Source organism: Cupressus sempervirens, chromosome 3 (genome assembly GCF_028749045.1).
Source record: "Cupressus sempervirens isolate cs-2001-9-10 chromosome 3, ASM2874904v1, whole genome shotgun sequence".
In the NCBI taxonomy this organism is placed as follows: Eukaryota; Viridiplantae; Streptophyta; class Pinopsida; order Cupressales; family Cupressaceae; genus Cupressus; species Cupressus sempervirens.
This window is the reverse complement of record NC_143120.1, coordinates 905210398-905354576: the sequence shown is the minus strand read 5'-3', so window position 1 is coordinate 905354576 and position 144179 is coordinate 905210398. Positions and strand designations below refer to the sequence as shown.

Below are 144179 nucleotides of genomic sequence, written 5' to 3'. Positions count from 1 at the left end.
GTCAGCCTAACATGTCCAGTTCATCTACATGAATAGGTTCTCTTAGGTGTCAACTGGAAATAAGTTACCATTCTTCACATATGTCTTCTTCTATGTTGTTTATCTCCATAAGTGGACTTTCTAGATCATCTTCTATAGATGTCGTTACATTTGTATAGTGGACATGCCATGGATTATACATGGTTTTGAATCTTTTCGAATTGTGTATTATTTCTTCATCTAACTTCCTCAAATCTTGTGCAATGTTTCTAAATAGATAGTATAAGATTAATTATGTCCAACAAAATGTAGAATATGATTTTTCATGCATTTCTAGGATAGTGTTGAATCTTGGAGACACTTGAACGATTACCTTTTTTGGATGTTCTTTCCACTTATTTTTTTTGCTTGATGATTTGTAAGACCATTTTTTAGTTGCTTCTAAAAGTGACATTGTTTCAAGATGTGTGTGTTGAGCAATGTATATGTCAATATGGTTTGGAGACATTTTTATGGTTGTAGGGGAGATGGAAATGCGATATGCAATTTTTTTATGTATTGAAAGAGAAATAAATGTCCTATTGCTGATGGAAAGGGTTAATTTAAGTAGGAGGTGGTAGGTCTCTTGTGCTCTAATGTCTCATTCAACAAGTGTGTCAGTTAACATTTTTCTAAAAGAATTCGTTGCTGGTGTATCAAATGGAAAATTGGTGAAAATATGAGATAACATTGAATTGTATGTTTCAAACTTTTGCTCTTCTTTTGCGGCATATTTTGCAATATAATTGAGCATTGGATTTAGTGATATAATAGGTTGGTAGTCTACATTGGCTCTCTAAATGGACAAAATTGATGGGTTGTGTAGGTTGATGCGTTCATTATTTCTAGCTTGGTTATGTTTGGGTTGGCCATTTTCTGCAAAATTGATGTTTGATTTTTCTTGTAAGGCCCAAGGTGCTTTATATTGACACACCATAGTTTTTTTCTTCCTTTCAAGACAAGTTTTTGGTGTCCATTTTGTATGGTGTTGGACATAATTGAGTAATTCAATGTAATCATTGAGAGAGTTATTTGTCAATATCTTATTTGTGTCCATTAAGCAAGGGTCCTCTATTGGTGATCGATGGAGTGTTTGATTCCTACTTTTTGTGCTCCTTGGGTTCCATGCAAAGACATATTTATCAATGTATTCAATTGCACTATTTACAAATTGTACATTCTACCAATCTAGTTTGTCAAAGTTTGGTGCACTAGCTAACCAAACAAAGCCATGGATGTGTGTAGAACCTATGTGTTTCCATTCATAGCTATAGAGATAAAAAAAAATTATTATGTAATTAAAGAAGGGCTTAATTTATATTTTAAGATGTGATTTAATCTTTACCTATACCTATAATCAGTTGCCCCTAGTAGTTTCTCGAGGAACTCTTCACGAAATGTAGTAAATCTATGATGCATGTAAAGTGCAGTAAGATGTTCATTCTCAATTATATTTTGTAACCTCCATTTAGTAGCTACAAGATGATTTGATGGTTTTTTTGAAGGCATTAAATGGTGTAGGTCTATCCATTTTGTATCTGCTACACTAAGAGAAAAGAATAGTGTTGGGCATCCTAATTGAATAACCATGTCAGATAGCTCCATTCTTCTTTCATTTCAAAAGGGTTGTGTTCCATGTATATTTGATGTGAATCACATCATTTGATCTGCTAGCTTGTCATCAAGAAAATCCTTTAGCTTGTCATCGAGAAAATCCTTTAGTCTTTTTCTAAGGGAACCAATAATTGGGGGTAATGAGTCATTTGTTTGATGTTGTACAAAACCTAAGGTTGTTGCTTGACTTTGGTGCCTCATAAGTAAGTTCAACAAGAAGTATTTGAAGCATGGGTGTTGACCAAATCTATAATCATGGTATCAAATGAGGTGGAGAAAATATTTGTGCATTTGTATTTCCTTCACTCATTGTTGCAAGTTTGCATTCCCCTTGGGAAAGAGAATCGAAAATGCCATTACAAATAGCCCTTTAGTGTTATACTCATTTACAAGGATTGGTGATATAGTTGACCATTGTATTTTTTGTGAAGGACATTCTCTTCCTAATTGGAGTAATGTTCACACCTCTAAAACCTCTATAGATGTGGGTGGAAGACTAGTCATAAAGGAGGATTGTGTTTCTACAATGTTTTGTAGAAGATCTTTTGTAGCTTGTGTTTCTAAGTATTTTGACTCTTGGGGATCATTTCTTGTTTTAGTTTGAAATAATAGGTTTGATATTTTAGTATGTATATTAGGTAAAGATGATAATGCATGTTCATCTACTTCCACATTTCTATAATATGGATCATTTTGTATCTTGTACTTCAAAGCTATGTTTACTCAATCCCTGCTAACATAGAAATTATATTGTTTTTGGCAATGCTTTCCCTATTGACCACTATTATATCTAAATCACTAATGCACCTTGGCAATTGAGATGAAATTGACATTATATCTTGAGGGAATGAAATAGTGTGGGCATTATATTTGAGTTTTCCACCTCATGCATAAGTGACTTGAAGTATAGGACTAACTCTTGCAATTAACATCTCTTTAATTTAAATAAGAATTTCCAAAAAAGGAAGTTGTTCTTCAGGGTCCATGTTGTTCCATTTTGAGAAGCAATGTCCATCCTTTTTAATTGCACATCTATAACATTTAGTTTTCCCATCATTTTCCTTAGTATTTATTTTTGGGTATCTTTCCATGCATATTAAACAAGTGGACATATTTGTTAGTGCATCTAACTTTGAACAAAAGTTTTTTCTAGCTCTGTAATATGCATCATTGAATAGTGGTGGCCTTTCATTGGATTGAACTAGGTTTCTATCTTGTATAGAATTTTAGTGTTGAGGTGGAAATGTTGGCATGAAGGTGGTATTTTCTAATGTTGAGATTGTGGTGTTAGTACTTACAAATTGCACAGTTTGTTTCTTTGTTCGTTATTTTTTATTGATAACTTTTGCTCTTGCATGGTACCTTTTTCATTGTATCTCATTGCATCGAGCCCTCTTTGTAGCATCTTTGTTAGTATAAACTTCCATTATATACTTGTCTTTCAAAATTTTATGTATCTATGAATAATGAGATTTACAATGTTTTGTTTGTTAATATTTTAAGAATGTTAAATGAACTAAGCTAAGTTATTGGAGCCTATCTCAAGTATGAAGAAAAACATATGAAATCATATTTTGAAAGATGAAAAAAAAACATGGTAGTAAACTTATGACTTCTAATTTGAGGTGTAATTAGATTTGCTTACATAGTATAATACCATAAATGAGTTATTCAATATGTCTTATATGCTGCAGTAGCAGAGCGGGAAATAAAATAAGAAATGTTTTATGTTTTCAATATTTAAATTTAATGTTTTCAATAAACGTCCTACATGTGGTGGCATACCTAGAGTAGTAGTTCGATGAGCTCTCCAGATAAAGCCACCTAGGACCAGGTATAGGTTTTTAAATTAGAATAGTTTTAATTTGTAGATAATGATTGTCAGATTCCAATAATAGGTAGTAGGAAGTTTCGGATTCTTATCCTTTTCTTGGATAGAAGACAAAAAAAAATGTGGATATTTAAAAATGTGGCCTACTGCATGATTGTCAGATTCCAATAATAGGTAGTAGGCAGTTTCGAATTCTTATCCTTTTCTTGGATAGAAGACGAAAAAATGTTTCTCATCCTTTTATTAGAAAAGAAGAGTCAGTTTTAAATAAGCCGGTTGGCTATGTAAGAGAGGCATTTGAATTTGGGTAATAGAGAAAGTTTCAGTCTTTGCCTTAGAAAGGATATAGATAATTGACTATGGAGTTTGGCAGCAATTCGATCTTGGTCTCTCTTGTCAAAGTGCAAATATATTTTCTTTGAGGACATTCCGGGTTAAAGATCTTGGTGTGCGGGTGAAGATAAACTATGGAGATTTATATATTCTGATTAATCCAATCTTGAGTTTGGTTTGAATTCAATCCTGGCTGATTGATTTCGTGCCCCTTGAAGCAACTCAGTTGAGTGTCTGATTCCTCCTGAGTTTTCCAAGGTGTGGCTCTACATCGTTTTTGGTATCAGAGCTCAACAAAAGGTTTGGGAAAAAAGTAGTTGTATATATGTTTGTGTGATTGTGAAAGATTGAGAGAAATAGTCTGAGAAGAAGTCCAGGAGACTAGATAAGAAGAAAATAACCTAGCTGAGGAATGATGGGACAAGAAGAAGTAGCTTTATTGTATCTTTTTAGAAGGTACCGACAGAGAAAGGATTCTAAACATGAGATAGAGGAAAAGAAGAAAAGAGAGAAAGAAGAAAGGAGAAAACAAAGAGAAGAGATAAGCAAGATAGAAGAGGAGATAAACAATTTGAGAAGGAGACTTGAGGAGAATGACGCTAAGTTGAAAGAGAATAAAGCTAAGTTGAAAGAAGTGCAGCAAGAACACAAAGTGCAACAACAAGAAGTGCAGCAAGTATCTCTTGATGAGAGCAGTAATAAGACAAGCCCTATTGGATTTGAATGCAAACAATCTGTGGTTGGAACAGTAACATGTCCTTTGAAAATAGAGAAGAACACAATGTTGGAAGGTACTCCTATGGAAAAGATTTTGGAGGCAACTGATGAAGCCTTAAATATGCATAATGAAGAAAAATGTCAAGAGGAATGGCATGAAGATGAAGCTAAGGAATGTGTAACAGCAAGTTCTAAAGAAGAATCTGATTTATGGGAAAAATTTGCAGCCATTGTGGGAGAATGGAAAAGGCATGGCGGTAGTACAGAAACTCAGCTTGAAGAAGAAAGGAAAGAGTGCAATACTATTATTGTTCTTGAGCAAAGTTGTAATAAGAAAGAGATATTTGAAAGTGAGATAGTCAAGAAGCAGATAAGTTTATGGTTACTATTGATGAAGATAGATATGATGCACATTACATGGTGTATAAGGAAGCTCATATTCAAAAAGAGAACTCAAATAATCTTAATGCTGATGATATGTTTTCTTCTAATAATGTTTATGCAGGGATGCAGATCTCATGTATAGTGAATCATGCTAGAGAATTTTCTGTGACATTTACAGCATTAAAGAATCAAAGCTACAAGGTGGAGAAGTTGGATATTATTTTTTTTTTCTTGTAGATATGCTCATCCTAGTTCAAAGAAATTGGAAAGTTCGAAAGAAGAATGAGATTCATTTCTACAACACATCATCTCAAGAGGACTTGAGATTCATTCTACAGGGGAGTATGCTGCAGTAGCAGAGCAAGAAATAAAATAAGAAATGTTTTATTTTTTCAATATTTAAATTTAATGTTTTCAATAAACGTCCTACATGTGGTGGCATACCTAGAGTAGCAGTTCGATGAGCTCTCCAGATATAGCCACCTAGGATCAGGTATAGGTTTTTAAATTAGAATAGTTTTAATTCGTAGATAATGATTGTCAGATTCCAATAATAAGTAGTAGGCAATTTCAGATTCTTATCCTTTTCTTGGATAGAAGACGAAAAAAATGTGGATATTTAAAATGTGGCCTACTGCATGATTGTCAGATTCTAATAATAGGTAGTAGGCAGTTTCGAATTCTTATCCTTTTCTTGGATAGAAGACGGAAAAATGTTTCTCATCCTTTTATTAGAAAAGGAGAGTCAGTTTTAAATAAGCCGGTTGGCTATGTAAGAGAGGCATTCGAATTTGGGTAATAGAGAAAGTTTCAGTTTTTGCCTTAGAAAGGATATAGATAATCGACTATGGAGTTTGGTAGCAATTTGATCTTGGTCTCTCTTGTCAAAGTGCAAATATATTTTCTTTGAGGACATTCCGGGTTAAAGATCTTGGTGTGCGAGTGAAGATAAACTATGGAGATTTATATATTCTGATTAATCCAATCTTGAGTTTGGTTCGAATTCGATCCTGGCTGATTTATGTCATGCCCCTTGAAGCAACTCAGTTGAGTGTCTGATTCCTCCTGAGTTTTCCAAGGTGTGGCTCTGCATCATTATAGGATTTCAAAAATTGATTTTATAATGGACATAGTAGGACGTAGAATATTTTGTCTCCAATATACACAAATATATAAACATTGTTATGAGGCAAATAAGATGTTATGTACATTGAATTTCACTTAACATTGTTGAAAAATTAGAGGTTATACATTACACTTGCTATTGAACTACTAAACAGGTGTCTTGTATCTTAGACCATTTTAAAGGTTGTCATAATGATGGTTTGAGTATTATTCCCATCAAATGTTGATGCCTTGATTATGAGATTAAATATATACTGACAATTTATGACTTTGTCAAAAAAAAAAATTGCCACAATCATGTTCTGCAAGTAGTAGCTAGAAATCCTTGACAGAGACCGCTAACAAGACATTTTCTAGTCCTTCAAATGTTGTGACTTTGTGTAGTTCACTTGTTTCATCTCACAAATCCATTTTTGTTAGGAACCTGTGTGTTCCTTCTGTTTATTTTGTTAGAGTAGTGTTGTTGGACGCATATGCTTTGTAAGTCGTCCCGTGAGTATATTTTATTATCCCACATGCATAGGTAGTATTACTTTTCTAGATCGTACTTAGTATATAAGAATAGGTTGAGGCCCTTGATGGACACGGACGAATTTATTGTATTGAGCTTGCTCAAAGGAGGTTACCCCCTCGAAGTGGCCTGCGATCAGTAGATTCATTCTGAGTTCTGCTATCACTTTGTATTCTGTTATTTCGAGCATTCTCACGATTTTGCTATAAGGAGGTTCATCACATCTGGTATCAGAGCACTCTCTTGGGCTCGCTGGGTGGAAATTACATCAAATTTTTTTTCTGTCGTGGCCTTCAGGTTCCTCTCACTTCTAATATCTCTTGTTATTGCAATAACTCTTTTTAGTTGTTCTGTCTGTGAGTGAATTTTTTCTAAGTCGACTGTTCCAAAAAAAAAAAAAAGAGTAAAAATTTTTCTGTTTTTTAGTCGTAGCTTCCTTGTTTGCTTTCTGTTTCTGCTCATACTTCCGCAGAACATCTGCAATATCATTTCGCATACTTCCTTCCTTGGCGACCCAACCCCAAATTTTACATATCAAAGCCCTAAATCCCTTATTTATCTAATTTTAGGGTTTGCCCTATCTACTTATGAAAAAGAAATGATGGCTATTTTGCATGCTGTACAGAAGTGGCGGCCATACCTCTTAGGGAGTCATTTTTGCATCAGAACCGATCACCAAAGTCTGAAATACTTCCTGGAACAACGGGTATCCTCTCCTACACAACAGAAATGGGTCAGCAAACTCATGGGGTATGATTATGAGATCACCTACAAGAAGGGTAAGGAGAATATTGTGGCAGATGCTCTTTCTCGCACATTTGATAATCAAGCTTCCCTTTCCGCTATTTCTATGCCCATTCCCAATTGGTTAGCGTCTGTTCAGCAGGGCTATGACAGTGACTCTTCTTTATCTCAAATCATTCACCAGCTAGCCAATAATCCTTCTGCTATACCACATTACTCTTGGGATGGTGCTTCTCTTCGATACAAGGGTCGGCTAGTGCTTCCTCAGAACCCAGCTCTACATCAGGCTATTTTTTATGAACTCCATGCTTCTCCTTCAGCAGGGCACTCAGGCTTCCTCAAAACTTATGAGCGAGCAAGGAGAAACTTCTTTTGGAAAGGGATGAAGCAGACGATTCAACAGATGGTGGCTGAATGTGATACTTGCCAACGCCACAAGGGTGAAACGACCCTCCTTCCTGGCTTGCTCGAACCATTGCCCATCCCTACACGGATTTGGACTGATATTTCTATGGATTTCATTGAAGGGCTTCCTAAATCCGGTGGCAAGACAGTGATCTTGGTTGTGGTTGATCGTCTCTCGAAATATAGTCATTTTTGTGCCCTCAGCCACCCCTATACTGCCTCCTCTGTTGCACAAATCTTCATGGACCAGATATTTCGTCTTCATGGACTCCCTTCTTCCATTGTCTCTGATCGTGATGCAACTTTTACCAGTCATTTTTGGACTGAACTGTTTCAGAAAACTGGCACCAAACTGAAGATGAGTTCGGGCTATCACCCACAAACTGATGGTCAAACTGAAATTGTCAATAAATGCTTGGAAACTTATCTTCGTTGCTTCACTTCCGAACAGCAACATCAGTGGGCCAAGTGGCTCCCTTTAGCTGAATGGTGGTACAATACCTCTTACCACACTGCCTCTAAAATGACTCCATATGAAGCAGTCTATGGTCAGGCACCTCCAGTGCTCCTTCCCTACACTCCCAACAGCTCACCAGTCCAGGCAGTTGACATAGTTCTCCGCAGCAGGGATCAGATTCTTCGTACCTTACAGGATAATCTTCACATGGCCCGTAATCGGATGAAACAGCAAGCAGATCAACACCGTTCTGAGCGCTCATTTCAAGTTGGGGATATGGTTTTTCTTCGTCTACAGCCATACAAACAATCCTCCCTAAAGCTGAAAGGGCGTCATAAGCTAGCCCCAAAATTTTATGGGCCTTATAAGGTTCTGCAAAAGATTGGTTCAGTTGCTTATAAACTGGCACTTCCTCCTTCTTCCCGCATTCATCCAGTCTTTCATGTTTCTTGTCTAAAGAAAGTTCTGGGTACCACTGTCAGAGCACAAACTACTCTCCCTGAAATGGATACGGAAGGATCCATTATCCTGGAGCCGGTGGCAATCATTGACCAGCGCACTCGCCAGCTTCGCTCTCGCTCCATCTCTGAGGTCTTGATTCAGTGGCATGGCATGCAACCAGAGGATGCTACCTGGGAACCCCTTCTTCAGATTCAACAACAATTTCCACACCTTAAGCTTTGAGGACAAAGCTTTTTTCTAAGGGAGAGGGGATGTTAGAAACCTGTGTGTTCCTTCTGTTTATTTTGTTAGAGTAGTGTTGTTGGACGCATATGCTTTGTAAGTCGTCCCGTGAGTATATTTTATTATCCCACATGCATAGGTAGTATTACTTTTCTAGATCGTACTTAGTATATAAGAATAGGTTGAGGCCCTTGATGGACACGGACGAATTTATTGTATTGAGCTTGCTCAAAGGAGGTTACCCCCTCGAAGTGGCCTGCGATCAGTAGATTCATTCTGAGTTCTGCTATCACTTTGTATTCTGTTATTTCGAGCATTCTCACGATTTTGCTATAAGGAGGTTCATCACAATTTTCAACATGTAGTTGAAATCATAGGTGGGTAGTTTGACTAAGCATCTTAGGAATTCAAATGTAGTAGGAGAGGTTTGAGTCACCTTTTTCTTACATTTTTTGTTCTCTGTAAGTTGAGGGCATAATAAGTAGTAAAAATTGTCTAGATGGAGTTTTGTAATTATGGCATTTACACAAGTTTCCTCCTCCTCAAAAATGGTTCTATTCATCAAAGATGAAACTGGTATTGGATTCTCAAAGGTTGGGATGAGGAAGGAATTTTTGGACAATGCTTTTGAAGGATTAGTAGTGGTTCTAGTGGCATACCATGCTTCAAGTGTTCTTGCTTCTAAAATTTTTGGATTTATTTTAATTGATGTTGAAGATATACTATCTAATGTCTTTCTGCCCCATGAAATAATGCAAGCATCTTGGATCAAAATAGTCAGTGGATCTGGTTCGAATGACATTGTTGAAAGTTTCCTCTCTCCATCTTGGACAAGGTCACCCTAAAGTGTGATATAAATAGTACAATTGGATATATCAATTATGGAAATTGTACATTTAACCCTCTCAGTACCATCTACTTTATGAATGGTTGATGTAGGGGTGATAGAGAGGAAAATCCCAATGACATCTACTACAAAATTAATAGGCAAACATTGCATTGAATCTATGCTCCTAATGTTAAAGCAATGCAAAGGTATGCTAGATTTGACAATTGTTGAAATAGTTATCGTGGATGAATTATGTAAAACTATTTTGAATGGGTTAGTAGAGTTGTATTTTGGGTTGGTAACTTTTACCTGAACATTGTTGATGACATAGAGATTGTCTGATTGGGGTACATTGTGAAATTCGTCTACAACATCATTGAAGCATGTGACAAGAATTGTAGTATTTTCTTTGTCAATAAAGTCAAAGCCAAATATTTTTCCGTCACTTTCAATATTTCTAAATTTTTGAATGGGACTTCTACTCAATACCCTTCCCTCAATTGACCATTTTTTATGATATGGGGTCAATTATTTTATGGGAGTAATAATAGAAGTTAGCAAACTTTGATTAGATGTACAACTTTCTTCTTTAATAACAAAAGATGGAAAACTTTGACTGCTCCTTGTCAAAGTTTTGTTGTTTCCTTTTTGTAATGAAATTGGTGTTCCAATTATTGTCTCAGTACTTTCTATGACTTCAAAACTTGTAACTAAAATTGCATTGCAATAGAAAAGTGTATACGATTTAGTTTGCAAATGTAATAAAGAAACAATTGAAGGTCATACAATTAAGTTCAAAATGTACATGAAATTTTAAAAAAAAATTGCATGTGTATTCTATAAGGCAGATGATAGAGCCTTCTTGTAAGGTGTTGTCCACAACAAGCTTGTTATGTTTTTGAGGAATAAGGCAAGGGTGCATGTGCATGCCATTAGAGAGATGTACTCAATAGGTGACACTATTGGATAGTTTTTGCTTTATTTTTTGTATACTTGAAACTTGTAGTAAAGGGTCTTTAAGTGCCACATTGGATAGAAGTGTGGCAATTGCACTCATTGTTAATGGTGCCTAATGGAGGTCAAAAATTTTAAAAAGTTGAGACAAACGAAAAACTAAAATCACACAAGTCATAATTATAATTTTACATATATATATATATGCACGTATATTGCATTTTATCTCAAATTTGTTATTGTATTATAAAAAAATAAATTTACAAATGAATGTTCTATTCATAGCTACAATGACTCAGAGATATGGGATCATCTTATTCCTATAACTATGATGGGGGTTACTTACAATGTGTATTGACTTATTTCTCCAATTTATGCTCTATTTAGAGCTACAATCACTTGTAGTTATGGGCTCTTCTTGACCCTCTAGGTCAAATGGTAGTAGCCTATAACCTGAGGTGGGTATGTGAAGTTCTATGTGCTTATTTATTACAATTGTTGGTGGTTTTTTGGGTGGATCACACTAAGGTTTGTTTGAATTACATGTATCAATTACTAGTGCCTCTATGGATAAAGTAGTCTTTGTGGGCTTTGGTAAAGGTGAGACAAAATAGATGTGGTGACTTTTTTCCTGTGTACTGGGGTCCATTTCTTCCTTTGCCTATTAATACACACCAATGCCTCTATCAAAGTTTCCCTATCAAAAGGAATATCACATTTCGATAAATCATACTTTTTGTGCCATTGCTTTTGCAACTTTTATGTAAATTGGATGGTGAAGCCTTTTCCTTTTTATTTTAATTAGTATCGCCATCTAAAAAATAATTAAAGTTATCAATAGCCTTCTACTACTAATAATGTTTACTTATTAGTGTCCATATAATTTTTCCTTTTGAAAGGTATATGTGCATAGGAAAAAATTGTTGGAATTGTGGTAGACAACTAATACTTTTAAAGTTGTTCTAAATTGCAATTCACTTAATTATTGATATACTTTAGTAATATAATGTTTCAAGTAGTTGTCATGTTTGTGTACCTTAAAGTGATTGAGATATTGACTTTGTAGAATCAATAACTTTGTAAGTAGGCAAGTTTGTAAAATGAAACAATTGCACAACATATCATATTGTACAACAGTGGATAAATTTTCATGAATCATAATGTCAAATGAAATTAACAACACATATTACAAATCATGACTCTTCCTATTGCTAAAGAGATTATTGTGGTTATTATGATATAAATTGAAAACAAAAATATTGTAAGTTCTTATTAGAATATAAAATTTCCAAGTCAAAAATAAACTTAGTTAATGTTTATTCCCTATGTCATTTATATTATTAAGTTGAAAAAAAAAAATACTGTAAGTTATTATTAAACTATAAAATTTCCAAGGAAAAAATAAACTTAGTTAATGTTTATTCCCTACGTCATTTATATTATTATTTTTTGATAGGTAATATTTGTTTTGTATTGATATTGATAAAGAGAGTACAATATGACAATATGGCTAAGAGCCTTACATCTTAAACTACCCTTACCCTGCCCTTATAGATACCATTAGATAAACAAAAAATAGAGTATAAACACTCTAGAAGTACAAACCACCACCCATACATTAGACCGATCTACCAAGACAAAAAGAGCCACCACCACCCCCATTGTCAACTACTTCTTGACCCAATTCACTGCTCCCTCATGAGTAAAGGTTGGGGATGAGCAGTCATCCATCACCAAGAAACCTTGACTCATCTTGTGGCACTTTCCATTACCATTGCCCTCATCAGTGAGCAAAGAGGCATCGATCCAAATTCCCACTGTTGTGGATGCGCCCTCATGCAAGTGAGATTTCTTCACAATCTGATGGCAAATTTGTTGTCTAGGGGCTAGCATGCTCTTCCTCAATGTGGCCTTCATGAAGCCTTGTTCATGCTCCTTTGTCACCCAAATGTGCTTAGTCAAGTATTCCATGATCATTTTCCAACCCTATTCTACTTTGGGGATGTGAGAACCTTGCAAATTTGAAGAAGGCCACACCACCAGTGGTTGAATGGAAGAGTCCTCTCTGCTAATCAGTCTCCAAGGTTCAATACCCATCTCAATTCCAACACCCAAAACATCTCTCTCAATAATTTCATCAAATCTTAGAAGCCATTCCCTATCCACACTTGCAACCACAACCCAATGGACCTCTTCTTTCGATCCCCCAACCATCAACATGAGCGCCACAAACAGTGATGCCACATCCAGATTCATCTCCTCTTCCAAAATGCCTCCAGATACTTTGGCCCTAAAATCTACTAAACATATTTCAAAAATCTTGGGTCATCAAAAACAAAGATATGTTTCAGGCAACGCATGGATATCTGACCTTCATAGGTATGTATCTAAGAATCTGAGCTACGAGAAAAATTTGCCTCCATTTCTGACTCAGAGAAAACAAATGAACTTTCCCTGCTTTTAGCCTGAATATAACTACCTTGAAACTCTCTGGAATGAAGTACTAAAGCAATCCAAATGCTCCTTTGACATGCACAAGGGATACATTAGGAATATGGAGATCTTTGCTTATCGCGGAATGATTAATGTCATCGTAAGTCAAACTCATAATGCCATTCCTTTCATACTCCAAATTGAAGTACCATGAGTGAATTATTAATTCTAATGGCCAGAAAAAATTGCTCTCTTTATTTAATCACCAAGGTGATGAAAGTCCTCAAAATTTTCATATTGAGGGCCCAATGCTAAATTGGCACCTAAATTGGCTAACCGATCTACCACTCTATTTGCTTCCTAGAAGTAATGTAAAACCTTAAAATCATCAAAGTCTAGTAGTAGCTCCTTGGTTTTTCATATACTTTGATCCAAATGCCATGCCTCCATCTATCCTCTCTTGATGCCATTTATAATGATTTCTGAGTCTCCTTCCAAATGTATATGTTAACATCCAATTTTTGCTACTAATCCCAAAGCTTCCCTAGCAAAAAAACATTATGCAGTGTTATTTGTACCATCTTGCAAGTGTTTAGTTGTAAATGCAAGTATGTTGCCCTTATGGTCGCTTGCCACACATCCACACCCTAATACACCTGGGTTTCCCCTTGTCGCCTTGTCAAAATTAATCTTTACCCATCCCTCCTCTGGAGTTATCCATAATGTTGTCTCCCTTTTCGAAGTTGGATTAGCCCCAATACGCCCATGAATGGGCCTATGTCATTTATATCATTTATATTATTAAACTAAACACTATACTCTTATTATAAATTAATACTTTGTAAAATAATTAAATTGAAAACAAATATTTAAATTGAAATACTTTTTACATTTATAATAAATATGTGCTTAACATAGAATCATGAATAATAAATAGTAGTAAAATAAGATCTAAATATTAAATAAAATTAAAATTAAATACATTTACCCACATTGCTTTGTTAATTCACTAGTACATTTGACCCCATTTTTAGACCAAATTTTTCAGCCATCTAATAAAATGGGGTCAAATTGGTCATTTTATGCAAGGCAACGTATATTTTTTTTTTTAACTATAAGCCCGTGTTGGTCAAAATTTCCACCAACACGAACTTACACTATGTCAAAATAAAAAAGAAGCTCTTTGTTGTGCCCTAATTTCAATCTTGCGCGACCGGAAGAAAGGTTGTGGCTGTGCGGTTAATGTTTATCATATATTGCATTTTGTGGTGCTAGGATTACGTGCAAAGGAAGGGTTTGAAGATTACGTGCCAACAGCATTTTACTGCTTCAGTGCCAACATCGTTTGATAGCTTCAATGCAACCTCCGTCGGAATAGTAAGGTTATATCTCCTTCTTTTCATTGTTCAACACATCATCTTCAATGTATTCAGCCTCATGCGTCGCCTTTGTCATAATATCTTAAATTTCTAAATTACTAACCTCATTGGCCATGAATTTGTCTTGATTGTGCTCTTTATCCTCAAGAGTAGTGTCAAGTGTGATTGGAATTCGTATCACAAAGAAATTTTATTTCCTAATAGTGTTATAGAACTAATTAACATCATTAGTTACATCTAGGGGTTTGATCCAGTTTTCGTTCATTCTTATTCCTTGCAATGATCTTTTTCAAATCCAATTTCCATTTCTTTTTTTTTTCTTCAATGTTAGTTTGTGTGAGTTTTGATGTTTTTTCTTCCTCTTCCTCGTTTTCATATTTTAACTTAAAAATTTCCTACCTTTATCTATCTTCTTATGTTCTATGACCTTAGCTTTCTTGGGTCTTGGGCCTTATGTGATGTAGAGAATCTACTCAATGATTAAATTTGCATGTTTCATTATTCTTCCTTGCAAAAATCAAGTAGAGATTCACAAGAACCTTTAATTTGCTGATGACAATAATGTCTCCAATACAATACAATAGCCTAATTGTCTCACTTCTTTTCCAAATGTTGAACTGAGACATAAAATATTTCAAACTTCGAGTAGTCAAATTTTAAATGGAATGAATGACAGTAAACAAATTGTAATGCAACTGATACTTAGAACATCTTTCTATAATTGTTTCCCATCAAACAATAAACTCTTTCAGCAAAGTCCATTTCAAATTCATTATGTCCTGTAATTCTATCAGTATAATATAACCATTAAGATTTTCAATGGCATGGCTTCTTTAATGACATACTCTACAAAACGGATTGCTCTCGGGTCCCTCTGAATGGCATCACTGTCATTACAAACACACATTCAATTTACGTATTGTGACCAATCTAAAAATCCCTTCAATACAGTCTAACATCCATATGAATTACAAATGATATTTGTTCCCTTTTTAATTGTGACTGTGGCAACAAGTCTCTCGGCAACATTCAACACAAACTATTTAACCATCTTCCATTATTTAGCTACACTCAATCCAATATGCATAGACTGGTTTGTCTAGAACTGTTTCAGGTTTTAATGCATAAGAATGTTTAAGACTTAATCATTGCTTAATCAATTTTAAAGAGAAATCCGATGTATCACACTAGACTACTGCTATTCCCAAATTGGGACTATTTAAATCTGATGTAGAACTAAAACCAAATATTGAAAAAGAAACTAATATCATAAAGCATACCCCAATTTCATATTCAAACATTTAACTTCTTGAAACCAATAACTGATACCAAGAATTGAATTGGAGCAAAACAAAATTGAGATCTTTGAAATTGTATTGTAATTGGTAATGACTTCAATCACAACTCTCTTTTAAACTATGGTTAAACCATTTCATACTTATCATGACTAGCCACCAAGGTAAGAACAAAGAAATTATAAATAGATTTAGTATATTCAAACTGAATAGCAATTAGCACAGGTTTTGAATACAATATAGTTCCATAACATTTGTTTACTCCATCTATGATGATTCAGAAATTCAAGAACATAGAAATGTGCATAAGAACAATGAAGAAACAAAAGATTTGAATAGAATTAAATTCTATCATTATTCCATTCTTGGTTACATTGTTTCTCCACTTTCCTTGATTCTCAAATCTTCTCATACTACTACTATTTAGAAAAATGATATATATTCCTCTCGGGTTTCTTTAATTACATATATCTAAAGATATTCAAAAGAAGGTAACCCAATAACTAATTCTTAAAACTGACTTTTAACTTCCCACATCCGACTCATTATAATTCTAAGTATATTAAAGATACTAGTAAAGTATCTTGGAGTTTATTCAAAACTCTTAATGTCTAACCCCCAATTACATCATTAAATTAACTATATAAAACTAAGACTCATCCCAAAATTATTAAAATAATCATTTAAAGTGCATTAGAATCCCAGATCTTGAAAATAATTGGAATCTCTGGATGCCCCTGCATCATTATGCCTTTGCCTTCTTCCTTGTAGCTCTTGTAGGTCCCTATTAAGCTAGTTTTTCTAACTTAGTAGTAGGAGGAGTCCTTGCAGATCTCCTTGTAACCTTGTGAGGTTGAGGAGTAACCTCAACTTTTATTGCCAAAATATCAGGTGTGTCTACCACCTCTACACTCTTTGTAATGTTGTCCTTGATTGGTTTTATGCTTGTGCTTCCCAATGGAACCTTTATTGAAACTTTGCTTCCCTTCTTCATCACTTCCCATTATTCTTTGATAATGCCCTCCTTTTTTCCAATATTTTCCAAAAATTTCTCTACCTTCATTTTTCTAGATCATTTGTATAATTATTCCCTTACTTGTCTAAATTTCTCATTATAAGTCCCCCATATTTATGCTTCCTTATCTCTAGGTGAGACCAACATAACCTCGGCATGTTTTTCAAGAAATTATTGGGTAACCTCATAACCAAGAAGGGTGAATAAATATCTCTCTAGGATCAATAACCTCCATGCATGCCAAATTAGTTTCAACCATAAAGCAATTTATATTTGTATACTTCTCCACAACTAACCTAGGTATTGTATGCATATATTTCATCTCTATTTGAAATCCCTGGAGCAAACCAAGTAGATCACAAATAATGTCACCTTTGTATTACATGTGGTAGTGCTCAGTTACCAAAGCATTTTTTGGTACATAATTAGTCCAAGCATGTGGGTGCATGTTTCTTTTCTTCATTGCAAACACAAACATTTTAGTTTAATCCAATGGCTTTGCTCAATCGTTTATTGCTTAATCATTTAATGTTTAATGTTGATCATATGAGCCCTGTAATATCTAACACCATAGAATTTTAGGGCCGCTAGCCGGCATCCCCACATTCCATATGAAATCATTTGAACATAGGGAGATCTCCAAAAAATAAATGATTTTAGAGATAACTAAAATAAATGTGAGTACTTCAAACTTATCATAAGAAGGAAATCACTTATTATTTTCTTTTTTACGTTATGGATGATTTCAACTTTCAACTTCACCAAAAGACCAAGGATGCGTTGAAACATTTCACTATTTTGAATGCAATTGTAGTCAGTATATTCTAGGTTTAAATGTGTCAGATTATAGCAATAAGATTTGTGTAGATACACTGCTGGATATTTTTTGTGTAGATATTTTCTATTCAACATTTTGATTTTTTTGATAAGTTATCCTTCTCTAATTTGTTTGGGTAGAATTATGTGTTTTTCATTCAATTTGCATTTGCATTGTAGGTATATTATAATTATAGAGCACATTCTAAATATCTAATCTACTATTCTGTCGACTTCAAACCCTATATTTTATAGTTGTACATCCCTAAACTTTGAAGCACATTGTATTCTATCTCAAAACTTCAATATTGCTACATCTTTAGGAAATAGTGAAGTCCAATCTTGAAAATAAAACTTCAATTGAAGTCCAAAATATAAAGGTAATGCTAAATTTGGCTATACAACTAGTTATCAGAATCGTCATTATTTAGCACAAATTTTAGATCTAGATATTTGGATTCTAGTGTGTCTTTGTGTATCAGGTAATATTAGTGGCAGAGGAATCGTATCAAATCAATTGCTTAGTAATTAACATACATCTTTACATGGAAGTCGAGAAGGATTTATGCTTAGGTCAAACAAATTTTAGTAAGCTGAATTTCATCCATTATATAGATTCCTTATCAAATATTTGGAAATCATAGAGCACATCTTCTTAAAATGGCATTTGATAAATCCAAACAAAAAATTCCCTTCAGAATCTACGCTCTCTATTTTATTTTGAGATTAGGAATGTTGATCATTGCCTTAACATAGGTTAATTGGGTATACCAATCTCTCCCATTCTTAGTTACAAATGTTTGCAATATTTTCTCAATGGTCTTGTGAGAGGCTTCTGCCTAACTATTGGATTGAAAATAATAAGGTATAGAGAAGTGATCTAGGACACAAAATATTTCTGTAACTATTTTACCTCATTTTAAAAATATGTCCCATTTTAAATCATATGTATAGCACTCTTTTCAATTGACCAAATTGTTAACATATTGTACTTGGTGATCCATATTAGAGGAGATGCTTATTGATCTTGATATACCACTTGAAGAGCCTACTTTAGACAATAGAAGGATTTCACAAGTCTACACACTTTTTCCTTGCTATCTTAGTGTCTAGATGTACCATACTCCTTGAATTGATTCTTGTCAATTTCTTGTTGATATCTCCATTGTGAAAGGCACTCAACACCTATGTAATGTATTGGTTAACCAAACTACACTACCATGGTCAAAACATTTTGGTAGTTCTGATCTTTGTAGCAAGGACAAAGGTTTTGATGCATTATTTCTTAGCATAGCCTATAGGGACAAGCAAGACTTTTTACTTGTCTCAGTTTTTGCCTTGTATTTGATCTTCAAGGCCCATCTACATCCAATAGCCTTATTCCTTGGTGGAATTTCAAGTTCATAACTATTTTTGATAAATAATGCAGCAAAGCAAGGGTGTTGATCCTATACAACTAGCTACTAGGGCTTGGAATCAGACAAACAGACTATCAGCAAAGTAACATTGTCAGCACAAAAAGACAACCTTGGCAGAATAATAAGACCAACATATAATCCATCCAGAGGTGATTATCTGTAAGCACCATAACATCACTCATAAAAAATGAGCAGAAATACCAAGCAACATAATTGAAACTAAAACTGGTGTAGTGCATATTAACCAGAGTAGTAGCAACCATAACAACATTGATCAAGAAATTAACATAGTCCATCATAGTGTCAAGCACATGATATAATAAAGTTTTTAACATAGACTTTGTTGGATCATAACCACCATTAAATAGGATTAGTCCAGCTAAAGAATAGTAGCTTGGCCAAGAAGGCTGAAATTAGCCAAAAACCAAAAAACAGAGGGACACAGCCCTACACTTCGTCTTCCTCCATTCACTGGTTAGAATCATGGAAACTCAATCTTTTGTAAGCAATTTGAAGTGGTCCTTCCTCTCTTTAGCATCTTTGAGGTCCTTGTCACTGTCAGCCTTCATCGTGTATAGCATAGTAGATGAGTTGTGCATGACCTTTATCACAAACCTGCAACATTATAAAGATTTTCATCCACCTCCCCCAGTCTCCCATCTAGTTGCTAGATTTTCTTTAGCACCTTTGCCAGTCTCTTCTTTAGCACCTCGGTCTCCTTGACATTGGCTTCGTCCTACTCCTCATTCACAGGGACTAGATGGGAGTCAATCTTAACTGTTATTCCTTAATGATGCTTGATATTTTGCAACCATGACGCCTTTCTAAGCTGGCGATTCAAGAACTTGCTCCATTGTTTCTACTTTGGAGTTTTGAATGATTGCGCATGTAAGAGCCAAATTTACTGCCTTACTAGACTTAATGCATGTCTTTGGTGCCAATGAGTTACACTTTTTTTTGTATTTGGATTTTGCTTCCTTCATTGTGGTAATAATACCACTTAGGGATTTTAATTTTTTTAATTTTATTTTAGTTTTAAGACTTCATTTTTGCTTATTGTATTTTGATGTGGGAGATGGTCTAATGACCCCAAGATGTCAGGATGATTAGGGTTTTGTACTCAATGATATAATTTGTCTAGTGGAATTTTAGGTAAAATGAACGAGAAATTAATTTTCCTTCAAGGGATATCAAAATCTCAAAATAACTGGAGCTTGCACCCCTTTGACACTTATATATGTCATGTACTTTCACCCCAAAGATATCACTATAATGATGGCATTATGGTAATTTTTGTCTTGCATTTTGGTGTCATATGTTTTAAACACTTGATGGAATTAATAAAGAAGCATTTGTGAGTTCTCTAACATTACTATCTATTACATTTCCTGTATATTCTCGTATACATTAAACTACACCCTACGGAGCCAACATGGGTTGTCCAAAAACCTAATTCCATCTTGGGATGGATTGAATTCAAGATTCATGATGTGCTTCATTCCTCAGTTTCTGGAATTTTCAAACATGTGAGGTCTCAATCCGAAACAAATTTGTAGAGAGGTCTTGGTAATATTTTGGCATTCTATGTGTAATATATTAATTGTTAAAACAACCCAATAAGGGTCAAAGGAGAAGCCAAAATTTGAAGGAAGATACATCTAAGCCTCTTAGATTAGTTAAAAACTAAAAGTATTACTAAAATCACATCAGTTTATTTTCAAAGCATCATGCTACATGGAAACTGGATAATTGAACCTTAATGAGTAAAATGTGTGACCTATGATCCTTTTCAGTGATGAAACTCAAGAAAAGAAATTTCTTTGCCATTTGGTTAAAAAAAAACAATTTTATTCATTAAACAATCATATGATTTTTCTATTAGATCATATTTTTGTTCTGGATTGGGCTATTCTCTCTATAAAAAGAATCTCAGACCTATTTGAAATTGACAAGCAATTTTTGCTACATTTTGAATGATCAAATATCAATAGTGTAAAACTTCTAAGATTTTTTTTTTAGTTCATCTACCACACACAAGAGACGGTTGATGTCAATCAATGGATAATGTTGAAGCAACTTTAGATTTGATGTAAAATCACCAGCGAACAAGTGGCTTCTTACGCACATTAGCATAGCACAGCATATGCGGAGTAATATGTCCTGCAGTGACAGAGTAGGCAATGCCTAGTCACCAGATAGCCTAAAATTTTATGCAAAAATGTGATACACCTCAGAAGCATCGACTCAAGCTCTCTAATATGCCATTATCTTTTATTTCATTATCAAGAAAATTAATAGAGTACATATTATATTTATTTAGTTTTTTTGGTAGTTGACAGCTTATAGCTTTTGTGAAACTCTGATTGAAACTTTGTGTAAATGATTAATAGAAGATTCTCTCTTTCAGATGGAAGATAGAAACATACCATAGGCCCATAAGGATTTCTTAGAAGTGACTCCCAAATCCTTAGAACATCAGGGAATCTAAACTCTTGTGTGAAAAGCAGAGTAATCCACCTGAATGCATAAAATTGAGGGTTAACCTACACAATACAAGCAAGAAGAAGCACTAATATGTTTCGATCTTTTAGTCATCTTTATTAGTTGATGCATTAATCACATTACTCATTTCTATCAGGATTAGTCAAGGCATGATGTTGTTAGCACCTAGGTAACTATCACCTTGTGACATCTCTTTGAGGCATTTTGCAAATAATTAACATACATTATCAATAAATCCACATTTTGCAAACATCTAGGCCTTTTAGAAATTATAGGATCATTTTAGTTACATTTGAAAACATTAATCAACAAAAACCATATGTGTAGATATAAACATTAATCACAACATGTCCAATTTATTTGCAGATATATTTTCCTATGAAGAAAGACCACGCCTGACAATATGAACGCTGAAAAAAATAATGAGAGAATGGCTACATTGTGGGCTTAGTTCTGAAGAAAATCTGATAAATGTTATTGTCCTTGCAAAAAGTGTAAAGGCTTAAAGACTCAAAGAATTCTAATTACAACAGCCCAGAGTCATTGTAGGCAACATGGTCATGTTGAAGGGGGCCATGATTTTCGTCCATTGTTGAATGTGGATTTCCTACTGGAGGAACATGGATGTGTGAATATCCAAACTAAGGATAACACTCCCATGGAGAAGATGATAATGTGCCAAAGGACATGATTAAAGAAGATGGTATTGGGGCAAGTGATGAAGAGGCTCACAATGATAGTACTAGTGAATCTAATAATGATGATGAAGATGGTCTTGATATACCTTTACTTGAGAAGGCACACGAGCCCTTATACAAAAGCTCCCAAACAACTCTACTCTCGGCTATAGTGTTGTTGGTGAACTTAAAGGTTATGAATGGTATATCCAATGTAGCAATGTCATGTATGCTAAGGTATGTCATTTTTGTCATCTTCAATGTTAGCATACAATTACTATTCATTATATTAACAATGCATATTTGTTGTTGTAGGTTGATTAGTGAGTTTTTGTTACCACTATCAAACATTTTTCCTCATTCATACCGAGAATTATCTAACATTATGGATCAGATTGGAATGAAGTATCAAACAATACATGCATGTCCTAATGATCATATTCTTTATCATAAACAACATGAATTTGCAACATAATGCCCTAATTTTCATAGTAGTAGATATTAGTCAGATCAAATAACAAAAAAAGTGCCTCACAAGGTTCTTTGATACATTCCCATTATTCCACATCTTCAATGGTTATTCAGGTGCGCTAGCTTGGCACAATTTATGGATTACCATGCATGCAATAGAAGTCAAGATGACATTATGCGAATGCCTGTCGATGGTTCTGCATTTAAAGAGATAGAAGAAACATGGTCACACTTTAAAGAAGAACCTCATAATCTGAGTCTTTCATTGGTAGCGGACGGTGTCAATCCATATGGAGATATGAGATCTGTTTACTCAGTGTAGCCTATTTTTGTTATTAACAATAACATTCCTCCTTGGATGTCCATAAAAAGGGAGCACATAATGTTGTCAATGATTGTGCCAGGTATTTTTTTCATTTTATAGTTATCTAAATTAATTTATAAATAGTGCATGAAAATGGTCATAATAATAATGTAATGTTTATGTTCATTCAATTGCTAGGTAAATACCAAGTTAAAGATATGAACGTGTATATTGAGCTCCTAATTGATGAGTTGTTGAAGTTATGGAATGGCATCACTATGTTTGACATCTCTAGACCGATAGGACATCGGCAATTTCAATTCCATGCAATGCTTGTATGGACAATACATGATGCCCCTAGGCTAACTCATTTTTGCGGTATGTTATATTGTTAATATCACATATTTTTGGTCTATTATAGTGCTTACACATTACTATCAAATGTTTTAGTTGTGCATGATAATTGTACATGATCCACTTCTACATGATCTTTTAGGTTTTTAGACAAAGGGAAAATTTTCATGTCCAATTTGTGGTCCGAAGATGAAATCTCATCATTCGAGAACTTTTAAAAAATAGGTGTTTTATGAGTTTAGACACTTTCTCCACAATAATCATAGGTATCGAATTATCAAAAAACATCTTTTCAATGGGAAAGGAGACATCATCAAGGCTACGAAGAATGACACCTCATTTATGGAAGTTGGAATATGATCGACTAAATCGTCGAGGTAATATCCAATTTGTCATCTGAAGTTTAAAATTTGTATGTTGATATTGTCTTATATTTACTAATGTTGTAATTGATGCTTGTGAAGGTCATCAAGGCATCAATGACCAACTTCCTAGAGGAATGAAAAGTTATCCTACTCGATTTAGTAGGTTACCGTACTACAAGGATCTCCCAATTATGCATTTGTTTGATGCTATGCATATTGGAAAGAATGTAATAGAGACACTATGAAAAATTTTGGATGGAAGGCGTGATAGAGAACAAATTGCCAAAATTTGTACTGACATTCATGAATCCAATCACGCACTAAAAGCTTCCATTAAATCAAATAGCAATGGAGACTACATAAATACAAGTGCCCTTCCTTGGTTATTAACGGAGCAACAAAGTGATGCATTAAAAGAAGTCATAAAAAAAACAAAATTTTCAACAGGATTTGCTACAAATATAAGCACTCTTCTATCAAAGAAAGGTGATTTTGGGCTAGGGTTGAAAACACATGATTGGCATACCTTCGTCAAAGTAAGTCATATTCTCTATTTACAGTATATTTGTAAGATTGAATGTACTACCTATTGCATTATTTAATAATATATTGAAATTATCATTTTTAATGATTACAGTTCGTCCTACCTCTATCCCTTCCACAACAGTTTGACAATAGTATTAAACAAGTTATATATGATCTTGGAAAATACACACGAGGTTAGAAGTGTTTTTTCTAAGAGTTGTAGCTTTTTATCTGAAATCTATTGTATAATTTTATTTGAAATCTCGTTTATGTGATTTTGCGTGTTGAATCTCTTTTAGGTGGTTATCATCTAAAAAAATTGACAAAAAATATAAAAAATATTGGAAGAGAAAAATTCCATAGCTTATGTGTGAAATGCAAAAGTGTTTACCTCCAACCTTTTTCAATGCTCAAGAACACTACCTCATACATCAAGTTGAGGAAATTGAATTGTGTGGACTTGTACAAGCTAGATCAATGTGGATGGTTGAGAGACCCTTGAAGTTTATGAAGGGCTTAGTTTGACAAAGAGCACGTCCTGAAGGTTCTATGATAGAGAGATATATGATATACTAGACCATGGTGTACATTACTAAATATCTTCCAAAGTTTGCAGCAGATATCCGTGTAGATCACATTTGGGACCCCGACTCTAATGACAAATTCGAAGGGGAGTACCTAATAGGGAAAGGTAGATTGAGGAGGGTGAGAGGTAATTATAATTTTTTTATTTTTTTTGTAGTTTAATAATTATTATCCATCATCAATATATATAAGTTGTTTCTAACTGGTGTAATTGTCTTCTTTATAGTTGGTCGTGAGTAGGATGCAGTACACTTGTATATTGCAAACAATCTTGATTGGATGATGGTATGGATTGAACAGTCTCAAGAAAATGGTCGCTCATTAACATGGGATGGTGTTGTATCATTGGTTAAAGAAGCTCATCGTAATGGAGATCCCAATGTTACACAAATGGTACTTGATCTAATATATGGCTTAAGAGATACAAAGGTACGCATAAGATTACTAATCATCACACATAAGTTTAATATCAACTCACAGATTGATGCAAATAATCTTGACATGTTTGAATAATTGAAGGTCAAACACCACAAAGCTATGTACTACCAAGGCTATAAATTCCGCACAAAAAGTTAGATGAAATGAAGAAAACATGTGATTTCAGGATAAGTGTTGTCTTCGTGGTCACCAATATTTCGTCTAGAACTGACATACATCCTCAATGATCTGAAAATCAATACTATGGCATTTTGAATGATATACTTGAGTGCAACTTTAATTCATTCAAAATAGTTCTATTTGTCGTCAAATGGTTTAGGTTATGACTAAATTGAAATGATCCTAATAGGACTATTATTGAACATGATAGTGGATTTACTATGATTAATACAAGGTCATTTGAGCCAGTCAAAGATGAGCCCAAGTGTTTTATTTTGGTGTTCCGCACAAACCAGGTTGGTCATTTGTTGTTAGACATGACCCAAGAGGAAGGCCGATAAAGTATAATGTGATTGAAGAAGAAGAAATTGAAGAAGCAGAAGAGGAAGTAAATGATTATCAGGAACAACAGTTACCCAGTGATGAAGATGAAGAAGATGGTGATGATTTTGGTCATGCTAATGATAATGGTGATAATGATGATGATGATGCTAATGATGATCATGATCATGGTGATGATCATGGCAATGATGGTCATGATGATGATGGTGATGAAGATGATGATGATGGCAATGAAGATGGTGGTGGTGACGACGACGATCAAAGTGAAAACTATGATGATGGTGATGATGATGATGATGATGGCATGGATGAAGATCATGATGATCAATGAAATGTCTAGGTAGGATCAATGTCAACTATGATGGGGTCTTGTACGACCAAACTTTTCTTTCTAAACCATATGTGCACATATAAACATTAAGTAGAACATGTCAAATATTTTTTTAAATATACACATTAGTTACACTAAATTTTTAACTTAAGACAAATGATTTACATATACAATCTACTTTATTATTAATATTTTTTTTTGGTAAGTCTATCACTTTAATTTCACTGTTGATTTCTAAGACTTGCTAATTTTTTTCATAGGGCGATATGGATGCACCATCTCAGACACCTTCAGTAGAGGTAAACATTAATTATTGTAAATTTTAATGTTAATATAGAAACAAATGTTGTATTATTATGTTCTTTTATTTATGGCTTTGGAGTTATTTTGATGAAATTTTACTGAGATTTGATGTCACAAATGATAGGAAAAAGCTATAATGATTGCTGATCAAATGCAATCTGAAATATGGGTGTCATATCTACATGACATGTACTGACCCTATATTCATCACCCAACAAATTACGTAAAGATACACTGATGAACTTTTTAACATTATCATCAAGGGTGACAAAAGTGAGGAGAAAGAGGCACTGAGAATAGAATTGGACCGTAGAATCCAATCTTTGAAGGTAAGCTGTAATTCAACTAAAGCAGTAATAGAAATTCAATAGATATTAATATTTTATAGTATCTTATTGATCATGATCTCTAATTTTATGTGTTCTTGTATAGACATATGTGCCAGTTGTGATATCACATGGCGAACATGGTCAGGGTTGTTGCGTAGTACCTTCGTGTAAGTAACACTTTGTTTGTTTTGATCAACATTATAAAACTTACCCTTTTTTTTGTGGACATTTCTTGCTAGTATCTCATTTGATCTTTATCCATTGCAAATGTCTTTGCTAACAATATTCTATTCTTCAGCTCATGATGAAGTGCGGACTCCTCCTTCAATTGGTGGTCCACTATGGTTTGCTGAATTGTCGGCAACAAGGACCATGCAAACATCATCGTCTATGCCCACTAGAACTGGTAAAACCTTGTTTTGCTATATTTTGTAATGTATTTGTACAAGTTAATGAACAACGAAGTAGCATATCAGTGCTTAAATGATGTCTACAAAAGCCTGTATACACACAAACACATGCATACACACACCACACATACATACATACATATATATACACCCACACATAGAGAGACATGGACATAGGCAGGGAGGTAGCCTTTCAGTTTTGTCATGTATACCTTTTCCTCATTACTTCCCATTTGCACTTCCGACATTTTTGGGCTCATGACCCTTGACTATTTCTCCCCGTAATATGTTGGTACCGTCTGTTCCTATCTCTAGCTATTAGTTTCACATGCAACATTTAATCTCTACATGACTTCTCATTTTATAATTTAGTTGCTAACTTTGTGTTGAAATTACCAGTAAGAATAAAGCCTTGTGGTGTGTCATCCACACCACATTTAGTGTAGTTATAGACATTTATGAAAATTTGTTTTTATCACCTTTTTCTAGCTGCTTGAAGAGTGTTGAATAAGTAAAATTAACAGCTTGAGGTCTATAAAAGTACCAAACTATTGGTTGCAAGTTGTGTTTGGTCTCCACTTATTTAAACTTGAAGTTGTTGCATCAACATTTGTTAACAATGGTAATGGCATATATAATTGATAAAATAATGATAGTTGTTGATGGAATTATGTATAAGTTAATGTAGGTCATATGCCTTGAATTCTTTGGCCTGTCAAATACTCTTGCTTCAAATATACTCCAAACTTATTGGTCATCTGGATGCTTTTGTGATACATTTACTTTTTAGAATTGCCTTGAACAGCACAATCACTCATCTGCATTTTATTGAAAGCAAGAATCTCAAGCACCTAAGGCGTTCTACTTCATACAGAATCCTTATGCATAGGAGCTTTAAGCTTCAAAGTATGTTTTCCATTGTGCTGTAGATGATTATGTGGTTAAAGGTTACAAGTAAAATACACTCTCAATTCTATAAGATTACAGTTGCCAATTTGAACTACTTTACTAATATTGTAGATTTTTTAGCCCATTGGTTATGCTTCTCTTTCATGCTAGGCTAGAAGTTATCTCCATTCATGATAACGAATATTCATCTTATATACTTTTAGTTCCTTTGTATTGTGAAGCTCTTAAAACTCTAGAGACATTTTTTCTCATTTTAGTTGTTATTATTGTGAATTCAATTTGAGTTATAATGAGGTTACTAAAGCTCTTGAACTTTGAATGCCATCAATGGCGAGTAAGCTTCCTCATTAATCTCTTTCTGTAGTTTCTACATGCTATACAATGTGGCAGTCTTGACATTGAGTTTTTTTCCAGCTATTGTATCTTTTAGCGATTCTGGTTTGGCATGTTTGTTTGTAAGTGTTGATCAAAGAGATGTCATTTGGATTATATAGATTCCTCTTGTTTTGTAGATGACATTTGCATTATATAGATGTCTAAATTTAGTTGATTTGTTTGAGTTGCAACTGAATTTGCCTATTTCTATTAAGGAAGTGTAGCGAAGGTTAAAATCTCTATTCTTTTCCATTCTTACTAATCAAGGTTTTGGGGGTGGCATTCTTCTTGTATAATTCAAGGGAGAAGATTTTTTATAGTTTACACCCTTTGTTGATCTATGTTTGTGTCATTCACAAAAATTATTTTACTACCTTTCTCTCTTCAATTCCTGCATGGAGTTCCCTCAAAGACACTGCCATCCCAACCTAGGATATGAAACAAGTATTGTTGAGAAACTTTATAATCATAGGTAACAAAGATAAGTGGTAGATGATGGTTAGACATAGAAACCTATTATGTAAATTCAAAATATAAGGTCTAGAAATATGGTTCAGGTGTTTCCTACATTCCCTTTCATCCAAACTACAAGTGCTTGGGGCTCCTATCCTAGCCTCGGTCTACGTTACCTTGGCTTTGATACCAGGGTAAAATTTTCTGTATACCAACCAAGAGTCAAACTGAGGACCACCACGTTGATGCTGGGATGATCTACCACTGAGCTACAAGCCCTTTTGGTGACCAGTCCATCTATGGTCACTAGAGACTAAAGCCTCTAAATCTTTCACATTTTATTCAGATTTCATTTTTAGGACATACGTGTGAATGTAATGATCTCAACTGATAGATCTAGAATCTAGTATTTAAAGAAGAGAATCCCTTAGGAATAAAAAATTACTGGGATTTTGATCGCTTCATTGCATTTCCATCCCAAGGGATTATACAAAACAATTGCCTGGATACATAACAATGAAGAAACTTACAATTTAGTTAGTCAATGTAATATGATTAGAATGAAAAGCCACTGCAGATGAATTAAAACTATGTTAAATTAAATCAAAATATAAATGAAAACTACACTAGACTCCTCTTCAGATTTGGGGCAGTAGCTGATATTCATAAGAGGGCACTGTGAAAGCAAGACATAAAAGTTATGGATTCCTAGTTTTAGAAGCATCATGTTACTACCAGAGAAGTAGAAAAACTATTCAAATAAGAATGTTATTTGTGTATGCTTATGATAATTAAAACTAAAAGTATGAACTTCTATGTTCACTTCTTACTTTGAAATAGCAACCTAATGCAGAGTCTGCAGCAACTACTTTCCACTAGACTTCTTATGGCTTTCACAATCCAACATAGGATACTAGGACTTAGCACAAGTCCCTTTACCCACACCGGGTATACACAACTACTAAGCCCAAATGGGCAATCCACTTCAAAAACTTCACCCACTGACACAAGAAATGGTGACAACAAACTAGACATGTAGTCCAACCAAAATCCATTGTTAGTTTGGAATCCACCAAATCCACAGCACACCTTTTCACTTCTAGGCCTAAAATCCTTGTAGCCTTTCCAATTTGATTTCTTGTATTTTCACCAACTATCCCTCAATGGCAGAGGGACTTCTCCACCACTCCAAGCACCTCTTTAGGCACTTACTAAGGATCCAAAAGTTTCTTAGGCAAATCTTGCTCCAACACCCCCAAACTGCTTCTTGGTACCTAGACCTAGTTGATCAAGTTAGGCTAGGGCTTCAAGGAAGAATGGACAAGGTGGGTTCCCAAGACCCCAATTACTTATGGCAATCCTTAACACATCAATTTGCAACTAGATTCAGCACTTGCATTGGTCAACAGTGCTTCCCAATATGACTATCACCATATTCTTAAGGAATCTATTAAATAGCAAGATTCCTAAATTTTTTGTACATCTGTTCATATCTAATCACTCTTTCACCAAACCCTCGTTTTAAGGGTTTCTAACCTAGGGCTCTTAAGAAAAGACCCTTCCTAGACTTTCAAAACCATTCAAATGGTTTAAACACCTTACAATATTCTCCCTCAAATGTTTCCAATCAGTATTTAGCCAATCCAACCCTCAATTCCTCTTATCCAACCTATGGTGCTCTCTAAGTGCACCTTCACTATTTTGTCCACCAGTCACAGTTTTGCTAGTCTACTCAAAGACCTGCACTCATTTCACAGTAAAATACATGGTAAAGACATTTTAATCCTCTCCCACAAGTTACATTGATAAACAGACAATGGGAGAGGTATTATTCCATTTGCTCACAAACTACTAAGTGATTCTCACTGGTTTGTGACAAACAGTGTATTATTCAGCACTGTTACAATAAAACTTTTACAATATATTTAAATCTAATGCTAAAGAGACTCTTAATAAATCATTGATAGCCTCTTATGAACCTTAAATCTTAAAAAACACCAAACTTTTCATACAAAGAAACTTGGAAATGTAACAACAATTATGGATAGCAATTAATAGTCACAATGTGACAGTAAAAATAGAGATTTCATTGACTTTTTTCTTTTCTAAACTTGCTTTCTCTTCGACCACCATTGTCTCATACATTTCAAAATACATTCTTTGAAAGACCCCTTGTCCTCTGACTGTCTTCCAAACCTCTTAGATTGAACCAACTCCCTTATAACTGTCATAGGACAGTCATCAAACAGTTTTTTATAACATTTTAATGATAGTCATTACTTTTTATTACCCTTTGTGATTTTTTATGACCAAGGACTTATGGAACCTTGTATTTTATCCCTAAGGACTTCTAAAAGACCTTTATACACTTATAACCTCAACTAACCCAATTCAAGCTTTATTTGGCTTATGTTGCCAACATTGGCAATTTACAAGATATTGCACTTTTAGTGCCTTTTACCCCTTTAGAGGCTTTGATAGCCTTATTACATTATGTTGGACATTAATATAAACTTTTTACACCTAAATGACCCTCTATATCTCTCACATTACATTGAATGACTCTTAACTCCTCACTTGTGCTATTTGGCCTAAATTTGCCCATTCTTGGCAATACATTACAATTTTGACAATTTCATGCTTCCCTTACATTTGATGGCTTCAATAGCCATAATTCATCATCAAATGACTTGACATGTCTTCATTAGGCATTGATTGCCCTTGGTACCTTCATTGTCTCCTTCATAGCTCCTGGTGCACCTTGTAGCTTCCTATGTCCACTGGGAGCCCCTGCACCAAAGTTCCTCTTGGATCTCTTCAAAAGATAATTTTTTAGAACAATTTTAATTTGATCATATAGTAATTTTGTTTTAAAAGATAACATTTTTTAAAACAGTTTTCACTCATTCTTGTTATTCTGCAGGATAAGGATTCCCTATCCATTCCAATGGGGAGCGCACATATTTGATGTAGGACAAGCATTTGCAATGATGGCTTCTTCTTTTGTCTCACTCATTGAGGTTATCTTGTCAAATTCTGAATTTTAGTCTTCATATTTGATTGTTTTTGTAGTTGCTGACTACTTTGTTAATCATCCATATGTCGCAAAGTGTATTGATTGTTGTGCTTTGAATTGGCTTTGTATTGATGTTGTGCTTTGAATTGTGCTTTGTATCCATATGCTGCAAAGCATAAATAATAAAGATTTTGTTGCATGTTGCAGTTGCCACTAGCCTGGTGGACTTCTATGCAAGTTGTGGAAGAATACACATGGCATTAATATGTGTGTGTATGTATGCATATTTTTTTACGTATGTACATATATAATATCTATATGTATGTATATAGCTGTGTGTGTGCATGGATGTATACCATTTTTAATGGAATACCTCAAAGAAATGTGATTTTATAGCATTCCATAATTGTAAAATATGCACAAATTGGGATATATATGTGGATACATGCATGCACTACAATTATTACATGTACGTATGTAGAAACCTGATTTTACATGCATGCACTACAATTGTTTGAAACCTAATTTTATTTGAAAATGAAATTTTCTTGAAACCATAAAATATCTATGCAAAAACACCATCAATTACACCCTAAGAACACTATAACCCTTGTCACATTTGAGCAGCACAATTTGTGGCACCTTGCACCTTGATGGCTCTCATGGGCCTCTCTAGCTTTGGAAAATCTACTCTCTTGGATGCCCTTGCAGGTAATATCAATTGGGTTTCCATTTCCCATGAAGTAGATGATGAATTTCATATTTGATTTGTGATTCATGAAGTTTTAGATGTTTGATTTGTGTTGTGGAAATCAGGTAGATTGGCAGCTAATGCATTTCAGTTTGGATCTATCAAGTTGAATGGCTGAAAGCAAAAGCTCTCCTTTGGAACTACTATATGATTTAATCAAAGAAGTATTTTTTGGGTGAATTGTTGATGTTTGATGTTATATTCTTACATGGGTGTTGTTTTGCTCTCCTCTTTTTTCTTGTAGGCATATGTAACTCAAGAGGATACTCTAATTGGGACCTTGACGGTGAGAGAAAGCATAGCATACTCTGGTCATGTAAGGCTCCTTGATAAAATGCCCTGGTCAAAGAAATCAGCATTAGTAGAGTCTACATTTGTGGAAATTGGTCTTTAGGAATGTGCCAACACTCCCATAGGAATCTAGCACCTAAGGGGAATCAACAATGGAGAAAAGAGAAGAGTGAGCATTGCCTTAGAAATTCTAATGAGGCCAAGGTTGTTGTTTCTGGATGAACAAACAAGTGGCTTAGACAGGTAAGAATCTTTCTAAATTGGTGGCAAATACTAAATCCATCATCAAGGTTTTTGTTTGTTAGAAGTTTTGTGGATGTTCCTCAGATGATACCATTGGTTCAAATTCATCCTTTCAACCCAACGACAGTTGGTTGAATTGGTTATATTGTGGAGTCTTATATATGTAAGAGGGAGCCGCTATTATAGATATAGAAGAGGGAGTCAGGTGTACTTGAAGAGAATGTTTCGAGACTTGTTCATGCAAGAAAGTAATAATAATTTATATTGTAGTCAGCTTCAGTTTTATCTTTCCATTGAAGCTTTTAGTCCAAGGCAAAACTAACAGCATATAACAACTAGATGCTTAATTGAGAGTATACCATTTAAGCAAAACATTTTCAGATTTTGTTCAATAGTTACACACTTTTTCTAGCTTGATAAACCTTAGATGTGAGGATGAAGATGGTCATGTATGGTCTTGCAAGCTGTAATGGACTTCAATAATGGCCCTTCCTATGAAATTGTTGTCTAAAACTTTTCTAATGAGATAATGTGTTATGAGCTCTTCATCAGTGGGATGGAACATGAATCTAGGAGGCAGTTGTGCATTACCCATATCATGACTATAACTAAAGTTAGGAGCCTGTATTATTGAATTCTCTTCCCTATCACCCATATTCATTTCCTTTGTTATTCATGCTTCACATGGGAGTCTTTTTATATGATGATTTATCGTCAATCATGTCCATTCGCTACCAAACAATTCTTATTCTACAAATTCAAGATGCTGGAACTTTTGTGGATGTTCAGGCCATCAGAACATACTGTAGGGAGGATGATGAACTTATTCTCAATTGTCAGACTTAGGAAAGTGATACAAATTGTAGAATCTTAACATATGGTTGTTCAAATTCTGTATCTCCTAAATGATTTCCTTTTAGCGTATAACTTGTTGTGCATAGTTGCCAAGTTTTCTTATTGTATCGAGCATATTAATGAAGAAGCATATTAGTTATTGTCGGTGTTTATGATAATTTTATTAGTTATTGTCAATATTTTTTAGGCATTCTGTAAAATAGTTCACATGCCTTGCATATGATATGACATTTTGCATGGATCCTGCACTCTCTCATCCGGCTGATGATGGATTACGAAGAGTGATCTGAAACGATGACGCTAAAAAACACAATCAAAGCCAAAATGAACTTGCATTACAAATGGATTGTGGAAATCTGATGTTGTTGATTTTGCATGCATGTCTACCAGGACAATCACAACTTAAACATGTTGTGATTGTCCTGGTAGACATGCATGCAAAATCAACAACATCAGATTTCCACAATCCATTTGTAATGCAAGTTCATTTTGGCTTTGATTGTGTTTTTTAGCGTCATCGTTTCAGATCACTCTTCGTAATCCATCATCAGCCAGATGAGAGAGTTCAGGATGCATGCAAAATGTCATATCATACGCAAGGCATGTGAACTATTTTATAGAATGCCTGAAAAAAATTTACACCTAGGCGTTGGTCAAAATTTCTACCTTTATTGGTCAAAATTTCCACCCTCATTGGTCCAAATTTTTGACCTTCATTGGTCAAAAATTCTACCTTTATTGGTCAACATTTTCGACCTTTATTGGTCAAAATTTCTACCTTTCTCGATCAAAATTTTTGACCTTCATTGGTCGAAATTTCTACCTTTCTTGGTCAATATTTTCGACCTTCAGTGGTCAAAATTTTTACCTTTATTGGTCAACATTTTCAACCTTCATTGGTCGAAATTTCTACCTTTTCAGTCAATATTTTCTACCTTCATTGGTTGAAATTTCGACCAATTCCTGGTAGAACTTGCACCATGGCTATGGAAGTTTTTCGACCAAAGTATTGGTCAAAATTTTGACCAACCAATAGGTTGGTCAAAATTTTGACTAGAAAATTTTTGACCAATGGGTTGTTCAAAATTGGTCGAACTTTGATCGAAAACTAAGTCAAAATTTTGACCAATAATGGTCGAAAAATGGTCTCAGATGTACTAGTGATTATTAAAATAAACATAGTAGTGTATAAGTGTTTACTTATAAGTTTGTTACATCACTTGAAATATATAAGTAATTCAATAGTAAGAAAATATACTTCGTAAACATGTACAGAAGAAAGTAAAACTTAATGAATTCTCCAAAATGTTGGAGATAAATGCATTCAATATATGGTAACTATCTAATTAGATAGATTTTCTAGAGCATTGATTTTGATAAAAATTATAAAATTAATTGGATAGTAATCATAAGTTAAGGTGTAGGAGTAACTGTGTTGGTGTTGAATAAACTAAATTAAAGATGATAGAACAAAACCTATTTTGAAAAAAATGTATAATAAAATTAATTATATACAAGACAAGTATAATTAAATTTACTAATTCACAAACCAAGATCAAATCTTACAATATTTTCATGCACACTTAGAATACCCTCAAATTCACTTCTAATCTTGTAAAAATAAATGTTTGTATAATCCTAAAATTTAATTGTGGAATTAATAAAAGCCCAAAAATGTGCACTATGCTATACAATTTAAGAACTTTATAGTGACCTATAACAAAATTAATCAAACCTAATTGCATTTATGCAAAGTGTATTTGTTTTTTTTCAATATATTTTGAAAGTGTAAAATCGCAAGTAACGTGGTTGAGTGAAAAGGAAATTAAAACAAAGCAAATGCATTGACAGTTGAAAAAACAAAATCAATAGTCCCCTCTGTTATCGACAATTTAAAGTTGCATTTATATAATTACTAAGCTCTTTACTAAGATTAAGATTAATAAAAGCTATGATCTCACAACATTGACTTAAGTCCAGAAGGAGTTTACCCAATAATATATTATGCTTAATGATTTGTAAAAGTAAAGAAGATACATCAACAAACTATGTATTGCAAAGATGATGAAAAGAAGCAGTTCAAACTAGGGGAAATGAAGGTGACTACTGTAAACTATGTGGAGGCTTTCTTGTCATTTCATAATGCAAAATGAAAAGCTTTGGTTTCTTGCTAAACTTACTACACAATACTAGTACATAGTTTCTTTTTTATTTTGTGACTGACCAAACTTTGGTCGCTCATCTATTATGTAAAAGTACAAAGTTGTGTCACCTTTCAGGCTAACTTATCAGAGTGATGGAATTTAAGTATTTATATCTAAAAAATAATTTTGTTCAAACATGTGATCTAGACAAATTCATTCTAGCTAAGCTATATATGGTATCACAATTTTTCAATTGGAAATGTCTATTAAATGCATGTTTTATACTAGTTTGTATCTAATTACTAAAAAAAAAATTAGTTTCAATAACTCTTACTATTTTTTAAGATTTTTTTTTAATAACATATAAACACCATTTTATAGAGCTTAGAGTCAAGAACATTTTCATATAGATTTTATAGTGTTTTAATTAGATATAGTATATTGTAATTAAAAAATTCTACAAGTGCATATTTTAACACTCAAAAAGATGTTGATTTTGACAAAGAAAAAAAAATAAATCATATGATTTTTAAAAAAAAATTATATGACGTTCTAGAGGAGAGAGTCCTCTTCTAGAATATATAATTTTTGTCCTGGTTAGAATAGATTTATTTTGAAAAATGTGGTGGGAGATGAAAACTATCAATTTCAGGTGAGTTGAAATTTGAATCATTATAAAAGAGAAAATATAGGTCTAAAGCTAATTTTTATTATTGAATGTTCTACCTATGTATGTTATCTATAACATAGTTTGAGATCAAAGTTAAATAATTTTATTTCCATATAATTTTATGGTGGGAACTAGACCCCTAATTTTCAACATTTTTCAGAAGCTAAAAACTCACATATAAAAATTAGGAAAATGTATCAATTCTTATTCCAAATAAATATTAAAAATTATAATCCTAAACTTCATCCATTTCTACACATTTCATTGGTTTACTTCATTTTCAAATTCAAAATAATAATACCAATTTTATGTCATTGACGATGAACAGTTATACTTTTGTTAGCCTTTTCCTTTACAAAAGGGTGACACAGGTTTGTGCTTTTACCTAGTAATAATATTGTATACTGTCTAACACAATATGTCTACCTAATAATCACCTAGTCATTCGTTATAAGATTTACTAAGGTATTGTTCATAGAGCTTGTTGTGTTTTTTCATCAAAAATGAAGAACTATAAATAAAACTTATAACATTGTATTTATTTAGGTGTCTTGTAGTCAAACAATTTGAAGACTCTAAGATATACAAAATAGTAAGTAAAAGTGGGAAAACAAATTAGAATTATCTGGTTGAAAGGAGATTTACAACCACTTCCCATTCTATATTCTTGTACATTTTTAAAAAAGAGAATGAAAGAGGAGAAATAAAGTAGAATACTCTACCTAAGAGGATCTTGAATATGAACTTAAATTTTTAGAATTTTAAGAAGTGTTTGTATGATAGAATTTTGAGAAGGAACCTATAATTAGGCTATCCAATGTGTTAAGAAAGCTGTGAAGAAGTTGCCCTTTTGATTCCTGGTCAACTATGCTTCAACAAATTTTTGGGATAGTGTATACATTAGCTTAAAAATACAAGATGCAGTGTGTAATGAGTACTAATAAAACCAGATCAAAATAAAATAATTTTTTCAAAAGCCCCTAAAACACAAACAAACAATTTCATCATGTTTTCCACAGAATTGAAATAGTGAATCTCATGAAAAACATAATGTGCATAAATCATTAGAAATGCATACACAAAGTAGCTAGAACATTGTTAAACAACTTTACATAATACCATATACAAAGAAACTATTCATCTTTCTTCAATCGAATACATAAAATGAAGAGGAAAACCAATCAAAAAAATAGAACCAATAAGAGAAGAAATAATTCATTCCATTCATAAACAAATATAAATCTACTCAATCAACCAAAAAATAGCAAATGAATGACCAAGGGAATAAGAAAAATTCAATAGTAAATGCAATTCTAGAACTTGCAAACGTAGGCTATAGAAATCAAAATTACCAATGTAAGGCTTTGAAGAGTGCAACCAACAATGTCCACGGACAAAATGCAACTTTGAAGAGTGTAACCAACAATGGCCATAGACAAAATGAGTTCAATCATCTTGGAACACTTGTGTTAGAATATATAGTCCACCAATATAACTGGGGGGGGTTGAATCAGTTATCCAACTATTATCACAATTATCAACCTTAAACAAACTCAACCATATGAGCAATATAATCAGAAACCACAAGATACTCATGGACAATAATATCAGATATGTTAACTAGGGAAACCCTTGATCAGAGGGAGAACCCCAGTGGGGATGGTACCCACAAGATGATGTACTAATATAAATATTCCTTGTTAGAGGATGGACCCTATTAGGAGTCTATAACAACATTCAATACATATTAGTCCCTTTTAGGAGATTCCAACCCTATTAGGAGTTGTGGAAGATAGCTACACCCACTGCCCAAACAACTTCAAGGTTAAGACCAATGAACCCACCATCCAAATGATCTTTGTATTATTATTTGTAGAATAATAGAAATGAAAAGTACTTCCTTCCTCTGTCCTATCAACTGGACCTCTGCTCCTTCTAATCTTGTAACCAGATCACAAAAATCACATCCAATAATCCCTTGGATCGCTTACACTCATTCCTCAAACACTATGCTCCTTTTCACACTTACTTGATCACATTTGCATGCTCCATTTGTATTCCCATATTACAAACAAGGAAAACATCTTTCCTTTATACCATATCTTCAAAATAATTCCTTGAGTCTGCCTTGAGGCTTTCCCAATTAATTATAATAAGATAATTAATTAATTACAATTACAATAGCACTGTTAGCTCACAGTCTATACAAAACTTCACACATATGACATTAGGGATTGCGCACTTGCTGACATCACCACTAGACTATCCTCTATCACTAGCTAACTACACATCTTATCATTGCATCTCAAATGTAAGATAGCAAACAAACATCAAGAATTGCTTTCCTAAAGCTCTATTTCTAAACTGCTCTTTGTAAATTGGGTACAACTTTCATACATCTTCAACTTACATGTTGCTCATTGAACCACATCATCAGGACACAGTGTTGAACATGTCCATGACCATGCATCACCAAATAATCAAAACATTGTCCATACAACTAATATCTCTATCTACTACTCTGACAATCTTCATAGACTTACTGCTATGTTGAAATCAATAAAAAACACAGTCATGAATGCAACATGTCAATACTTTCCAATATTTAGGATACTCCCTCAAAGTACTATCATCAGTATTCATGCTTACAATATCCCCCTTTGGCATTGATGGAAACATAGATGAAAAGCATCTAAGTTATGATCTTCTCAAATCCTCTTCGTCATTCAAATCTGAAATTCTCTGGAACACTTCTAGGATTAGCATCAATATTTCACATGCTAAACAACTCTCAGCTTCTCCCCCAAAGAGATATCTCCCCTATACATGTTTAGGAGATGTTTTTCATGCATATTCTCCCCCATTGACATCAATGTCAAAGGCCTCACTATGACAGTATACCAATTGTTAAACACCAATTGTTAGTAAACTACTCCAAGTTTTCAACCTACTCGAGTGTCTAAAGATACTATTTAGAACCAAGTACCAAGATTCCTCAATGACTTAGCTCATGTTAGATACTCCCCTATACAAAAAGCATCAACATTCAATCTAGCCTAACAATAGTGCTCTATACCACTAGACTGATGCACTTACTACATCAACTACTTAGAAGTAGGTAGGGGCATAACCCCAAGCATAACTCTCAACTACTCAAATGTATTTTTAGGTAAAGTCTTCATAAAGTTATCTACAATCTGATCTTTAGTACTTACATACTCTAATATGATTTCTTTTTCTGTTGCTTTCTCTCTCAACACATGATACTTAATAGATATATGCTTAGTCTTACAATGCAATACATGATTCTTAGACATACCCATTATACTTGTATTATCATAGTATATGATAACAGGTTGTTCAAACTCAATCCTAATATCCTTCAACATTTTCTTCATCCACATAACTTGATTACAGTTATTTGTTACTGCAACATACTTTGCTTTAGTTGTACTCTATGAAATACAATCTTGCTTCTTGCTTAGCCAAGACACCAATCTTCCTCCAAAAAAAATGCTCCACCACTGGTACTCTTTCTGTCATCCATATTGTCTTCCCAATCCACATCATTATATGCACATAGAGTGAAATCACTCGATCTATCATACCAAATTCCATAGTCAGATGTTCCATTCAAATATCTGAATATCCTCTTTACTGTTGCATAATTATATTCCTTAGGATCAGCTTGAAATCGAGCTACAATCCCAACTGCATTTTCTATATCTAGTTTGCTATGAGTCAAATATTGCAAACCTCCAATCATGGATATGTACTTCTTCTACTCTATTACAGGTGTCTCATCTTTATTGGATAACTTGTGACCAATTATCATAGTGTACCAACAGGTTTACAACTTTCTAATCCAAATCTCTTCAACAAGTCCTTTAGGTACTTAGCTTGTGAAATAAAAATTCCATCATTGTTCTACACAATCTAAAATCCTAAGAAAAACTTCATTTCTCCTATCATGCTCATTTCAAACTCATTCTTCATTTCTTCAGCAAACCCATTCTGCTAAAGTGTTCTAGGTGAGGATAGTTGTCTTTTGATTCCATTCTCTTCACAAAACATATTAAACTCTCTAGAGGTGAATTCTCCTCCTCTATATGATCTCAAACACTTTATCTTAACACCAGATTCATTCTTAACTCTATTCTTAAATATGTTGAACTTCTCAAAAGCTTCAGATTTCTCTTTAAGAAATGCTACCCACATCATTCTAGTGAAATCATCAACAAAAATCATAAAATGCCTTTCACCATAGAATCCTCTCGTTCTTGAAGGACCACTCATATCTATGTGAATGATCTCCAACTTCTCTATGTTAGTAAACTTCTTTCTAGGAAATGATAGTTTCTTCTGTTTAGCCAAAATAAATTCTTTGCAAACAACATTAGTAGGCTTTGTTATCTTAGGAAAGTCTCTGACTACAAATGTACTAATAACTTTCACAATATTATCAAAATTTATGTGATAGAATCTTCTATGCCACAACCAACTGTTATCTGCTTTAGCTACCAAACATGTCATTTCAATAGGAGTCAACAGAAATACATTACCTCTGGATTTTGTGCCTGTTCCAATCAACTTACCATTTTTGTCTTTGATAATGCAAGTCTTCTCAGTGAATTGCAATTGATAACCCTCGTCTACTAATTGTCCAACACAACAAATTATGCTTCAATCCATCAGCAAAATAAACATCATCAATGTTAGTTTTACCATCAAGAGTAATGGATCCAATTCTTGTTATATGACAGGCTGCATTGCTACCAACTCTAACAATACCTCCATCATGATTCCAAAACTTTAAAAACTTATTCATATCACTAGTCATGTGATGCAAACATCCACTGTCAATTATCCAATCAGATTTCTTTTCAACTTGGGAAACTAGACCTCTTTCTCCTTTAATTTCCCTATCAAGATCATTTTCCTTGATAGTCGCAAATCCTAGTTCATCATCACTTTCATTTTGACCTCTTTCATTAGATTCTTCATCTTCATTTGCGTACAAACAATTTTTGGGTTTCCTAGGTTTGAACTTTCCCTTGTACTTTTTCTCTCTTTAGGACAATTAGATGCATAATGACTGAATTCATCACAATTCCAACATTTCAATATTTTCTTACCATCTTTTTATCTTCTCACAAGAAGGGTTATGCCTTCCTCAATCTTCTTGTCTTCATCAAATCTGTTGCTACCAACAAAATCTCAATGTGTGCTTACACTCCTTGTCAGATTAGGTCGAATGTTGAGAGCACTACAAGTAATTTCCACTCTTGCTAGATCTTTAGATTGTCTCAAATCTACTTCTACAACTTCTACTCTTTCCAGTAATATTTTTCCTTGGGAAAAATCCTTAGTGTAGGGTATCAATAGTAAAATCGTCTAAGCTACTTGCTTGAATGGTGGCGTTAAACTTTTCAAGATCTTCCATACTACCTCATCTTCTTCCTTGGTTCCACTATGAGACCGAATTCCTACAACAATTTCTGATATTCTACCAATATAGTTTCTTACAGATTCATCCTCCATCATTTTAGCATCTTGAAATGCACATATCCAATTTTGTAATCTAATTCTCTTTGCATGTGTATCATCTTCAAAGTAGATTCTAATGCTTTCCAAATTTCATGAGATGTTTGAAGTGACTTTACCTGACTATACTTGTTCTTAGGAAGGGTTGATAGTAATGCTTCTCTTTCTCTAATATTACACATGATTAGATCTCTCTCTGCTTCACTGCAATTTTCAAGCTTTTCTTTTTTCACAATTGTCTTCTCACTCTTTGTCAAGATCCAATAACTTGGACCCATGCACAATAGATGAGTCTTCATCTTCTCCTTCCAACTATCATAGTTGACCCCATAAAATCTAAGACTATCCATTCTAAAAAGATTTTCCATGGATCTCCAAAGCTATTAAGCTTATCTTTCAAGGACCTGAGGCTCTGATACTAATTGCTAGAATATATAGTCCACCAATACAACCAAGACGTGAAGGTGGGGGGTTGAATAAGTTACCAAACTATTAGAACAATTATCAACCTTTAAAAAAATCAACCATATTAGCAATATAATCAAAAACCACAACAAGATTCTCATACACAATAACACTAGATATGTTAACTAGGGAAACCCTTGATCAGAGGGAAAACCCTGATGGGGATGGTACCCACAAGATGATGTACTAATATAGATATTCCTTATTAGAGGATGGACCCTGTTAGGAGTCTATAACAACATTTAGTACATATCAGTCCTTGTTAGGAGTTTCTAACCCTGTTAAGAGTTGTGTAAGACAATTAGACTCACTGTCCAAATAGCTTCAAGGTTAAGACCAATGAACCCATTGTCCAAATGATCTTTGTATTATTCCTTGCAGAATAATATAAATGAATAGTACTTCCTTCCTTTGTCTTTTCAATTGGACCTCTACTCCTTCTGATCTTGTAACTAGATCACAAAAATTGCATCCAATAATCCCTTGGATCGCTTATACTCATTCCTCAAACACTTTGCTCCTTTTCACACTTACTTGATCATATTCCCATGCTCCAATTGCATTCCCATATTAAAAACAAGGAAAACATCTTTCCTTTATGTTGGAATTCTTTAGAATAACTAAGAGGGCAGTGAATGAGTTATCCAAGGTCCAGATGTACAAATAAAACTTTTCAATGCTTAGTAAACCCAAAAACTTCAATATGCATGCATCCATTAGATCATACAATACTTAAACTTTGTAGGTTACTATCTTAGGTCAAAGCAACTTTGCAAAAATATAAACATGAAACACCATAAGAACATTCACACAAATTTGACACAAGGATTTTACGTGGAAACCCAATTTGGGAAAAACCACCAGTAACATACTACTAATTCTCACTCTTCTGAAGTGATGCCCTATGAAAGGCCAACCCTGTTAAAGGTTACAATACACATTGTTAAATGTGACCTAGTTAAAGGATTTCAATGACCTTGTTAGGAGTGAACCTTGTTAGAGGACTTTAGACCATTCCATTAGAATGTCACCCGGTTAAAGGATTTGCAAATGACTATTAGGTCAACCTTAATCCAAAAGATTTTATCTACACTGGTATAATTATTAGAAAGTAATAGTAGGACTTGATTTGATAAACGCATACAACTCAAGTACAGATTATAGATCTTTGTTTTAGTCCTCCATTCTGCTTGACATTCATACTCTTCACCCTTTAGTTCTGATAGCTTGTTCACCCTTGAAGCATTCATACTCTTAAACCTCTTTCTTTGCATGCCAAATGTAGTCACCTCTATTTGACCATTGAATGAAGCAATAACATGGACTCCTTGTCTTCCTTAGGTTCTCGCACATGACAACCTTTTCTTTTGACCAACAATCTCTATAAATATAGAATTTAGATATTTTGTCGCTTAATCACAATCATCATTTGAGGGTTAGGTAGTATTAGGTAGGATTTAATGAATCTTCCCACTTATCTATTTGGTTCCTCTAAAGACTTCCTCTACAATCTTCCTTGTATTTGCCTCAAAATGGTTTACCTTGAATTATGTGCCACCAACTCATCATAGTTATCTTCCACATGCTTCACATAATTCAAGAAAATAAAATAGTCAGCTTAGATTTGTCAAATCTTTGATTTAACACTATTTGTTGTCACTCGACATCTATAATGTTCTGTCACTCGACCAACATTGGTTCACTAAGAAAACGCTAAGGTTTACTAATGGTCGACACCAACTAAAATCTACTCAGCATATACTAACAATCACTCGGCTTGCACTATTTTCTTCTTTGCTTGGCACCTCTTGTTTTTCGTTAGGCTTCTAATAATTTCTACTCAGCTTGCACTGACTACTCGACAAGACTTGGTAAACACTTTTCTTACTTGATCTTCTTCCAGTCTTAACCTGAGTAATCATTCATTTTCAGAATTTAAGTAGATAAATAATACACTATAGTATTAATGTCTTACTTGGTCTTAATGCTTCTTTTACATACCAAATAACTCAACCTTTCTCTAGGTGCTATTGTTATCTCCTCTTTTCAAATCCTCTTCATCAATCAACTAAATGATAGCTTTCAGACTAGAAAACAATTGTCTCACTAGCAAGTAACAAGTTTGACATTATTGACAAAATAATGATTGTTCCATTACAGGTTCTTCACTATGATGAGCTAGTGGCACAGAATTCAAGGTAAACTATTTTGAGGTGAATACAAGGAAGATTGTAGAGGAAGTTTCTAGAAGAACCAAATGGAAAAGCGAGTAGATTCATTGAATCCTACCTAATCTTACCTAACCCTCAAATGGACAATTGTGGTTAAGCAACAAAAGATCTAAATTCTCTATTTATAGAGATAGTTGGTCAGAAGCAAAGGTTGTCATGTGCAAGAACCTAAGGAAGACAAGGATTCTAGGGTATTGTTTTATTCATTGGTCGAATAGAGGTGACTGCAGTTGGTATGCAAATCAAGAAGGCTTAAGAGTATGAATGCTCGAAGGCTGAACAAGCTATCAAAGCTTAAGAGTATCAATGCCAAGTAGGATGGACGACTAAAATAGAGATTAGTAACATACAACTGAGTTGTAAGTGTTTATCAGATCAAGTCCTACTGTTATTTTCTAATAATTGTACCAATGTGGACAAAATCCTTTGGATTACGAATGACCTAATAGCCATTTGTAAATCCTTTAACTGGGTGACATTCTAATGGAGTGGTCTAAAGTCCTCTAACAAGGCTCACTTCTAATAAGGTGATTGAAATCCTTTAACTGCCCAGTCACATTTAACAGTGTGTATTGTAACCTTTAACAATGTTGACCTTTCACAAGGCATCACTTCAGAAGAGTTATAATTAGTAGCATGTTACTAGTGGCTTTTCCCAAATTGGGTTTCCATGTAAAATCCTTGTGTCAAATTTGTGAGAATGTTCTTATGATGTTTCATGCTTACATATTTCCAAAGTTGTTTTGATCTAGGACAATAAACTACAAAGTTTAAGTATTGTATGATCTAATGGATGCATTCATGTTGAAATTTTATGGATATGGATCTGCTAAGCATTGAAAAGTTTTATTTATACATCTAGAGCTTGGATAACTAATTCCCCCCCCCCCACAGTTATTCTAAAAAATTCCAACAATTGGTATCAAAGTCATAGTGCTTGAGAGGATTAGTTTGAAAGTATTGAAAGAAAAAGATCAAAGATGTCTAAGAGAGAGGTACCCAAGATTAACAAAGAAAACTTTGATGAAGCTACACCTTGGAGGTCTTGGAAAACTAATTGGAAAAAGTGATCAAACTAGAGGTAATCTATTTTATCTTGACATGAATGATGCTACTTGTCTTGTTGTAGAATTTGATGATGTGTGGCTATGACACAAGAGGTTACGTAATGTTAACTTTGATAACTTAGTGAGTATCAATAATATGATAAGAGTCAGAGGTTTTCCTAAACTAAAGAAACCTAACAATATGATTTGCAAACAATGTCAGTTAGGAAAAATAAAAAAATCTAGTTTTAAAAGTAAGACTCACACCTTTAAAGAAATTCTGGAATTAGTTCATACTGATTTGTGTGGACCAATTGATGTGCAAAGCTACAAAGGTGACAAATACATTATCCTATTTGTTGATGATTATTCTAGGATGATGACAGTTATGTTTCTGAAATAGAAATCTAATGCTTTCCAAATGTTTAAGTGGTACTTAGCTAGAGTTGAAAAGGAAACAAGCAAAAACTTGAAATGTTTGATATCTGATAGAGGTGGAGAATTTACATCAAATGAGTTTGAGATGTTCTGTAATGATAGAGGAATCAAGAGATAGACATTTGCACCTAGAACCCCTCCATAAAATGAGATTGGTGAAAGGAGGAACAAATTTGTAATGGATTATGCTAGAACACTCATGATGGAGAAGAATGTTGCTTTGAAATACTGGAGAGAAGTTGTAAGTACAACTGTCTATACCTTGAACTGTGTACAAGTCAAGAAAGGTACCCATTCAACACCTTTTGAACTATGGTATGGATACTCACCCAATGTAAAATATTTTAAGGTATTTGGAAGCAAGTGCTACATTCTTAAGGATTTCAAGAATGGCAAATTAGATGCTGAAAGTGAAGAAGGTGTATTCCTTGGCTATTCCACAAGAAAGAAAGCTTATAAGTGTTTGAATACTAACACTAACAAAGTTGTGGAGAGTGAAAATGTGAAGTTTGATGAATATATAGAGGTACATGAAGCTGAACCTATGAAGGAACCTAAAGAGTACAAATCCTCTAAATATTTTTATGAAGGTATGCATGCTAATGAAGGCATTGTAAACCAAGTTGTAAATCAAATACAAGTTTCAGTGACTTCCAAGTCACATACAATAAATGTCAAGTTGCATTTACGAATTGAGTTGCCTTTAGGAGCCAAGTTGTAGATGGAATCTGAGGTACATTCTGATTCTGAAATAAGTTTACATGAAAGGAATTCCAATCTACCTGATAGAGAAGTACATAGTGATTCAAAATTTGACATAACCATTGAAGAAAGAAGAGCATAACCAAGATTGTCAAAGTATGTCAAAATACATCACCCTGCTAAAGAAATTAATGGAGATAAAGAAGCTAGACCAATGATAAGGAATAGGATGAGAAGTGATACATGTTTGTTGAGCATGCATGAACCTAAGATAGTGAAAGATGCCTTGGAGAATGAAGATTGGAGTAAAGCCATGAAAGAAGAGTTTGATTAGATTGAGAAGAACAAAACATGGACTCTAGTTCCCAGACTAGAGGACAAGAATGTGATTGGAACTAAGTGGGTGTATAGAAACAAGTTAGATGAGAATGGTGAAGTCACAAGAAATAAGGCAAGATTAGTTTGCAAAGGGTATGCACAAGAAGAAGGAATAAACTATGGAGAAACATTTTCCCCTATTGCAAGATTGGAAGGAGTAAGAACTCTTCTTGCTTACTCTGCATACAAAGGTTTCAAAGTTTATCAAATGGATGTGAAGTCAACATTTTTGTATAGTATATTAGAAGAAGATGTTTACATAGAACAACCTAATGATTTGTTGATCCTAACAACAAGAACATGGTATGTAGACTACACAAGGCTTTATATGGTTTAAAGCAAGCCCCAAGAGCATGGTATGAAAGGCTTCACATTTATCATGTAAAGATTGGTTTTGAGAAGATTGATGATAAAAAAAATCTTTACTTGAAGACAGAAGGAGGTAAAGGTATTTTACTAGCTGAAATTTGTGTTGATGATATCATATTTGGAGGTCAAGATGCATTATGTAAGGCATTTGCAAATGAAATGAAGAAAGAATTTGAGATGTCTATGTTTGGAGAGATCAAGTTCTTTGTTGGTTTGCAAGTATATTAGATGAAATATGGTATATACATCACTCAGTCTAAATATGTGAAGGAAATATTGAAAACTTTTGGATTGGAGGATTCAAAACCAATTACCACTCCTATGGTGACAAGAAACAAACTGTCAAAGAATGATGATTCTGCTGATGTGAATCAAACATTGTATAGGTCTATGATTGGGAAGTTACAATTTGTAGTACATAATAGACCTGACATTGCATTAGCTATTGGGATTGTTGCACGAGTTTCTGCAAATCCTAAGGAGAATCATTTGATGGTTGTTAAGAGAATTATGATATATCTGAAAGGAACAAAAGACTGTGCTCTATACTACAAGAAAATTGGAAAATTTGAGTTAAGAGCATATATAGATGTTGATTGGGTTGGAAACATTGATGACAAAAAGAGCAAAAGCAGTGGAGAATTTTTCTTAGGAAAGATATTGGTCACCTGGACCAACAAGAAACAAAATTGTATATCTCAATCTATTGTTGAAGCTAAATATGTGGCTTCTACAGTAAATTATACAAATGTGGTATGGATCAAACAACTACTCAAAGGTATGAAGGAGGAAATCATTGAACCTATGGTACTTTATTGTGATAATAAAAGTGTTATAAACATATCAAAGAACCTTGTGATGCATACAAATACTAAGTACATTGCAATCAAGTATCATTACTTGAGAGAGTTGGTTCAAGACAAAGAAGTGAGGATTGAATATGTGAATACAAAAGAATAGATAACTGATATATTCACAAAAGCTTTACCTAAGGATGCACATGAATATCTTAGAGGTAAACTAGGGTGATACCCCTATCCAAAGCTACTTAAGAAGCATGAGTAATGCCCTACATCAACTGAGCTCAATGTTGTATCTTACAACTTGATGCAATGGATATTACTTTAGGAGTTGCCTAAAGTAATGAAGGGGTTGAATCAGAAGACTTACAGTCATATGTAAGGTGATAGAGGGAGAACCTTAATTGATTATATTTGCATACAGAGATGACAAGTCTTTGGCATTATTGTCAAAGAGGGAGATATATACCTAGATATATAAGAAGGAGGAAGATAAGTACTTGAATATTAGAAAGAGGGAGAGATACTCTAAAGAGGGAGATAGAGAAAGATAAGAATAATCTAATAAGGGAGATATATTGAAGGAAATTGACAAAGCTCACATTACCCTATATAGAGGAAGGACATATATTGACAAAGGGATAAATTTCAAAGATATTATTTTCTTTTTGGAATTTTTGTTGGTATTGGTTTGCCATCAATGCCAAAGAGGGAGATTGTTGATATGAGATTGTAAAGAAGCGAAGAACCTAGAATGAAACAATCATTATTTTGTCAATGATGTCAATACTACTACCTGGTAGTGAGACAATTGCTTTTTGGTCTAAAAGCTATCATTTAATTGATTGATGGAGAGGATTTCAAAAGAGGAGATAACAATAGTACCTAGAGAAAGGTTGAGTTATTTGGTATGTAAAAGAAACACTAAGACCAAGCAAGACATTGATACTATAGTGTATTGTTTATCTACTTAAAGTCTAAAACGAAGGATTACTCAAGTTAAGAATGGAAGAAGATCAAGTAAGAAAAGTGTCTGCCAAGTCTTGCAGAGCAGTCAGTGCAAGGCGAGCAAAAATTAGTAGAAGCCAACTGAAAAACAAGAGGTGTCAAGCAAAGATGAAAAATAACGCAAGCCGAGTGATTGTTAGTATATGTTGAGTAAAGTTTAGTTGGTGTCAAGAATCAGTAAACTTTAGTGTTTGCTAAGTGAACCAGTGTCGGCCAAGTGACAGAACAATATAGATGCCGAGTGACATCAAATAGTGTTAAATCAAAGATTTGAAAAATCTAAGCTGACTATTTTGTTTTCTTGAATTATGTGAAGCATGTGAAAGATAACTATGACGATTTGTGGCATAGAATTCAAGGTAAACCGTTTTGAGGTGAATACAAGGAAGACTGTAGAGAAAGTTTCTAGACGAACCAAATGGAAAAGTGGGCAGATTCATTGAATCCTACCTAATCCTCCCTAACACTAAAATGGATGATTGTGGTTGAGCGACAAAAGATCTAAATTCTCTATTTATAAAGATAGATGGTCAAAAACAAAGGTTGTCATGTGTGAGAACCTAAGGAAGAAAAGGAGTCTATGGTATTGCTTTATTTAGTGGTTGAACAAAGGTGAATGTAGTTGGCATGCAAAGCAAGAAAGCTTAAGAGTATGAATGCTTGGAGAGTGAATAAGCTATCAAAGCTTAAGAGTATGAATGCTAAGCAAAATGAAGGACTAAAACAAAGATCTATAATCTACAATTGAGTTGTAAGTGTTTATCAGATCAAGTCATACTATTACTTTCTACTGATTGTACTAGTGTGGATAAAATCCTTTGGATTAAGGTTGACCTAATAGTCATTTGTAAATCCTTTAACCGAGTGACATTCTAATGGTCAAAAGTCCTCTAACAAGGCTCACTCCTAACAGGGTGATTGAAATCCTTTAATCGGGTCACATTTAATAATGCGTATTGTAACCTTTAACATGGTTGGCCTTTCACAGGGCATCACTTCAGAAGAGTGAGAATTAGTAGCATGTTACTAGTGGGTTTTCCCAAATTAGGTTTCCACATAAAATTCTTGTGTCAAATTGTGTGAATGTTCTTATGGTGTTTCATGTTCGCACTTTTGCAAAGTTGTTTTGACCTAGGATAGTAACCTACAAAGTTTAAGTATTGTATGATCTAATAGATGCATGCATGTTGAAGTTTTATGGATATGGGTCTACTAAGCATTGAAAAGTTTTATTTGTACATCTGGAACTTGGATAATTGATTCACCCACCTCCCAGTTATTTTAAAGAATTCCAACAAATTAATTAATTATAATTACAATAGCAATGTTGGCTCACCGTCTATACAAAACTTCACACGTGCGACACTAGGGCTTGCACACTTGCTGACGTCACCACCAGACTATCCTTTGTCACTGGCTGACTGCGCATCTTGTCATTACATCTCAGATGTAAGATAGCAAACAAACATTAGGAATTTCTTTCGTAATGCTTTGTTTCTTTACTGCTCTCTGTAAATTAGGTACAACTTTCATACATCTTTGACTTATATGCTACACATTGAACCACATCATCTGGACACAATGATGAACATGTCCATGATCGCGCATCACTAGACAATCAAAAGATTGTCCTTACAACTAATATCTCTATTTGATTCTCTCACAATATTCACAGACTCACTGCTATGTTGACTTCAATGAAAAACATAGTCATGAATACAACATATCAATACTTTTCAATGCTTAGGATACTCCCCCAAAGTAGTATCATCAACAGTCATGCTAACAACTTGAACAATAGTTTGCAAACTGAATTTCCTTTCACATAATTGTAAATGTCATTATCATGGACATAATTTCCTGAAGATGGAAGGAAGACGTTTATAGACTGCAATTGAAGAGCGTGTGAAATTAGGAAACCATTATAGATTGCAAGGAAAATGAAGAATTTTGCACACACATCAATTATAGTTGGAGAAGAGGGAGGGAAGCGTGACTGACATACCCAAGCAATTAAAAAGTTTGATTACAACACCAACATAATGTTTTGAGACCCTTGAATTCCATGTTGGATGTAAGGTCATTTGAACTCACCACCTACGCAAGTAGTCATTTCTTTAACGTTTCAAGACTTGTGAGATTTGAACATGGGGCCTACCATAGATACACATAGTTTGTCGTCAATAGCTATGTCGAGCTCAAAATTTTCTCCTCATCCAAACAAATAGTTGTGGTCGCTTGTAGTTTAGGCTTTGTGCAACTAAAGTGGAAGTGAGCTAGTCAATGACCATAATGATTGCAAATGTCTTGCAAGAAGTTGAATGGCCTATCGACCATTTATCAAAAATGATATGTTGGTTTCCTCAATATAGTACGCCTTCAGTGCAATGCTTTTTTTAATAAATAATATTTAAATATTGAATTGAAACATTATATTATACTATATACTCATAATCACAAACTCTTCTATCTCAAAAATTTCATGAGGGTAAATTTGTTTCAAAAGACCTATTTCCATCTTCCACACTTAGCTAGTTACATTGTAGGCATTTTCTATATGAAAAAGGGCAAGCTAAATATTTCCATCGATGGATTAGTTTTTAATGCAGGAGCATCTTGGGTTGTCTTGTAATCCTACACTTTTGTTCATTCTAGTAGTTTAACCAAGTTATGGTTCTGTTGACTGAGTTCATATGTGCTTGCCAAGTTGCAATTCTAACCGAGTTCTTTAAGAGCTTACCAAGTTGTAGTCTTTGTCGAGAGTAGTATTGACCGAGTGGTTCAGTGCTAACCAAGTTTATCATTGTTGATCGAGTTCCTTCAGTGTTAACCATGTTGTTCAGAGTTGACCTAGTGTTCCTTCATGCGCCAAGTGAACCTATTCTTTGCTAATGCTTGAGTCCTTCTTTGACATAGTTGTTTGTGTTTTGGTTCTTAGTTTGAGACGACTCTTGTATTTAATTTAGATTATGAGTTTAGTGATAGTATCTTGTCTAGGGATGAGTGTTGATCATTTTGAGATCGACCTTTCTTTTATGTAATGTTCTAGAATCTTCTATAAGTCATTTTGGCAAGTATAAGTAGAGGTATTTGGTTTAGTCTAGGGAAGAACTTAGGAGGCAGAGGGGATTAGAGAGTTTAGAGTAGATGTTACAAATTTGAAGTTGTATTGTAGATCTTGAAGTTGTATTTTTCTATATGGCCGTAATCCAAAAGGCCTTACAGCTGGGCATGTATGCTGAAAACTTGATGAATCAATAAAAAGTGCTTGTTCTCTCCCTCCTTGGTGGTGTTCTTTGTGTGTTTGCCCTGTTGTGTTTACTTTGCAAGGTGTTTGGACAGTTACCTAGGTGTGCCCTTGGCCCTACCTGTTCATTCCTCCTCCTTGCACCAATTTTTAGAAGAGCCCTTGGTCAACCATCAACTTGATTGTGGTCATTCTTTATTTCCCATTTGACATTGAAAGCAAGAGACCATCACATTTAATCCCTCATTTAGAAGTAAGAGGTAGGTGAAAATAAAACATAAGCTACTTGGTCTAAAGTAACTTTAGAAATCACGTATTCATAATTTGTCATTGTAGGGAAATGATGGTGGGGTCGTGTGATGAGTGTATGCATAATAAAGCTCAACATACATTTCTAGTTACACATTTGTTTACTTTGTAATCTTTGCAATGGCTCTCATCCTCAAATCATCTCTAACAATGTGTGAATTAGTACTAGTGTCCATGGGCACCATCATCAACAATGTTTTGGGCACTTCCATTGTCCTTTTTTTTCTTACCCTGGAAATGCAACTGATATCTTCTCCCTTGCTTCTTTCCAATTTCATAGAATGATGACTTGTCTACAGAAACTTATGAGTTTCCACTTGGCTAAATCACCCTCAATCATACTAAATAGCTCTCAGAGAAACTCTCCCTCTCTGTCATAACTCAAAGATTTCCTTTTTTCTTTAACCTTCAACATAATGGTTATATCTTTCGGCATACATGGATTATAGTGGGATAAAAAGAATGATAGCTGAATGAGAGCGAATAGAAAGGTCTAACTATTAGATACCCAGAAGCTAGGTACGTCTAGAAGATCATCTCAAATCCATTCACCAGGGATCTTAGTCTTTAGATAATAAATTTCATGAGGGGTTTGAAGAGATGCAAACATGGGGTTCAGGGAATAGAGAGAAATGAGAAATCATTTACTTCCTTTGACCAAAGAATATAAAATACACATCTTATCAACTTAAAAAAACTTCATAAAATTGTTCATGCATAGAGAACGGTTTCATATAAGTGAGATAATGAATGTATAACTATTCATATTTTCCTAATTTTTACCTTTTTATCTCACTATTTCTCTCAAGCCCTTTCCATCTCTTTTCCTATTCTTCATTCTCTCTATATTCTCTCATATCAACCTTTATATGTTTTGTTTCACTTCTTCATTGCACAAGCACAATCCTTTGTTAAATAGACTAATGTCAATGATTTTCAAATATTAAACAAATAAATATTGATATTTAATTATAATCATGACATATTTATAGGATGCATCTATCCTCCCACAAAAATGTATAGTTGACCAATTTTCAAAAGATCGAAAACATCATGGATTTTTTTTGAAAATTTTAGCGTTTGGCCTTCATGATCTGCATAGTTTGTAGTCGAAAACTATAAAAAATTTGGAAAAATTTCACCGTGTTTTCGTGAATTTGGGAAAAAAAAAAAGTTTGACTTTGTTTTGTCTTTGGTGCATTTTTGTGGGAGACTAGCCTGTCCCATATTTATATACATCTTGAAAGTACACAAATTTATTGTACAAAATCCACTACAAAAAATGTACACATAAAATAGATATTATTCCGTGCACAAACCCATTTAAAATGTTCAAACTTTATTATTTTTATTGTAAGAGTTTCGGTAGGTTTTATATTTTATATTAGAATATAATTTATATGATTTAAATTAATTTATATTATATTTTTATTTTTATTCTAAATAATTGATGTTAAAAATAATAGTAGATCAATGAATGACATATAATATTTTGAATAAGATGCTATAATTTATAGAAAATTTAAAATAATAATGGATATAATTTCATGATATATTATTTACAATTTTTATCAATAAGGTCATGTTATGTTTCAAATGTGAAGATATAGAGATATATTGATAGAAAGAAGTAGATGTAAATGGGGAAAAAGTGAGAGAAATAAGTAAGGGCATAGCCATAGAGATGGAGATGGATATGGAGAAGAAAGGGATGGTATGAGAATGACATTGTTTCCAGAAGAGAGAGAGAGAGGGAGAGAGATGGGGGAAGAAATATGTAGATGTACAAATTTTGAAGGTATAAGAAGGGAGTGATGGAGAGAGATGGATGGATAGAGAGAGGATAATGTGTGTAGATATGTGTTGGGTGGGTGGGGTTTAGGGAGGATAGAGGAGGGGAAGATTGAGATAGAGATGAATATAGAGAAAGAAGAATGAGAGACAAATAGATAGAGAGATAGAGATAGATCGGAACATTAAAATATACAGATATTTAGGAAGATATAGAAGGGGATAGAGAGGAAGGGTTTGAAAGATACATAGATGGTGAGATAAATTGATATATAAAGAGATATGTAGAGGATGAGAGAAAGAGACACACAAAGGGACAAATACTTTCCATAACTATGCGGCGTACCCATTGCACACTAAAGTGCGATTGCTAGTTTAGGTCGTCTTCTCAATTTCCACGATTCCCCAATACTCATTGTAAGTGGTATCTAATCCCCTGTTTTTTTCGCAAGTAGCATGAATGGAGTATGAAGGCGACCTACGTAGGCACAAAGGAAACAGCCAAATTCCTAGAACATAGTCCGGCGTGGCAATTAGAGTAGTTGTTAAAAGAGCGAAAGGGCCTACGTACGGTGAAACTTTCTTTTTATTACGGGGAGTTGAACTCGGGACCATTCCCTACGCAAATGGCAAAGTTTTCTGCAGAAAGCTTCAATTTTGTCTGGGGGTTTCGGCACTTAACGAGAAAACCATGACCAATCGTTTTGTGATAGAGGGAATGCTGAATTACTGGCTGCAATGATGAACACGTACTCGACATGCATGTATCCCATTTAAACACCATGGGTATGCTAGAATGTTTGGATTGGTTACAATTTGCTTACGTATGTTGCACTATGACTCCGTGGCACTGCTACCCAGATCCTAAATGTCGACCTTATTTTCCTCTCTTGTGTGGGTTTTGCAGTGAGGCAGGAAGATGCCCAGAGACAAGGAATTCAGTTTTGGGTGTCCGTAGATATCAGGAAATTGGAAGTTATTTAAAGTTATTTAAAGTAATTAATGGTAATAAGGGTTGCTCAATTAAGAGAAATCTATCCCGGAGGTGGGAATCGGCCATGGCCGTCCATATTCAAATGCCCATGAACAGCGGGAGTAATAAGTTTCAGAACTTAGAAGAATATGATAGCTCAGTTCCGATTGATGTCGATGTTCGTGCTCCTGGAAGTTCGTTGAAAGGGAATTCGAGGCTTTATAGAAATGGTAAATTTACGTTGGATTATTTTCAGCTGACTTTTAAAAAGAACACGAAGATCCTTTTTAAAAGATGTTTTCGTTTTCTTTGGGTTTGAAATTCATACACAATAAAATCCGGGATGCAAAGTCATAAAATAAAGGAAATAAATTTCCTCATGGGTTTCTAGACCAAATTGGCATCTGGCTTGACAGCGAACTAAACGACTCCTATTAACCTTTTATTGTGGCTGCCGTGGGTTACATTATTGTTGTTTAATAGCGAGGTGTGGATTAGCTTGGTATCGCTGTCACTCTACTCGGACCAAACCCCTGTATTTCTACAAGACAACCCTCTGGACAAATTTTTTGATTTTGTTTCAAGAATGATTGATAACTATGAGATTAAATCTATTTTTATAAAACCCTTAAATGTATCGCATACTGACTGCACTGCCTGCAGGTTATAAAACGCACTTATACTGTCGCTTGACTATCCAGAATATAACCTACATGTGATATCCTGCAACCTCATGTAGTCATATTTCTGATTGATTATGTAAATTCTCTTTACATGAAGTTCTTCGGTGGGGTATCTCTTATGTCAAATTCCCCTGGGAATCGCACCTGGCCTTGCCTCTCAGAGTCGGATGTGATAATTTTACTAAGTGTAAAAACTCAACAACATTTATACATACTAACATGTAGAGTGTCTATTGGAGATTGGAGCATAGGCGTTTATTAAGAAAGGCCCAATCATTTTAGTACTTGAGCTCATTCCATTCAATTCACTCATACGAAGTTAAAAGATTTAATGATATTTCCTCTATCCTTATGGGATATGTTATGACACTATTAGAAATTGAAATTTATTCACTCACTAACAAATGCATCTCTTACCAATTACGCCAGAGCCCACAGCGAACTCTTGTGAATGCATAACTTTAGGCTAATGTGGAGATCACACCCAGGCTAAATGAACATGTTGATTGACTGATGGTCCACAGTTTTAAGGATCGAGATTGAAGATTGATATACATTGATGATTGAGTTATAATCACATCAAGGTTTTAGATGCAGTATTGAGCAGCTTGTTTTGGTTTTTAAGTCCATGCTGTCTTATTTAATGATTGACATACCAATTATATGTATGTTACCGGCCTTAGAAATCTAGTTTCTGGGCTTAAACTGGGATCATCACCATGATCATGGCTATTGCCATGTCAATTGAAAAGTATTATGGTGCACATTTCTAGGTGATTGAATTTAGATAATGTTATGAACATGGCCATCATCACCTGTTACTTACAGATGATCTGCATGGTATTGTGCAAATTTAATTCATACATACAAAAGCAAACCTAAACGATTTCATACAGTGTACGTTTATGTCCAGCTAGTTCTTTGGATTTTAGATCTCTCAACTATTGGCAATCTTAGATAGCACTGGAGATTTGTTACAAGAATCTGCATTGAATTAGCTTTTACCAGTTGCCAAAAGTGACTTGAAAATATTGCTATTCGAAAGCACACCCTGATTGTTTTTTTTTTGTTGAATCAGCTTCATGGTTCTTATTGCAAAGAGTGAATGTAATATAATGTGGAAATCATAGCCAGGCTAAATGAACATGTTCACTGACTGCTGGTCCACAGTTTGAAGGATGAAGATTAAAGATGGGTATACATTGATGATTGAATTACTATCATATCAAGGTTTTAGATGTGTTAATTTTTGGTTTTTAGTCCATGCTGTCTTACCCAATGATTAATGTACCAATATCTTGTATGTTGCTGGCCTTAAAAATATCGTTACAGGGCTTGAACATGTATCATCACCATGATTGTGGCTATTGCCATGTTAATTGAAAAGCATTTTGGTGCACATTTCTAGGCGATGGAATGCAGATAATTTCGTGAACATGACCATCATCACATTCTACTCACAATGAACTAAATGTAACCGTGCAAATTTGTTCCATACATACAAAAGCAAGTCTATTCAATTTCATACAGTGCATAGTTATGTTCAGCTAGTTAATTAAATTTGCCATCTCATAACCATGGCCAATTTTAGGTAGCACCAAAGCTTTATGACAAAATCTCCGTTAAATTAGCTTTAAAAGTTTGCCAAAAGTGGCTTCAAAATATTACTAATTGGAAGCATTTCCTGATTGATTATTTTTTTCAAGTCGCTTCGTGGTTCTCATTACAAAGAGTGAGCCTACCATATTGTTGATAGAGCACCCAAGAGCATGTGATTGCTGCATGAGTATTATCCAAGTAGTTTTGGTTATGTAGAGTTAAACTAAAATTGGTCTCCTGGATATGGTGGAGCCTTTGGTGCTAGGTTGCCACTGTGGGCCTACCTAGAGTAGTGCAGTGGCATAGGATTGTGTATCTACAGGTGCCAAACTCTGGGCCACAACCAGTTTATGACATTACTTATCAGGTTGAATAATGATGACATGAAACCAGTGTACTCATTCTATCATGGAGCACAAACGTTTATATAAGTTTGTCAAACACTAAGCTGCTGTTTCATACGACAGACCAGAACATGTAATTTAGATACTGTAGAAATTCAGTCCAAGTCTTAATTAGTTGAGTTGACCTTGGAAATCATATACCATCTAACTAAATAATTGTCATTGTTTCCGTGGTATTTTTAACTTTGTATCCGGTAATCACTTTGATGAGCAATTTTAACCAGTTGACATTCAGCTTATTGATGAATTAGAATTTATGAGTACTAAGTCCTTGGATCTTCTTGTAACAAACTTTTACAAACAAAAATGACTAAGGAATTGCTTTAGTTTGCAAAGAAACACATATGTAAACCAATTAGAAAATTCATCAGTCGATTACAAGTATTGGCTTTGTAACAGACACCTCTATTTTTCTTTTTGAAAATAACTTCCAACAGAAAGTAAGAAATGCAGAATCCTTCCTACTTTCTGATCACCCATATTACAGAATGGGCATTGTGAGAGCATGCCATGTTTTGGAATATCATTAATTGAAATGCAGTGCAGAAAGGAAAACACCAAGCGGCAAGCCAGCCAAAACCACTTATTCAATGGGGCGTGTTGGTGCAAGTTTTATGACCACTTCAACATGTAGGATGGAACTCTTAGTATTCTAGGATAAAACACCCAATATTGAATCCTATCTCGAAGAAGGAAGTTTAGATGCTAAACATGGGACAATGTGAATCAACTAAGACAACACCAAGGTTCCTTCTAATTGTGTACTTTATTCAGTTCTATAATGTGATATGTTAGGCATCAAAAAGGGAATTACTCTATTGACTCAATGGACATCAACTTTGCAAATGCGAATGATATGTAAATGATGTCTCTTCAATTACTTCTAATAAAACAAATCACAAATAGATAAAGGGTTGAGACTGACATCTAATTTAACTCCAACAATGCAAGAGATCATTGTTGATGAGGTGAACTCTAACCAGTCCTTGCTTTGCAAAATCAACTACATTGAGGGTGCTTGCTTCTAAGGATGTGGGAATCATTTTCAGATTTCTACATTCACTTTAATACCCAATGATGGGGCAATCAAAATGAACATTTCCGATTAAAGTTAAATGCTTGCAATATGACTCAGCTTACACTGACACTTGCAATCAACAATAATCAAAAGGCATGGTCACTAGTTTCACCATGATTCACCAACAACAATATGCTCATTTCATCTACTTTTGCTTCTACTCGACATAAATAAAATTCTGGTCTAAGTGAGGAAGTTTAGAAATCATGAAATAGTCCAAAATAACACAAGTAATCGACCATGAAAACCAACAAAGAGTCTGCAATTATTATGGCAGCATTATAGCAACAGTTTCCCCCCTTTTACAAATGATAAGACCTCGTCTTTTATAGCCCTTCAAGTACAATGAAGGGCCAAGATCAAGGACCAATATTAAGCCAACACAACCGTAATATAACTACTAGCTACAAGCATTAATGCTTATCCAATTACAATGAAGCATCACCTTGTGGTTTAATGAAAAATTGCAATGCTTTGATTAACCAATCAGAAAATAGGCTAGCTAGAGACATTAAGTGGACTCCCCATGCACACTTGGCATGATTTGATTGGATGCTCTTGGACACGTGCAACTGGAGTCCTTTGCTTGGTTGAGTATGAATGGGTGCTGTTGTGGGGTTTTCTCACCATCGCCCCATTGTAAATGGGGACCCACTTTTTGTCTCTTGGGCTTGTCCTTTTGGATTTAGTTCTTGATAGTCTTGGGCTCGGTCTTCTAAGGTCCCCTCTTTCGAATGAGAATTGGTAAAATGGGTCAATTCTGGAAATTTTTCCTTCATGGAAGGAAAAATGACTAAGTGTTGAAAATTCCTCCTTCATGGAAGGAAAAATGGCTAAGTGTTGGAAATTCCTCCTTCATGGAAGGAAAAATTGCCAAAGTGTTGGAAATATCTCCTTCATGAAAAAAAAATAGTTAATGTCCAAGTGTCGGAAATTCCTCCTTCATGGAAGAAAAAATGGTTGAGTGTTGGAAATATCTCCTTCATGAAAAAAAATGGTTAGGTGTTGGAAATTCCTCTTTCATGGAAGAAAAAATGGCTAAGTGTCAGAAATGGAAGAAAAATGGTTTAGTGTTGGAATTTTTTCCTCCATGGAAAAATGAAAAGGGCTAAGTTTTGGAAAATTTCTCATTCATGGAGTAAATTGCAAGGAGTATATAAAATCTGGCTAAATATCTTTCTAGAGAGACAGAGAACATGTAATTGGTCTATATGTTTCATTTTGAATTTTTTTGCATGATTCTTATATTGCTTATTTCTATTTTGCAGGAGGAGAAAGCTCCAGTTCTAAAAATTCAAGAAAGATGCTCAAGTCCCAAATTCTAGTTCCAGCATCAAAGACATCCAAATACTTAGTCATCTGGTCCCAGACATTCAAAGTTCAATAATCAAAGTTTAAATTAAAAAATACAAGAACATGGGGATGGAAGTTCAATATGAAGAAATTCTCAAGTAGCATAATCATCAGCAAGGGATTCCAATCCATTTTAGGGAGATAAATTTCCAAGCAAGTACATGGAAGACGAGAATGTTCGAGGAGATATTTTCAAAAAAGTCAGTCAAAGTTGGATCTTAGTTATAAATGACGTAGTTGGAAAAGAATCAAGCTTACATGGGCTCCATCATCATTTCATGGCATCCATTTATCTTTGATGAAGAATTAAGGTCTCCAAGTCAAACTTCTATACATTCAGAGAATGGAATCAAGAATACTTTATTCAAGGAAGACTGAGCATTTATCGAGTAATGGACATGCATAGTGGATATTTATTGCACTCTACTCTCTTTCTGTGCAAGCGTGCATAGTGGGAATCTATTACCCACTATGGTAGTGGATTTATTATTATATTAATATAGATTCCTTTTCATTTCCCTAACCCTAATTAGGGATGATGTGGCATGATTTGGGCCATTGATTATTGTGATCATCCGGGCCATCTATAGTAATCGAGGACCTATATAAAGGCCTTACTCCTCATTTGTAAAGGGAGGATTTTTCTGAGATTGTTGCTATGAGCTACTAAGATAATAAAGTTTTCATTGAAGCTTGGTGAATACTTGATGTATCTTAGTGCTTGCTTGTTCTCTCAAATTCCCTCAATTAGATAAATTTTAGCTTAGTTAAAGTGTTGTGATTGCAATGGAGAATATGATGGTGTATTCATGAATTCCTTTAGTTCATACTTTTGACGTTTAGTGATTCTAAATCGTTGTGCAAAGTTAGCTTGAACCCCTTTCATGCATATATTTCACTTCTATCTTTCATATACATTGTTCTTTATGATGGTGTATGTAGTGGTATGAAAATCTTTTATATAACCCTTGAAGATTGCACCAATTCACGCATAGTTGTAGTATAACTTGGGGAAGCGGAGCTCGGTAAATTGGGGAATTTGTCCACCAGAGTACCATTTATTGTCATCACTACCATTAGGATTAGAATATAATTCCTGAACCCTATCCTATTTAATTCCTGTATATTTTGTGAAAACTCCAAAAATTACTTCATTGGAAAACCTTAAGATAACTTCCGCATCCTGTATGGCTTGAAATGAATCTGAATAAACACGTAAAGCCCCTTGTGATCATCAGCAAATCACATCAACCACCGATCTTTTCCACATTCAAGACATGGCATTAGAGGAACCTTTAAGTCATTGTATGATCTTCTAGCAATCTTAGCATACACGAGACTTTATTCAAGAGAGGATAAGATATTTCGGAATTTTGTTCTATTGTTTGGTGGGTCATAAAACACACATCAACAGGTGCCACTTCAACATGCTTATAAACTGGGGGATACCAAGTGCAAGCTTGGACTTGGTGAGGTCGGAACCCGACCTCTCCAAGTACTAGCTCCTTGACATCTTTCCTTGGAACTCTTTGCCACCATAGCCTCAAAGCAATCTTCAAGTCTCCCTTTATCTTTCCCTTGTCATGGCCTTAATCTTAATTAATCCTGATATCTTGCACTTAATCATATCTTTTCTTCATGATTACAGGTCTGGTCATGATGTTTTCATGAAGAAGCTGAGCCTGAATTTGCTAAAATCAGACTTGATTTGGTGAGGGGGTCCTTATTTTCACCTTAAAACCTTATATTTTCATGCAAAATACCACATAGAATTGAAATTTTCTCAATGCCAAGGGGTGGAATTTTGAGGGTCCTCGGAGAAGCTTGTCCAAGGGCAGGTCGGAATCGGACCTGACCTTGGACAGCCCAGTCCAAGTCTTCCCAAGTCTTGCTTCTTCAAAGTCCTGCACTTTCTTTATGTCATCTGATGACTCCTTTCCCCCTTTTCATACTTCTTTTCCCATTTTCTTTTCACAAGGTTTCAAAATTCAATGCTTTTCGTGTTCAAACTCTATCCCATTGTTGCAGCTTGTCTTGAACTTCCATAAACTCCGCATTTGATAGTTGTCTCCATCATTCTCATCTTGGTTTCAATACTCACAAAGTCTGTTTTGCCACCATATTCTTTTGGTTTCAACTACTTATTCTGCCTACTGGACTTTGACTCTCTCTTGGTGATGGAAACTTAGACTCCAAACCGGGCTTGCTATTATCTAATCAGGCCTTAGACTTCTAAAGTTCAATACTTGTTGACCCTTGGCTAAGTGTTTAACTTCTTACGCACAACTCCACTCTTCTTAACTGGTTTGACTCTCAAGTACGAATTTAAACTCCTTTCTTATATGGTTATGTTTTGTTACACATTTGAAGCTATCACACAACTGATTCTCATATGACTTTGGCATCTTTCCTCAAACTCTTGTCATATCCTCTCCATTCACCTTGATACATATTACATACAACATGTAATCTTGAAACGAATTCTGCAAAGTCTAGTTATCAAACAGTTGTTAAAAATAAAACATCAAACTTTCAAACTGTCATTTAAATCTGATAATAACAGAATCTATATTTGTAGATTCAAACATGATCTTCAAAAAAGACATGACTTGCTCTCAAAGTTGCTCAAACTGATCCCTCTGACTTGGAGACTTTCAAAACTGCCACTAACTAAAGCAAAAAGGGACCTACTCCTACTGCCAAGCAAAAAAGGGGGGTCCCCATTTGCAATGGGGAGTGTGTGTTTTACAATACAACAAGGCACATATGCATCACTGGAGATTAAAATAGTATCTTTTACTTATGTAGCGGTGAGCAAAAGGGCACCACTCAGTGGAAAAGCTTTTACAATATTGAAATGCAAAAGCAAGCTGCTTCTACTTATTCTGTGGTGAGTCTATTACAATAGACAACCTATTCAGTGGGGTAAGTATAAATTATAGACAAGCAATTCATTGGTGGTACAACCTTCTAGTTTCAGAATATAGATGCATGGAAAATGAAATCTGTTTGGCATTATAACTATCTGAAGCCTTACAAAATTAGTGCATATCCCAGAGTAACATCAGATGTCTGATGATATAAAGGACTAATGTAAACAAGACTGCTGTAACATCTCAATTAGTACCCCAAAACATGAGATTATCAACCCAGCTTGATACAGTGACAGTATACTTAGTGACGATGAATGTGTTTTCTGGTACAGGTCTGGAAAGAACTCAAAATACACTGCTATAGGTCTTGGCATCAAACACACACTCCAGAAAACTCACCTAGCTATCAAATACATGAAATTTCCACAGTCCATGATAGATTAATCTGATAGTTTCTGGATGCTACTGTATACATAATCTATTTATCAATATTTCAGATCACACTTAATGGTTGTTTTCTTTAACCAACTCACCTTGATGATGGATCATGGAGTGTGATCCAAAATGTTGATGAAAACATTGTTTACATGGTCAAATCCAGAAACTGTCAAGCTAATCACTAATCTCTTGTTGCACCAACATTACTATTATCGACTGAAATGCCCATCAAAGTGCGCTGAAACTTCACCAAATTAATTTAGAAGAGGGAAATAGCAGATTTGGTAATAGAGACCTGTTGCAACCTTTTCACACCATTGCCCATTGCAAATGAGGACCCCCTCTTTTTCTTAGCAGTGGAGTTGCTCCGTTAGTTTAGTTTGGATTTGTTCAGTGATTCTTGAGGTCCTGAAATGAAGGAATGTGTGGGTTGAGAAAAGCAGGGGTTTATGTCGAAGACCAGGGGCAATGGTGAATCATGAAGTAAATGAAATTGTTAGTTGATGCCCAATGTTTGGTGAAATTTTGTAGTGGCTCTAGGAAAGAAAATTCTTTGCACTTGAACAAATTCAAAGCCTTGTTGAAACTCTGATAAAATTCACGATGATGAGGAAAAAGGACCAAGTGTTGCTTTGACTATACATTGACAAAATTTCAACTTTCAACAATACTCAGAGAGTTTTGACCAAGAGGGAAGATTTGTATTTAATCTAAATTTTGATTGAAGTTCCTAATTTCAATGGTGAGAAGAGGACCCGAAATAATGAATGAATCAAATGGGGTTTTAAGTTATGAATGGCAATGCTTAGGGGTATTCGATGATGTGTGAAATGGCTGTCCAAAGGCAAATCGGATCCCAATTTGGCTTGGGACAGTTGTTCAAATCTAGGTTGTGTGTGTTAGCAGATTGGCCTTTTGGAAATAATGATTAAAATGCCTCACTTTAGCGCAAATGTGAAGACCAATTGCAACCAATAGTTGGATCGATTGCTTATTACTCTCCTCCTAATTTTAGAGGTACAACTTCCCCATAAGATTTTTCTTTTTTGGGGGGTGTGCTTTATAATGTTCCACCAAGGGACCTTTGGAACAAAGGGTTAAATTTGAATGTAATAAATTTCCGATTGAAACATGGAAGAAACATCATTTAGCAATGTGCATCACGTAACCATTAACATATGCAAGATAAAGATATGCAATAGAATACATCTCGATAATCACATGACCGTAACAAGCAGAAGACTCCAAATTACAATCAAATCACCATAAGATAATCATGCAGAAGGAAACATGCTGCTTCCTGAAATTTGACCTAGTCTGAAATTTCATAAAAAGTCTTATAATCTAGAATCTTTATTTCAACTCCTATGAAGCTGAAACCATTCTCAAACATCCTAAAAGTATTACATAAAATGTAGCTTATAGGAAAGGAAGATTATGTCACTTATACATAAATATTAAATTTTAAGTATTGCACTGGACTTGAAATCGGACTGCAGAGACATGGAAGACATCCTGGGGATAAAGGGTATACAAATTCTAAAATCACATAAATATTACATTTTAAGTATTGCACTGGACTTGAATTCAGATTGCAGAGACATGGAAGACATCCTAGGGATAAAGGGTATACAAATTCTAAAATCACATTTCTAGCTGACTCTCGGGAAGTACTCCCTATTTTAAATGCGATATTTCATATGCGATGTAGAAAGTGTCAAATGCAATGAAAGAATTATCAAATGCGATGAAAGAATAATCAAATGCGATGAAATAACTCTCAAATGTGATACCTTGCTTTACTACTAGGCAAAGTCAAGTTTGAAGCTAAAACATGAAGTCAACTTGGGTTCTAGCACTAGGGAGGCATGTCGACACCAACGTATGGCTAAAATATGGGCTTGCTCCACATTGGGGAGTACCGGAACAAAAATATGAAGGCTATAATCACTCGATTAAAATATTGATTACATCAATTGAATACATAATGGAACTAAGCTAAACGAAGAACAATATACACAAACATAAGCATCTCATAATGGAATAAGGTACAAATAAGCTCATAAGCTTCAAGTCCCTATAGATGGAGGAAGTCCGTCATGTGTTCATTGACCCCCACAATGGTAAAGTGCAACACCACCTTACCATGTGGAACCCAGGCCTACCCCACTATGCTCATGGAGATAGTAATCCGGCCACAAACACAAGGGAACCAAACACCAAAGAAGGCTACACTCATGCCAAATAGATGCATAATCTCATAGGATGACACAAAGGTCCAATGCAATACACATAAGAAAAACACAAGGATACATGGAGAATATACTCAACATGTGGACCAATGTCCCAAGCAACTCGCTGTACCACATATTACTATACATCAAGGTGCTTCTACACACTATAAATGGACCTAGACATGAGAGTACCAACCATAGGGATTATCTCTGCCCACAGGGGTCAATACTGTCATCTGGGGCTAAATTACCATCTATCACTTGCTCGGGTCACTCATGACATTTGGGGATTCAATGGAGTCCACTACCTGCATGGGTCAATCTCTGATATCCGGGGATCAATTACAATCTACACGTGTACAAATCACTCATGACATTCGAGGATTTAGTGCTTTTCGATTACTGTTGATTAGTGTTTGTACCCAATTCATTTTTAATGTTTTCACTTTTGATGCAACTCCTCGATGTTCCGCTACGACCACTTCTAGGCCGAGTCCTTGTAAGAAGTCACTCTTCAACATGCCTAGACTTATGACTCAACATCACAAGATGGAGACCAAACAAGAGGCTTGTCCACTCGGTCTACACTAGGGACACAGACAGAGCTCTTCAGTCTATTTGGTTTATACCAAGGATGGGAAATAGGGACTTTGTCCACTCGGTCTACACGAGGATGGTATGGTCCAAGGCTTGTCCACTTGATCTACACAAGGACATGAACAAGATTTATCATCAATATAGTCTACACCAAGGAAGAAGAATAACATAAGCATTACCAAGCAAGGAAGCTAGAAAAGACTCAAGTCAAAATCCATAAAAAACATGATGAACTCAATTGGTCTCAAACCAAGAGTAAGGGTCACTTGGACCTTGGCATATGAGCATAGCTTAACTACATGCCAAGATGCTGTCTGAACACCTACATCCACATATTATTTGCAAGCCTTGCTCAAGCATGGATAATTCATTACAAAAGATGAGCAACCACAATAAAGTAAGGGGAGGATAACTCCGAAAACACTCAAGTCAAGAAACCAAGTAAATTCAAAACCAAGGCGATATCATGCTTATGCGATCATTATTGCAATTTTGTCTCTCTAGAGACTTGACAAAATTGATGTGAAAAGTGTGGGGATATCATAATTAGGTTTAAAATGGGGGACATGACATATGAAAGGACATGGATTAAGAGAAGATATAGAGGAGAATAAGATACAAGAGCAGATCAACCTAATCAAGCAGCAACAAGATACAACCAACAGCCTATATCGTCAGCAGTCTGAAACATTCAGCAGTGCATCATCAGCAGTAGAAATATATACTCAGCAACCACATCAATCCATTGAATGATTGATAAATAAGGGAACAACAAAGGAGAAATATGTCTACCAATTTGTTAATATGTAGATTCATTGTCATTGTTAACATTCCAATCTTTAGTGGTAATGTAGAGATCATGCCTTAGCTTTGTTTACCGTACAAGGTAAATGGATATTTATTGCATTTAGAAACCAGAATATTACACATAACAATATAGTACTTTATTCATACAAGTAGAGCATATGTGTACAACTATAATGATGATCCATAGTCCAATAGGATGATATACATATATATTCCAAAGGGGCAACTCAATCGTCGCACAACCCTTCAGGTACTAACTAATCTCGTCGGTTTTGTTATACTTTTTGTTACATCCCAATTTTTGCCCTAATTTTTTTAAAGCTAAATATAGCCATTGAACCCAAAATAATTTTTCATGTTCAAGTGAAATTAGTTCATAATAGCCGTTGTTTTATCATGGTAGTTATAGCCGTTGTTTTATTTATTCATGTTCATGTGAAATTGAAGCAGTTATCTTTAGCCGTTGCATCGATCTAATTATCATATGAAATTAAGTCAGTTAAATTTAGCTATTGTGTTCATGTGAAATGAAGATAGTTAAAATTAGCCGTTCTACATTTATGATGAATCAGTTAGTATTTATGATGAAATTTCCTAACGATTTTATCTAACAAATTATGAATCATGAATTGATGTTTTGGCGAGAATGTTGTCTTAAAGGTTGTAGGATGAAGACCGGAGAAAGAGGGGAAGCATTAAGATTCAGTCATCGGAATGGGATGGTCATAAGATTCAATCATCAGGAATGATAGGTTTGACCTAAAAATCAACTTGGCAAGTTTATTAGGACTCGACAACAAAATCCTTGGTGGAATCCGCATGAGCTAAAACTAAAACTAAAAATAATATAAATAATAAATATAAACAAAATTCTTACCTTAATTAAATTTATCAAATATAATATCAGTTAATATTATTTTACTCTCTTAATTAAGATTATAAATATATAAACACAAAATGGCACCCTTACATTAAATTTCTAATCCAATAAAGCCACCTTGTATGTACATATTTTTAAAACTTAATTAAGACAATAAAATAATATAAAATAATATTATCAATTGGACCCTTCATCTTTCCTCCCCTTTTCATTTTCTTTTTCCCTCTTCTCATATTCGTTCTTTTAAAATTTAGAAGTCGAAAGGAAAATCTTGTAATGGCAAGAAGCCGTAAGGACAGGTTTAATTATATATAGATATGCTGGCCTTGTCGTCTATCGAGCACCTTTGATATCCGTCTCATATTCATTTGCAATACGTCCATCACCTTGCTCAGTCACGGTATCCTTTACCCTTGAATACTCACGTTCTTGAAAATCTAATTGTGGACCGATTTTGCGGAAGATCTGAAGGAGGCAACTGAGCAAAGAAATAGTGAACCCGACTGTAGAGCCGTAGGTCAAGTAAGGAAGTGTTTTCAAGTTCTTTCATATTTCAATCATAGGTTTTATCCTTCTTGAGTCTGTTTTGATCCAAATCTTAATTAATATTTAACACAGTAATAATCTTGTTGTTTTTCCTTACGTTCTAAATACTTGTAAACACCTTAGAATCTGTATACATGGTCGCTTATTATGCAGTTTGGTGTTAATAATGTAAGTCAACTGTGAAAGTGTTAAAGCTTAAATAATCTTTTATCTTCTTTCTCTAGTAGTACCGATTGCCATCACTTTGAAATTTCTTTGAATATAGAATATTCCATTATCAAACCGTACATGCCATAATCTGTAGATTTTTCCTGAAATGTTTTACTTTAGATAATTATGTTTAATCAATATAAGAACAATGTTCAATTCTGAATACTAAGGAATTTCATAGGCTGTAAAGTTAGAATCTTAAAAATAGGTTCATGATATAATGGTTTAGGCACCGAGGAGACACCGGTCTAATGACTTGTTGATGGTGAGAAGGTGTAGATGAACCTGATAAAAGAAAATACAAGAATGATATCAGTAATCAAAATACATAAATAATATAATGCATTTAGCTCATGCAATTCCACTTTGAAAATTTGTTGTCAAGCTAGATCGGGTTATAAACCCACCTTTGAAATCCTTGGCCGGGGCGATATTAGGCAAACTTGCCGCAACAAATTGATCGCGTTGTTGTCATGATGCTTCAATTATTCAACTGAATAGCTGTTGGGACCTCAACCCACCTAAATACTCCGATGGCTGTATCAATGAATGTCTCAAGCTCGACCTCAGGGTAGGGAGGGCCGTTCTATTAAATTAGAACTTGTGGGGATAAGTAAAAAGGTTTGTAGTTGGGAGGTTAAGCCTATGTTATTGCTTCTCCTCTCACCAAAATCAGAGCTTGGACAACCAATTTTGAAAGTCTCTCAACTAAATCAGTATGTTCTATTTAATTTTTAAATTAGTATTTTCCTTTTCAGCTGAAAGTTTCCTTTTGGGAAAAAATAAATAGTTGTTATCTTAAAAATCTAGTTAGTTATTCGTAACATATTAATTGCATTTTTCATTTCAGTAATTAGTTTAGATTTAATTTTTAGTTAATTATGAAAATTTATAGTCAATAATAAATTTGTTCGAATGAGCAATGTAGACTTAATAATCAGTTTGAAATTCTATGTCATGTGAATATGAAATACGAATCGGTTAGTTTAATGATGAAATTAGTTGTAGAAAATCCAGCTGTTACACTTTTGCCGATAACATCATCCCCCCCAAAAAGAAGAGTCATCTCTAGACGACAAAATGGAGACCACTAAGTGCATCAAGACATGACTAGGTAGGAGGGTGCAAGTGTGCTTGTAACTTGTGCATCTCCTGGGTCCTTATCTTCAGATCTGTCTCAACTTGCATCTAAATCTCTAAATCTTTCTTCATCATCTTTGCTATATTCCCAAGTTGCACCTCTTTTGCTTCCGACTCCTTTTGTAGCCGACTGTTTGCTTGCTTGCTTCTTCAAGTTGAGATAAGAATGTTGCCTTCTTTGATTCCCTTTCCTATTTAATTGCCTCCAACTGGGGAATGAGTGCTGCTCGTTCCAACTCCCACGCTGATTGCTATGTAGTCAAACTTGCTTTTATTGCCACTAATCGGGTAGCTGTCTCTTCTAAAGCCCTCTTTGCTGCTACCTGGTCCGCCTAGCTCCTTCGTAGAGCATAGTAGGCGTCTTGATAAAGCTGCACTATCTCTTAGGTGAGGTTCTCCACTCACCTCTTGCAATCCACTCCTATAGCATCTTCGGAGTCTCTGTATTAGGCTGTGCCTCAAAGCATATTGTAAATGTTGTTGGGCAACCGATTCGTATAAAGGATAGAACATGCTCTAGCTCTTGAAAAACTATCTCTAGTGCACGTCTCTACATAGAAATCACCACTTGGCGACCTCAAGTCACCATATCAGCCAAGTATGCCTCTACATCCTCTCCCATATCTGTCAATGATCCTGATATGGATTTTTTCTGTGTGCCCATCGCTATCTCAACTACCTCTAACATCCTCTTGACAATGCTGTCCACCGGAGGTGGAGGTGGTAGCTCATCTATACCAATGGGGTGACTCTCCTCTTCCTGCAGAGCTATAGGCTCCTCCTCCTGAGACACTTCCTTCATAGGCGAGAGAATATTGGATGCTCACGCTACTAGCTTGATGTTAAACCTCCAACTCAGATAAGCTCTCAATTCTTGTGCTATACTTGGTCAACTAGCATCCTCATTGGCTGGCCTGGCCAATAATGCAGCATCTATGGTGGCTACAATGTCTGAACCAGGTATGTCCAATCGAACCTGTGGTGCCCTTGGGCTCTTAGGTGCCTCCTCCTGTGCAGGTATCTCCATCATCCCCTCATGCGTCTCCAACACCTCATTCGGTATGGCTGTAGGTGGCGATGTATGAGACTCTATTTGTGATTTAACCATTGCCTCCTGAACAACTGTAAGCTCCAGGATCCTTGCGGGTGTTGGCTGAGCTGCTACTGTAACGAGAGTCGTGACTATGGGCTGCCTAAACTATCTGAAGCCAGGAATGTGCACTCCTACAGGAGCCAAATGAGATGTCGCAAAGAGGATAGGCCGTGGAAATAGTAGTGATGTTGTGGTGATTACTTCGACCTCCTCATCATCTTCCATTTGTATGCTATCATCCTCTTCATTCATCTCATTGGTATCTTTAGATAACATGTCCTGCCTGTTGCTATCTGTGTTACCATGTTTTGAGCTTGCGTCTAATTCCTGTCTAAGTCACTTATGTCCAACCGTGGCCTTGTGTTGGCCGGTGTGTCTAAATGCTTCCACTACATAATGGGGGGCTCACCTGGAGCGAGTGGGCCAGGCTTGATCTCTAGCCTGTCAATGGGGATCATTCGTGCCATAGCATCAAGGAACAATCCAATGGCGTAATAGGGCATATAAAATGTCCTGTGTTGCAACGTCATGAATTGCTGCAACGTTATGAATTCGTACATGCGTTCCGTAAGTATTGTTGCCCAAGCGTACACCTTCCCATTCATGATTCTGTTCATCATTGCTACCTGTGGAATAGAAATATCTGACACGTGGCTTGATCTCGTAAGCTTGCTCTTAACCAAGTCCATTAGGCAACACTACTCTCCAACCTGAATGTTGGATTTTTCCAGTCCTCTTCCTTTAGAAGTTTCCATTAATGCTTTTTTCTCTATCTGAGATAATTTGCTGCACACCAACTCTGTTAGGCACGCCTTTGCCTCTTGACTCAATTTCTTAGGTTTTCCATCAATCTTCTTTCCTCCTTGTGCATGTTCAGGTATGCCAAATACCCATGTAAAGTCTGCTGCCCTAAAAGAAATTACCAGGTCCCACCCTAGGTGGGAAAATGAACTTGTTTTGGAAAACCTGTCATAAGTGTCTATCATCGTTCGTAGAAAGCCCTCATACTCTTGAATGCAAAAGCCCGACATTTGGATTGCCCATTCCACCTGCGCCTTCCTTATACCGTTCTTTATGATGTGATCATTCGAGGTATCTTGCCACCATTTCTTGCATTCCAACCCATTCAGACCTTCGAAGGGTATGTTCTGAGGTGTGAGATGCACTATTGCAGCTGTCTGTGCTTGTGTTTGCCCTTCTTTTTGCTCGAGCTCATGCCTCCTACAACTCAGACGCCTGAGGGTAATGTCTTCACATTCTTATTCATCCTCTTATTGGTAGCCGAATCCTTTTCCAACTTCTTTTTCTAGGCTTTCTTCCCATCTGACTCCATAATCACTCTTCTTATTTCCAAGGAATGGTTAAGCAAAACTGTTAGTGTTCAAGACTATCGTACACTGGCTCTTCCGTTCCGTACGGTTCTTTTGTAGGTGGTCCTCACACTTTTATTTGCTACACTCGTGTTCTGCTTGCTTGCTAGACAAAAATGTGAGCAGCAACTCAATCACAGTTTTGAGCGGCTATGCTCCTTCATCCCCTGCCAAGTCCTTACGATGCCTCCTTTCAGCTTCCTAAAACCGACACTCCCACTTTGCCAAGCTCTATCCGACCTCAACACCAAATTGCAAAAGCTCTTTAAACACATTCTAGTATCTGATCAAACACCTCATTCAACAGTCCATTGGGATCCTTCACTCTACAAAAGACACCCAAAACTCATGTGCTTTATTTTCTAATTCTTAATTTGTTCTAGGCATTTACGAATGATTCGTAAGGGGTTAATTGTCCAAATGATGTGCTTAGGAAATTACCTTCTTACGTTGGCCGTACGGTACAATGTACGGTGTCCATCTTGCCTTGGTGGTCATACGGTCTTTTTGTAATTCCTTCTTGGCTTTCATCTATGTGGTGAGCGGTGTTTTCTCTTTGAAATTGTACTGAGGAATGGGTCTATAATAGGCACAATGATTGCTCGGTGGGATGAAATCAGCCTTGGCCTATATTATGTTGACAATGAAGGATGACGACTTAAGGGAACTCTCTTCTCTATTGGATCTGGGTCAACATATGCCTATGGTATTCTAGATAGTGGCTACTGTAGAAATTAGGGTATTAAGTGTTGATTGCATGAGCTGGGAAACAAATAGAGGATATTGGTGATGGGTGCTTCAAAATTTTATGGCCCGTACGGTTTTGGCTAATTTTCCTTTCGAAGCAGTATGATATGTATGTTTTGTGTGGTGGCCTTGGTTGTACGGCCGTATGGATGTCTATACCTCTTGACCTTGCCGTACGGTGCATGTCTATGTTGACATACATTTTTTTTTTGCGTCATCCAACTTGTCCGTATGGTGGTCATACAGATGCTTTTATCTCCTCTGGATATTGTACAATGTACGATGTTTTCCCTTCTTGATGCCTGTGGTTGCTACCATACACTATACGATGGTTGCCTTTGCTTGCACTGTGTCCTAAAATGCCGTATGGTGCAAATGATTTTATTTGCTATGTTGAATCATTTTGTAAAGCTAGTAAAATTGATTTAATAGCCTTAGCCGTATGTCTATACAATATGTTCGACTGGGGTAGTATGGTGTGTCTTCTGAAGGATGTAATATCAAGGAGGATGTCAATCGTCTCGCTTATGATTATTATTTATATATATATATTTTTTCACATACTACTCGAATTGTTCGTCCGGGTGTCATTATCTCCCTGAGCTTCATTCCTTTGATGGTAAAATTTTAACTTCGAACCATTTACTAGGTTGGTCACTTCCTTCCCATCCAACGTCCACGACTTGATCGCTCTGTTATCACTAACTTCACAGATCTTATATGGCCCGACCCACTTTAGCTTGAATTTTTCGGGTTTGATCTCATACGCCCATTATATTTCAATACTAGTTGGCTTGGTGCGAATTTGTTTAGTTTCAGATGCTTGTCATGCTAGACCTTGCGCCTAAGCTGTGAAATCTCTGTAGCCCATTGTGCTTGTAGTCTTCATTTGTTAAGCTTATGTAGGTTGTATAGCCCCTCTTTGAGACTCTCCATGTCTCCTAACTTGTTCTCAATTGCTTTGTAAGCTTGGTACCATGGACTCTGCTGGTATCACAACCTCTTGACCATACATTAATTGGAATGGGGTGTGTCCCGTGGTGACCCTATAGGAAGTATGGTAAGCCCATAATGCCGTTGGCAACTTCTCTTCCCAATCTTCGCCTTCAACATTGCAAGATTTATAAATCATTGAAACCAAGATTTTGTTTGTTGATTCTGCCTACCCATTCGCTCTTGGGTAGTACGGGTTCGAAAGAGAATGGTAAATTTTAAATTGTTGTAAGTAGTCTGATGACATGGTTGACAAAGTGCCCTCTGCGGTTGCTTGTCAGCTGGATTGGGATGCTATACCTTGTAATGATTTGTTCATAGATGAATCTCGCCGTACTCAGTGCAAAGTTATTTGGTAAGGCCTATGCCTCTACCCACTTTGTGAGGTACTTCGTTGCTACGACGACGTATCGACATTTGCGGGCTCTACTTGCCTTTAGTGGTCTGACAAAGTCTAGTCCCCATTGTTCGAAAAGTTCTTGCGCTTGTGAGGGGTTTAGGGGCATAAAATCCCTCTTTATTGGCTTCCCGACTCTGACACGTATCACATCCAATGACCCACTCTCTGGCGTTGTTGTGCACAGTAGGCCACCATAGCCCTGTGAGAAGTATCTTCTGCGTAGTTGTGTCTGGCCCCATATGTCCGCCTGCTGGCCTTTCATGTGCCTCTTTTAATACTCTTGGTATTTCTTCTTCAAGAACGCATTGCTGCAGCATTTGGTCAGGTCCCATCTTGTTACATACAAATTTTCTAGGCTGAAATAAATTACTAAATACCGAAGCAATGAAAGAAACATACATAATCATATTACCGAAATAAACATTCATGACATCTTACAATCCATTTCATGTGAAAAATAACTGAAAAATTGAACTAACTGACTGACTATTTTATGCAACTTAAACTAAATCATTTCCATTCTTTTCATGAATTAATTACAAGAAAGAAAGAAATATATTGTATGATAAAGAATTGAAAAGAAAACATTTAATTTTGGCTGAGGTATCTCTTGATGTTGTGCAAGCCTCGGCTTATAGGAAAGAGGAGAAGCATTGGCTTAGGCTTAACCTCCCAACCATAGACCTTTTTACTCCCCACATAATCTTTTGACAAGAAAGGCCCTCCCTACTCTGGGGTTAGGCTTGGGCCACTATCAATCTAGTCATTCGAGCAATACCAATGTTTAGAATGTCCGCTCAATTAACATACATACATGCTTGATTAACTGGCGCCACCGACATCATGTGATCTATAGAAGGCAAGCATGCCTTTAACGACCTTGGCCAAGGATTTAGATGGGTCTTATGATACCCGATGACCACCGATCGACTTGACAACAGAGTATATGAATTGGACAACATGAGCTTACTTGGACGTTCTTAGAGTTTAATTATATATTTTATCATGTTTGATAGTTTTGATTCCTGTTCTTCCTTTTGTAGGGATTTCCTCCACTGCTTCACCCTCCATCATTGGTCCTTCTGACCAAGGTGAATCCTTGGTGATTGATTATGCTACTAAGCATGGAATTTCTCCATTAGCACTATATTGCTGACACTTAGCTGAAAACATGAGATAAAACAACTTTGGTAGTAAGCCGTTTTGATGAATCAAAAATCATAAAATAAGATGTTTCATGGACGTACATAGAACTGTTCTTTATGAGAGTCACGCTTGTGCATTCCAACTCATTTCAAAAGCTAAACAGTTGGTATTTAATCATGAAGAAATAACCAAAAGGGTCGACAGACATGAGCAGAGTACTTATACTTTACTTGTAACTTTGAAACAAAAAGATTGAGGAACAATGGTAGTTTTAGATTTATCAAGATAATTACTGGCATTGATTTTTGAATAAGAAGAATGGAAGTAACCATAACTTGATCATTGATCAGTGAGTCTCAGGAAGTCTTGACCGAGTGGCTCAAGCCGTCTGAATTGTAGAGAAAAATGCTAGAAGTCTGGTATGTAAAATCCGGTGAGATAGATGAAGCTCGATCTTTTAATGTAAGGAAGGCGAAGAGGGAAGAAAAGGTTGAATGCTGTTCTCGGCAATGTGAGAAGTTTTTAGATATAAGTCATGGCCCAAGATGACAGTTTTAAAGAACAAGATCCTTGGTTTTTCTTGAATTCACCGAAAAGGGAAGAGGCGCCAAATGTAGTCAACGTCTCTCATAGAGATTTATAATTTTAAAACAAATATCAATGGGCTCCTTTGAAGACTTATTAAAAGAAGGAAATCCATAATTATATTTATATATATGCATATATATATAGATTATTTTCAAAATGATGTCATCATATTATTATTATGTCCAAGGTCATACCTATTAAAATACGCATATCTATATGCGTGCATAATTCAAAGGATTATGATTTATCTTAACCTCATATCCTCCTAATGTATATATATGCATGTATATATTTATACATATGTTAATAGAGATAGGTTTGAAGATTTAATATCATGGTGGCATCATACCTTTATATAATATATATATATATATATAAATGATGAAGAAAATGAAGATGCCAACATAGAACAACAAAGGTACAAATTTTGATTATGTTTAAATATATAAACATTTTATATGTTGCCCAAGTAGCTCATGCGTGTCCAATGTATGTACCCTGTTATGAAGTCGCTAGATTCTTGCCAAGGTAGTTAGAGGCCATACTTGACGATCGAACAAATGGACTAGAGTAGTGCCTCATTCCTTAAATCTCGTTTAGCAATACTTTCTCCCTTTCATTTGCTCCTACAACCACCTGTGCAACATTTCCACAATAATAACAAGTTCCTCCCATTTTAAATCAATACCAAAATGTAACACAAATAAATGTAACAATGGCCAACTACCATGATCCAGTGAACATAACAAGCAACTGTTATCTACCATTATCAAATACATGACGAGCAACGGTTAAATACCATTATCAAATTCATGACGAGCAATGGTTAACTACCATTATCAAATACATGACAAGCAACAACTAACTACCATCATCAATAAGCAATTATACAACATAACTATAAACAATCAAGTTCGCATGAAATAAATAGTTAATTATAACTTACTTTTCACATGATCAGAGGTAATGATGGTTTTAGACTTATCATCTCAACGACCATAAATTAAATTAAATTAGGTCAAAATTTTTGGGATGTAACACTTCTAGTATAGTAGCCTGTTGATCAATTGGAATGTTCGACTTCTTAGCATGAGTTTCCTTTTCTTGTTTGGTTGCATTTCTCTAGGGAACTGACCCGTTGAAAGATACTCTCCAATGCTTGCATACTAAGATGGAAGTATGGCGATCTGAAACAATTGTGCATTCAGAAAGTCGTCATTGACTCCTCTGGTGGTTCCCCTAACTTGATTCTAGAGAGGTGATTTGCGTGCACGTGGCTTTTCCCAGGATGTACTACCATCTTAAACGTGAATTTTTGTAGGAGAAGTGACCATCTACTTATCCGTCCTTGAATGATTGGTTTATTCACCAAATATAGCAAGCTCGATGGTCTACATAGAATACGAATGGAGTTGCCAGTAAGTAGTGCTTGAACTTTTGTACAACATACACCATTTTGAGAGCTTCCCTCTCCGTTGTGTTGTATTTCTTTTTTACTTTCAACAAGAATCTACTTGCAAAGTACACCGGGTGGTCTAATCCATGATCACCTGTCTGTGCGAGTGTTGCTTTGATTGTAAAATTTGATGTATCAACATGTACGTGGAACTCCTTGTCCTAGTTTGGTTGAGCCAAAATAGGTGCTGCGACCGATCTTGTTTTCAACTCCTGGAAGGCTTCATTCTATTCTGCTTCCCACTTGTAGGTTTTCCCCCCTTGCAAGTCAGACTATCGAGAGGGTAAGACACTTTGGCAAATTTTTTAATGAACCTCCTGTAGTGCCCGATGTGTCACAGGAATGATTTCACTTCGATCACATTTGTTGAAGGTGGCATCTCCAGTATCACTCAGACCTTATCCGGGTTCGTCTTCAAGCCTGCCTTGCACATGATGTGTCCCAACAGTTTTCCTTGGGGCACCATGAATTTGCACTTCTTAGGATTTAGTGCTAGTTGTGCACATCTGCATCTCTCCATACACTTCTTGAGTGCAGTCAGGTGTTTGTCCTCTGTGCTGAAAACTAACCAATCGTCCAAGAAAGCCTTGAAGTTGCCTACTAACATCTTGTCAAAGATGTGTACAATGATCCTTTGAAACGTTGCTAGGGCGTTGCACAGACTGAATGACATCTGGTTGTAGGCGGAAACTCCATCTTCCACCACAAAGGTTGTTTTTAGCTTGTCCTCGACGATGGATATTTGATTGTAGCTAGAGAATCCATCCATGAACGAGTATATTTCATGCCCGACCACTTCCTCCAAAATGCTATTAATGAATGGTATTGGGAATGGATCCTTAATTGTCACTGCGTTCAAACAACATAAATCCATGCATATTCTTATTTGAGTGATCATTTTTTAGCGAGATCAGGATTGGAGACACCTATTCACTTGTTTGTACTCGAAAGATAATGCCTGCATCGAGCATTCAGTTAATCTTGTCCTTGACCCGTGTAGCGTAGTTTTTATTCATCCGGTATGGTCGTTTCCATATGGGTATCCGCTCCTTGTACCAGTGGGATTTGGTGGACACACAATTTTGGTAGTACTCCCTTTAGGTCTTTGTAGGTCCATGCAAAAACGTTCTTGTGCTCCATGAATATTTTGAATGCTGCGGCTTTTAGTACATGATTCTAGTCATCTCCCACAAAAATGTTTTTCGGGTTGGCATCATCCCCAAAGTTCATAGTCTTCAACATAGGTTCGTCATATTTAATGGGTTTCTCTTCGTTGAATGTGTACGTGGGTGTTTCATCTATCGGTGCGTCGCCTTCCTTGAATTCTTTGTATTCTGTCGGGAACTCATTCTTTTCATCCTCCTTATTTCCTTCTTCCACCCCTAACATGTGACAACTTGGGAAGAGTTCATAGTCCTCCATTTGCCAATGGAGTAGGCCATTCAACAAGTCTAAGTCGTTGTCGTCGGATCCTCCTAGTTTCAAGATTCCTTGTTGATCGGGTTCCATCCTTTTCTTTCCTTTGTTGTCTCCCTCTTCGCCTTCGAAGTCCAACGAGGACGCCACGTCTTCTCCCACCATCTGGGTGGTCAATTATGAACCTGCAACCCCCTCTTTCCATCGAAAGACTGTTTCTTTTCCTGTCATGTTTCACTTTTGCCTATACTAGCTAGCCCCTTTCGAGGATGGCGTCGTAACCCTTTCTTTTCAGCGGAATGACCACAAAGTTGAGTAGGAAGGGTTGTGTCCCGATTGTTACAGTGTCCGCCATTAAAGTCTCGAGGGCTTTGATTCTGTGTTGGTCGGCCTAAGCAGTTGGAATGTAGGCAACCATAGGGTTGGTTGTCCTAACTTCTTCCATGTTTCCTCAGGTAGTACATTTATGCCAGATCCTCCATTCACAATGGTGTTTGTGAGTAACATTGGGTTTGTCATGGGGGCTTCAATTCCACTGTGGGTGTTCTTTTTTGGCTCATTCACCGTCTTTGGAGATGGTGTCATGTTTAGGATTGTTGTTCTTACCTGCAGCATTGCAAGAAGGTTGTTTAATTTCATAGGAACCTTAGCTTGCATTACCTACCGTATAATGTTCTGTTCCCCGCAGTGTCATTCTTTCGGCCATCATCTCCTTTTCTATTTCTGCTTTTGCTTGGTGCATCCTTCTCTTCTCCTCTTTAGGATCTGGGTATGTCACCTTTTTTGCTTGTGCGCAGGTGACTGTTAATACTTCTTCCTCGCTTCTTTCTGTAGTCAATAGGTTCACCCTGGGCTTGGGGCATTTTGAGTCTTTGTGGTTTCGAGGGCCACACCATTTGCACAATAGTTGCGGTGTTCCCTTCGTGGTACAATCTTTGGCGAAGTGGCTCCATAGGTTGCACACACGACATTGTATTATTGATCATCCGGTTGGATCATATTGTATTTGACTGCGGCCTCTATTATTGTTGCTGACTTCTCTTCCGCATCGGTTGTTGTTTCGATACCCTCCTAAAGTTGTCGCGTCATTGTTTGTATTTGTTCCCACAACCCTCGAGGTGGACACTTTTTGCGTCAGTTGCACTCCCTAGTGACCTTTTGTTTTCATATTGAACGGACATTCTTTTGTGGAATGTTCGGCAATTTGGTAGATATCACAAAACTAGTTCTTGGGGCAAGCGCCCTTTGTATGGCCTACTTCCTTGTAGTCCGTACACCATAGTTCCTCTTCTATGTGTTTTCTTCCTAATTTTTAATTCTTTCATCATACACAACATATCTTTTTGTAATGCTCGAATCTTTTTATTCAATTCTTCATCTTTGCTTTCGGAGGATGAGTTTTTCGAGTCAAAAGATTTGCTCTTCTTCTTTTTCCTTGTTTTATGTTTGCTTTCTAAATCCATTGCTTGGTTATATGCATCAATGTACGATGCCAGAGATATTATTTTCATCTTTTTCCAAAGTGTTGGCCGTAGCCCTTTGACAAACCATTGTTACTTCAACCCGTCGGTTGATGGGCTTTCCATCTTTCCCACCAGCTCCTTCAGTCTTCTTGCGTATATGCGGACTGTCTCATTCTTCCCTTTCTTTGTACTGTAGATTCTTGCTATAATCTCATTGTCATCCCTTGGTAATTGGAATTTTGTTGTAAATTCTTTCTTGAGTTCCGCCCATGTGGCCACCTTCTTTTGGTCAATGTTCGAAAACCAATCGATTGCTACACCTCTTAGGGTAGCTGGAAATTGACGGATCTAGTCATCCTCATCTGTTGCGCCATTCCTAGTCCATATTGTTTCACACATTTTACAATGTTGAATTGGGTCGATTGTCTCGTCGCTAGTAAATTTAGGCAGTTTCTTCTTCGGCTCTGCCATTGTTAGCTTCTGTCTTGTTCCATTTGACTTCTGTGCTTGTTGCGCACCTGCATTGTTTTGCGCACCCATGTTTTGTGTACCCGCGTTGTTTTGCACAACGATGTTACTCTGTACAACCGCATTGGTCTGTGCTGGTGTGATGAGTTCTTCTAAAAATTGAGTTGTTGAATTATCAAACTGTAACTGTTCGTCTGGTGTATCGGGGACGAAGAGTTTACCCCATGCTTGTGCTCCTTCGGCACCTCAAGCCATGCTAGTTCCTTCTCTTCCTCTGGATTCTTCACCCTTGGTGTATATAACTCTAGGAATTCCTCCCTTTATTCTTTGATCAACCTCAGTCTTTGGAACTCTTCCCTTGTCTCTTCTATCAAGTCCTCTCGTGGACGGTTATGCAAGCACTCCATTGGTCAGTGCTCTTGTGGCACCGTGGTCACCTTCAGTGAGACCCCCTTTGTAACAACCCCCTTTTTCCGGGTCTTAACTAACAACTAGCATATCATAGAAATATAGTTACTACTTCATATTCATGAGAAGGCAGTTAGAACAATTATGTTCGTGTGAATGCGATTAATGGTTACAATTAGTTTAACGGAAATTTCATAACTAACAATTGATAACATCATTAATAAATTTAAATAAAGAATTTAAGTTTTACACAACCTAAATTTCGAAACTAGAATCCGCCTAGGGCAACATTTGCAAAACCTAGGGTAATCCACATATACCACTTAGGGCACGAATAGTTATACCACTATATCATAAAGACAAATATCATTTAGTGCAGCAAATACCACTGTATCATGACATATACCATTTAGGGCATCAAATACCATTGTATCATCCCTTTTCTTTTTGTTGCTAACTATGGCAATAACATATAGTTAGAAAATACGTTCATAATCATTAATTCACATAAATGAAAGACATAAATAACAACCATCAGATAAGTCTATCTCATGCATACAGATACATTTCATGTTCAAATGGAAGATCAACTGATCTAATTGGTTACCAGATTACATTGACGAGAAAAGTTGATTTCATTGAAGGAATAACTGATTCAACGATGTAATTCAATCTAACCTATCGTCAACTTGTAATTTCAAATATCATAAAAGTAATACACTTGTTACAAATAGATGTTTGAATGCATAAGTTATCTTTGCCTTGTGCATGTCTTGGCATTTGGTGGAGAGGGGAAACATTGTCAAGGGCTTAACCTCCCAATCACGGACCCCTAAAATATCCCCACACAATTTCATCTGAGAAAGACCCTCCCTACTTAGAAATAGACATGAGACACTTTGTCCGGCCACTGGGCATCCTGGTATGAGAGTATCAACCCACTGCTTGACTAGACAACAAGGTCAAGACATTGGACTACTATGAACTGACTTGGATTAAACAATTTCTTTTTAAGATGTTCATGCAATTAATAATCTGATCATAGTTTGTTTTTCCTTGTAGGATTTCCTATCCTCTTCACCCATTCACAGTGGCTCCACTAGCCTTGGTTGCATCCCAGGAGACTGCTGACATTATTGAATTCTTTATCATTTGGGTTCCTGTGAACACCCTTCTGATTTATTACCACATCTGGTATATAACAAATACCAGTGAGTAAGTCAGAATATCATAGAAATGAAATCAGATCCTATACTTTGAATACTTCATGCATAATACAACAATGAACATGTTTGAGAGGACTATGTTCTGTCCCTATGGTTGTGAAACCAGTGTGCAGAGAGTGGAGAACTAGATATATTCAAGGCGACAGAGCTTGGTACTTAGGCTGAACCATGGTCGCGGTTATTTCTGTTGCAGACTAAATCATAAATATCTTCTACTTGACAACATTAGATATTTATTTGTATTGAAAGAACATGATATGGAAAGAGAAATAACGTGCATGATCCATGCCCTGTAAACAATATAAATCTGCCTGCTGAATCAGAACCTTGAGATATGCTTCATCCTCAGTCCACAATGCTGATAAAGGAAAGATAGGAAATACTGAATTCTTTGGTTCAGAGATATCGCTCACAATCAAGACGAATGAGCTATAGCTCAGACCATCTGCAATCGTAGGTGATTTATGGTTTCACATGCTCGGTTACAAGGAACATTGGTTAGAAAAAAGGTTTCAAAAATTCAAAAAAAAATTTAAAATGTAGATGCCGATTTGAAGGTGGACACCACTCATTGATATGGAGTTACAAAGATTATATATATATATATATATATATATATATATATATATATATATATATATATATATTCCATGGTTTAAAACAAAACATTCATCTATATACATATACATATATAATTATTGTATCATCATGCTATTGTGTTTTTTCCTATAATTGTACCTATATATATATACATATATCTATATATGTGTGCGATTTTGAGTGACGTAAAATTTATTATACTCTCTCTATATACGCACATGCATACACACACACACACACACACAAGTAGAATTCATAGATATTGACAGAGTATCATGGTGACATCATATATATATATATATATATGTGAAATTCATAATGTTGATCACTTCTGAGGTCTCAAAATAAGAGAGGTAATAGTTCTTTTCATGATATGCAATGTTTAATGTTATAAAAAGTGACCAAGTAGCTCATGGTATTGTTCAATGTACTCTCTTTCTTGCCTAGTCGTTTATCCTTAGCCATGGTGGTTCAAGATTTGTACCTATTTGCCCAGTGTTGGTGGTGCCCTGTGCCCAATTCTTTTCTAACAATGCTTGCACCCCTTTGACGTGCTCCCTACAAGGAAATTCTCCACAATTAAATCATATTCCTCAATATAATAATAATTACCATAACGAGTTATTAATCATAAACTATCATAACGGCTAACCATCATTTCACTTCCCATGGATTCATGATGAATAACCAACCTTCCAAGATAACATTAAAATATCATCATAACGGTTAACTAGCATGCCAACTTCATATGAAATTATAACGATTAACCATCTTACCATTTCATATGATCGTAACTAATTTTATTTGTTAATTGACTTCATAGGAAACTTCAACGACTATATGAATAATTTTAAATTGAGCTAAAAATTGGGATGTAACACCCTTGGTACCCATCTGTGAGCGGTTGAAGTCTATACCTTCGTTTGGCTTGTTGTGCGCGAATTAATGCTTCCTGTGCTGTGCGTACATCATCATTTTCTTTTCTTTTATTTCAATCTTTATTAAGTAAATTCGATATCAATCTTCAAAACACATCTTTGATCCCCGACAACGACGTCAAATGTTTTCCATATAGGGTAAACGGATATTTATTGCATTCAGAAACCAAAATATGACATAGAACAAGATAGTACTTTATTCAATTAAGCAGAGCATACAATAATGCGTACAACTATACTGATGATCCATGGTCCAATAGGATGGTATACATATATATTTCGAAGGAGCAACTCAACCGTCGCGCAACCTTTCAGGTACTAACTAATCCTGTCGGCTTTGTTATACTATTTTCAATAACAAGCTTTTTATATATGCATGCAATCTCTGTTGTATACTAGTAAATATTAAACAAATATAATAACACTGCAACAATCAATCAAAGGGATAAGGAAGGAATCTACATAAAGGGAGAACTGCAATAGGCACCCTATTGCTATGGCAGGTAGGGAATACAATCATGAGGGCATTTTATTACAGTGGACAAGGTAGAGAACAGCTAAGGGCACCCTATTGCAATTTTTCCTGTACATTGAAGGATGATTGACAAAACCAAAGTTCTCCAACCATGTAAGAATCAAGGGGGATTGCATGGAAGGAGAACTGTTTACTTAAGGCACCTTGCCATGTCTCTTTATTCCATATCTTATATGTCTAAACACCACCTTGAGAGAGAGAGGCCTTGAGGTCTAAGAGAAGGATTGCAAAGGGCTCGTAAGAAGGCTATCCTAGTAGGATCATTGTGGCCTAGGACAAAGAGGGCCACTTATAAAGTCAAGTAACGCCCTATAACCTCCACAAGATGCAACTGTTTGTAGGGAGATGGGACATGGTTGGGGAAAGTAGGTACAAGTTGCCAAGCAAGATGGTTGTGCTGGACATCCACCATTAGGCTTGGTGTGGAAATGGCTTTGGGTGGACCCATGACGTGTCTTCCCCCAATATTTTCGTATTTCGTAACCTAAGTATATAATGCAGTTTGACTAACCCAAATAATTAGTTATATATATATTTATGTGTGTGCATGTGTGTGTATATTTCATATATTTCTTTAATGTTGTGATTGGAGAACCCAAATCCAGAATCACATTATTGAGGAGATGTTTATTCGATAAGATGGAACTCTAAGCCTAATTTGTTCCAATTGTGATTTTAGGGGCAAATCCTAGGGTAAACTAGGAAGGGGATGTTACAGCTAACTTTAAATTTCCATTGGTTTCTTTAGGTAGAAGTAGAAAGAAAAAATATAAAGTATGCGATGATAGTCAACAGTTTATTGGTTTCTTTGGTTGGAGGTAGAAAGGAAAAAAATACAATACTCCATGGACTTTGGGGATAGGGACAATGGGGCATTTCCAAAACGGGGGTACTTTTGGGCCAATTTTTAGGGGATGGTAGGGGACGACTATTTAAAAAAGTGAAACTTATAAAAATATAGAGAAATTTCAAATATGCATATCATGACATTGATTAAGCATTTCTCATAGACACTAAAGAACATTTGTAAGCATGGGTAATTGAATAGGAATCATGGGTATTGTTGGAACATATTATTTTGCATTGTGAAACCGATATTTCTTGCCAACTATGACTTAACTTGTATTCAACAGTATTATGATCATCAAATATGGCATGCCAACTTTGTCTATGGCAGTCCATGTATACTAAACAAGATGTCCAATGTATGGTTGTTGCTTTGACTGTCAAAATATAGAGTTCTGCAATAAGGATTATGTATTTTTAGCAAGGTCATCAAGAGATGGGATACTTGGAGACTGGTACTTTTATTGGTACGACTAATTTTGGAAAATAGGAGATTGGGGGTACATGGAGGCACTGATTTGTTTAAATATAATTGCAACAATTTCCAAAAAATATCATGACGTAGAACTTTGAAAACTAGAACAAAGGTAAAGGAAAACAATAAAGTTCTATTACACAAATGAAAATGCCAAATGTCATCGTGTCAGAGCATCAAAGAGGTAAAAATTTACAGTATATATTTATCTAGAAATTCAAAGATATTTATAGTTTCATGTTGATATGCAAACTTAAACGAAAATCTGAAATCTATTGCTTTCTTTTCAACATTCTGACCATTGATATCAAGGTCCCATATGATGCTCTCCAAATAATCATTACTCTCAAAGTTTGGTAGGTGGTAGAACTAAGGGTAATTCAGTAAGGCCATCTGGTTCAACCACTTCATCCACCATGGTTGCTGAATGGTGGAAAACAGCATCTTTTCTTTGTTTTTAACCTTTTCACATGCCTTTGGTGAAAGCAGACGTGTGGGTGACTGCCAAAAACCTTGCGGAGACAGGGAGATGGCAAAAGACGTGTAAGTGAATTATCCAGCTGAAAATGAAGTCTCAGGAAGCATGAAAAGTCTTTGAGACGTGTCTCTCCAAGTTACAGAATCGCAGATTGCGCGATCATGATTTAGACTTGTAGTTTGGTGGTGTTTGGGGGCAATGCCCCCAATGGGGTAAAGGGGTCAAGAGGAAAAGAAAATGAAGATATTTCATACCCCATTATTTGAAGCGCATGACCAAATCATGAACATAGAGACTAAAGTAAGACATCAAATTGTTTTAAGAAAAGCGAAGAGGATTCTGTTTCAAGTGACATCAAATCTAGATTAATTGTTTTAAGAAAAGCCAAGAGGATTCTGTTTCAAGTGACATCAAATCTAGATTAATATAGGCTTTTTAAAGACATGCTTAGAATGATGAAAGAATTGAAGGATACATAAGAAGGCAAAGATCTTTGTGTACTTTTGAAAAGGCATTTTTGAAAATTTGGCCACTAACCCTAATCCTAATCACCTAATCAACCTCACCCATATCCTAAATAGTCAAAAAGTTTTAAGAACTGCATAGCCATCATCATTTACACAAGTGAATTTCTTTTACTTTATTGTTACTTGTCTTAAAAGTGAAGATTTGGTTGGGTATACTAAAATACTCACAATTCCTGTTTGAGAATATGCATTTATTGAATTATAATTAAATATGGCGAGGTTTCAAATAATTCCACAAAGGGTGCTGCCTCCAGACCCCCACCAACTACCATCCCCAAAACAAGCTCCTTTGTCTCTTCATCCCCCCCATTCCAAAATTTAATGGAACTATAAACACGATTAGGGACCCGTGGAACCCAGCACCATAAGAATCTTGGAATTGCAATTGTGTTTCAAAGATAAAATAAATTCCCTTTATAGTCTGTTCTACCAAATGGAGGACTATGGAGTATTTTTGTCAAACTGCAATTTTATTGAATCTAGAAAGATTAATGAAGAGGAAAAAAGACTATGAGATGATAAGCAACCATTTTATGTTGAAGCAACTCAAGTGATTGATTAAAAAAATTTGAATAGTTCTTGTGTTGTACAGAGTGCATGATTTGCTATTAACAATCGACTCTCGAAGGCCAAAAGCCATAAAATTTTTTTTGACTTCAACCTTTCCAACAAAGGAAGCAAGGCACTAGACTCAATTAAAGATCACAAAATTAATGAGCACGACTCAAAGCAATGGAATTTAAAAAATGTGAGTTGGCGCCTACAAATTCTGGTGCTAATGAATGTTACAAGATACTTATTTGTATTTAATTCATTGGGTGAAGCCAAGTACAGGTCCAAATAAATTATTGCTAATTGCAAGAAAAAATCAATAGGACACACCACTGGATTAGATCAAAACAAAATTGTAGAGAAAATAGCGAAAAAGGGAAAAGTATATGTACAAAGGGTTGAAAATAAAAGGAAGCTAGAGAGGACAATAAAATATGGGCTCCACATCAGAAATAAAGGAAAGCATAGAAAATAAAGGAAGCTCCTAATTTTGACATTTACAAGCAATGTTGAAAGTAAAAATTAATAATCATAGAGTTACTTCCAAAATTGTACAGCCAATCAAGGACATAAAAACAAATAAATCATAAATTTCAAAAAAATCAAGCAGAACTTAAAACATTTCAAGTTTCACCCATATGTGACTCCAACCTTTGCCATGCATTCCAACTCTTCTTTCTACCGTATGGTCTCCAGAAGCATAGAAAACAATTTGTACATTTTCTACCTTATGGCCATGAATTATAACTTCACTGTACATCTATCATGGGAAAAGATAATTAAAATTTATGATAGCCAAGTACCAATTTTCTCCCATCATAAGGCAGGCTAAAAATGACTCCTCCATACAACATGCTAAAAATGATTGCGATAGAAATGCAGCTTTTGTCATACTATGAGCACTCAATTGACTCACCGTTCAGTAAGCACGAAACTCTCTTCATTGTACAGTCCATGAAGACAATTCAATTTTGGACTTTATATGTGCTGCAGCAACTTATGGCTTACAAATTCTTAAAAATAATTCATTGTTATACACCCTTCTTCAAACTGTCATATGGTCCTACAGCATTCAGCCCATCATTGTGCAGTATGCTCAATCTGTTCCTGTTGCACAGTCTGGCAATTGCCACCATTTTACTGATACATCCCTTATATGTTTGTAGTGTTGATGTTGTTGGCTTATCATGTGACAGAATATAAAATACCTTTTAAAAGCAGAGAATACCTAGGAGTTAGCTACAAACCATAATGGGCATTCTAAGAAACAAATTAGAAGGACCAACTAACAAGACTCTATAATGTCTTCTCCACTTTGAACTCTACAAAATTCAGGTGGGTTTACCTAGGAATTCACTTTCTCTCTTCAATTTTCAAATCTCAACATGAATCCCAATATAACAGAGAATTGTCTTATTTTCTTCTAACTCTAGGATTATTGAAAGAGTGACAAATAGCTAATTTATCGAACTCTAAGACTCCATGAATCAAGTACAGGCTCATTTTCAGGCCTTCAACCAAGCAAAATAAAGGTTTGATTTGTAAATTGATACACCATATGAATTTCCAAGCTATATCCGCTTTATGATGACTAGTGCTTTATCCATTGGGCTGCTAACTCACAAAAACTTGACATTTACTATCAGATCTATCTCTACACTTTGTGAAAAGAAATCAATACTCAATCAGCATTCTCACCAAAATCTTCTTATGATAACCAGTAATTCTCTCAATCCACGTTAAGCATTTACATAATTGATGGGATTATCAGCAAAACATAGATTGAAATACAATTCCAGAAAGAAATATAACTAGGACTCAATAAACTTTGCTATCAAATCTCAGAAATTAAAAAGTTACATAGAAGAGACAAGATTCAGATTGAATAACCACTCTATTAATGCCTTTGTATTATCTGCTTTGAAGATATACAATTCATTATCAGTTTCTTGCACGAATGCATCCAACTAGACTCAGTACTGTTAACCATGTTTTTCATTCTAACTTTGGAAAATGATGATACAATATACATGGACCGACTCAGGAAATGAACAAAACTAGTTCAACAAAATGATTCTCGGACCCTTCCTCTAGCCTTGGGAACTCATTTATATAGCATGAGTTGCAACAAGCTTCAGGCCTAGAGGGAAAAGGACAACTGTCAAGGTTACACAAAAAGACAAAAATGTCATTATCCATATAGCATGAGAAAACATAAAGCATTTGTGGCATTTTTGCTTGACATCAAAGTAGTTTTTTCATCAACTACTTTGTGTTGGGGGCTTCTTCTGTTTTGTCTGTTTCTTGTCCTTCCACAACTTCTGATGATTGGTCTTTATCCTTTTGCTCTTCTTTAGATTGTGGGGCCACCTTCTCTTTATCCTTTCTGATTTGATCTGATTCTTTAGTTTCTGCAATAGGTAACTGGCTGTCTCTTTCTTCAACCGCCTCTGATATCTTGTCTTTTAACTTCTTCAGATGGTTGTGAGCTCACTCCTATTTTCTCATCTGTTGCTTGAACACTTTTGTCAACAAACTCTAATTCTTCAGTGGCTGTTGATTTGTTTTATACTTTATCATTTGCTGCCATCTTTGGTAATTCTGTTGTTGAAACATATCTGGCCACCCATTCATCATACACTAAATCATCTGGCCAGTCATAATTGAGGATTTCTTTCTCTTTGCTGGAGGTATCTCTCCATTCATTTTTAAAATGCTTTGCTTTACAGATAAAAAGTTTATAGAACCTTCTGGCCTCTGCTAGGTCTGATACAATGTTTATGAATAAGGCATTATCATCATTGCTTACTATCTTGCTTAGTTTATCATTCAACATAGCCAGAATATCGTCATCCCAATTTGTTAGCGTCTTCATCTCATGATCCTTTGTAAACATTGAAGGAAATATTTTTTCTTTTGACACCCGGAAATGCATGACCTAATCTGTCTCTGCAGCAATTCCCTATTCATATCAAACTCTAATAGGCCAGTTACTTGATCATATGTCTTTTCAGCATAATAATCTATCACTCTCCTGATCAACTATACTGAAACATATCTCGGTCATTATTTCCTGTCTTGCTATCCATTTGTTTAGGATTTCTCTTAACTTATCCTCATAATCACGAGGAGTTTTAATGATAGAAAGCAATTTGGTTACCATATTATGTAATTGTTTAGTATCAATATCATAGACAAAATACAACGTTGCCTCCCTTATTTTCTACTCATATCTTTGCCATGTTTCTATTTGTATAGCCTTGAGCCTGGCTTTTTCCTCTTCCATATCCTCTCTAGTGGAATCTTCTTGATGCAAAGGGTTATCAGGAATCTCAACCATGGGGCTAGTTGGTAGTGGTAGAGCAGGTGAAGATGCAATCATTCTTCGGGATGACTCCCCTACTTCAGAGATTCTAACTTGTTGCCCTTTATACTGAGCAAGCTCGTTTTCAACTTTTAGTCTCTTCTTAATTTCCTCATTGTAAGCTACCAGAACTTGTTCATACTTCATATGTAGTTCTTGCATAAACTTCTTCTCTTTTCTTGCAGCAGCCAATGCAAGATTTGCAGTTCCAACATTCATTTCACCAGCTTCATCATTTGGAGTATCCTCTACTCTCTTTATAATCAATTTTCCTGTTAAATTTGGATCACTAGGCTCGGAGGAACATGACCTACTCCCTTTTTGCAATGACCAAAGCACTAGGGCAGCATGATCTTCACTATACTTGGCACCCCTTAATGCTCCTCTGGATTTTTCTTCAATATTCATTCCTCTTCTTACTGCATCGAAAACCATGGCATCAACGATATCCCAATTGGGGAGGAGTCGTACTCCAGCTCTCCTAATCATTCCTCTTCCTTCTTTTGGAGTTATTTTATTGAATTCCTGCATCATTTCACCTTTTACTTCATTCGTTATAACAAAGTCCTCTTTACTTGGTTACTCTATTTTCCTCTTATGACACCTCTCCTCAAAAATGGCAATATTCACTCTCCAAGCAAATTGGAAAAAGGCCCTAGGTTTAACAAAACTGTCATCTGATAAAAACTTGTGGCTTGCTTGTTCAATTACAGGATCCAATTCCTTACCCTTAAAATCAGCTACAATTAATTCCATGCTAGGTATAGGAGGCTCTTTCAAAGTTCCTTCATCTGATTCAGTTGAAGTAACAAAGATATCACCCTGATTTCCAAGTTGTTCCATTTGCTCAGTTGTGAGCTGTTCATTTCCAAGGTGAAGGGGTGATTGCGAGGGTTTATATACTGGATCCTTAGTCATGGAATCTTCTCCAGTCTTCTGCTTCTTGGATGCTTGCTCCAATGGATTTACCTCAGATTGAGATCTCTTGTGGGCTAGGGAAACAAGCACGTTAATATCACTTTTCTCTTTCCCCTTTTCATTATTATGCTCATCTATTTTGATTACATTATACCCAGGCCTCGTCTGGACAACATATTGCCCTGAACCCACATTTGGAGTGAAAGCTAGCCTTCTCATGACCTTTCGTGATTTATTAGGGTATGTTCTCATCAGGATAGACGACTTCTCATTCAGGGTATCCATTATCTTAGCAAAGAAAGCCATTAGCTTGTTTACCTTATGAACCATGGTTTTAGCATCTGCCAATGGGTTGTAATCCTTTTCAAAAGAATTAACAAATTCTAAAACCCTAGAGTAAACCCTCCATTTCTCCTTTTTCACCTCTTGTTCTTGTATGGAGAACTTGTTCCTTATGATATCTCCAGGGAAATAGAATTTATGTTCACAAGCTTTTGCTTTTGTTCTCTTTCTGAATATTTCAAAAAATCCCTTAGTATCAAAGAATCTTGCATGGGATGTTGCCATTTTATAAGGGCTTAAAAACTTATACAAGAAAATCCATCCCCCTTTTGTGATCACTAACTGATGAGCAATGGTGCAAGTGGGAAAGATAGAGCCTCTTGACCTCCTTGTTAATTCAAATTCCTCCAAACCTCTCATCTACCACAATATCTCAGCCAAGCCAACCTTCGAAGGTACTTGGTATGGCAACACATAAGGGGTTCCTTGAAAACCATATACTCTGAAAACCGTGGAAACTGGATATGGGATAATATCTGCCCAATTATGAGAAATTTTCAATTTAGTAGGGGAATCCATGGGTTTGATAAAATCTAAAAGGAGTTTAGGAATTCTTGGATTCTCTCTAGACAATAGTATCCTTAGTTTTGATGCGAAATATCTGTCAAATCTAACAAAGTTGGCCTCATTCACATCCCGAGACATATTTGCACTCCAGAGCTAGACAGGTAGTGATTCTCCTTAATACTCCTTTGGTAATTGCATTTCCTTTTCAAAATAAGTGACTCCTTTAAAAAGAAACATGTGCATTAACATCGAATACCAACCAAAGGCTCTCCCTAGTTTCCCTTTGCAATTCCAACTAATCCCACATGAATTTCCTTAGCCAAAAATGAGGCAAAATAAAAAGTGACATTAACTCCAAAGGAAGAAATTTGCACCATCATGTACATAAACTTGACAGGCATAACATCCTGTTCATCTTCACCAAAAACCCTACACAAAGACATGTAAATATCTAGGGCATGAGAATTGAAAAACTCTTTCTTGAAGTGTTCTGGGGTATAAGCTGTGACCAATGTTGTATTCCCAATGGTTGCCAGATGTTCTTTCAGGGGTCCTTGCCTAACATACACTTTGTGGGCTCGATATCCCTTTTCTAGTTCTTGAAAATCAATGGCTTCATGATATTGCCAGATTGGGTCCATCCCGAATATTTCTCCAATTTCTTCAGGTGTTATCTTTAATAGACATTTCCCATTCATCCCTCTTACTGACCTGGTAATTGGATCATACATCCTTGCCACTGATGTTAGTAGGTTTGAATCCATAAATACTCTCGGAACAACCAATTTCCCAAGGTCAAAATTCCATATATTACCATGTGGGGCAAACAGTTTTCTCTCTGAAAGCCACTTCTTGAATAGCTGTAACCCACTCTTAGATGTTACTGCATCACGAGTCCAATTACCTCTATCATATAAACCCTCTGCCAATTTTAATCTTGGAGAGACAGGAATCAATTTCCTCATTTTGTGTTGCATCGTTGGTGTTGTTTATCAAAACTATTGATTAGAATCCTATGAGCCTTGCCCGCTCGATGCTAGGATATTTAATCGGTTTTGGCCAACTTTATAGGATCAATCAATTTGATTTAGATCCTCTGTGCTTTAGGCTCTGCAAAACCAAGGCTTGTACACCTGATCCTGGACAACAAAACTTGTATCCAAGACGTTTTATGGCGAATAGATATAATGCAAAGACAACCTCCTTAAATGGCAATATTTCTAAGGAAAACTTCTCGATTGCGAATGGTGAGTATTAGTCTTCAAAATTTGATTACTTTAATAGAGTTGTGAATGCTGAAATATGATTAAAAATGAATTTTAAAAAAAAAAGATATTAAACCCTTAACACGAAAAGATCAAAATATTGCCAGCAAACAGATAGAGAAAAATGAGCAGTTTAAAGATCAGTGCTGAAATTCAAATGAGCGATAGAGTCAAATTTATAAGTTTTGACATACAACTTTATGATATTATGATATTAACTCTATGAACAATTCAATTATTGGGATGCATCAAATTATTTCGTCTTATGCATACTAAAACAAGTCTATAATGTTTTAACCTTTAAAACGACAAAATAGATACAAAGAAGAAAACAATTTTAATACTCCACAATATTTGTGTTTATTAGGTTTAAACAACTAATAATTTAATCCACTTATCCCAACAATAAATTATTAATAGAAAACAAAAAGATCATGAAGGATGAACTGTATAATATTTAATTCTAAAGCCAATAAAAACCTTACTGATTATACTGTGGAAAAAACTTGTGTTGAGGACGCTCAATTGTAGATGCTTCACCCAACACGATTTTACATCACGCAATATTGAAAATATGCCCAATATTTCAATCTCCTGGAGCTTAATTCAAATTCAGTCTCTTCCAGCAAAGAGATTACAATAATCTATATGTCTCAGGAATGCAGATAATATTTTTTGATAAATGAATCAATGGTAAGTTGTTTGATTTTCCTATCATATACTTATAGTGGGCTGGAGGGTATTGGTTACCTTCCCAAACATTGCACCCTTTCATAAAAACTAACCAATATTTAATATGACTTTAATATAGTTTGGTTTTATATTAACATAACCGGCGGTTTGATAATCAAAAACATCTTCTTCTCAGTGATCAACTTTTCAAAACTCCTTCAAATGCAAAACTGCTTCGCATCTCCACAATCTCAACTTAAGCAAGGTCCTCCTCTAATGCATATATCATATTTCCTGCAATGAAACAAAAAGAAAAACGTTAGACATGAATTATCGGGCAATGATTGGCAAGGAAAAACACTTCAATAGTTTTCCCCAACAAAACCCGCCTACACTGTATCGGGTTCTAAATATTTCTCCAAAAATCCGCGAATCCTGTTTAATTTCACTCACAGGCAAAATCTGTATTTGAATCAAGATACCAAATCTTCTTTGAAACTCAAAATACTTTCTGCCATTGAAGAAACCTGTGCAAATGTAGCAGCTTTCGGGCGGATTATTGGTATGCAACCCCTAAATCCTGTGGTAGCTGCATAGATAATATGGAAACAGAACATGTCCATATACCGTTGTTTTATACAGGACTGATCTAGGAAATATATTGCTTCCCATGGACATAACTGTATTGACGACACTCTTAATCAACCGAATGACATGATGCGCTGGCTTTTCATAGTTACACATTAATATTATTTATTCATTTGTTTGTATCAACTGTTATTTGAAATTTTTTCTTCCTTCCATCTGTCAGTGAGAAGGTTGTTATTCTCATCATTTCTTCCTCATGTTCGCTCATATTAGTGTGCATTCTCAAACCTCCTTGAACCTGTTACCAAAATTAAGAAAAACGTATCAGATATTGGAATTGATAGTGGATGGTCAATAATTCAGGAGCCCTTTTAGTTTCCTCTGGGTGAAAATCTGACTTTTGAGACTCTCAATAATCTTTCTTCCCATACTCCACTGGATGATTGCTGAAGACGTGGCTCTATATGGGATGTATATTATTTTCATATGACTATTGACTTGCCATTTGTTCTCTGCATATATTAAACTGTCCAATGAGTCCTTGAAAGCTCGGCCATGAACAAGAACCGGCAATTGATTTCTGCACAAGATATTTAGAGTGCTGGGTATGAGCCCATTGTTTTCTTTTAAAACTGGAGTTTGGTATCACTGATTCATAGCTCTCATGGCTTCCTCTAATTTGTTTTACATATGACGACTTGAATGAGAGTCTCTCATCCTGTATCTCCTTTAAGACCTGATGTATTTCCTCTGTCCATCTGGAAACATCACACTAATTTCTCTTATTACAGAACCTTAATGAATAGATCTTCCAAATCTCTGCTGAAAACATCTGAGTCTTTTCAGTATTTTCAATATGCAAATACATTGATTGCTGCTTCAATTGTATGATTGCAATTTCTCTTTATTTATTTTTCAACTATATGTATGCTGCAGTAAATCTTAGATCATCAAATATATTTTGACTTCTGTGTTTTGGCTTCTAACAAGTTGATAATTATGATTGCAAAGTACTCATTGGTTGCCAGTACACTTTCTCTGCATCTCTGTAACATGGATTTGACAGTAACCTTCATTGTTCTGGGGCTGCACTTTAATTGTTTGTCACTCATCAATGCTAAGAAATCCTCTATGCTGAATCTCTCAGTCATATTCATAATAGTGTTTCATTGGTTGAAATTATTTCATAAAGAACAACACCAAATGCATATACATCTGCCTTAGGAAAATCCTCTCCAAATATTCCAACTAGATGTGAAGGCCAATTTGATGATGCACCTCTGACTTTAGGCTCCAGTGATGAACGTGTAAGAACCTTCAATTCAGCTAAGAAATCCTTTGTAACCAGCATATACATTTTACTTATGGTCGCCTTCTCTCCTCGAAGTTTCTTCAAGATAAAAAATGGAGACTAGAATTTTGGGCTCCATCAATTGGTTGACTCATTCAATTGTTCTAAGAAATTGTCATGGACATTTCTATGTTGATTGTCCGTTTGTCCGAAAAACCCTTTTTTGGTGGCATTTTGAATATACAAAAGACAACTATCAAAATCCTTTAAAGAAATGGAAAGTATCACTCACTGGGACCAATCTCTTCACTTCCTTGTAGCAATTCGCGATTTGGCTTAGTATTGAACTCTGCTTCCGCTTACACTCTGTTCTAGCCCTTCAAATGATTCCTTTTCAGAATAAGTTATCAGTTTTCCATTATATTTTCCGCATCATCATGTCGCACGAGAAGCCTTCAATTTTCATAAATGCTCTGCAGGGAGCGGGCATGCGTGCTTAAGAGTATTGATTATGAAAAAAGACCGTTGATCTACGAGAAATCCAACGGACTTGATTTAACATCATTGCTGACTCACATTTCTGCATCTGGACTTGGTAGTCAAATCAATCCCGACGTGCCATCTTGAAAGTTTTTGTCCTATTTGCATGCTTGCTGTATTGGCTATGAAATCCTAGGACACTTGTCAGCTTGTTGCTATGTCGTTATAGTTAAAATTCTCGCAACTTTTGATAACGACATAACAACAGGTGTCGATTTGCTTCGCATTGAACGACTTGGATCATATTAGGTTCCTTGGTTATTTCTTCCACAAGTGGCCCACCTTGGACACGTGACATCATGTCGTTATGTCACTATGCTTAAAAGACTTGCAACTCTGGACAATGATATCATGACCACCATAGATTGATCTCTGATCTGACAGCTGTAACAAATGAACTTAAATCAATTTCGGCTGGCCTACAAGTTCCATATGTCACACAATCACTTTCTTGCTTTGTTTAAACATTGTGCATCTTGAGAGAGCAACTTAGCGACCACCGTAGATCCACCTTCCATCCTACGGCTGTGAGAACAAGCTTACATTAACTGTGAATAGCCCACTTGGACACATGTCTCCTTATTGTTATGTCGCTTTGTTTATCTATCAAGCATGTTTTTAATCATGACATAGTGACAACCGTGGATTCATCTTTAATTTTATGGCTGAAAGGATCTTATACCTACCTAAACTGCTATGGCCCATGGGGACACGCGTCACCACCTTGGGTAGTCGCCATGGTTAAGCACCTCGCATCTTTCTACTATGAGATAGCGACGATCGTTGATCTCCAAATTGATCAATGAGAAAATGTTTGAAAGGTGACATCAGTTCCTTTAGAAACTTGTGGATTAATTGGTCCCACCTTTACACATGGCCTCATGTCGTTATGTTGCTTTGGTTAACAAGCTCACACCTTTCTTTGTTTGATGCACGTCTCGACATCTTGTGGAGAGGGGAAACATTGTTAGGGGCTTAACCACCCAACCAGGGACCTTAAACTTATCCCTACACTTTCTCTAATTAGAAAGGCCCTTCCTACCCGGAATAGACATGGAACACCTTGTCAGCCATTGAGCATCCTTGTATTTAATCACACCACTCGACTTGACAACAGAGAATGAATTGGACATGCATGAGCTATTAAATAATTCTTTTAAAATAATATATTTATTGTATCACATCTGATTCTGTTTCATAATTTTGCAGATTTTTCTCGCACCTCTTCAACCTTTTCCTTGGCCATACAGTCGGGTGAGTCCTAGGTGTTTAGATCTTAGAGTATTCCAACTCTTTATGTTGAACCTTGGTGTAAAGAATATTATGAAATCTCAGTATGTCATATTACAGTCTTTCGGACTTGAGTGCTGATCCTAATGGACTTGCAATGATTATAATTTGATTCTGAAATCATTAGTAAACAGAGATGTATGAACATATCATGCACATTTGATCTTGACTCAATGTGAAAAGAATGGACTCATCGAATATCTATTCGATATTGCAATATAATAACAAAGTATGGATTTTCATGCACACATTTCTTACTGCTGTAAATCCAAAAGTAACTAAATATATATAGCAATTCTTGACTGGAAAGGCTGACCGCATAACCTGTCTGGTAAATGTAGGCTTGGCTTGACTATGTGCAGCCGGTTCTTCCTGACGTGAGCAACTAGAATGCAAAGCTTAGGGGGAAGGTGAATATGACTGGTCCTTGTTCATACGCAGCAAAATAGCATGAAGAAAAATGTAGGAGAGCAGAGGTAAAAACGTGCAGAAGGATGATACTTTGGTTCTCCCGACTTGCATAAATAAAGGAAGACATTCAAAAAATATAAAGGCTTCCAAGAAGCCGTGACTCTTGGGCAGTTATAAAAAAAGAAAGAAAGATTGTCTTCTTGAACCACCGATAAATATAAGATGCCAAGTGTTCATTCTCGACTCTTGCAAGGAAAGAAATAAATATGAAGAACTCGAAGTTTACTTAATCATAAGGATAAAGTATAAAGTTATATATATATAGAATGGTGGCATCATATTTAATGTTTATCCAAGGTTGTACCTACTAAGGTATGCATATCTAAATACGTGTATCACCTAGAAGATTATTTTATCTACATATCTTCTCCAAGTGTACGCACATTTAGATATACATATTTTAATAGATATGAGCTTGTATAAATTAGTACTATGGTGTCACCCTATTTTTATATCTATGTGCACGTACATATAGATGTATTATATTGAAGTGATGAGAAGGTCAACATAAACCATTTAAGGTATGTACTTTGATAAAATTAAAATGTTTAATGTTTTAATGATTGTCGAAAAGCTCATGCGAGTCTAATGTATGTATCCTGTTATGCAGTCGCTAGGTCCTCAACCATGGTGATTCAAGATTCATACCCATTTGCCCAATGATGGTGATGCCCCTATACCCAATTCTTTTCTGACAATGCTTCCACCCCTTTGACGTGCTCCCTACAAGGAAATTCTCTGCAGTTAAATCATATTACCATAACAAGTTATTAATCATAAATAATCATAACGACTAACAACCTTTTCAATTTCATGAATTCATGATAAATAATCAACTAGCATTTTATCTTCATATGAAATTATAATGACTAATTATCTTATTGTTTCACAGGATTATAGCAAATTTAACTGTCAATTGACTTCACATGAAACTTCAACGGCTATATGAATATTTTAAATTGGGTAAAAAATTGGGATGTAACACCTTTATTGCCTTGATGTTACAAAGAAGATGACTTAATATATTGAATAATATATCTGGTTATTTCGAACAAATGAAAGATAGCTCCCACAACTATAACATCAACACTCCCTATTAGCTAGGGAGGTATCTTTCTAGATATTCAATGTCATGGAGTCTTTCTACATGACACTCATAATGCCTACACCCATTTGTGGAAAATAGTTTATCACGAAATCTCTCAATGTAACATCATGGTGTCACTCAACAACACTCGCAATGGCTGTACCCATTTGTGGAAAAAGGTTTATCACGGTATACATCATGGAGTCACTCAACATGACGTGCACCATGGCTGCACCCATTTGTGGAAAATAATTTATCATGGAATACGTCGTGGAGTCACTCAACATGACATCCACCATGGGTACTCCCATGTGTGGAATGAAGCATCTGCACGATTGCTCATCACGGAGTCACTCAAGATGATGGCGTCATGGACTCTCTCAACTGGACGTCCACCATGGCTGCTCCCGTGAGTGGAAAGAAGCATATAAACAATTGCTCATCACAGAGTCACTCAATGGGATGTCGTCATTGAGTCTATCAACATGACCTCCACCATGGCTACTCCCCTGAGTGGAAAGAGCAATATCTCTTAAGGGCTTTCACCTCATATTTCTTTGTCTGAGAAAAATGCATTTTAACACATAGTAAGAATCACTGATGCTGAAACTCTCTTTCACCAAAGGCATCGGACTCAAATGATACATCTGACTCCCTCTTAATTTTAGAGGTATCATCAGGGGATACGTCTATAGTTAGAGTAATTTTCTTTGGATCTTTTGAAGGTAACTTTGTCTTCAAGAGAAAACATTCCTGCTGATCTCAATCTGTTTCTGACCTGGATTTAAGGCCTTTAAGGACTCACTATACTATATCCTATGAATATACTTTTTAGACCCTGTTTGCTGCTCCAGCAGCGCACATGATAAGAGGAATGCTGATAACAGTTGCTGGCTCTGCATTTGGACCTCCGGATTGCTTTGCTTGGGGATTCCAAACCCTTCTCCAATCATTTTGAGCATATCCTTTTCAGCCTTAATGGCTGTCCATGTCTTGTGCCGCAACTCCCACATTGGCACAGGCAGCAAGGACTACTCCCAATCACATCACTTCACCTCTCCAACGAATTAAGAAAGAAGAAACATCAAGATGTCAACAAATCAATACAATTAAAAAAAAAAAAAAATGATGTGAACTAAAAAATGAGCTATATTTTCAAATTTAAATTTGAATGAATCTTTCTGATAATACCCAAAGTTTCGAACACTGAGTGCACCATTCTTATCTAACAAGTGGCTGAAGGTAGACCATGGAATTTAAAATGGTGCTATAAACATGACGCAAAGTTTTGGATCATGGACAAAGGACCTGAGGGTGGAGACATTGCACAAAGTTTTGCTATAAACTTATGTATTGCTTCTCCAGCATTTAATGAAGCTTACTTAAAACATCAGTCTATAATGTGCATGTATATTTTAATAATCAACAAATCTTCAATATTTCCCTAAATTTTATATAACTGTTCTCGGTGTCGTCTCCTCGCTGTCCCCAAAAATGGCTCTAAAAATTGGAGTTGGAAATGCATCCCCCCCTGTATTGGAAACTCAGGATAATCTTGGTCAATAGCTGTCTTAGGCTTGAGCCATCTTTGATCAACAATTCTTGGATGCCTTAATGGTAGCTCTGATACACTTCTTGGTTTGCAAAAAGTAATTAGGAGATTCAGTTATTTCCTCCAACCGAACTTGGTTTGCTATATTGATGCACATTTTTCGAGGTTATGGGAAAATGTGTAGTTATCTTCACACACTCTTCATATGTCTGTTTGATTTTGACTTTTGCTTCAAGTCAGGATTTGGTTTTGAATTTACATTGATGGACTCTGTTTGGTTGCTCTTGTAGTATTCATTCTATTGTGGTACCCATGTTGGAGATTGTCTTATCTTTTGGTATTGACTATTTTATGCTTATTCCCACCTTTATTGGGATCTAAGGGCATTAATGATTAAAATCGAATCCAACTTCTTGCATGCAATAGTGCCAATGTTTACTCTTTATTTGATAAGAGTAGTGCATACACAAATGGATATAAATAACAATGCATACAAAACTAAGGATATCTTATGCATATGTTATTTTTACATAAAAGTAGATTAGAGATGTGTTAGCCCACCTATGGCACCATCAATTTAAATTGTTAAAAATCAAGCCCTTATGATGGTTAAAGATGAAGTTTTCATAATCTTGTTTGTCATCTTTTTGCAAAGATAACACTTTATAAGGGGCATCATTGGAATAATTATTGAACCAAAGTTTGAAGATTTCAGACAGTTCAACAAGGTTCAATGGGTTCAATAGGTTCAACAAGGCACAATGGGTTCAACATGGATGAAAATGAAAAGGCAAAAGTCATTAATGAAGGAAAATGATTTTGGGAAAATTCTGTAATTTTGAACTTCAGGTTCAACAAGGTTCAACAGGTTCAACAAGGTCCAACTGTTTCAATGAGACAGTCAAATTCTGCACACAATTTGCCAGTTCAAAATTGTGACCGAAATAAACTTGCAGATTATTTAAATCTGAGGACAACCCACCTAATATTTTAGCCTTAGATATTCCCAGATTTAATTTTATGATCACACAAGGTCATATGATGTATTATTTTAGTACTTTCTAAATGCAACAATCTGATTAGCAGGGCCAATTTATGAAGGAAGTACCCTCAATTGGTGAGCTGTTCGAATTTTGTTAAAAACCCATTTGCAATTTTTTTTATCATAACTACAAAATTTTATGGTCATAGGGTGCATGGTTAACCCGTGGTGAACTTATAAAAAAATTGTTGGAGCATAAATTTGAAGTTTTCTTCTCACTCGTGCAGTAAGTTGAAAACATTTTCAAAAAACTGTTTTATATTAGTTTGAGAGCAGTGATTAAAGATAAATTATTCTCTTTATCGATAATTAATTACGAAGGAGAAGATGACGGGACAAGAGGCAATATAAATCTTTGTATTTATTTGATCTTTTTGCAGCTGTGATCTTTCAGTTTAAATTTATGGTTTCTCTAGCCTCTTTCTATTGTCTTCGTTACATATGGGTGTGAGTGCATCCTTTAGAATCTATGATTTTTGATCTTCATGCATATATTTGAAATAAATCTTTGTTATTCTTTTTCAGCTAGCAGTAATTCTTGAATGTAGGAGAGTTGATCAGTGGATTATTTTCCTACATTCATTGTTGAATTTAAACTTTCACACCTATTCCATGGCTATGGGTAGATGTTTGTTTTCCTTTTTTGCCTTCTGGTTAAAGACATAATCCATAATCGCATTCATTGCACATCTTATGAGGAGGGAGCTGTACCTCTAAGATTCAGAGGAAAGTTATCAGTCTAGTGATAATTTCTCCAATTCTTGGTGGTGATTGTCTTTCCGGAAGGACAAATCCGTCCACTAACAAGATGATAAGCCAAGGATAAAACTACTTTAGGCCTATTTAAAGTACCCGATAGATGGCAAACAAAATACAACCATTGACTACTAACAACTGACCCCTAACAACCACCCACAAGCCAACAAGTAAATGGTGCATAGTCAGATATAAACAAATTAACAAAACAAGAATTTTTTTGAATGCTAGCTACAACATTTAGGTATTTTTCTGTAGGATGTGAGTATACCCAATTTGTAGTGCCAAGGGTTCCACGTAGATCATAGACCAACGAAGGACACGGTTAGGAATCTAGTATTTTGCGTGTTAGTTGTAGTAAAACATCATGTATTCTCATGCTAGGTAGAAATGCAAAATTATATGCATTCTGATCAACTTTCTGGGAAATCTCTAGTTATTCAAGTATCTAGGTAATGGCTTGAATTCAGCAATCTTTCTTTCACATTAACTCATAAGAAGCAGACTGCCAACTGTTGCTTTGTTGAGCAATCTGCAATTTAGTTTTTTCAGTCAAATCTAGCTCAATTATGATTTTATCCTTGAGCTTGTTCAAAATCAATCAAGTTTTATTGTCTTTCTGGTATGGTTTATAGAGGGCTTATGCTAATGATTAAATGAATCTGGGATATTCTTCTCTTTTTGGACCCTTACCCTCTGGGACACAAACAAGGGCCCGAGTCTCTAGATAGGGAGTATTACACACTCATATGTGATAAATGGGGGCCCTCTCTCTAGAAAGGAAGTGTTGCACTTGCATATAGAAGTGTACTCACTGATTGTTTGGGGGCATTGGAATCTGGGTTATCACTGTGGTAATGCTCCAACTTTACTGCTCGGCCATGGTTGGAGTGAAATAATCTTCTCTCTTGGATGCCCGACAGCACACCCCCACATACACACCCACAAACGCACACAAATTTACCATTGTACTTAAGTACCTGCACATGACAATAAGATGCAAGGACACAATTTAATCACAGGTACACATTAAACAAGTTGGTAGCTGACACAAAGTCCAGAATGATTGTAGATCATCAGCAAACTATGTCCTTTGAATGGGTGTCTTTTAATGTTCATTGCTTCTAGACATCAACAACATTGGACTTCAACCAATTTATTTTCATTTCAAAACTGGTATATAGGACTGTATATAATATATATTTACAAATTTCTAATCTTGCCAGGTTTCCTGTGCATTTAGTTTGGAACTGAATGACAGAATATAAACATTCTACTCACAAAATCAAGAAATGAATATGAATGCATATCACCATATCATTCAGACTCTGATTTGAATGTAGCCCTGGGCTGGATCTATAACATTAGAGACATTGTGAGACATCTTTTGGCTCAATCACCATACCCTTGCTGTGGGAGCGTAGAAATTTATTCAGGTGGTTGCCCTTCTAAATCACTGACAGCAGTAAGCTACATATCTCCTACAGACAATAGTAACTACATGACTCTAAACATCAGTTGTTTGCTTCTGAATCAATATATAATAATGTTCTTTCAACAAGTAGCCTTTAACACCGTTTATAATGATACAGTATGCAGATACAAAAAAATCACCATAAAAGACTCTTAGCTGAGATTCTGAGTACTATCTGTGTGGAAGTGACATTTCAAGATCTTATATGTTCTTTTTGCAGCCACAGAAGGAACCATGTGAAGCATTTGGTTTTTTAAAAGTTATGTATTGCAGTGCTGTTGTATAATGCATAATGTTTTGTGTGGATAGAGTTTCTTAAGTGAATTTGACAATAAATTCCTCATATCCTGGTTACAAACATGCCGAGGTTCATTTATATTTTAAAATATGGAACTTGCTGTTAATATGTTTGTTATTTTGATGTATAGGTCTGAATGCTTCAAGGAGTCAGCTTAGCTTGAAAAATGAAGCCACGGGGACACAAACTCATTGTGAACTAGGTCCACCTGATGAAAATATTCCACCCAGAAAAAGAAGTGTTTTCAGGGCAATTAAGCTCTTTGGGGTGGAGATGTCTCCTGATAACATTGCTATTGCCATGGTCTATTTTGTTCAAGGTGTCTTGGGCCTTTCACGTCTTGCTGTGACTTTCTTTCTGAAAGATCATCTCCATCTTGATCCAGCAGAGGTATGTCACAACTTCCAAGTTTTCGGACTCTGATGTATGCTTTTGTATATGGGTTTGTTGCATCTCCGTGTTTTTTGATTCTCTCAACCATGGGGAAGATACAGTCAGAATCTTGTTTGGCTAAATGGATCCATCTTATATTACTATTATCAATGTCCATATATGAATTTAGATTGTCAATTAGATGACAAGGACAATTTGTTTGTGAACCTAGAACTTATGTTTCAAAAATGCACTAATACTGAGATCTCCTCTAGTTTAAATTGGATGATCATGCAATATTGTCTTGTTTAGTAGTGAAAGTAGACATACATCATCATCATATGTATGGAAAAATCAAAGTTTACTTCTGTTTGGACAAGCTATAATATCACGTATAAGCTGCATTTCAAGCTAGTTTTTTTTTATATCTAAATTTTTTATCTACCTAAATATACTACCTATACAGTATTTTAAGATTATTCTAAAGGGTTAAATTTCCACTGATTGTGATCAGTAAATGGTAAATTGCAATGTTTACAATACGTTTGGAGCCTAATATGCCTATATTCTAAAAGTGATTATATATGCAATAGTTAGCCTAGGTAACAGCTGAAAAATTCTGAAATAGAAACTAAATCATCAAATTCATCCTTCTCTAGTTGTTTTCCTTTTAGCATATTTAATACTGAAGATGAAATTTGAATTTTCTTTTTTGAGCTTTCTAAACCTCAAATCAGATGGAAGAGTGTAAGAATTTGGCTTAGGCCAGAATTCACCCAAGAACTAAAGAACTCAACATAAGCACACAGTAGACCAAAATAGACAGAATATGATCAGAATGACGATATTCATTCAATAACTGGATGAGAGTACACTAGGAGTGCCTGAATATAAAGGCCTCAGGAGAGCTTTTAGAATGCATAGAAGTTAGCATCATGATATGTGATACAACCAGGCACATGTCCACCAGATATGGGTTATCTTCCATTGAGCACGAGATTAAGTGCGATGATGTGAGGATAAGCCTACAATGGTGTAGCACGCAAATCAGTGGTGTAGACAACATGTGCTGAATAAGGAGTGCGGATAACTGTGTTGTCATCATGACAACTTAGTGAATGATGCATACTCCTGTGTTGTAGACACCATGTGCATAATTAGAGTTGCATAACTCAATGAGAGTTCACAAACTCCTAAGTGTCTCACCTAAAATAATAATAAAATAATGCAAAATAATTAAATAATGCATTAACCTAAGTAAACTTAAGTAAGTGTAATAAGTAAATATTTATTTACACCAACAAAGAGAATGCAGTCTTTTGTAGGCTACATGTTTGAACTGTACTATGGATTTTTCTCATTGATGCTCAAAGTACTATTCAAATGACTTTGATATTGCTTTCAAATTTTCAATCGAATGCAAGAATTAAAATGGTCATTCCAAGAAACAGGTAAGTTTAGGGAAAAACGTTTAAAATCTTGCGAGTGTTATAGACTGCACCATGCTTGCAAGTCTTTTGGGCCACTTCCTATCTGGGAAAGGCAATCTTTATTGCTGGCTATGCTGATGTGGTAGAATTGAGATTTTGCTTTCATAGATAGGAAATGTTTTATCTAATGGTGGATCCATATCTCTTGTCTGTGATGGTAATTCTTTGTGTTGGCAGGACTGTATTTATTCCAGGTGCGGCTGCTGTGGCAGCACACACTGGATGTTGTACCCATGGTAGAAGCTTGGAAAGCTTACTTGGTGGTTGGGATTCACACTTGAAGTACTTAAAAATGGGGGAAGCATTTGAGTCCTGAGTGTCAGATCAATTAATATTTTTTCTTGAGAATCTTTTCTAATTTTCCAATAACTAGCTAAATTATCAACCGGACATGGGAAATGTTGTGAATACTAAAATTTCTCATAACAAGTGTGAGGATGATAATTATTGGTTGTAAGATTGCATATTACAAAAACTATATTGCACTGATTATAGGATTTATTTTTAGTCTTTTAGATGTTTTTTGGCAAATCATTTTTGTGTATGTGTTATGTTAGAGTATTGTTTGGTAACCGGTAAAACTAAGTTTGTCTGATGAAAACCTTTTGTTTTGAGTTCTTAATTGCAAATAGCAAAAAGGGGACCAAAATGCAATACATTTTAATATCTTATTTAATTATACTTGTTTTAGTTTAACATTTTTCCATTTGACAGTTTGCTTGCTATTTATCAACCTGCAGACAGCGGTAATATCAGGAATATCTGCTGCACCATGGCTAATCAAACCTCTCTATGGATTCGTCAGGTCTACAAAATTTTATAATTGCTTTCCTATTCTGCAGGAATTTGGGGTATATAATATTTGGTCCTGAGTTAGTTTTAAACTATGAACTTGATGCAGCGACTCTTTTCCACTGTTTGGCTATCGAAGAAGGTCATATCTTATGTTGGCTGGGCTTTTAGGAGCATTTTCCTGGGGTTTAATGGCTACCTTTGTTGATGACATGTTTGGAGCTGCAGCTTCTATTTTCCTTGGTTCATTGTCAGTTGCTTTTTCAGATGTTGTAAGTACTAAACCTAGGCAATACCTATGAGTGTTGCAATTTGATTGATAGTGCAGGCTTCTGAGTTCACCTTTCATGTCTGGAACTGAGAGACTAGATCGAGATTTTAGGTTATATCAATGAATTGTTTTTTTCTTTGATCGACTTATATTATTTTTTCTTTAGAAATAAAAGTGTGCATGTGCTTCCCAGAACATTTATCCTTGCTTAATTTTTGTATGAAATAAAATTACTTATTTCAGGTTGTGGATTCAATGGTTGTAGAAAGAACCCGTGGTGAATCACAGAATACCTCAGGTTCTCTACAGTCTTTATGCTGGGGTTCTTCTGCTGTTGGGGGCATAGTGAGTGCTTACTTCAGTGGCTCACTTGTGGAGGCATATGGTGTAAGGTGAGCCTTGTAAACTTAATAAGCATTCATTTGGGGCGAAAAATACCCCAGGGCTAATCAAGGATATGTAATAAGATCGTCATTTGTTGGTATTACCAGAAAACCTGTAGTAAGCATCAAGAAATCTCTTCTTCTGCATACTATGGAAGGGAAGAATGTTTTGCAGATTTTTGTTGGTATTACCAGAAAACCAAACAATCAAAATCTTAAAATTAAGAATGTGTTTTTGCAGGTTTGTTTTTGGTGTTACGGCATTTATGCCATTAATGACTTCTGGTGTTGCTGTTCTTGTCCGTGAACAATTATTTTCAAGTTCAATGCTCTTTGCAGGACCAGAAAATCCTAGGATCAATCTGGGTGTTCTTGAAAGTGCAAAAAAGCTTGTTCTTCAGTTGTGGGGCACTGTCAGACAACCAAACATCTTTTTGCCTACTCTGTTTATATTTTTATGGCAGGCAACTCCACAATCAGATACTGCTATGTTCTTCTTCACGTAAGTTATCAAGGTGATTAGAATATGCTTTTGGAATTGACACTGATGCAAAGTTTAAATTTTTTATAGTCCTCTTTGGTTTATTACTTCCTGTACTGCTCCTTCCCAACCCTTGTTTTCATAAACTTAGGATTATTGATCCTATATTTAAATGGAAATTGAATTATAAGCCACAATCTAAATGTTCTATCTAACATTGAAACCTGTTTATCAGAAAAATGACATGATTTATTCAGATTGCTATGTTTATCGGAAATTTTTGCCGCTTTGAAATTACATTGCATTTAAAAATAATTACCTAAGTGGATTAAAAACCCCAGAACAGAGCAGAAATATGAAATGACAAAAAGGTTTGTTTCCTAGTGTTTTTCTGATGAAATTATTGTACCCGATTGCTAAGAGAAGCCTTTTATATCAATGGGACCTCAAGCTACCTAACAAACTCCACTTTTAGTCTTGAAAGCTGAAAATATGAGAATAACAAAAGCCATTTAAACAATTCTTTGATGTCTTGTTTCTAAAAGCAAATTAAAGAAAAGGGAGTTCAACTTGTCACCAAAAATTGTCAATACACATTAGACCATTTCAATTATTTTTTAAATTTTTTTTAAATTTATACCATTTTCAAGTCTCCTGGCATCCCTTCAGTCCGTAAGGCATAAGCTATCCACAACATCATGAAGCATGTACCAATGCTCAAAATAATTTTCTGAAGAAGTTCTGGCAATCAGACCTCAAGCTACAGAGAAAATTGGATAACTCAAGAAAATTCAGAATTCAAGATTATCAGCTAATAAAAAATTGTAAACAATCCTATGTAGGTTGATGTCTTCTTCTAAACGCAAAGAGCACGGTGTCCAGCTCGTCCTCAATATGTCTTTACAAAACTTTCTACATAACTGAAACTGATCTCCGGCTCCTTGATGCCATTACAACCCATCAAACTTTTACTGCATTAACCTGCTCGGTCCAGAACTGTTGGTGTAATTAAGTATTTACTAATTACACTTTACTTAAGTTTACTTAGGTCAATGCATTAGCATATTAGTTGTCAGGTTGACACATAGGAGTTTATAGATTCATATGAGTTGTCATGTTGACAACACAGTAGTTTGCACTCCAATTGAGCACATGTTGTCTACTACATCTCTTTATGAGATACACCTTTGCATTCGTATCCTCTCATTGTTGCACATACATTCGTGCACAATGTAGGATAATCCACTCTTGGTGGACATGTGCTTAGTTGTTATGCTTATCTCTTTGCTGACTTTTAGTCATATCAGTTGCCTTTATGTACAAGGCACTTCTATAATGTATTCATCCAATTATCTGATATCCATTCTCATTTGATCATCATTTGTCTCTCTTTTGCTATCAACCGAGCTTCTTGATCTTGGTGTTGAATTATTGCCTTAGGCAAATTCTTACAAAAACAATTCAATGAAGCAACCACTTAATCTTACTGTATGATGGACTTTGAAGGAGATCTAGAACATCTAAGTTTTCTCAATATATCCTTTATTACAATTATTGACTATGAAAGCTACAAATATTGAATTGTTTCAAGAATTATCCTAGACATCTTTTACTTGTAATTGCTGTACACTTAATAAAATCATTAGTTTCTTTTTAATACTGGAAAATAAATTTTGTGGAAAAAGATTTGAATAGCTGTTGTAAAAGACTACAAATAGCTGTAAAATGTTTTCATTAGTTTAAGTATGAAGTCATGCATTTTGCAATAGGGCTTAAACTCAAATCAAATCAAAGTTATCAAATGCTATCGGTCAAAATTTTGTAAGGATTCTATAAAATATTGGTGCTAAAAATCAAGAAATTGACAAATTGATCAAGGCTGCTAAAATGAAAAAATCAACTTTGTAGGGTTGTAGGGTTTTAATCTTTCAAGGTATAATTTAAAAAAATAATTAAAAATAAATAAATTATTTGCTTCTATTCAATTACTGAAATTTTTGGTGTCAATTAGCACCACTTAAATTTGCAATCACTTGAAAAATTCTTAACTAGTCATCAAGATTTGCTAACTATGATTTACAGTAGATATGTCTGCTGAACCTGTTCATCTTTGAGATCCTCTTCTACAATAATATTAACCACTGCATCTTATTTATTATCTTTTAGGTTCAACTAGCTCATCACACTTAATCTTTCATGTGAGTCAGTTTCAACTAGCTTGTCACACTTTATCGTTTATGCGAGTCAGTCAGAATCTCGATTTATAAGTTCTTTTCAGTTGTTTTTTATGGTGAAAATTTTCTTTATTCTAAGTAGTTATTAAGGAATCATCAATGCTGCTGACAGGATCATTATTTGTATCTCAGGACAAATAAACTAGGTTTTGGACCTGAGTTCCTTGGTCGTGTAAGGCTGGTTACATCAGTTGCTTCATTGCTTGGGGTTGCACTTTATAATGGGCTCTTAAAGAATGTACCTTTACGGAAAATATTTTTTTGGACAACCCTTTTTGGAGCAGGTTTGGGCATGACACAGGTTTGTGTATTTGAATACTAACAGGGAATATTATAAGATACACAACCTAAAAGATAGTTGACTCCTCTTTTTCAAGAATCAAATATTTATTGATAGAAAGTGAAACTCCTGACAATGCTCAGATCTTACTTGTCACCGGCATTAATCGACAGTACGGTATTAGTGATGAATGGTTTGCAGTTGGAGATTCTTTAATTCTGACAGTCCTTGGTCAGGTAAAACATCTGGCCTTTGGATATTGTTTTTCTGAAAAAATACAACAGTGCAAGAGCTTTCAGTTTTTCTTTTTGGTGTCTGAAAGAATTCTGGTAATCTCAAATGATAATTCTGAATATACATTGCACAAATTTCCATGCTAACCTTTCTTTTTATTTTATATCTCTGTTACTTCGTTAAATAAGGAAATTTGTTTTATTTTCTTCTACTAAAATTATTATTTTTATGGTATAGGAGCACTGACCTGGAATTTCTGTAAATCACTAGTTCATAATTTGTGGAATTTTGTGTCAAATTAGAACTTACGTCTGTTAGATATTCATTCCATGGGAACCTAGTCAAGATTTCCTACTCTAGTGACAAAATTCTTCCTTGCCTACCCTAGCAACAAATTCTTTCTTGCACTTGAGACTTAATCTCAAGGGTCTGATTTTTTGTCTGTTTTGAAAAAGTTGAAGTATTGGATTTTTGTATCAATGTTACCTGAAAAGAAATGGGTAGAAGTATCCATTCTATGGTCACTGCTTGCCAGGTAAATCTTTGCTAAAAAGATTGCTTGAAGTCATTTCAAGATGGGGCCAATGACTTGGGTAAGAATAGTGAATGTCTTTTAAGAAAGTGTAGTGAATTTTAGGTTTGCATCGGCCCCTCAGTCATGCTAAATTAAGCAAAACTTCTTTTTAACAGATTACAACAGAGGCTAGAAGGGTTCACATTTGGTGGGTGACATGTTTAGTAAGAAATGATCAGCTCTATCCTGTGCTGAAATTTTATAAGAGGCTTTTGTTGACACCTTTTACTATTTTAACATTTGTATAATGTTTTTGACCTTAAAGAGTCTATTGGACAACCAAAGTTCTGTCAATTAGTACTTGAACCTAAGGAGGTTCAAGGGATAAGCAGATGGGGAATTATAGGTAGAAGTTATATGTATTATATTTTCATCCCTCCATAGAAAAAAAAATGTAAGTTTTTATGTAAAATTAAAAATATAAATATAATAGTTAAAATATTAATAAAATAAAAAAACACTATAACGAAGAATGGCTTCAAATCTATCCACATAGGGGTCTGATCCTTCTGTGAAATTGCAGGCGGGTTCTGGATTGGTAAGTTGCAAGGGTATTATTTTTTGATAATTCGGTATGCACTAACTTTTAACATCTGCACTTTAGGCCGTCACCTTTCCCTTACCACAATGTTGGAGGTGATGAGAAATCTGTCTTCTCCCAGGGCCACCAGCTATAGAGCAGCTTTGGGTTGTAATGCACCTGATACATTTGGTGGGTTGTGTTCACCTGGGCCCACTTCTCCAAAAAGTGCTTCCCTATAAGATTTCCCTTCCTCTTGCTTTGTCACTGTGAATTCCAAAGATGCATAATGTCCTGGGAGTAGTGGTTTTCATAGATCCACCGATGGAATAGCTCTGGGAAGGGTTTCCTTACCTATCGTCCTCAGTTCCTGTGCTTTGTTTGGAGGATTTGGCCAAGGAACAAGAATAATTTTTGCTCGATTATGCTCTAATTTGCAGACTCACAAAGTTATGGTCAAAATTAAGTGACCTACATTGATTTGGATCTACCTGTGCCCAGAGATTCTTAATTTTGGAATTCAATTCTCTGAAAGATAGAAAGTGTATGTTGGAGAACAGTCCTTAGATCTTCCAAGATGATTGTTTGTGTATTAAACCTTGGTTTTTTGCCTTTTGCCCACGCACAAGATCTTTACCACAGCCTATTTGTGGGTGGGGATATTATATCTATAATATCTTGCTCTTCAATTTTGGGAACTTGAATGACTGCAAGCCATTAGGAATAGCTTGGGGAAATATCATTGCACCTGGGAGGAAACTCTTGATTTACAAGATACCACTTATGCCAGAATATGTGTTGAATTGGAGCTGTCCAATGGCCTTCCTGCTGAAATTCGGTTTAAGATGGGTAGTAGAGAGTGGATGCTACTAGTGGACTATTAGAAAACTGCCTTAAGATGTAGAAGATGCTTCTCAACAGATGACTTCACAATCCAATGTCAAAAATAGCTTGTGGGGAATTCAACTTTTCCTGGAAATTCTTCAAGGTGGGTTGGGGATGAGCCTTAGTATTATCATTATGTCATTCCTCCTACCTCTAAAGACTCAAATCAATCTCAAGCTTCTGTTGAGGATTCAAAGGCCGGTTCTCCTTACCCCTTCTTACATAAACTTGAGGATTCAGGGACCAAAGATTCAAATCAAGAGAAAAGCCCTCATTACTGTACACTAAAAAAAGCCCAAAAACTAATCTATTTTAAGTAGAACTTTCCAGTCTCAATCCTAGCCTTACTCCTAAGCTACATGTTTTCAGTCTTCCTTTCAATTTTTCTAACCTTGAGCCAAAACGAGGATAGGCATACACAATTTTTACAGAACCATGTTTTGAAGAGTTTGGGAAACAGCATGGCAAATGTGGGGAGTTGTGACTAATTGTAAGTTTCTGGAGTGTAGTGCTACTGTGGGAACAATATGTGATTTGAAATTGCCACAAAACATAGAAAAAGGAATGAATCAATCACTAGATGAGTTTTGCACGAAAACTATTTGATCCTGAACTCAAGTCATGTCAAGATTATTCCAAGAGCCATCTTGATGAAAGTGTAGGATGTAGGATCGTAAATTAACATGAGAAAGTCGATCTCATGACTATTAATGTAGGAGGAACTAAAACAAACGTTTCAATTTACATTGTTTACATCAGCCCTGGCCCAAATATTGATATAAATACAGTCAGTACACTTTAACAGTTGCCTGTTGGGAAAGTAAGTTTTTTGGTTCTACAAATTAAATTAGAAGTTTTTTGGTTCTACAATTTAAATTAGGCAGTAACACACTTATATTCTGACAGGAATATGCTTTTGTAACACACCCCGTAGTACAAAGGAAAAATTGGTTGAATTACTTGATCTAGTCATTGTTCTTTAGAGTTTGCCATCTGAGCACAACAAAGATTGAAATAGTCTTAAATTTTTCTAGGTTGTACTAAAAGTGGAAATAGAAACACATTTAATTTACTAGTGTCCATGCTACGTAACATTCGTTGCTCTTTAAGGCTTTACAAATGCTTAGTGGAAGATGGCAATTTTATTGGTTAAGAGAGCGTTCTACATTTAAAAAGTTTTCTAGAGGATTTCTGACTTCAAATTTTCTATTTCAGGCATCGTTCATGCCTGTATTGGTACTTGCTGCAAAATTATGCCCTTCAGGTATGGAAGCCACGCTCTTCGCAACTTTGATGTCAATTAGTAATGGGGGCAGTGTTACTGGAGGTCTAATTGGAGCAGGCCTCACAAAACTTTTGGGGGTCACAAAAGATGACTTTACAAACCTAACACTATTGCTATTTTTGTGCAATATGAGTTCCTTGATTCCTTTGCCCCTTCTTGGTTTGTTGCCTAAGGAAAATGATTCGGATGCTTCAAGGAGTGACTCAGAAAAAGGCATGCTTGGTATTGAAGAGAGCAAGTTACAGTAAACAATGATTTTTTTTTTAAAGGAGAATTCATTGTTTAAAATTAGTAGTTCAATCTCTGCATCGTTCAAAACCAAAGTTTTATGCTTTCAGTTTCAACTTAAGGTTCTCCGTAGATTTTTCAAAAATCTTTTACGTGTCTTTAAAATTGAGAGACGTGCTTGTGGATATCAACTGAATATTTGGAATTCTCGCATTGCGGGAATGTTTTACAAGATACCTTTTTGTCTTGTGAAGATACGGCTTTAAAATTTGGAAGTAAATAGTTGATTGGACATTGTAATAAATACCAGACCGTAAAAATTACCTTGTAAAAACTGTTACACCAACATAAAATTAAGAAAATGTATTTTTTTCTTCCTTATTTCCCATTATGATGCCTTAATTTGAACCCTTTTAATCTTTTTTCTACTCTTAGTGTTGTGCCTTGCAGGATGTTGTAGCTTCTGGTTGTTATCTATGTAATTTGTAATTTATGAACCATTAGCAGTGGTGACGAATTCATATGAGGTGAAATAGTTCGACATATTCCTATTACAGTTATTCAGGGTTTTTTCTTAGATTAAGATATTTTGTCTTCAGAGTACTGTTTTGTCTATATATTGTTATATTTATAGACAAAAATGAAAATTGAGATAGGTAGGAAAGAGGGACCGGCAGGTGAGTGGGGTCAAATAGTCCACAGTCCATCACCCTTTCGTGAATATATTATCCAGACCTATATCTCATTCTTAAATAATCTACATATAAATTAAAAATAATTTAAATGTGATAAAAAATAGACCAATACTTGAACACATGAGAACTTATAAATGTTATATTTAAAATAAATAAATAAATTCATAAACAAGTGAAATAAATAACTTTTTGTTTGAAATAAAATAATCTGTCACTTGAAAAATAATATGTCCACTTAATAAAATAAGACGCTCACTTAAATAAATAAAATAAATATTGTATCTCAGTTACAAATACTATTCTTATAACTATATGAGTAACAATGTATATGGATAGAGTAATTCATACTAACAGTTTGTCTTATCATAAATATAAAAGGTGACTATGAGATTGTCAAACAGTCTTAGTGTTCAACTATTGGTTCTTTTTTGTTGGATATGAGTTGTATTTTATATAATAATTTGTTATTTTTAGAACAAATAGTTTTTTTTTGGTTTTGAAGTATTGTCCTTCTGTATTTGATATAAAAATAATCTATAATCAATATTTATGATTAGTAATAACTATTTGGTTTATTTAAGCTGCATATATGTTATATTTCATACAATTGTTATACAAAATACTTCCCATAATTTAAGTATAGTATGTTTTCTTACTATTTCAAGTTGGGATCCCAACTAAACTACTTGTGCCAAGTTGGAATCCAAATGTAGTGAAGCATTTAAATTAATAAAATGTACATCACTGTTTTCATAACCTTCAACAAGAATCCATTGTTATTCACTTTACCCCCTTTTTAAAAAGAAAATGGTATGGAGATCATTCTTTGAACATAACTTCGTGATTACAAATTGATTTCAGGCCATAAGAAGGAAAATGGTATTTTGTCATTGATGTCAAACCTGCTATTTGTTGGAATGACAATTGCTTATAAGATCCAAGCACTATCACTTAGTTGATTGATGAAGAATCAATAAGATGTAACAAAAGCACCTAAGGGAAAGATTGAGTTATGGTTTTGTAATGAAGTGCAAAGACCAGTTAAGACAATGATAAAGTGATGTATTGACAATATACTTGAAGATGAAGAGGTTGACTACACTTAGAAACTGTAGAAGAAGTCGTCGTAATATGACTGTCTGCAAAGCTTGATTAAATTCATTAGAGGGAGTTGAGCAAGCTAGTTCAAGCCGAGCAAATTTTCAATAGGAGCTGAGTGAAGATAAAGTGCCGAGTGAGGATCAAGTGCTGAGTAAAGATCAAGTACCGAGTTATGTTCATGTGCCAAGCATTAGAAAGCCAATAAGTGCCGAGCTGCTGCATTATTTGAAAAGTCGAAGATTCGTCAGATCTGAGCCGACATGGTTGTTATCTAAAATTTTGTGAACCAGATATAAGATAAGAATGATGAGCTGGTGGCACAAAACTCTATGTAAAATGTTTTTGGGCGAATACAACCGGATTCTAGATGAAGTTTCTAGATAAAAACGAGATATGGGACAGATAAATTGTATCCTACATAATCTATTGAAACCCTAAAGTTGGAGAGGGAGAATCGAGTGGGAAAATTATTCCAGATTTCTATTTAAGGAGTTATAAGGTCACGAAGCTAAGAGTTGGTCAAGTATGAAAGCATGAAGTGCTGAAGAAGGTGCTAAGGAGGAAGAGAGCACAGAAACTCTATTTCAATAGGTGACCACAGAGATGATTGCATTGGTATGATGAGCAAGAAGATTCAAGGAGACGAAGCTTGAGAGGAAGACAAGCTGTCAAAGCCGCAGTGATTGAAGCCAAGCAAAGGATTGAACTAAAGTATGATCTGAAATCTGCAAGATATGTTGTGAGTTGTATAAGATCAAAAACTCTTATTGTTACTCTCTAGTAATTGTAACAGTTAGTATAAATCCTATGGACTTAGGTTGGTTTAATAGCCATGTTGTAAATCCTTTAACAGAGTGACATTCCAAGTGAATGTTCCAAAGTCCTTTGACTAGGCCCATTCCTAACAGTGTGGTGAAATCCTCTAACAAGGTCACATTTAACAGTGTGTTGTAAGCCTTTAATAGGGCATCACTTCAGAAGAGTGAAAATTGAGTAGCATGTTACTGGTGGTTTTTTCCAAATTGGGTTTCCACGTAAATCATTGTGTCATGTGTTGATCTTGCATGTTTTATTCCTGCATGTTGATTTGCTATAACTTGCTAAGATGGTTGTTTTAAGCTTGGATGGATGAATAGTTTAATGGGCTCACTATAATTAGTGAAAAAGTATTATTAGGAAAACATTTCCAACAGATTGCATATTTAAGAAATGTTTCAAGCATTTCAAGAATTGTTATTACGAGAATGCTTACCACAAATTAATAGTTTCTAGGACAAGAGTTGGTCAAAACATAACATTAAATAAAATATATCATAAATTTGAAAAATAGTAACAATGAATAATAGATAAGTGGTAAATTTTGAGTTCAAGGTGTACTTCATGAATGAAGCTTACATACTTATAGATTCAACGGAAACAAAGGGTAACCAAGATAATATAATAAAAAATAATAAGGGGCTAGTTAAATGAATATTTGATCATCCTCAAGTCATAACTACTTAGGGAGAAAAGGGAGACACTTTAATAGGATTGTAGATCTCCTCTTTTCCGATCCACTAAGTCATTCAAATATGCATGTGAGGGAAAGAAGAAAGTTTCGTAATATGATTCCTCTTATACTCCAAATTAGATTAGTTAGACCCTAAAGGAGAGAGGGTGACAATATTAAATTCAAATTATAAAGGGAAATACAATACAAGAAAATTCAATCTTTGGCCCTTATAGGATAATGTGTAGGCCAAATTGAACAAATTACTTAAATAATGTAGATCTAGATGTTAAGTCTATACAATTAGCCTAATTAAGATATAGATCCAAGATATGGTTATGAAAGGAAATAAAATATGAAAGAATTAAGTTGAAATATGTAGATCCACATGTAATGTCCCCATTTTAGCAGTTGACCAAGTGTGTGTGCGTTAGCCTTGTTCTACATGGTCCCGAGGGCTAACGAAGGGTTTAATGGGATCTTGGAGTGTTTTGGCCTAGTCATTTCCAGTTTGGGCCAAAACGAAGTTGATTTACTCAGTTTCAGGCATACTTACTATTTTTAGTAAGTCGGCAGGACACAGTGCAGGTCAATTTTGGGTGATTGGATTCGATACTCCTCGGTGAGAGCTTTCCGATGAGCTATCACTCGCATTATTCGGAGTTCGATTGCTAATACATTTTAATGTCTGAAGTTTTATTAAAGTAACGTCTAATTTAATTGTAAAATATTAAAGTGTTACTTTAATATTTATTTTATGGTGATGTGTACCCAAGGGAGACATAAGGGGTATTTTAATATATGTTTTATATTACACATCTTTTATCCCACATTGCCCATATGAGTTGAGCGGACCCGTGGGAATAGAATAAAAGGAAGCATCTGTGGCTTCATTAGGCAGGTTGAATATGAGAAGAAATTGGTGTGTGAGTTGCAGCTTTGTTCTTGGCATTTGAGGACGTCTATCCTCTCTTGTAACATTCTAGACATCATTCCCTTGGGGTTTGGCCTTTGCAATTCTTTGTTATTAGCTTCATTATCAGGCAGTTTAGTTGCATTTCCGGCTACAGGCAGATTTGATATTTTGCTCATATCTTCTTCACTACTTGTCCGACGCTTATGCCGCTTGGAGGGAATGATATTATGAAGGTAGTGGACTGATTGGAGGACAAAGTATTGCAGCAGCAAGTTCGTAAGCATGGGCTGGAGTATTATGACAATATTGCTGAAGTAATTAGTGAGTTGATAAATCTGCCATGTATTTGGTTTTATGAATTCTGAAAATAACATTTTATTAGCAGCAGTTCATTTCCACTTTGCATATTATTGTAGTTCCTTTCTTCTTTATGTTGTATGATACCAATTTCATGCATGAAACACAACAAACAAATAAACGTTTGATTTCCGGAGTTATAAGGGGTTTTAAGAAGTTGAATGCAAACTGTTTGACATAATTCCTTTCAGCAATTTGGTTTAGTTTTTTGGGACATCCAGGGGTGCCCATTACACCACATTTAATTGAAATATGAATATCCAATTGTGGATCCCCAAATGAAATGATGAGAGAAACAATACCCAGAAATTGTTTGTCTAGAAAAGTCGAAAGGATTCGGTCCACCTAGAGAAGGACTAGGATGACTTGGAAGGATTGATTCCCACAAGTTGACGTAGTTCGATCACACTGTAACAAAACTAAACCAAATTCTCCATAAATCTTTTGAGGATTTATTTCTAGATCTACATGTGAAATTCTGAGATCTTTCTCCTACATGCATAAATTGAAGAGTTTTTATTTTTGGGTTGAATGAGGGCTTGCTATGGTCAAGCCCTAGGTTAAGGAATTAATTGAAAAGATAAATATAAATGTAAATGAATGAAAACAAGATAAATGTTAGGATTCACCTTGCTTAAAACCCTTGCCAATAAGAATTTTTCTTGTAGTGTAGATCTTGAATTAGGTATAGGAATGTAGGGTATCTCCATAATTTGCAATGGATCTACCATAATCCCATCATGGTACCATGAATGTAAGTATGCATCAATGTAGAAGAAAATGAATGATTCAATGTAGATCTCCTCCCTTGATGGACAACAATAAGATAGATCTTGAAGAAGAAGTGCTGACAAAGGATCCTTCAATGTTTGATAGAAATCTCCCTTGCTTGAATGTTGACTCCTTGAAGAACTTGGTTGTCTCCAAAATAATATAGATGCTTTAGCTTGAGAGTTGAAATTGGATTGCATGAGAATGAGATGATATCTTGTTATGAAAATGAAACCTGTAAGCCTCCTTATATATGAGTTTTAAAGCAGGAAAACTATACAAGCTGACTAGAGAGCATGATAAAACTAATTAAAACCTTGAGGCCTTTCGGGCCTTGAGCTCTAAGCTCCAAAATCATTGGGGACTAGGTCTACCTGAGTCAACCTAATACTAGACTAGGTTGACCTAGTCCTAGAGACTATTTCAGGGGAGCCATAGAGGTCAGGAAGTTACCAAAAGAAATAGAGGAGAACATGGAAGAAGATTAGGAAAAGAGGACATTGAGTAGCTGTCCATCCTGTTAGCATGAATGTTGATGGTATTCCTTTGGGGGAGTATCCTAAGAATTGGAGAGATTGTTTATGATTGACATATTGCATCCATGATTGTGTTTATCATTGATGTCAACATAATATAGTTTTTGTGAAGATTAGCAGAGTAGAAGACATAGAACACAATCGTACAGACTGAGTATTGAAGATCAGGTCAAGTACAATTAACTACGTGTTCTAAATTATGTCCTAATGATGTGGTTAAGTGCACATGAAGAAAGTCGAAGATACAAAAGATATTCAAGATTCACAGAGGACAATATACATATAGAGTACCTGAGAAGTAGTTTGTGATGTTTGGATTATATCTCCTAACAAGGATAGAATCATGATACACGTAGTTAGACAATGATAGTACACAACCTGATGATGATGTCAATGAGTGTGTAAGGTCAGAGGTCACACGTGAGAATTTGTGAAGACTGTGAGATGATAATGCTATGTAATTATAAAATAATTGATTATCTTAAAGAGGTCCTATTATAATTAATTGGGAAAGCCTCAAGGCCAACTCAAGGAATTATTTTAAGGCTATGGTATAAATGAAGGTTATTTTCCTTGTGATTAAGAAAGAAGTGTGGATAGTGCAAGTGATATGTGAAGTATTTGGCAAATTCTAGTAAGCGATCCAAGGAATTATTGGATGTGAAGTTGGTGATCTGAGAACAAAATCAGAAGAGGATAAATCTGGTTAGAGGAAAAAGGAGATATACATTTCTATTATTATGAAAGAATAATACAGAGACTAGTTGGATAGTGAGTTCAGTGGTTTTGCCCTTGAAGCTGTTTGGATAATACATCCATCTACCTTCTACAACTCCTAATAGGGTTGGAATCTCCTAACATGGATTCAAAGTCTCCTAACAGGGATTGATATGTACTAAGCGTATTTCATTGGCTCCTAAGAAAGTCCATCTTCTAACAAGGAAATTTTATATTAATACATCATTTTGTGGGTACCATCCCCACTAGGGTTTTCCCTCTGATAAAGGGTTTCCCTAGTTGACATATCTAGTGTTATTGTGTATGAGTATCATTTTATGGTTGTTGATTATATTGATCACATGCTTGAGGATTAATAATGATAAAAAAAAAAATTCTAATAGTTGGATAACTAATTCACCCCCCACCTCATGATGGACTTTACTTTCTAAAAATTGGTATAAGAGAATTAGGTCCTTGAAGATAAAGCTTAACAACTTTGGGAGATCAATGGAAGGTCACTTCAGGAAAAGAAAATCATAAATTTTATGGAGTTAACTATGACATGTGGAAGGAAAATGTGAAGACTCATTTTATATGTATGGGTCCAAGATATTGGCTTTTGACAAAGACTGACAAAAAGGATGTGGAAGAAAGCAAGCTCGAGGAATGCAGTAAAGCTGAAAGAGATCTATTTATGCGCAATATACTTGCTATAGAAGCATTACTGCCAGCTCTTCCTAAAAATGAATATAGTTAAGTAAGATCCTTAGAAAAATCTCATAAAATTTGGAAGGTTTTGGAAACTACTTTTGAAGGTGATAAACATGCTAAAAGAGCTAGATTAAAAAATTGGATATGTTTGTTTCAAGATGCTAAAATGATGGAAGATGAATCTGTGAGAAGCTATGTTGGTAGAATATTAGAAATTGTTCTAGGAATTGATTCTTGTGAATGATCTAAAGAGGAAGATGAGTTTGTATGGAAGATTCTAAAAATCTTAACACCACCATTCAAACAAGTAGCACAAATTATTTAACTTTTGATACCATGCATTGAGAAGTTCACTAGGGAAACTTTACTTGGAAGATTGGAAGCAACAAAATCAAGTATGAAGCAATCTAGAGAATTGACCATAGTGGAAACAAATTTTAGTGTGTTGAGTGTTTTGTCCTTTTGTATGAAGAAGTGCAAGCACCAATGGAGACTATGCTAGTAGTAGTAGATTCAAATTTGAAGACGATAGGAAAGTTGAAGAATGAATAACCCTACTTGTGAGGAGAGAACTAGATGGTATGGAAATTTTGAAGTGTTGGACTTGTAATAAATTTGGTCATTATGCTTCTAAGTGTCCTAAAAGAGAGAAAAAATATAAAAGGAATTTCAAGCCTAGAAGACCTAGAGATTGTTTCTATGCAAATGAAGATAATGAGTCTGAGGAAAGAGTTTATAGAGAAAGTGACGATGAATTAGGATTTGTGGCTATAAAAGAAGAAAATCCTAAAAATGAAATTAGAGAAGAAAAGTCCTAGTTTGACAAGTTGAAAAGAAATTTGATTAGATTATAGAGAGTGGATGTTCACATCATATGACTAGAGATGTGAATAAGTTTGTTAAGTTTAGAAATCATGACGGAGGAATTCTTAGAGTTGGTAACAATGCAACTTGTCACATCACAAGAATAAGATCTATTATTCTTGATTGAAAGACTAATATTGATGATGTTTATTTTTTTGACGGGGTAAAGCATAACTTGTTGAGTATTGGACAATTGGTGGATTAAGGTTATCAGTTGCAATTCATAGAGAAGACATGCATTATCAAAGATAAGGATGGTAAGTTGATTGGAATAGGAACAAGATCCAAGGGTAATCTATTTCAATTGAATTGGTGCTAAAGTGGATAACAGTATGCAACATCTCTATTCCTGCACTTTCTCATCCTGATGATGGATCATGTAGTATGATCCGAAACATTGATGGTAAAAAAGCGCACACAATCAAATCCAGAAGACAAATTATTTACAAATGGATTGTGGAAATTTGATAATGTTAATAGAAGGTTTTTTCATGTAAACTTTGATAATATTGTGAAGGCTAGTATTATATCTGCAGTTAGAGATTTACCTAGAATTATGAAGCCTACTAATGTTGTTTGCAAAAAATTTATTGTGGATAAGAAGAAGGTTTCTTTTCCCAGTAAGAAGTTCACTACCACATCAAAGTTGGAAATTGTTCATATAGATTTGAGTGGTCCTACCAGAACAAGATGATTTTATGGGGAAAGATACTTTATAATTTTTGTTGATGATTTCATTAGAATGATGTGGGTGGCATTTCTTATAGAAAATTATGAGGCATTTGAAAAGTTCAAGTTGTTTAAGCATAGAGCTGAGAATGAATTTGGTGTAAAGATAAAGCGTTTGAGATCATATAGAGGTGGAAAATTCACTTTTAGAGAGTTTAACATATTTTTAGAAGAAAATAGCATTAAGAGATAGCTATCAGCGCCCAAGACTCCTGAGAAAAATATAATTGTAGAAAGAAGGAAGAGGTCCGTAACTGAAGCAGCAAGAGCCATGATGTTTGAAAATGATGTATCCAAGAAATTTTGGAGGAAAGCAATGAATACAACAGTATACACCATGAACATAGTACAAATTAGAAAAAGTACAAACACAACTCCTTATGAATTATGGTTTGGACATGCACCATTAGTAAATTATTTCAGAATCTTTGTAAGTAAGTGTTACATAAAGAGAGATGATGATATTGGTAAGTTTGATGCAAGAAGTGATGAAGGTATGTTCCTTGGTTATTCATTGAAAATAAAATCTTATAGAGGTTTTAATCATAGAACTAAGGCAATTGTTGAGTGTGAAAATGTGAAAGTGAACGAAAAGTTTGGAATTAAAGAGAGAATACAAGATTATATATCTAATGAAGAAGAATATACTCCTAAATCTGTTAAAGAAAACATTGAAGTTTTCTTTGAGACTAACAATGATTTGTAGAAAGATGTACAAATTGTTAAACAAAGAAATAAATAGAGATCAAAACCAAGAGAAGAGATAAGAGTTGAGCTAGCAACTCCAACACCAAACAAGAATTTGACAAAGAACCACCCTACTGAATAGATCATTGGAAGTAAAAAGAAAAAAAACAATAACAAGAAATAGAGATCATGAGGAATTATGTTTGATTTCTCAAGTTGAACCAAAAAGTGAAGATAAGGCATGTAAGGATGACCATTAGATTCAAGAAATGAAGGAAGAATTGGATCAGATTGTGAAGAATGTGACATGGGAAATGGTTCCTATGCCTAAATACAAAAATGTTATAGGAACTACATGTGTATTCATAAACAAGATGAACGAATAAGGTGACGTTGTGAGGAATAAAGAAAGATTGGTATGCAAAGGATATTCACAACAAGAATGTATAGATTATGAAGAAAAATTTGTCCTTATTTCCAGAATGGAAGCAGTAAAAATATTCTTGGCTTATGCAGTAAATAAGAAGTTTAAAGTGTATCAGATGGATGTGAAGTCAACATTTCTAAATGGAGAACTTTAAGAAGAAGTCTACATTAAGCAACCTGAAGGATTTCCTTTGATAGAAGAAAATGACATGGTATGCAAATTGAAGAAATAATTGTATGGTCTAATGAAAGCACCTAGAACTTGGTATGCAAGATTGGACAATTATTTAGAAAAATTGGGATGTTCTAAAGGTACAACAGATAGTAACTTCTATTTGAGAGAAATTAAGAATGGATTGTTGATCATTGTAATATTTTTTGATGACATAATATTTGGAGGTAATGATGAAACAAGTGATAAGTTTGCTGATGAAATGAATAATGAATTTGAGATGAGTATGAATGGCGAGATGAAGTTTTTCTTGGGTTTACAAATTGTGCAAAATAGTGATGGTAATTTCATATCACAAGCTAAGTATTTAAAATACTTATTGAAAAGATTTGGCTTGAAAATTTGTAATCCTTTTGGTACACATATGATAACTGGTCACAAATTATCTAAAAAAGATGAGACACCTACAGTTGAGCAAAAGAAGTATAGATCTACGATTGGAGGTTTGCAATATTTGAATCACACTAGGCCAGATATAACAAATGTATTTGGGATAGTACCAAGACTTCAAGCTGATTCTAAGGAATCTCATTATGAAATAGTAAAGAGGACATTCAAATATCTAAAGGGTAGGCTTGATTATGGATTATGGTATGATAGATCAACTGGTTTCACTATGTGTGCTTATACTGATACAAATTGGGCACGTAGTATGGATGACATGAATAAAACTAGTGGTGGAGCATTTTTTCTTGGAGGAAGATTCATTTCTTGACCAAGAAAGAAACAAGATTGTATTCCATAGAGTACAACTGAAGCAGGGTATGTGATAATAGGAAACAATTGCAATCAGATCATGTGGATGAAGCAAACGCAAAAGGAAACTGGAATAGAGTTTTTAGAACCTGTTATGTCTAAGAATCCTGTGTTGCATTCCAAGACTAAGTATATATCTATTAAGTATCATGTTTTGAGAGAGAAATTTGCAAAGAAAGAAATCAGATTGGAGTATGGGAGTACAAAGGAGAAGATTGCATATACCTTTATAAAGAACTTGCCTAAAGATATATTTGAGTATTTGCGAGGTATGCTTGGGGTTATGCTCCTACCTACTTTTGAATAGATGATGTAGAGAATGCACCAGTTCAGTGGTACAAAGCAGTATTGTTTGATTGGACTGAATGCTAATGCTTCCTATATGTTGGAGTGTTTGAGATATGTAGATTGATCAAGGACTCTTGGCAGTTGGTATATAATAGTATACTTCAACACTTGAGCTAGTTGAAGAGTTAGAGTAGATGATTGACATATTGAAGCCTTTTTCACTGATGTCAATGGGGGAGAGATTGCATGGAAAAATCCTCCTATGAATGGGGAGAGAGAAGTACCATGAATGGAGGAGAATATCCTCTAAGAACAAGAGGAAAAAGATTATAGGAAAGAAGTATTACTGAAGGAATTGATGTCAATGGGGAGAAACATTGATGCTTATGAGGGAGAAGTTGTGAACAATTGATGTCATCCATGTAAGGGATGCAGAAAAAACAATGTTCTAGTAAGTCTCAAATTTCATTGATGAGAAGGATTTGAAAAGAAGAGAACAATAACTACTACAACAGAGTTTGATTTGGTGCTCTTGGAAGATAGATTTTTTTCATCTATGTTGCCATCAATGCCAAAAGGGGAGATTGTTAACATGAATTCTGATGGTATTCCTTTGGGGGAGTATCCTAAGCATCACACAGACTGTTTATGATTGACATGTTGCATTCATGACTATGTTTGTCATTGATGTCAACATAGTATAATTTCTATGAAGAATCACAGAGTAGAAGATAGAGGATGAGGTTGTACAGAATGAGTATTGATGATTAGGTCAAGCACAGTTAAGTATGTGTTCTAAATTATTTCCTGATGACATGGTTAAGTGTGCATGAAGAAAGCTAAAGACATACACAAGATATTCAAGATTTATAGAGGACAATATACAAATATAGTACCTGAGAAGCAGTTTGTGATGTTGGATTATATCTCCTTATATGGATAGAATCATGATAGGTGCAGTTAGATAGTGATAGTATACAACCTGATGATGATGTCAACAAGTGCCCAAGGTCAGAGGTTATACATGTGAGAAGTTGTAAAGACCACAAGCTGATAGTGTTGTACTATAATTGTAAAATAATTGATTATCTTAAAGAGGTCCTATTATAATTAATTAGGAAGAACTCAAGGCCAACTCAAAGAAATATTTTAAGGCTATGGTATAAAGGAAGGTTATTTTCCTTGTGTTTGAGAAGGAAGTGTGAATAGTGCAAGTGATATGCAAAGTATTTGGTAAATACAAGTAAGTGATCCAAGGGATTATTGGATGCAAAGTTGGTGATATGAGAACAAGATTAGAAGAGGATAAGTTTGGTTAGAGGATAGAGAAGGAGCTATACATTTCTATGGAGAGTTTAGTGGTCTTTCCCATGAAGCTGTTTGGATAGTGGGTCCATCTACCTTCTACAACTCCTAACAGGGTTGGTACAACTACTAAAAATGGTGGAATCTCCTAAAAATGATTCAAAGTCTCCTAATAGGGAGTGATATGTATTGAAAGTATTTCATTAGCTCCTAATAGAGTCCATCCTCTAACAAGGAACTTTTATATTAGTACATCATTTTGTGGGTACCATTCCCATTGGGGTTTTCCCTATGATCAAGGGTTTCCCTAGTTAATATATGTGGTGTTATTGTGTATGAGTATCTTTTTATGGTTGTTGATTATATTGATCACATGCTTGAAGATTAATAAGGCCGAAAAATGTTTTAATAGTTGGATAACTGATTCACCCCCCTCTCTATTATCTCGGTAGACTTTACTTTCTAACACATCCATGGTTTGAGAAAGACATTATGAAAAGAGTGCTAAACAATATTAAAAGAAAAGTGTGTCCATTTTAAGACGATGCATTTAGCCCCCACTTTAGAGGGAGTATGCATTTCCTTAAACTCATTGTAAAGTAGATGAAGAGAAAAGAACTGATCTTATCATGATCTAGGAGACAAAGAAATCATTAAGCCCTCTAGAGACTTGACTCTTCTTCACATCCAATATCATAAAACACTACTAAGGGGTGTAGTTACTTTCCTAATAAGGTTTGTGTTCCTAATTGTGAATCAAACAAGAAAGGGAAAATAAAAAGGGGCAAAGGTCTCTGGAAAAAAAGGGGATGACATTGAATGGTCTAGAAAGTGTGTGTGTGTGACATGCCAATAAACCCATCAAAGATGAAATGGTCTAGCAAGTGTGTGTGATATGCTAGTAAGTCCACCAAAGGATCAAACTTGAAGGCAACTCCATGTCCCAAAAAGAAGAATCAAAAAGTGACCTAGGCATAAGGATGTGTGTGTCCTTAAGGGATCATAGCAAGATTAAGCTTCCTAGACTGTCAATATTCAAAAGAGGTGTCCAAAAACAAGGATCAGGTCTCCCAAACTATTAATAGTTTAGAGAGAGATCCAAAAGAGACCAATCCCCCAAGAATTGTCAACAGTTCTAGGAAACTAGAAGAAAGAGAGAGAGAAGAAAACATGAAATGACAATGCATAGATTTGGGAATAACTTAGAAATCAAATAAAGTCCTTAAGGATGAAGTACTCCAAGATATACACAAAATTTGTATTTTCACTTCATGGTAAAAGGATGAGCATAGTGTATGCCTCCATGTTACAGTGATTGCACACACCTTAATTAGAGTAATGAATTTAATAGAAGCGTATATTCATTCACTAAAGAATTTTTCCACTATGAGATGCACCCAATAAAATAAACATATCAATAGAAATGAGCACATAGGAAAAAGGGAGAACACAAAGGGATCTACTAACTTTGGGGTTAGTACAATCATATGATAATATGTAATATCATATCAAGTATGAAATATCATCATTCCCCAAAGGAAGTAGAACTACGATACAATGGACGAAAAGATACGTAAGAGTCTTTTTGGGCCAATAACATGGAGACCAAAAAGAATTAGTGCTACCATATCATAAGAAAATAAGAAGGCTATACAAAGTCAATAGTATGAACAATAGCACAAGAACGACATAACATGTAATAACACATAGAAGAATGTATACGACAAGGCAATCACTTTATCCTATTATGCTTAACAAAGCAACAAGGATTGGATAAAGCAATCAAATAATAACATATAATGAAAGAACAACACAAGAGAAAAAACAACACAAGAACACAAAGAATACCATGGAAAATTAAGTCCAGATGCCCCCCTCAACACCCCCTCCCTCCCCCTCCATCTTGGTCTGAAATTCTAGGGGAAGAATAGAAAATTGCAAGAGAAAAGACATACATCACAATAGAAATCTCAACGAGTCTAAGCAAGGACTTCAAGAGTCACTATGCTCAAAACTAGGACTGATTTTAAGCTATGTAGAAAGCATGTTAGGAAAATAATTATCCATATAAATTAATTTTTCATCACCGCTAACATGTTCATCATCTAAAGTATCTTCCATATCAAGATTGATAGAATCTAAAATATGAACAAAATCATCATGTTTAAATCCCTATGCATAGTGTTACCTTGTTGAAATTCCTCCAAACACTCTCATATGGTTTCATCAAAGGAAGGTAAAGGTTGAGATGAAGATGTAAGTTGAGAAGCAAGAGAATGAGCTTTAGGTTGATGATTCTTGTGATGTTGATGGGCATGTTGGTTATGAATAGTCTTACGAGATAAAAAGAAGGATTATTATCAACCACCATAGGTTTCAAAGAAGGAACAATAATAGGTTTAGATATTGCAGTTGAATGAATAGATGTAGAAGGTAAAGTAGATTTGGAAGTAGAAGGAATAGATATATTAGGCAAGAAAGGTGTAAGAGAATAGCCTTTAGGAAGACTATGTTCCATGATCTTGGCTACCTTATATTTTTGATAGTTTCTATAAAGATGACCAAGATGAGTAGGTGGTTTTTCAAAACAAGATGGCCAATAAAAATAAATCTTAACATAATCTCTAGGATGTGACATATTATAAAGGGAATGATTAATGACAAAAATTTCTCCATCATGGGGAAATCTGAGGTACTTATGGATAGGAAAGGATACAACTTGCATGGAAGAAAACCATGGAATACCAAGATTAACTTGAAATTGATCAGAAGTAGGAATAACGAAAAAATTTCATATAAATAAATTTCTCTAAAAGAGAAATAAGAAAAGTGATAGAAAGTTGAGGACAATAAAGAAAGCTATTATAATTTTGAATCCACTTAGGAATTTTATCATAGGTATCTCTATGAAACCCTTTATTAAAAAGGTGTTCTTCAACGATTAAATTCACAATGAAAGAAGGATCAACCAAAGTACTATGAGAAGGAATATTAGAAACCCTAGTAATAATGTGAAGAGGACCATTAGGTGCCTTAAACATATTAGAGTGACCAAAGATAATAAGGGTTCTTTGTTTAGGTTTAGGTGGAGAAGAAATTGGAGGTTGAATTTCTAACTCAACATGATTAACCACATGATTCACTAATTCTATCTTATCATCATAGTTAATATGGTGGTTGGAAGAAGAAGGTTGATTAATAACATTCACTGGGTGGTAAGGCAAAGGATTGGTGTAAATCTATAAATTTTGATTAGGTGACATAATAAATTTGATCATATTATTAACTTGAGCATCAATAGATATAACATTAGAGTCAATAAGGTCTTGAATAACATTCTTCAAAATATAACGCCTTTGAGTATCATGACTAGATTGATAGTGGTATTAATAGAAATCATTTGAATAAAAAGATTTAGGAAACAATTTACTAGTATCAATAGGATGCATAGGAGAAAGTTTAAGAATTCTTGCATGAATCCATTTAGTCATCACGTCATACAAAGGTTTAGATAATTGGGTGTACTTATTATTAGGATGATATATAGAGGAAAAAATTGTCGTACCTTTGGATGTAATAGCCACTTGATCACCAAATCTATTTGTAAACTTGATTTTGATGAAATTGTTGGCTTTAGAGAGATTATTTGAATTTATGGTGGCATCATTGTTATCACTAGAAATAGGAGCCATCCAAGTAGATCTCTCAAGTTGACTCACTTGTAAATGGTAATTTGAGACACTGCACATATATGCAAAAAAGAGGTATACTTAGTGAGGAGAATCTTATCTCTAATGTCTTTCTACAAATTATAAATAAAGATTCATTGGATTTCATGATCAGACACATGATAAGAAATATGAACATACAAATGTTTAAATCTACCAATAAAATCAATAATTTGCTCTTTAAATTTTTTCTTATAGTGCATTAAATTAGTTAAATAAATTTGTGGACCAATAATATTTTTAAATTTTTGAGTGAAAGTATTAGGCAAAATTTGAAAGGAATCAATAAAATAAGGAGTGATGAAGGGTACTCCCCTTAATACCACAATACACAAAACACAACAGAAACAAAGAAACAACACAAATTGAGAGAACAAAATATCTTCTTATTATCACCACAAATGTAGACATATAAAACTACAATATGCAAATTGACATGGGCACCTTCCTTAGAATAGTCTGTAAGACAAAGATGGGACTATAACCTAGAACTGCCTTAAATAACCTACATGCCTTCCTTATATATGCACCTTTTACCACCCAGGAATGTTCTAGACACTAATCCCCAACCCTTGAGGAAAAAAAACCTCATATTATATTATTCCATTGTATTTAATTACATAGGATCAACTCAAGACAATTTAAAAACTACATTTTTAGATGGGTCCACTTCTAGAGACTATAACTAACAAACCATTGACCTGATGGGCTATTATAACCCCAGTCTAGAATTTTTGACTAGAAATCTACAACTGTTGGTGGCACAAGCACCATTAGCTAAGGTTTCACCTCATTTTGGAGCCATTTATGGCTTCATCATTGGAAATGAAGTTTGGATAGCCAAAATTCATACTGAAAATCTGCAATAACTGCACCAATACATATGATATGAGAATAAAAATAATCTAACATGATGATATGTCAAAGATGAACCGCCACATATGAGATTAGAACAATCTAAATACATAATACCAACTTACTAAAACTAGCAAGTTCCCATAAATAGCAACTCTGCATAGGAGTAACCTTTATTGGAAACACAAAATTGGAAAACTAGAAGTAGATATATTTTTGGGTGATGCAAAATTTCCCTTATACCTAGGATGCTCCTGCATCAGACACCTAGGGTAATTTGAGAAGTGATCTTGCCATGTCTTAGGTAGTCAGAGGAAAACCAAGATAGTAAACCTCCTTCTGTGCTAGCCATGATGAATCCTCCATTGACCTTCCTTTCCATTTAACCAGATACTCTTCATAGGTTCTGTTCCCTATGCTTATTCCAACACAATTATCTAATATCTCATCAATCTCCTTTGTAGTTGAAGTAGATGCCACAATACTCTAGTATGCTAAACAACAACTTCATCTCCATCACCTCCTTCGTAATATTCTATCAAATTTGAAATGTTAAGTATTGGTGAAATATTTAGTTCAACTAACAAATCTACTTCAAAGGTATTTCAAGAATCATGCCTTTTTACTATGTTTCATGATCCAAACTTCTTCATTTTAAACTTATTATTTGTAACCACTTGAAATATCTCCTTCCTCAAATGAACAATGCTTTCATCTCCAATCTAAAAATTCTTATACCTCCTATTCACATCTTCCTTAGCCTTATACTATGTATCATCCTTTTAATGTTCTTCCTCACCTCCTCATGGATGTTCTTTAAATGTTCAACAAAATGCTCCACTTCAACACTACTTATCTCTCCTTTGTCCAATTGATTCAATTCAAAAGCATTTATGGGACTTCTCCCATATACAATCTAGAATAGTGATTCATGAGTTCTCCTATTGAAATAATTATTGTATAAAAATTCTATCTGTGGTAAAATCAAATCTCATCCTTTGGCTTATCTCCAACTAAGCACCTCAACAAGTTTCCCAAACTCTAATTCACAGCTTCTATTTGTTCATCAGTTTGTGGATGAACTAAACTTCAATTATTTATTCAACTTCTTCCACAATGTATGCCATAAGCACCCAAAAAACTTGGTATCTCGATTAGAAATTATGCTCTTTGGTAGACTATGCAGTCTCACCACTTTTATGAAAAAAAAACTCCACCACAAGAACATCACTAGTCTTCTTGTAGGGAATGAAATGTTCTAATTTTAAAAATATTTCAACCACAATAAATATTTAATCATTCCCCCATTGTGTCCTATTAGAAATAGGAATTACTAAGCGAGGGGGGCGGTGGTGGTGGTTGAATCAGTTTTTCACACACTTTAGCAAAAAAAGGGTATCTTTAACAACTTTATAACATGCATAACAAAGTAAATTAAATATGTTCAACAGTAAAAATAACCATGCAATAAGAGAGCTCATAACACCATATTTTGTTAACTAGGCAAATCCTGGCCAAGGGAAAATGGCAGTGGGGATGTACCCACAAAATGATCCAATAATCAAAAGTATCTTATGAAAGATATTGACCCTATTAGGAGTCTATTACATTCGTATAGTGTCTTCGTCCTTGTTAGAGGACCATGCCTTGTTAGAAGCCTCAAACCTATTAGGAGTTATTATATACAAATACAAAATCTATGCAAAATGAGTCCACTACACAAACATGTAATATACAATGTTGTTCTTCAATACAAAAAGATATATACAAAAATCTCTTTACACTACTACTGATATCTTCAATATTGGATCTTTCCTTTGCTACTCATTCAAAAAATTCAAATTCCTTTGATCATGCACTAGAATTTTCATCACAAAATATTACATCAATATCACATTACACCACTTTATTCATTCACTAACTTCACATTTGCAATCTTTCCTTTATACCTTGATGATTTATAATTATCTACCCAATCAACCTTCATGTCTTTATACACTTTACAAAATAAAATATTAACCCCACTTAGAGTTAACATCTAGGATGTCATCCCTAATTATTTAAGTAATTATTTTGTAAACAAAATAATTCCTTAACCCGAAATATTTGTTTCCTCATCCTGCTCTATTTTTCTTGTTGTTGACATTAAGGTCAAATCATTTGTCAATTATTAACCTCACACTTAGTCAGTTTTTCATAGTTGCTATAGAGATCCATATGCAGAAAGAAAAGTCTCCCAAGCTTAGAAGAGTCCATTGAACTCTAGAAGAAGATATCAGTTGCTATCAAGCTCTTATGTGTAAGTGATGAAGGATGTAGTGTTAATTGAGCTCTGTAGTATTACCTGAGCTTATCAATGTCTACCAAGATGGTAGTGTTAATGAAGCATAGTGAAGGTAGTGTTGACCGAGTTTCAGTGTCAATCGAGTCTACTAAATTCTTCAATATTTTGTGAGTCACCCAATGCTAATCGAGTTCCTACTACTCCAAAGTGATCAATGTGAACCGCAAATTAGTGTCACACAAATGCCCTAATTTTTTGAGTTGACAGTGTTTCCAAGTATCAGAATATCACTCGAGTGGTCTTTAAAACCTGAGTTACAACAATAAGCTGATTTAGTGAAGATTTTTTGAATTAGGTATTGTAGCCGACTCTAGAATGTGATTCATTGGATTGGTATATATGTAATATATCTTATCATATCCAATGCATCAATCAAAATCCTCTAAAAAGGTGCATCAAAAAAATCCTCTAAAAAAGTGGACTTAACAATCTTTTCCAAATCTCCTAACAGAGTGTATACTTCATTGTATGTTGTAAATACTTTCACAAGGTGGACCTAATAGTCCTTATTGCTCCTAACAGGGCAAAGCACTAGAAGTGATCAATTGTAAAATTTAATAGGGTGACTTTATACTGTAGTAATAAAGCTTGTGGGTATCATCCCCACCCCAGTTTTACTTTCTATTTGGAAGGTTTCTAGATTACCAAATATTGTGTCAAGTGTTATGAATGTTTTATTGCTTTTAGTCTTTCATGCATGCAATTAGATGAAATTATATTATGAAGGTTTAATTGGTGAATTAAAGTACAAATTTTATTGGTACCTGATTCACCCCCCTCTTAGTCACCTAGTTTATATTACATTTCCAACAATTAGTATCAGAGCATTGGTTCTCACATTAGAAGTTTAGTAGCTTGAGAAAAATTAGGGGCAATGAAACTATGTAGACTGGAGAAAGCTATTGAAAATGAAAAGTTGGATCTGCAATTGGCCATGGAACAATTCAAGAAAATGAAGGAGCAAATATCTCAGTCCTTGAAAAGAATAAAATACCTTGCAACATAGATGACTGCCAATCTCTATAATGAAGAAAGAATTAAAGACATTTGTCAAGATGGAAGTTCAGATGAAGCTAATGCAACAATCAAAGATTTACTTGAAAATAATCCTTCTCTTCATGAAGAAGTCAAAAATGTGAAAATAGAACAAGAGAGTCAATCCCTCTAAATGTGTGAAGTCATGGAACAAAATGACAAAGCCAAAAAAGAAATAGATGAAAAGGACAATGAAATTCATTGACTATCTCTTTAGCAAATAGATTTGATTGATCAACTCAATGATGGAAATAAAGAGCTTATCAACTTAAGGAAAAAGAATGAAGGATTGCAAAATGACCTCAACATAGAGAAACAAACCAATGAGAGGATGATGCAATCTCAAGAAATCATGAATCAATTGAATAGGAAAACTCCATTTAGACACAAAGGAAAAGTTGAATTAGGATACACAAAAGAAGGTGAATCATCTTAGCAAGGAGCTCAAAAGAACAAAAGGCCTACATGTAATCATTGTGGAAAGATATGGCATACATCAAAAAAGTGTTGGAGCAATGGTAAATAAAAGTTTAGTAGAAAGTGTTATATTTGCAACAAACCAAGACATAGAGCAAGTGAATGCATAGAGAAACCTAAGTTTGAAGGAAAGTGTTTCAATTGCAACAAACAAGGACATAAATCTTCAAAATTCAAGACCAAGAAATAGAATTCAACTGAACAAATTGTCAAAGTTGTATTTGGTTAGGATTACAACACATGGTACAGGTGTCACTATTGTGGTGAGTATGAGCACATTGGAGAAAATTTCATAAAACAACAAATGAGGAAGAGAGACACTACAAAGAGATGTTTTGTATCTACAAAACTTGGACATCTTGCCAAAAATTGTATGAACTGAGGGCGAGTTGAAGATGAAAAGAAAGCAAAGGTTGACAATATCAGAAGTCAAATGAGATAGCAATGGGTAAAGAAGTCTCCAAAGAATGTAATCTAGAGCAATGGAAGTGTTGACACCAAAGTCAATGAGTTGGGTGACTCAACCATTTCAAACTAGTTAGATATGCATATTACTAGAACTATGATTAAGAAGGAGATATCTCACATTAGTTCTAGTTAGCAAGAAGAAGATCCATATCATCATTTCAGATGCACAAGGATCACTGAGTTAAGATGATAGTTCAAGTGATGTCTTAGACCTTATCGAGAAAGGTCAGGTTGGAAGACCTAATTGAGCTTGGATGCAAATGGTGAGATCAGAGTTATTGCCAAGCTGAAGACCCTACTAAGTTTAGAGACTTTATCGAGTCAAAGGTATCTTTTGAGTATTGAAGACTTAGGCAAGTTGGAAAAATGTCATCGAGTTAACTATTTTACAATGCATTAATGATGACTGAAAGACAAAATTTTGTTATGAAAGAGAAATCAAAGGTTATTATTTCACCACAAACTTTCAGAGCTAAGAGTGAAGAGTATTCCAAAGCTCCCAAGTGATTTAGAGCTATTCTATCATAGTTTATTCCTACATTTGAAATATTACCGAGCAATATGGCATCTTCTAGTAGAAAAGTGAAGAAAGGTTAAGAAATGTTGGTCTAACGTGTCAACTATAAAGCCTTTGCATTCAAATTGAGTCCAACGATTGTGAAAGAACTTGAACTAATTAGAGCTCAATCATAGACTCCTCCTAAGGTACTTCTAATTCAAAATATTTGGTCACATTATCACTATTCTATCCAAGAATTAGAACCCTAGAAATGAACCAGGCATATAATGAGCTATGTGTGGATGGGAATTTGAAACCTAAGCACAAACATTTGGAAATGAAAGGTTTAACTCATGTCCTTTATATGCTAAGAGATTTTTAAGGAAAGTGGATTAGGTTTATTCTAAGCCAATTTCATGACATGCATTTATGGTTGGATCAACCAATTTAGATCACCAAGAAGATGATTCATGGAATCATAGGGTTGCCTATGCTTAACAAGGCAAAAAAAACTAAAACCCTATGTCAGGTCAAACTGGCTAAAAGGACTTTTGTTAAGTGGGATGGAAGAGGGATGAAATTGAATGGAGTTACTGACATCGAGATCAAATTTTGCATACATTTGATTGCTCACAAGATCTAAAGATCAAGCCATTTGAACAATGTTCCATGTGAAGCTGTCCACCTAGCATACAAAATGGTGAAGAAAAAATTGTCTTTTGACCTTGCCGAGTTGCTATTGAACCAACTACAAAAAAACATGGAGAGCATCCAAGTTTCAAAGAAGAATCCATGTAAGTTCAGATCACTTTTGACCCACTTCTTCTTTTATGTATAAAAGCCTTTTCATTCCAAAGGAACCGTGGCATGGAAGAAAGATACAACCATTGCATATTAGATCAATGAGTTCATAGCAAATATGGGAGAGAATTTTGAAGGCATAATGGATGCATACTTTGAGACTTGTAAGGAGTAAATGCGAAGCAAGTGCAAAATTCCCAAGAAGCTAGTTGAAGACTATGAACAAGATATCTATTTTCTTGTGGATTGTGACAAAGTAAATATCTAGGTAGTAAGGCCAAGAGTGACATGGGTTAAGCCTCTTAGATATAAGGTTAACATTGATGATACAAGGGATATGATTGAGGCTCTTGTGAATGAGACAATGGACCCCAAGGCACCATATTTTGCTACCTATGAAGAAGCCAAGGCTAGGATTTCATTAGAGATCAAGCTTCCTCAAGCCTTGAAGAGAGGAATAAAGAAAGTTGAGAAAATATTGAAGGAAACCAAGAAGACCACTCTCCTCTTTTGTTGACAGAAGGCAAAGAAGATGACATTGAAGAATAGCTTCAAAGGAGAGGAAGGACATGAAAAGGAAGAAGAACCTAAAGAGGAGGAGCCTCCTAAGAAAAAGGGGAAGGTCATCATAACCAAACCTATCAAAACCTCTCCTACAGTCTTCACAAGGAGATTTGCAAAATCTAGGAAGAAATTGAAATTATAGGATGAAAATGAAGAAGAGGAAGTAGTCTTCAAGAGGTCTGCCCCTACCTTTGAATAAATACTAAAAAGAATAAAAATGGAGGAGGCATGGAAGATTTCAAATCCCTCAAATATGAAACAAGAACTAAGGAAGAGAAGAAACTAGTTGAAGAAGCCTTAATGGCTAAGATGGAAAAGTGGAAGTACTCTCCAGAGGAATAGAGCAAGATGTCTTACTAAAGGCAGTTGTACCACAATTGGATAATGTAGTAAACGTTACCATGGACATCAGAGAACAAACCTTGAGGAAACTTATGCTGTGTCTATTTGATAAGGAAGTGAAGGAACCATTGAAGAAGAATGAACAAAATTGATCCCTAAGTTCAATACATTCTTTGTCCTATCAAAAGACATTGAATCTATTGTGAAATCTAACACAATTGCATGGAAAAACATCTATGGATTGCATAAACCTACTAATGAGGTTGTGCAAATAGATGGTGTTGAGAAAGATGATGAGGAGATAAATGATGATGAAATTGATAATGTGGCTGAAGAGGTCAATAATGAAGAGGATGGAGAGGACTAGACTATAGGTGGAAATATTACTTAAATTCAAAGTATTGAAGATTTAGATCCAGAGAAGATAGCATCATAGGTAATGACTTCCCTTCCACTCTCTTCGAGCAAAACCTTAGTGCAATATAGCTTAGAGAAGGCCACTACCAAGTTAGTTGTGGTAAACACTATTCCATCAAACACCCAATTGATAGTTGGAACTATCCTAGTGAGTGCTATGCTGACCACTTCATCTACCAAGAAACAAGTTCAAGTTGTTACATGAGTAGATCAAACCGAGTCACAACCAACACAAATATGTTTTCTTATTATAACTGCTAGTTCTTTATTAAGCAACATTATTTATTTACCGAGCGTATCTACAATAATTGCAATGATAGTTGAGGTCAAGCCTCGACCAAGCACATAGGAGTTGAGAAAAGGAAAAGACATTATTCTTTCTGTTGGAAAGGGTAAAGAGGTAGAAGCCTCTAATGAGGAAATTAATCTAGAGGAAGATATTGTAATACTGGATTGGGATCTTTCCAATCTAATCCTTGATCAAATGGATATCCTTGGTGAGCTATGGAAGAAAAGGGCTAGAAAGGAAAAGCTCAGAGAAGAGAAGAAAAAGAAAAAGAAAGTTCTTGAAGATATCAAGGGCATACTTATTGATGCACTAAACAAAGAGGTTGATGAAAAACAACCAATTCTAGATCAACTTGTTGAAATTGTTCAAAAGTATAATGAGGAAGTGAATGGACAAGAAAAACTTCTATAGAGGGCAAAAAGGGAATTTAAAAAGAAAGTTTTGGAGAAGGTGGCTCAGAAAATAGCCATTGATCAAGTGAAATTTCTCACCATCCTTGTTTCTTTTGGAAATTCTATATATAATGTTGTTACTTTATTTGTGAAGTTGAGTGACACATCAAGTTTTACTAAGGAAATAAAGGATAAGTTATCTAAGATAGATGTTGACATGAAGGCAAGTGCACATCAATTGTCACTTGATTCTAGTAGTAGTTCTGCACATTTTGTGAAAATTAGATATCTAACAAATCTTTAGGCAGAATTGTTGAAGGAAAAAGCCAGGATAAGGGTCACACTAGCAAAAATAGAGGGCATGATACTTCCTAACATGGATTCTATGCATAAAAGTATTGCACATGCCAAAACATTGATCCATGACAATAATTTCTCTATAGCTAATCACATGATGGAACTATCAATAGAGGCGCATATAGCTTTGCATAGTTCAAAAGTTTTGCAAGAGAATTGGGACAAGACAATGTCCATACTTTTGAAGGTACATATTGATTTAATTTCACATTTTGACATTACCTTGTAGTTATACAATTTTGGCATTTGTGTCAAAATAAAGTGGGAATGTATATCATATGTATATCATAAATAAAATCAAGGGGAATGCATATATATAAGAAGGAAATATATATATAGTAAGAGAGATGTATATACATAGCATAAAATATGTTTATACATTTTTTTTTTGAAAAATTAAAAAATAGAATCAGAAGTTATTGAGCAGCAGTAGCAGACAACAACCAAAACCAAGTTACAAACACAGACATGTTGATAGGGGGAGTTTTGGCTTATATTTTGAGTATTCAAATTTTTGGTATGATAAGTGTTTTTGAAACTAATGCCAAAGGGGGAGATTGTTGACATTAAGGTCAATTTTTTTGTCAATTACTAACCTAACTCTTAGTTAGTTGTTTACAGTTGCTACCGAGATACATATGCAGAAAGAAGAGTCTCCCAAGCTTAGCAGAGTCTACTGAACTCTAGAAGAAAATATCAGTTGCTACTGAGCTCTTCAATGTTAGTGATGAAGGATGTAGTGTTAACCAATCTATTTGAGTTCTTTTTGGTAAGGAACATATCAAGTGGGTATAAACCTAATACCAAGAAACAAAAAGATAGGGACAAGCCTAAGGATTAGCCAAATCCTATATTCAGCAAGGCTAAATCTTAGTTCTAGGCCAACATTAATAGTCATCAGGACTCACTTCACTTTAGGTTTTTCAAGGCCAAGGTAGGAAAAACTTATGGATTAATCTTGTTAACTTGATATTCTTTTTGTCAAATATTATTCCCTAAAATATAAATGGCCAATATTCTTCTATGATTTGCGGATAAACTTCTTGATTATAGTAGCTAATTATAACCAAAGGGAAAAAAGATGCAAATAAATAATGACCAACAATTTTAGTTCTTCAATACATAAAAAGGTAAATTGATATTCAATTGAAGATTTGGATCTCAACATAACCCAGACATGCAACAACAGAGAACATGCAACCTCTAAACTTACCAGTCCCTTATCCATTGGGCATCAACTAAACCTTAACATACACAAGGACACTTGAAGTATACTCATATATCTAGAAATTTGATCTATCTATTTGACTTGCAAATAGACATCAATCTTCAAACAAAGTTCGTACTTATCAAATCCTCCTATGATCCATGTAGTTCTATCAATGGCATATCAAGAAAATTACTTAGGTTCTTGACCCAACAACAAGATACACAATGACATATGACTTCAAGACAAGTTGAAAATGGATGATATGCACTTTAGGAATATATCACATAAAACTAAAAAAATTAGAAATGAGATAAACTTCTAAATGAAATTTCCAATAAAACTCTGTATTCATTCCTTGAAATCAATGCATCATCTGTATGTAAAAACTCAAAAAATACAAATGAATGACTGTATAAGATAATGCTTACAATAAAATTACACTACTTCTATTCATAACAAAGGAAATATTGAGAAGAAAATGGTATCACAACTTTAGAACTGGAGCCAACCTTGTGGTCTCACTAGTCATAGAAATTGGAACCTCAACAATTAGTAGAGAAGAAGGATTTATAGAGGAGAAGAAGTTTCTGGATCTGCAATTTGATTTTGACATGTGTCATGCTAAAATTGTCTTCATCCTTATATTGTTGAAATTGATCCTCTTCATTTGCCGGTAAGCAAAATCATAAATGTTGTTTGTAGAGATATCTGATATATCCCTTGAAAGTAATCAACAAAATATCCTCTGAAGAAGTATCAGATACACATCATAATATGTGTTGGAGCTTCAAATCTGATCTTGATTTTTCATGTTATGCTTTTGCCATGAAATTCAACTGTACTGTCGACAAAAACTTCATTGCTTCCAACTACCTTTAAAACATTCAATTTTACCTTTACAGCTGCTTAGGACACTTGATCACATCAAAATTTTTATCTAATCCTAATATTACTTCATTTGAAAACATCAAATCTACCTTGTCATTGAGGATACCCCAAAAATAAAAATCTACCTACAACTACTTCTAGTGAATACTTGTATAAAAACCAACTACAGAAATGGATAGTGCATCTTTTTCTAATTCCAATGGTATATTATTGTGTGCATTTTGGATAAAAATCATGCCTCTAAGGTGCATTTGAAAATCTAGCCCTCGGGCTATGAACAGAGTTAAAAATGAAAAATTTAAATAAAGTATATAATTAAAACTATATAAAATCTTAAATTTATTTAAATCTTTCAACATTTTAATTTTGATGCATTGAATATCTCTGAACTTTTTTTTTATTCCTTTTCCATTTCTTTCCAATCCATCAATGCCACTTGTCAGATTCTAATTTTCCATCTCCATCCAGGTGGGCGCCACATTTTCTCATATGTAATATTTGAAATTGGAAATATCTCCCATCTCCTTCCTCATTTTACCATTGCACATCTCTAAGTTTTGATTTACGATCTCACAAAAATGGGCTTATCATGATATCTGAGCTCTATCATTTGAAGCCCCTGATCATACAGAGTGTCTTGATATCCTTCTGACCTTATGGCTTCAATGTAGCATCTTATATCTTGTATTTGAGCCTTCTGATCCTATGCCAATTATGTAACATCGTACGCTTCTTTTTGAAATCCTTGACCTCATGATTTGGCCTCTCAACATGCCACATAGTGCTGTAGGTCAAAATTTATTTGACTTCAT

General features: G+C 35.0%; 1 protein-coding gene across 2 annotated transcripts; it reads left to right on the top strand.

Moving 5' to 3' along the window:
• The first annotated feature begins 55499 nt into the window (after positions 1-55499).
• On the top strand, positions 55500-116499 carry LOC149569719 (Major facilitator superfamily protein). Of its 2 annotated transcripts, XM_089822428.1 has the most exons (10): positions 55500-55878; positions 56000-56295; positions 106220-106479; positions 108692-108756; positions 108853-109015; positions 109258-109406; positions 109639-109899; positions 112245-112413; positions 112536-112628; positions 115821-116499. In XM_089822428.1, the coding sequence occupies exons 2-10, from the start codon at positions 56151-56153 to the stop codon at positions 116136-116138; spliced, it is 1623 nt and encodes a 540-aa protein (XP_089678554.1). In that variant the 5' UTR covers positions 55500-55878; positions 56000-56150; the 3' UTR covers positions 116139-116499. The 2 variants fall into 2 exon arrangements, with proteins under 2 accessions (XP_089678554.1, XP_089678552.1); XM_089822426.1 differs by lacking the exon at positions 55500-55878 and having other exon boundaries at positions 55914-56295.
• The last annotated feature ends 27680 nt before the right edge of the window (positions 116500-144179 follow it).

Coding starts and splice junctions, on each gene's coding strand:
- LOC149569719 (XM_089822426.1), top strand. CDS start 55,929: ATGACTCCGTGGCACTGCTACCCAGATCCTAAATGTCGACCTTATTTT. Junction 108,757..108,852: donor CCTCTCTATGGATTCGTCAG/GTCTACAAAATT, acceptor AACTTGATGCAG/CGACTCTTTTCCACTGTTTG. Junction 109,016..109,257: donor CAGTTGCTTTTTCAGATGTT/GTAAGTACTAAA, acceptor TACTTATTTCAG/GTTGTGGATTCAATGGTTGT.